The sequence below is a fragment of the Mustelus asterias genome, chromosome 15 (assembly GCF_964213995.1).
Source record: "Mustelus asterias chromosome 15, sMusAst1.hap1.1, whole genome shotgun sequence".
Lineage (NCBI taxonomy): Eukaryota > Metazoa > Chordata > Chondrichthyes > Carcharhiniformes > Triakidae > Mustelus > Mustelus asterias.
The window spans coordinates 76,867,550-77,011,728 of NC_135815.1; the positions used below are offsets into that span (position 1 = coordinate 76,867,550).

General features: G+C 44.8%; 2 protein-coding genes across 5 annotated transcripts; one reads left to right on the forward strand and one right to left on the reverse strand.

The window, feature by feature from the left end:
- Positions 1–245: 245 nt before the first annotated feature.
- mgme1 (mitochondrial genome maintenance exonuclease 1) lies at positions 246–32,906 on the reverse strand. 3 transcript variants are annotated; one of them, XM_078230155.1, is made up of 5 exons: positions 32,837–32,906; positions 15,724–16,316; positions 14,729–14,942; positions 5,702–5,834; positions 246–2,878 (listed from the first exon to the last, which is right to left on the reverse strand). In XM_078230155.1, exons 2-5 carry the CDS (start codon positions 16,268–16,270, stop codon positions 2,732–2,734), a joined length of 1,041 nt encoding a protein of 346 aa, XP_078086281.1. In that variant the 5' UTR covers positions 16,271–16,316; positions 32,837–32,906; the 3' UTR covers positions 246–2,731. The 3 variants fall into 3 exon arrangements, with proteins under 3 accessions (XP_078086281.1, XP_078086284.1, XP_078086282.1); XM_078230158.1 differs by lacking the exon at positions 32,837–32,906 and adding an exon at positions 21,998–22,045; XM_078230156.1 differs by lacking the exon at positions 32,837–32,906 and adding an exon at positions 16,505–16,642.
- Positions 32,907–33,187: 281 nt separating this feature from the next.
- Positions 33,188–80,905, forward strand: snx5 (sorting nexin 5). Of its 2 annotated transcripts, XR_013499673.1 has the most exons (15): positions 33,188–33,268; positions 33,371–33,406; positions 51,754–51,852; positions 59,973–60,083; positions 61,347–61,468; positions 61,977–62,100; positions 66,840–66,935; positions 68,342–68,447; positions 68,572–68,647; positions 69,429–69,468; positions 72,517–72,603; positions 75,523–75,682; positions 75,768–75,853; positions 78,663–78,970; positions 79,617–80,905. XR_013499673.1 is itself a non-coding variant. In XM_078230161.1 (14 exons), exons 2-14 carry the CDS (start codon positions 33,380–33,382, stop codon positions 78,711–78,713), a joined length of 1,185 nt encoding a protein of 394 aa, XP_078086287.1. In that variant the 5' UTR covers positions 33,188–33,268; positions 33,371–33,379; the 3' UTR covers positions 78,714–80,905. The 2 variants fall into 2 exon arrangements, 1 of the variants encoding a protein (XP_078086287.1); XM_078230161.1 differs by having other exon boundaries at positions 78,663–80,905.
- The last annotated feature ends 63,274 nt before the right edge of the window (positions 80,906–144,179 follow it).

Below are 144,179 nucleotides of genomic sequence, written 5' to 3' on the forward strand. Positions count from 1 at the left end.
TTCTTGCTGACGTGCAGCCATGTGGCTGCGACTCTGAATTTTCTAAACAGCTCTCTGACAGCCAGATATTCTCCCCCTCCACTAGCACAAACTCAGGGGAGCACCAGTTTGATTGTGCATGACACGCAGTCAAACAGCTACTGTGATTAGGGCCTTAGTATGACAGCCCATCTTGTAAAACATAAGTTTATTGCTTCATTATCTCTTTTCTGTAAATCAATCACCTCAAGTTACTGGATACATTCAGGTCAATATTATTTTATTCAGACAAATGCATCTGTACCTAAACTAGATTACACTGCACCTATGTATTTCTGGCAGGGGGTGGGGGTGGTGCAAGAATTGGGGAAAACGTGCAACATCGTTCTCTTTGTTCACCTTGACAGCTCCTGATATTAGGCCTCTCCAACTTTCCTAAGCAAGAGACATGATATCCATCCCTGGAAGCACCTTTATGATCCCTCTATTAATTAGTCCATGAAGATATGTTGTTGACCCTCCCCATTTCTCCATTAATCTGCCTGGTCTTGGCAGCGAAATGGCTTTTCCTGTTTCCCACATTCACCCCAGTGGATGAGCAACAAGGATGCACACTCCATATTTACGTGGTGAATGAATGATTCAATAACATTTACTGCCAATCTCTTTCTTCTTGGCTCGTGTGTTAAATCTGACCTTGCAGGAATTGCATGGAATAAAGCTTGCATTTATATCGGTGATTAAAAAGGAAGAAAAAGTGACTGTCAGTGCACTTAGAGAAATTAATTTCAACCCAACAGGGTGAACATTTCAGGGCTGTTTTTAATTTCTAGTAGGGAACATAATGACCAATGAATGAGAAAAGGCGGAGGTGGAGGATATACGACTGAAAGGTACTTAGTAACCTGTAAGCGAAGGATAGCATGGTGCACCACATTGCCATAACTCACAGGGAAGGACCATGAAGCCCATGTAGTGAGTTCTACTTGCCTGGATTCTCAAGGAGAATCAACCAGTGAGGCACCTCTCTAGTGATAAAAAGTGAATTTGGTGAACTAGAACTGCTCTTAATGTTCTTCCATCCCAGAGCACTGCCAGAAGAAACATAGAAACATAGAAACCCTACAGTGCAGAAGGAGGCCATTCGGCCCATCGAGTCTGCACCGACCACAATCCCACCCAGGCCCTCCCCCCACATATTTTACCTGCTAATCCCTCTAACCTACGCATCCCAGGACTCTAAGGGACAATTTTTAACCTGGCCAATCAACCTATCCCGCACATCTTTGGACTGTGGGAGGAAACCGGAGCACCCGGAGGAAACCCACGCAGACACGAGGAGAATGTGCAAACTCCACACAGACAGTGACCCGAGCCGGGAATCGAACCCGGGACCCTGGAGCTGTGAAGCAGCAGTGCTAACCACTGTGCTACCGTGCCGCCCGGATGTGTTCCCTTTTCATATCGGGAACAATGCAAGGCGCAGAGGCTAAGGGGAAAAGTGGATTTCACCTAGCCTTTTCCACACTTGATTGCACAACCTCGCAAACATGCCGCTCTGTAACGTTCTGGGAGGACACCAGGACAGAGGATCCAGGATCTGTCACTGAGCAACAACTAGTGAAATAAAGGAGATCCATTTTAAGGGGACCTGATTCAAAAGTGGTACAATTTGATCTGAGTGCACTGAAAAAACTGACAGTCATTAAAAAAATTGACAACCATCTAAAATTAGGATCTATTTTAGAAAAATGTCAACTTGTTGCTTTTAGCATGAGAAACAGGTTTCTGTACTTGGATGTAGCATTGCTACATGATCACCTGGGGGCGCTGTGTCATAGGTAACTGGAAACATTCCAAGTCTCTGCAAGCGAGAGCATCAGTTGTTCTCAAAACCGTTCACATATTTATTAAATATTTGTCACTTGCTTCCAGTGAAGGATCGACTGTACAGTGTGGGTAAAGGGATGCTTCAAATGTTTGGTAAATAAAGAGATGGAATGATCCAGTAGTTCCGTTTAAAACACTGTACTCTCTAGACTGTGAAAACATGCCCGAGTTGAAAGTGCCACTTTACGACACAGTTACAAACGCTAATTCTGTACATTTTTCCATTTACACGGGGCAGATTTCTCACTGGACAGGAGGGGAGACGTTAAGTTACAGCTTTTCCTGCTCCAGTCCACCGTGTGTATCTCAATGCTTTGTTGTTTTTGACAACGGGTAATTTGGTGGAGCTCCACCGGGAACAATAACCGTGACGTAGTGGAGACTTTGCATCTCCACCAACACCGCCAGGAAGTCTTACCCTTCACAGTTGCTGGTATCCAAGGATAGGGTGCTACACACTATCAGATTTCCACTGTTTCCTATTTATAACATTATAAACAGATGTAAAACGACCTGTATTATATTGCACCTTTCATGCTCAGGACGCCTCAAGAGTGTTTAACAGCTAATCAAATACTTTGAAGTGTAATCACTGTTGTATTCTAGTAAACATGGCAGCCAATCTGAACATGGCAGGATTCCATAAACAACATGATAAGCGACCAGGAGATACTAAAGCTTGTTTAGAACTTTACCATATCAGAAATCTTCCTCTCATCCCCTTTTCCTCGCGGGATCGAGGCAATGAAAATAAAATCTGCACTCAGTAACACCAGATTATACTCGTGCCACACAATGTTCTTGGGATCTATCCAGTGCATTTTGCTGCCGTGTTGTTAGCCACCAGTGTCTCTCAAGCTGTTCACGTGGAAGCACCTATCCTGTCCTTGTACTTCTCCAGTCGAAGCAGCCATTTCTTCCAGCAGGTCAGGAACAGTTCGCAGTCCATGAAATGAGCATGTGCCGGCGACCCATCTTTATAAGCCACCACAATCAGCCCCCGCTCAACCTGCCAGATTCAAAAACGCTCCGTCACTTCTGCTCCGAAATGAGGCACAGCTCAAGCAGTAACACCACAAATAAATGCATTCAAAAATGAATTATTTTATAAAAGTCCCCCAACAGTTGCAACTCATTTCCCAGGGTTACCGAATTACAGAACATCACAGCGCAGAGTATTATTGAGGGAATGTTGCACTGTCAAAGCTATCTGTTGACTGCAGCATCAAAACTAAAGCCCTGTTCTCTCAAATGAGCATAAAAGGTTCCACAGCACAATTCAGAAGAGATGAGGAGTTACCCCCAGTGTCCTGATCAATACTTATTCCTCAACCAACATCACTAAAACAGGTCCAAAGGACATGCGGGTTAGGTGGATTGGCCATGCTAAATTGCTCCTTAGTGTCAGGGGGACTAGCTAGGGTAAATGCATGGGGCTGGGGGAATAGGGCCTGGATGGGATTGTGGTCAGTGCAGACTTGATGGGCCGAATGGCTTCCTTCTGCACTGTAGGGATCCTATGAAGGTTACAGTGTCAGTGCTGAGACCGGCTCGTTTTTTTCTACTCACACAAATAAGCCATTTGCTCCATCAAGTGTGCGCTACCCGGTGAGATCCTTGAAGTGTCAACCAATCTAATCCAACATACATCTTTTTTGAAAGCAACTATCTATTTCCCTTTAGGATAGTTTGTTCAGAGTCCATAACAGATCAAAGCAGAGAATTCCATATGCTAGTCACCTTCTCTGGTCTGACATTTTATGTTTGGCTGTTGTCAATTCTTTAATGTTAAAATATTTGGCTCTTGTTGTCACGATGCTGACTCTGGAGACTATCCATAACTCTTTAAAGGAAAGAGGGACCGCACTGGAAGGGAGAGAACCATTAACAATGGTGGCTAACATGGGAACCAGGGGCAGAAGTTGGGTGGTCAGCAGTTTAGTGGGAATAGGGTCAAGGGATCAGGAGGTGGGCGACAGGCGAGAAAGATTCATGTTCAAGGCTAGCTCAAGGAGGAGCATCAAAGGAATTTTAACCAGATAGGTTAGTGCAAAGGAGGGAAACAGCAGGGGCATCCGATTAGACAGTCTTGATCTTTGTGACGAAGAGGTGTACGAGCTCTTTGCACTTGTTGGATGTGAGAGTGAAGGAGATAGGGGAGAGGTACGCTTGCAGTAGAGAAAAGAAGCCAGAAGCTTTCTATCCATTCCGTCGGAATTAAGGGGGTGAAGTTGAGGGCTCAAGTAGGGGGAATAGCCAGGGTGAGAGAGAGTAATGGTTTTACATCATAGAAATCATAGAAAGAAATCATAGAAACCCTACAGTGCAGAAGGAGGCCATTCGGCCCATCGAGTCTGCACCGACCACAATCCCACCCAGGCCCTACCCCCACATATTTACCTGCTAATCCCTCTAACTACGCATCTCAGGGACAATTTTTAACCTGGCCAATCAACCTAACCGGCACATCTTTGGACTGTGGGAGGAAACCGGAGCACCCGGAGGAAACCCACATACGTAGAAACTAGAAGCAGTTTCTAGCCTTCTCCACCATTCGTTATGATCATGGCTGATCATCAAATTCAATATCCTGATCCCCCTTAGCCCCAAGAACGATATCTAATTTCTTCTTGAAATCACACAACATTTTGGCCTCAACTACATTCTGTGGTAGTGAATTCCACATATTCACCTTTGGGTGAAGACATTTCTCCTCACCTCAGTTCTAATCCTCAAACTATGACCCTAGTTCTGGATTCCCCCACCATTGGAAACATTCTTTCTGAATCTACGCTGTCTAACCCTGTTAGAATTTTGTAAGTTTCTATGAGATTCCCTCTACACTTCTAAGCTCCAGTGAATATAATCCTAACTGGCTCAATCTCTGGTTTGTTACTTGTGCCACGTGATAGTGAGGAGAGGAATAGGGAGAGAGAGCAATTGAACACTTGGCTACAGGGATGGTGCAGGAGGGAAAGATTCAGATACCTGGACAATTGGGGCTCATTCTGGGGTAGGTGGGACCTCTACAAACAGGATGGTCTACACCTGAACCAGAGAGGTACCAATATCCTGGGGGGGGGGGAATTTGCTAATGCTCTTCGGGAGGGTTTAAACTAATTCAGCAGGGGGATGGGAACCGGAATTGTAGATCCAGTGTACAGGAGGTTGAGAGTAGTGAGGTCATGGATAAGGTTTCAGCGTCGCAGGAGTGTACTGGCAGGCAGGAAGGGCTTGGGTGTGGAAGGGGATGTGGGTCTAGAGCAATACAAGGAAATGGTGAGAGATGATCTTATCTGTGATTGATATGACAAGAACAGCAATACCACATAATATGGCAAGGTCAAGGGATTGGTTGCGATTATGGGTTGTGGAGTTAACATGGAGGGAGAGTTTATGGGAGGATAAGAGGGCAGTGAATGCAAAGGAGAAAGCGTGATGATTTGAGCTGGAGGTTGTAATCACCAAGAACAAGAAATTGATCAAGGCAGAGGCTGAAGGGTGAAAACAGCAAATGAACCTCAGTGACAAAATACGCTTAGGTAACTATTTTAATGGTGTTGGTAGAATCAATATCGACCAGAACACTGGGGGACGCTCCTGCTCTTGATCTAGGAGTGCTATAGGATCTTTTACTTTCTCCTGAAAGAGCAGAAAGGGTCCTGACTTAAACTCTAATTTGAAAAACTGTATCCTCCCAGTGCAGCGGTCCTTCAGTACTGCAGTGCCAGCCTACATTTCCAAAGTGGGACTTGAACCAACAACTGTCTGATTTAGGAGCAAGAGTTCTACTACCGAGCCATGGCTGACATCCAATGAAAGATTTACTGACCTGAAAGTTATAGTTGTCATCATGGTTCAGGGCACCAGCATATGCTGCCACCTGGAGTGGGTTATCAAAGGTATTTCGAAAATAAGGCTTGGGTTTCTCAGAGGTTTTCCAGTCAATCACACATAACTTGCCCCTGCACCAAGAAGTAAACGAAAGCATCAGTCAAACTTTCCACTGATCACCACAGTGCTCATACAGAGGAATTTGACAGCATCCACCAATAATAATCCTCAAAAGTTCCAGTCAGCAAACCATTTTAAAAGAATAGAGGTTCTTTCAGTTGGTGAAGCCAGTGTAAATCAGCAGTCTCAGGTTCAATTCTCTGCCTGCATTGAGTTAGTGAACAGTAGTTAGGGCACCAGCTGGCTTGCTACAATTCCCTTCAACACACCAAAACCAGAAAGGGGAAAATCAGCCACGTTTCTGTTGCCCATTACTACCTAATAATCTGAGCTATAAAGCTTACATTTCGAAGCCTACATACAGGGCTTGGTGCCTCGTGGTATTGTCATTGAACTAGTAATTCAGAGACTCGGGGGACCAGGGTTCAAATCCCACCATGGCAGATAGTGGAATTTGAATTCAATAAGAATGAAAAGTCTAATGATAACCATAAAACCATTGTCAATTTTCGTAAAATCCCATCTGGCTCACTAATGCCTCATTGTTCCACAGGAGCAGGCTGAGGGTAAGAGAGATTGTGTCTGCATTTTATTTATTTTTCAGTTAAATTTGGCTTAAAAATCTGAGTTTTTTTTTCAAAACAGGAAGTAGGCCCAGGAGTAGCCTGGGGAAGGTTTAAAAAGGGCTAATTTAAAAAGGAGTTTTTTTTTCAAAACAGGAAGTAGGCCCAGGAGCAGCCTGGGGAGGTTTTTTGGAGGGTTTAAAAGCAGGCCGCACTTTTGAGCGGGCAGCGGAGTGAGCAGGGAGCAGAGTGTGAGCTGTAAGAGCTTTGGCTCACAGGGCTTTGACGAAGGCGAGGAAGGTTGTTTCTTTTTCTTCTGTTACACCCCCTTTTTTGTTTTATCTCCCAAAAACTAAAAAGGACATGGCTGGTATGAGTGGGAGGCCAGTAGACTGCATTCAGTGTGGGATGTGGGAGTTCCTGGAGACAACTTGCCTCCCGGAAGTCCATATCTGTGCCAGATGCGTGGAACTGCAACTCCTGAAGGATCGTGTAAGGGAGCTGGAGCTGAGGCTCGATGAACTCAGTTTAGTTAGGGAAAATGAGAGATTAATAGATAAAAGTTATAGCCAGGTAGTGGCACCAGGGTCTCGGAAGGAAGACACGTGGGTCACAGTTAGGAGGGGTAATAGTCAGAAGGGTGATGTGCCAGAAAGCACCCCAGTGGCAGTCTCCCATAAAAGAAAGGGATGGGCAACAGATGGTAGAAGGGAAGGGAGTGAGCAGTCTGTGGAGGGATCCCCTGTGGTTGTCCCCCTCCAAAATAGGTATATTGTTTTGGATTCTGTGGAGGGGGATGACCCTCCAGGGGTAAGCCACGAGGACCAGATCGCCTCCACGGAGACAGGCTCAGGGGTCCGGAAGGGAAAGAAGGGGTTTAGGAGAGCGATAGTTGTGGGGGACGCAATGGTTAGAGGCACGGACAGGCGGTTCTGTGGGAGTGAACAAGAATCCAGGGTGGTAGTCTGCCTCCCTGGTGCCGGGGTACTGGATGTCTCCGAGAGGGTAGGAAGCATATTTAAAAAGGAAGGTAGTCAAACGGATGTGATTATACACATTGGTGAAAATGATGTAGGTAGGAAGAGCAGGGGGGTCATACGAGAGAAATTCAGGGAGTTGGGTGCTAGGCTAAAAAGTAAGGCTTCCAGGGTAGCAATCTCTGGACTGCTCCCGGTGTCTAGTGCAAGTGAGGCTCGGAACAGGGAGATTCTACAGTTGAACGCGTGGCTAAAGGACTGGTGCAAGAGGGAGGGTTTTAAATTCATAGATAACTGGGAAATCTTCAAGTCAGGATGGCAACTGTACAGAAAGGATGGGTTACACCTTAACTGGAAGGGAGCAAATATCCTGGCTGGGAGTTTTGCTAGAGTGTTTCGGCAGGATTTAAACTAGTGTGGCAGGGGGGTGGGGAAACAAAACAGTAGGTCAGTAAATACTGAGGCTGGGGTTGAGCTGGGGGCCAGGGCAAGGCTAGCTAAGAAGAGGAGCACTCTGGAGGAGGATGACCTGAGTGGGCCTGGAGGTCTGCAGTGCATCTGCTTCAATGCGAGGAGCGTAACGGGTAAAACAGATGAACTTAGGGCCTTAATGCTTATGCGGAATTTGGATGTGGTTGCGGTGACGGAAACTTGGTTAAAAGGACAGGACTGGCAGCTGAATATTCCGGGGTATAAGTGTTTTAGGCGAGTCAGAGGAGGGGCTAAGGTGGGGGAGTAGCGATATTAGTTAAGGAGCATATTACCGCGGTGCAGAGGGTAGACAACTTAGAGGGGTCATGTACTGAGTCGCTGTGGGTGGAACTCAGAAACAGGAAGGGTGCAGTCACTATGCTGGGGATGTACTACAGACCACCCAACAGTCCACAGGAAGTGGAGGAAAGGATATGTCAGGAGGTTCTGGATAGGTGCAGAAAAAATAGGGTTGTTGTAGTGGAGGACTTTAATTTCCCTGGCACAGACTGGAAAGTGCTTAGAGCTGGGGGTCCGGACGGGGAGAAATTTGTAAAATGCGTACTGGAAGGTTCTTTGGAACAGTATGTAGATAGCCCGACTAGAGAGGGGGCTATACTGGACCTAGTTCTGGGAAATGAGCCCGGTCAGGTCGTCAAAGTTTCGGTAGGGGAACATGTGGCAAATAGTGACCACAACTCTGTTAACTTTAGGATAGTAATGGACAAGGATGAGTGCTGTCCTACGGGCAGGGTGCTAAATTGGGGGAAGGCTAACTATAGCCGGATTAGGCAGGAATTGGTGGATGTTGATTGGGAGAGGATGTTCGACGGTAAGTCCGCGTCTGGCATGTGGGTGTCTTTTAAGGAACTATTGATAAGGCTGCAGGATAGGCATGTGCCTGTAAAAAGGAAAGATAGGAAAGGTAGGATTCGAGAGCCGTGGATAACCAGGGAAATTGAGGATCTGATTAAAATGAAAAGGGAGGCGTACGTTAAGTCCAGGCAACAGAAAACAGATGGAGCTCTGGAGGAATACTGAGAGAGTAGGAAAGAGCTCAAACGGGGAGTTAGAAGGACAAAAAGAGGTCACGAGATGTTCTTGGCAGGCAGGATTAAGGAGAATCCTAAGGCATTCTATTCATACGTTAGGAACAAAAGAGTTGTCAGGGAGAAAATCGGACCTCTCAGGGACAAAGGAGGGGAATTATGCTTAGAACCCAAGGGAATAGGGGAGATCCTAAATGAATACTTTGCATCGGTATTCACGAAGGAGAGGGGCGTGTTAACCGGGAGTGTCTCGGAGGGAGGTGTTGACCCGTTAGAGAAAATCTCCATTACAAGAGAGGAAGTGTTAGGTTTTTTAGGGAACATTAAAACTGACAAAGCCCCAGGGCCTGATGGCATCTATCCTCGACTGCTCAGGGAGACGAGAGATGAAATTGCTGGGCCTCTGATGGAAATCTTTGTCGCTTCTTTGGACACGGGTGAGGTCCCTGAGGATTGGAGGATAGCGAATGTGGTCCCGTTGTTTAAGAAAGGTAGCAGGGATAACCCAGGAAATTATAGGCCGGTGAGCTTGACGTCCGTGGTAGGGAAGTTGTTGGAGAGGATTCTTAGAGACAGGATGTATGTGCATTTAGAACGGAACAATCTCATTAGTGACAGACAGCATGGTTTTGTAAGAGGGAGGTCGTGCCGTACAAATTTGGTGGAGTTTTTTGAGGAAGTGACAAAAACGGTTGATGAAGGAAGGGCCGTGGATGTCGTCTATATGGATTTCAGTAAGGCATTTGACAAAGTCCCACATGGCAGGTTGGTTAAGAAGGTTAAGGCTCATGGGATACAAGGAGAAGTGGCTAGATGGGTGGAGAACTGGCTTGGCCATAGGAGACAGAGGGTAGTGGTCGAAGGGTCTTTTTCCGGCTGGAGGTCTGTGACCAGTGGTGTTCCGCAGGGTTCTGTACTGGGACCTCTGCTATTTGTGATATATATAAATGATTTGGAAGAGGGTGTAACTGGTGTAATCAGCAAGTTTGCGGATGACACGAAGATGGCTGGACTTGCAGATAGTGAAGAGCATTGTCGGGCAATACAGCAGGATATAGATAGGCTGGAAAATTGGGCGGACAGGTGGCAGATGGAGTTTAAACCAGATAAATGCGAAGTGATGCATTTTGGAAGAAATAATGAAGGGAGGAGTTATACAATAAATGGCAGAGTCATCAGGAGTATAGAAACACAGAGGGATCTAGGTGTGCAAGTCCACAAATCCTTGAAGGTGGCAACACAGGTGGAGAAGGTGGTGAAGAAGGCATATGGTATGCTTGCCTTTATAGGACGGGGTATACAGTATAAAAGCTGGAGTCTGATGATGCAGCTGTATAGAACGCTGGTTAGGCCACATTTGGAGTACTGCGTCCAGTTCTGGTCGCCGCACTACCAGAAGGACGTGGAGGCGTTAGAGAGAGTGCAGAGAAAGTTTACCAGGATGTTGCCTGGTATGGAGGGTCTTAGCTATGAGGAGAGATTGGGTAAACTGGGGTTGTTCTCCCTGGAAAGACGGAGAATGAGGGGAGATCTAATAGAGGTGTACAAGATTATGAAGGGGATAGATAGGGTGAACGGTGGGAAGCTTTTTCCCAGATCAGAAGTGACGTTCACGAGGGGTCACGGGCTCAAGGTGAGAGGGGTGAAGTATAACTCAGATATCAGAGGGATGTTTTTTACACAGAGGGTGGTGGGGGCCTGGAATGCGCTGCCAAGTAGGGTGGTGGAGGCAGGCACGCTGACATCGTTTAAGACTTACCTGGATAGTCACATGAGCAGCCTGGGAATGGAGGGATACAAACGATTGGTCTAGTTGGACCAAGGAGCGGCACAGGCTTGGAGGGCCGAAGGGCCTGTTTCCTGTGCTGTACTGTTCTTTGTTCTTTTGTTCTTTGTAGGGAAGGATTGCTGCTGTCCTTAGGTCTGGCCTACATGTGACTCCCAATCCACAGTAGCGTGGTTGACTCTTGAATGGCCTAGCATGCCACTCAGTCCATGGACAATTAGGGAAGGGCAATAATTGCTGGCCTAGCTTGCGACGTCCACACCCCAAAAATGAATTTAAAAAACAGGACTGGGTTGTAAAGAGACAAAACAGCTGTTGCTGAAGCTTTGCACCTCCAACTAGTGTCAGCACTGGTTGTTGGAGTAGACACAATCAGATACACCATAGTATGAGGTTCATCCTGTCTGTGCTAACTTCTTGTAGGTCCCACTCCTTTGCTTATTCCTGACAGTAAGGAAAGATTTGCAAAGCTAAGTATATATCAAATTTTCTTTTAAAGTTAATATTGAAGAGAAGAATCCTCGCTTCGTCACATAACTGATCCGAATAAGTCTCCTCTTTCAATGGTTGCTGTTTAACATAAGAACATATAGAGGGAGAGTAGATCATACAGCCCCTTGAGCCTGCTCTGCGTTCAATACGATCCTGGTTGATCTTCTGCATTACCTCCACTTTCCCACCTGCTCTCCAATTTCCCTGAAAGATTAAAATTCAATCTCAGTACTTGACTGGCCCCAAGCCCAACATCCAGATGAGACAGCGATTAGTGTGCACTTCTTTCAATTTCGTATACTGCAACGATTCCCAAATTGTGGGTTGCGATCCCAAACGGGTCAGCAGAGACAGGAGATGGGCTTATGTGTTCCCCTTCCTCCAAGACTGCGCCACACACCGAGGCCAGACAACATCTGGTCCTGCTGCTGCTCTTCTTGTCTCTCCTTCTCCAAGCTGGTGAGGAAAGTCACACTGTTGCCAATGCTTTAAATTCAACATGCGAGTCATCAATCTTCTCCTTCCCCAGTTCATTCTTCTCCTATTGAACTTTTCTACTGGATCAAACCTTGGCACTGGTGGCCTGGACCCTGGGATTTTTTTTCTTCTTTTCAAGACCATTTAAAAATGTTGTGTGCAGTGGATTCACTAACTCAGAAGTTCCTGTTCCTTTGTGTAAATTAAGGTATGAAGGTGAATTAACAGGTCGATTGATCTGAAAATATTAACTGGAGCCTGAGGAGGAGTCAGTTTTACAATGGTGTGCATGTCGGTGGCGAAGGAGTAACCTTCCCATTTATTATATGACCCAGTCTGAAAGGGGACTGCATCAATTGCACGCTTTCCCTCCCACCATCAGTTTGCTCCTGTGGAGTCTGGGGGGAAGGGAATTTCACAAGAATGCCAAATTGGAATTAAAAATGTCAGGAAAATATAATTTTTTAAATCAATAATGGCTGGAAGACAGAACAGGGCCTTGGATTTGGTGAATCAGCTGCATACCAGCTCAGACTCGGGTTCGAGTTGCCAAGAGCTACCATGCCTCCCCCGCTGGCTGCCCGATGTGTTGTGTGGGAAGGGAGGAGCTAATTAGAACACGTGCCTCAAGTGGGGTCACATTGGAAAATAGGTCTGAAAGTGCGGATATACTGCATTTGCTGTGCACAATGCTCTACACCGGGGAAACCAAATGCAGATTGGGTGACTACTCTGTGAAACACATCTGTTCATCTCAAGTTTAAAGCTCATTTGTGTCGTAAGTAGGCTTACATTCACACTGCAATGAAGTTACTGTGAAAATCCCCTAGTCGCCACCCTCCAGCACCTGTTCGGGTACACTGAGGGAGAACTTAGCATGGCCAATTCATCTAACTAGCACATCTTTCAGATTGTGGGGGGAAACCAAAGCACCCGGAGGAAACCCACACAGATATGGGGAGAACATGCAGGCTCCGCACAGAGAGTGACCTAACCCGGGAATTGATCCCGGGTCCCTGGCACTGTCAAGCAGCAGTGCTAACCACTGTGCCGCCATCTGGAAACATGAAACCATGCTTCCAGTCGTCTGTCATTTAAATTCTCCGCTTTGCTGTCACGCTGACCTCTCTGCCCTCGGTCTCATATTGCCATATTCCAATTAAGCTCAATGTAAGCTCGAGGAACTGCGTCTTATCTTTAGATTAGGCACATTTCAGCCTTCTGGAATCAACCCAAGTTCAACAACTGAGAAGCATTGGGATCTTTTTCCTGTATTTTATGCTCCCATTTTGTTTTCCTTTTCTTTACAAATTTTGGCTTCACTCTTTTTTTCTTGCAAGATGGCTACTGTTCAATGTTCTGCCATTCACAGCTCTTCTAGACACAGATTCTGCTTCTCTACTGGGCCAATGGCCATTCCCTTTGGCCTTGCATCATCATTTCTTTGTTATTTAATCTCCCCTCTCTGCCAAAGGCCTTTCTTTTTGTTCTTTTTCTTACACTACTTCCCGCTTCATTTACTTAAAACCCATTCTCTCTCCATAGTTGCTGCCTGACCAGCTGAATATTTCCAGCATTTCTGGTTTAAGTGAAGTCCATTCAACAAACCAGGGCCTTCTTCCTCCAGTACTAGTGCAGTGTCCCATGAACTGTAACCCCCTCTGTCCATACCATACTTTCAGCCATGAGTCAAATTCTCCGATCTGCTTCACCCTATGCCAATTGGCATGTGACTCAGGTAACAACCCAAAGATTGCCACTTTTTGGATCCTAACTCCTCAAACTCTCTCTAATTCCTGATACTACCTATGCCACTGCTTTTTAAGTGGATCATGACAACTTGATCCTCCTGTCTTAGTCCAAGTTCTTCTCCAGCTGAGAGGAGGTGTCTTTAACTCTGACACCAGACGGACAACACATCCTTTGGGACTCCTGATCGTGGTTGCAGTATTTACCCCCCTGAATAGAGTGTCTCTATATTCCTTTTCACCAGCAACCTGTTCCACCTGAACAACCTCCTGCAGCATGGTGTTATGGTCAGTTTGCCCATCCACTCTGCAGTCCTTGTTCTCAACCATACAGGTAGGGGCTGAAGCTCCTCCATCATTACCTCTTGGATCCCTATAGCTGTCTGACTTAGTTACACCCACCTGTCCATGACCATTAAACAACTCTACTTAAGTTCTACTTGACTGCCTCTGGGAACAAGGTGCACAGACAGTTCCCCTCCTTGCTCTGCAATGTTTACAGCTTGCACTCCAGTTCAAAAAATCTGAGTCAAAGTTCCTCACCCTGCAGACACTCAGTGGAGGTATAGTTGTCAGGGATTACAATGCACTCCACAAACTTCCACATAGAGTCATAGAGGTTTACAGCATGGAAACAGGCCCTTCGGCCCAACTTGTCCATGCTGCCCTTTCTTTTTTAAAATACCTAAACTAATCCCAATTGCCCACATTTGGCCCATATCCCTCTATACCCATCTTACCCATGTAACTATCTAAATGCTTTTTAAAAGACAAAATTGTACCCGCCTCTACTACTACCTCTGGCAGCTTGTTCCAGACACTCACCACCCGCTGCATGAAAAAATTGCCCCTCTGGACACTTTTGTATCTCTCCCCTCTCACCTTAAACCTATGCCCTCTAGTTTTAGACTCCCCTACCTTTGGGAAAAGATATTGACTATCTAGCTGATCTGTGCCCCTCATTATTTTATAGACCTCTATAAGATCACCCCTCAGCCTCCTACGCTCCAGAGAAAAAAGTCCCAGTCTATCCAGCCTCTCCTTATAACTCAATCCATCAAGTCCTGGTAGCATCCTAGTAAATCTTTTCTGCACTCTTTCTCGTTTAATAATATATTTTCTATAATAGGGTGACCAAAATTGCACACAGTATTCCAAGTGTGGCCGTACCAATGTCTTGTACAACTTCAACAAGACATTCCAACTCCTGTATTCAATGTTCTGACATGCGCTGTTATGACACAACACTGGCACTGCCATCTGTATCTAGCCCTATTTATTTGATTTTATAACCATAGTGCCTGCAATATAAACATTAGATGAAGGGAATGCCAAATCTTACCGATATTCTGCAACGCAGTCTACCAGTCCCATATACTGTAATGGTAGATGACTCACAACACTCTCCAAGGCTCGAGTTCCTGTAACGTCTGCTAAGATATCTTTCACACTGTGCAAGTACCCCGCAATTTCCTCATCGTTGGTTTTTGGAATTTTGGTTGAGAGAAGAGTTTCCTCCAAAGCAGAATGGAAAAGCTTCCCTCGATTGAGAATATCTGGGAAAATATAGTGTCTAAAGTCACCCAGTAGAATGGTCACAGAAATAATGCATTTAAATTTTACTCAGGTCACTAGGATTACACAGTTTCCTGTACTACCTGCCCAACGTATGACTTTGTAGGAACTTCCCATGTGGAGTGAGGGGAAATTCAAATAGTTACTGAGAGCTGTGGTCAGCACTGAAACGGCTGGCATGAAGTATCACAAAACAGGATCATAGAATCTCTACAGTGTAGAAAGGGGCTATTCAGCCCATCGTGCATGCACTGACAACAATCCCACCTAGGTCCTATCCCCTTAACCCCAAGTATTTACCCTAATCTCCCTGACAGTAAGGGGCAATTGCGCATAGCCAATCAACCTAACCGCACATCTTTGGACTTGAGGGGAAACTGGAGCACCCAGAGGAACCCGCGCAGACGTGGGGAGAACATGCAAACTCCATACATAGACAGTTACCCGAGGTTGGAATTGAACCTGGGTCCCTGGTGCTGTGAGACAGCAGTGCTAACCACTGTGCTGCCCAAAGCATAAAGAACAACCTGGAGCAGACTATGAGGACTATCTAGTTAGTTGGTCTCCAGTTAATACAATGTTAACACTAAACAAACTGGGGGCAGTACTAAGATGGCAATGGCCTGCATGGAGGAACACACGTGAGATTGATTTTTCCATGTTCTGCAGTTTTCATTTCAACCATTTTATATTTTGGTGCTTGTCAAGAGTGGTACCTTAACCCCAGGTTTCCTTATATTCAGCATCAAAGAGTGCACTTACTTTTAGTGTACTCCTTGAAGCCATCTTGGCCAAGCTCAGTTATCATTCTCCGTTTCCATCGCTCCAAGTAAAATGCTTGCTCCAAACTCATGGTCAACTGCAGGATGCGTGTTACGCTGGGCAAGCTAGTCTTTGAGCAATCCCTCTGCAATGGCAGCTGGAGCACGTAGCCTGGCTCATGTTCAGCAATCTGGCATTGGGAGTTCAGGAATGGAGCTAGATTTTGGGGGCTTTCGCGTTCTGGTTCTTCACTGACCGGCTTCGATCTGATGATTGGTCCATACAAGAAGCCGTCCTCTCCGAGCAGGGTTTCAGAGGTCTGGGGACTGACCTTCGTTGAGACAACAGAGCGGACCAAGGAGGCATATTTCTTACCATCTACTTGTGCGTATTTGCTCAGATCCTTTTTGCCACAATGAAGAAATGGGAAGGTAGAGAAAGTGCGACTCTGGAAGACCAATTCTTTCCGCACTGTGCCCCAGTGTTGTTGAAAAGAGTTCTCCAGTACTCTGCACTTTGCGGCATTCAGTACAATGAAGTAATTCATTCCGCAACTTGATACATGGACAGGCACGGATCAGATCATCTTTATTCTGTAAAAGAATACAGGATTAGCTTTTACCCTACCATACAGGAGTTTTTGCCATATTTCTCTAATCTGACTCTTTAGGATGCAGCAAACAGTTTCATAAAAGAGAAAGGAGAGATCCAATCAATAAGTTACCCCTGCATTATCCCCCAGTGTGGAATATCACAGGGGTACAATACAATAATGACTTACATTTGTACAGTGTCTTTCATGACCTCCAGGCAGCCCAAACCATGTCACATGACAGACATGTCTCCAGCCGACATATTAGCTATTGAGGATTCAGGTGAGATATAAATCACTTATCACTGATCTTGCAGTAAATAATATCTGCAGCACACATAAGGTTCCAGTTAAAACTTGTGGCATTATCTGAACCCTCAATTAAATTTTGTCCATAAAAGTAAATTTCTATTGAATGCAATGACAATTCTGCAAAGGAACGATAATCAGTGAATTGAAAATGGATTTTACCGTGCAGTATTAATATTTGTTTCATCTTTAATTCTAGTATCTAAAACAGCACAACATCATCTGGTTGTAGGAATCCCGTTCAGCAGGTAATGTGCAACTAGTTGATATGCGCTCTGCTTTTTTATCTAGAGAAATTATAAAGGAAGTGACCTTTACTCACACGCATTGAAACTTCAAGGCAGTGAGGAATCCCAGAAATTTCAGATGGTTATGCCCAGGACAATGATGTTTTATGAAAGCGAGGTTAATGTTGCACTGGGAGTTGAGTCACTTGCAGAGGTGAGCAGGTGGATTTATAATGCAGGTCATCAATCATATTATCAACTGCACCTTTTCAGGACGTAAGGCACCTTATCGTTCTCCAGAGGGCAACTAATTTTGGATGATTCTTACTATTCAACTCATTAGAAGTAGTCAGCTCTGAAAATGCATTTTACACATTAGAAGCTGAAACCGACACAGTGGCAAGCACTGCTGCCGTAAAGCGCCAGGGACCCTGGTTCAATTCGCCTTGGGTGACTGTGCAGAGTTTGCTCATTTTCCCTGTGCCTGTGTGGGTTTTCTCTGGGTGCTCCGGTTTCCTCCCACACTCCAAAGATGTGCAGGTTAGGGAGACTGGCAATGCTAAATTGCCCCTTAGGTTAAATGGATTAGCAGGAAAAATATATCTGGTTACAGGAAGAGGGCCCGGGCAAGATACAAAGTTGGTGCAGACTTGATGGGCCGAATGGCCTCTTCTGCATTGCAGCAATTCTATGATTTGAACAGTTCATTTAAAAAAAACAGCCACTATTAGCCATTTATTGAGCCAGCAGCTGTACTTCTCTAAAGTGCGTTACAAATACTGTATACACATTAGACATGATCATAGAAATCATAGAAACCCTACAGTGCAGAAGGAGGCCATTCGGCCCATCGAGTCTGCACCGACCACAATCCCACCCAGGCCCTACCCCCACATATTTTACCCGCTAATCCCTCTAACCTACGCATCCCAGGACTCTAAGGGGCAATTTATTTTAACCTGGCCAATCCACCTAACCCGCACATCTTTGGACTTTCACAACATTGAGTATTTGTAGTAAACTATGATTTGGAGAAAGTACATTAGAATCCTAAACACAAGTAGCTGAGGGGTAACGTTCAAAACCTGTACACAATGCATGACATCCACATGATTACTGGCCATTGTACTTTCAAACCCCATCAAGCATTACATTGATTTGAGGAATAAAGCAGTTTAAGAGCAAAGTTAAGAAGTGACACGATTGCAGTGTTTTTGCAGACTGTGATTAACTTGATTTTACACATCAAAGACCAAATAAACAAAAGTAAACAATACTATTTCAAAGAAAGAAGACAATTAAGATAATGAAAAAAGACAATTTAGTTTAAGGATAATACCTCCTGGGACACACTGCCCTCAGCACTCTTGATACTTAAGGTACTTCCATAGGTATGAAGATTAAGGAGTGATATTACTGAGATGGCAATAGGATAAATAGAAACTATTTTCTCTGGCAGTGGGTTCAAAACCAAGGGGGATAAGATTAAAATTAGAGCAAGGCCATTCAGCTGTGGTGTCTCACAAAAGGGAGTGGGAATCTGAATTTTTGCTCCAAACTGGGGTTAGGTCAATGGAAAATTTCAGACGTGGATTGACAGAATTATGAAATGCAAAGATATGAAAAGGCTGAGAAACAGGCCTGAGGGGTTAAATAATCCAATTGTGCTCCTTCCTTCTAATGATATTGAACCTTGGGGAATGGGAAGAAATCAGTCAAGGCTGCTGTTACGCACAATGCTTTCACAAACCACTGGGTATGCAGACAGCAGCTCGGGATTGGAACCCGTTTCTCACCTTCAACCCCAGTCACTGGTAGAAATTAGCGCACTTGTATTGCAACCCCAGGTTCCATTAATTATCTCAGCACAGGCTGCAGCAGAGAAGTGAACCTGGGATTGAATCACCTTATAGATTTACATATCATAGCATGGTCAGTAAGGGCACCAGGTATAAATGATTGTTGGAACAATTCCCAAAGCGGACAGGTATGTGAGAGAATATTGCAGATGCACACCATCCTGAATTGGTACTATAATCGCTGCTCCTTCGCTGTCCTAGGTCCAAAACCTGGGAGGTTTGCTCCCTTCCTAACAGCACAATGGGTGTACCTACACCATGTGGACTGTAACGGTTCAAGGTGGGGACTCCTCACTTTCTTCATGGCAATTAGGGATGGGCATGAAATGCTGGCCTTGCCGGTGACAATCACATTGTGTGAACAAATTTGATTTGATTTATTGTCACATGTATCAACATACAATGAAAAGTATTGTTTCTTGCGTGCTATACAGACAAAGCATACCGTTCATAGAGAAGGAAATGAGAGAGTGCAGAATGTAATGTTACAGTCATAGCTAGGGTGTAGAGAAAGATCAACTTAATGCAAGGTAAATCCATTCAAAAGTCTGACAGCAGCAGGGACGAAGCTGTTCTTGAGTCGGTTGGTACGTGACCTCAGACTTTTGTATCTTTTTGCCGATGGAAGGAGGTGGAAGAGAGAATGACTGGAGTGCGTGGGGTCCTTAATTGTGCTGGCTGCTTTGCCAAGGCAGCGGGACGTGTAGACAGAGTCAATGGATGGGAGGCTGGTTTGCGCTATATTCAAGACCTTTTGTAGTTTCTTGCGGTCTTGGGCAGAGCAGGAGCCATACCAAGCTGTGATACAACGAGAAAGAATGCTTTCTATGGTGCATCTGTAAAAGTTGGTGAGAGTCGTAGCTGACATGCCAAATTTCCTTAGTCTTCTGAGAAAGTAGAGGTGTTGGTGGGCTTTCTTAACTATAGTGTCGGCATGGGGGACCAGGACAGGTTGTTGGTGATCTGTACATCTAAAAACTTAAAGCTCTCGACCCTTTCTACTTCATCCCCGTTGATGTAGACAGGGGCATGTTCTCATTTATGCTTCCTGAAGTCGATGGCAATCTCCTTTGTTTTGTTGACATTGAGGGAGAGATTATTGTTGCCACACCCGTTCACCAGATTCTCTATCTCATTCCTGTACTTTGTCTTGTCATTGTTTGAGATCCGACCCACTACGGTGGTATCGTCAGCAAACTTGAAAATCGAATTGGAGGAGAATTTGGCCACACAGTCATAAGTGTATAAGGAATATAGTAGGGGGCTGAGAACACAGCCTTGTGGGACACCGGTGTTGAGGGTGATCGTGGAGGAGGTGTTGTTGCCTATCCTTATTGATTGTGGTCTGTGAGTTAGGAAGTTCAGGATCCAGTCGCAGAGGGAGGTGCCGAGGCCCAGGCCGCGGAGTTTGGAGATGAGTAACATGAGAATAATAGTGTTGAAGGCTGAGCTATAGTCAAGAAATAGAAGTCTGACATAGGTGTCCTTGTGATCTAGGTGTTCCAGGGTTGAGTACAGGGCCAGGGAGATGGTGTCTGCTGTGGACCTGTTGCGGCGATAGGCAAACTGTAGTGGATCCAGGTAGTCTGGGAGGCTGGAATTGATTCGTGCCATGACTAACCTTTCGAAGCACCTCATAAATGATGGATATCAGAGCCACTGGCCGATAGTCATTAAGGCACGCTGCTTGGTTTTTCTTAGGTACCAGGATGATGGTCGTCTTCTTGAAGCAGATAGGGACCTTAGATTGTCGTAAAGAGAGGTTGAAGATGTCTGCGAATACCCCCGCCAGCTGATCCACACAGGATCTGAGTGCTCATCCGGGTACCCCATCCGCTTTCTGTGGGTTGACCTTCAAGAAAGCTGCTCTGACATCTGCAATGGTGACCCCAGATACAGGTTCATCCAGGGTGGAGGGCATGGTCTTGCTGACCTCTTGCTCAAAACGGGCGTAGAATGCATTGAGCTCATCAGGGAGGGGCACGTTGGAGCCGGCAATTTTACATGCCTTCATTATGTAGCCTGTTGTGTCTTGCAGAAATTGCCATAGTCGGCGGGGGTCGGTGTGACTAGCCTGGGACTCTAGCTTGGTCTGATTCTGTCTTTTGGCATCTTTGATGGATCTCCTTAGATCGTATCTGGCTTTCTTGTATAGATCAGTGTCGCCTGACTTGAACGCCTCAGACCTGGACTTCAGCAAGCAGCGGATATCCCTGTTCATCCATGGTTTCCGGTTAGGGAACACACGGATTTGCTTCTTTGGCACACAGTCTTCTACACACTTACTAATGAAGTCAGTTACTGTAGTGGCGTACTCATTCAGGCTGGTCGCAGAATTTTAAATACTGACCACTGACTCTAAGCAGCCCCGTAGGTGATCATCTGATTCCTCAGACTAACACTGCACGACTTCCTTTGATGGATTCTTCCGCTTCACTTTTTGCTTGTAAGTTGGGAGCAGGAGCACAGCCTTGTGGTCTGATTTGCCAAAGTGTGGACGGGCGATAGAGCGGTGGACATGTTTGATGTTTGGGCCTCTGGTGGAACAGGAGAAGTGTTGGTGGTGCCTGGGTAGGGCGCTCTTGAGCTTGGCCTGATTGAAGTCCCTGGCCACAATGAACAAGGCCTTGGGATGTTTCGTCTCAAGGCTATTTGTAGTGGTGTGTATTTCGTCCAGCGTGGGGGTGGGATGTAAACTGTCATCAGGATAATGGAGGTGAACTCCTGCATAAGGTAGTAGGGGTGGCATTTAAACCAAGGAATTATAAACCAGTTAACCTAACCCTTGTTGTTGGTATAAGGGGACTGAACATCTTGAAAATGTTCAGCTGGTCAGAAAGCCAGAGTGCATTAGTAAGGGATAGGTCATGACTTACTCTGACTGAATCTTTTGAATAGGTTATTAAGTAGAGATCAGGGTAATTGTAATGTCCTAACTATGTTAGGTGTTGTGGGTTTTAAACAAAAGGAAACTAAGTGGTTTGCACAAAGATTGAAACTAACAACGGCAGATTTAATCTAGGAGCTTTTGCCCGTACAGAGTACAAACTGAAACTAAAACCACAGCCTGTGCAACACTCTAATGACATCACCATTAAATCATGTGACTGTCTTTTAAAGCAATCATGCAACCAATTAAATATATAATATCTCTCCCCCCGCCCCCACTTTACTTGTGGTCATGGCAACATACTCCCAAGATCTAGCCCACCCATCCACACCCCACCTCCTCCCAAGGTCCGATCCCACCCACCCACAAATCCTATCTACTTACCTTAGGTATTTACCTTCTCCCTGGTCTGTCAACTCCAATGGATATTTAAACTTAGCTAGTTTATAGCAAGCTAGTTGCAAAAGGGAATGTGTCTCCTCCTTCAATCGACTCTGCTGGGCTGCAATGCTGGGCCTCGACAACTGCTGCACTGCCTGGATCTCACCCAACTTGACTTGCAAGACAGACATGGGAGTAATTGGGCACTGAGTGGCAATTCTATGCTGATTGCCACTCCGAGGAAGTTATCCCTCTATATAACATTAAGGAACCGTCCTAACAGTATAGTTATTTACAATATAGTTTGGTCATTTTCATAATAAGCACTCTCTTTTCTCGGGAAAGTATATATTAGTCAAGCCAAAAATAGAATTTAAAATAGGAGTCTGCCCCTCCCCTTACCTGATTTATCCTGAAAGATGTTGTAGGACAGAAGGCAAGCTCTCTTCCTCAACTACAAAGTTCATTTCAACTTCACAATATGAAAAGCACACAAAGAGTCAGTTTATCAGAATATGGACTGCTTCAACAGATTTTTGTCATGAAATATCCATTACTGACAGGATTTATTGAAATTCGCAGATAGAATCAAACAGCACAGAAGCAGGCCATTTGGACTATGATGGGCCAATGAAATAACTATCTCATTAGTTCCACACAACTGCTTTATCACTCCTGCAGCTGTGCAAATCTTTCCTTTTTAAAGTACGCATCAGCTTCCTTTTTGAAACTCACAGTTGAATCCACTTCCACCACCTTTTTGAGACTGCATTCCAGATCATATGCTGTGTGAAAATATTTCTCCTCTACCCAACATCCACCACACCCAATTATTTTTGTCAATTATCTTAAACTCGTGTCCTCCGGGTGAATAAAATATGGTAAGAAGTCTCACAACACCAGGTTAAAGTCCAACAGGTTTATTTGGTAGCACAAGCCACTAGCTTTCGGAGCGCTGCCCCTTCATCAGATAAGTGGAAGTTCTGTTCACAAACAGGGCACATGAAGACACAAACTCAATTCACAAAATAATGGTTGGAATGCGAGTCTTTACAGGTAATCAAGTCTTAAAGGTACAGACAATGTGAGTGGAGAGAGCATTAAGCACAGGTTAAAGAGATGTGTATTGTCTCTAGCCAGGACAGTTAGTGAGATTTTGCAAGCCCAGGCAAGTCGTGGGAGTTACAGATAGTGTGACATGAACCCAAGATCCCGGCCGAGGCCGTCCTCGTGTGCGGAACTTGGCCATCAGTCTCCGCCCAGCGATTCTACGTTGTCGTGAAGGCCGCCTTGGAGAACGCTTACCCGAAGATCAGAGGCCGAATGCGTGTGACCGCTGAAGTGTTCCCCAACAGGAAGAGAACACTCTTCTTGCCTGGTGATTGTCGAGTGGTGTTCATTCATCCGCTGTCATAGCGTCTGCATGGTTTCCCCAATGTACCATGCCTCGGGACATCCTTTCCTGCAGTGTATCAGGTAGACAACGTTGGCCGAGTTGCAAGAGTATGTACCGTGCACCTGGTGGATGGTGTTCTCAGGTGAGATGATGGCATCCGTGTCGATGATCCAGCACATCCTGCAGAGGTTGCTGTGGCAGGGTTGTGTGGTGTCGTGGTCACTGTTCTTCTGAAGGCTGGGTAGTTTGGTGCGGACTATGGTCTGTTTGAGGTTGTGCGGTTGTTTGAAGGCAAGAAGTGGGGGTGTGGGGATGGCCTTGGCGAGATGTTCGTCTTCATTAATGATACATTGAAGGCTCCGGAGAAGATGTCGTAGCTTCTCCACTCCGGGGAAGTACTGGACGACGAAGGAAGAGATCCACAGTGCAGCAACCGAAGAGGAAAGAGTCGAATTGGACTCCTCCGGAAGGCCGCTGCCCTCGACTTGACATGTATGCCCAAGCCGTCAGGAGGTGCGTCAACACCAGATTCATCTTGCACTCACAAGACAGCCCCGAACATCACCCAAGCACAACGCAACGCCATCCGCGCTCTCAAGACCAACCGCAACACTGTCATCAAACCAGCAGACAAAGGAGGGGGCATCGTCATACTGAACAGAACGGATTACTGCAAAGAAGTGTACAGACAACTGAACAACGAGGAGCACTACAGACAGTTACCTGCAGACCTGACCAAAGAACATACCTGTCAACTCAACAGACTGATCAAGACCTTTGATCCGGACCTTCAGAGCATCCTCCATGCTCTCATCCCACGTACTCCCCGTGTTGGAGATCTCTACTGCCTCCCGAAGATACACAAGGCAAACACACCCGGCCGTCCCATCGTATCGGGCAATGGGACCCTGTGAGAACACCTCTCCGGCTACGTCGAGGGCATCCTGAAACCCATTGTACAAAGAACCCCCAGCTTTTGTCATGACACTACGGACTTCCTGCAGAAACTTAGCACACATGGAACAGTTGAACCAGGAGCACTCCTCGTCACAATGGATGTCTCGGCACTCTACACCAGCATCCCCCACGACAATGGCATTGCTGCAACTGCCTCAGTACTCAACGCCGACAACTGCCAATCTCCAAATGCAATTTTACAACTCATATGCTTCATCCTGGACCATAATGTCTTCACCTTCAACAACCAGTTCTTCATCCAGACACACAGAACAGCCATGGGGACCAAATTCGCACCTCAATATGACAACATCTTCGTGCACAGGTTCGAAGAAGACCTCTTCACTGCACAGGACCTTCAACCGATGCTATACACTAGATACAACACTGTCATCAAACCAACTAGCTCGGCACAACATCGTGGGCCGAAGGGCCTGTTCTGTGCTGTACTGTTCTATGTTCTATACATCGATGACATTTTCTTCGTTTGGACTCATGGTGAACAATCACTGAAACAACTATATGTCGACATCAATAAGTTCCATCCCACCATCAGACTCACCATGGGCTACTCTCCAGAAATCGGTTGCATTCTTGGACACACGCATCTCCATCAAGGACAGTCACCTCAGCACCTCACTGTACCGCAAGCCCACAGATAACCTCGCGATGCTCCAATTCTCCAGCTTCCACCCTAAACACGTTAAAGAAGCCATCCCCTATGGACAAACCCTCCGTGTACACAGGATCTGCTCAGATTAGGAGGATCACAACAGACACCTCCAGACGCTGAAAGATGCCCTCATAAGAACAGGATATGGCGCTCGACAGTTCCGACGCGCCACAGCGAAAAACTGCATCGACCACCTCAGAAGACAAACACGGGACACGGCGGACAGAGTACCTTCATCGTCCAGTACTTCCCCGGAGCGGAGAAGCTACGACATCTTCTCCGGAGCCTTCAACATGTCATTGATTGAGACGAACATCTTGCCAAGGCCATCCCCACACCCCCACCTCTTGCCTTCAGACAACCGCACAACCTCAAAATACCATTGTCTGCACCAAACTACCCAGCCTTCAGGAGAACAGTGACCACGACACCACACAACCATGCCACAGCAACCTCTGCAAGACGTGCCGGATCATCAACACGGATGCCATCATTTCACATGAGAACACCATCCACCAGGTACACGGTACATACACTTGCAACTCGGCCAACATTGTCTACCTGATACGCTGCAGGAAAGGATGGTACCATGCAGCAATGCATGGTACATTGCGGAGACCATGCAGAAGCTACGACAACGGATGAATAAACACCACTCGACAATAACCAAGCAAGAGTGTTCTCTTCCTGATGGGGAACACTTCAGCGGTCACACGCATTCGGCCTCTGATCTTCGGGTAAGCGTTCTCCAAGGCAGCCTTCATGACACATGACTACGCAGAGTCGCTGGGCGAAGACTGATGGCCAAGTTCCACACACGAGGACGGCCTCGGCCGGGATCTTGAGTTCATGTCACACTATCTGTGACCCCTGCGACTTGCCTGGGCTTGCAAAATCTCACTAACTGTCCAGGCTGGAGACAATACACATCTCTTTAACCTGTGCTTAACGCTCTCTCCACTCACATTTTCTGTACCTTTAAGACTTGATTACCTGTAAAGACTCGCATTCCAACCATTATTTTGTAAATTGAGTTTGTGTCTTCATGTGCCCTGTTTGTGAACAGAACTCCCACTTACCTGATGAAGGAGCAGAGCTCCGAAAGCTAGTGGCTGTTGGACTTTAACCTGGTGTTGTGAGACTTCTTACTGTGTTTACCCCAGTCCAATGCCGGCATCTCTACATCATGAATAAAATATACCAGCGCTCTCAACATGAAATCATTAATGCTATACTATTTTTTCATACGGTTTACAGAGCCAGAGACCAACTAAAAATTAAGTGGGCATTTCAATGTGTTATGCATGAGCTGAATTAAATGCAAGAATGTACTGTACTGGCCCACACAAGTTGAACAGTCCATTATTAAGTGTTGGTTGTAATCGACATAGCTCTAATCAATATCCTTTGCATTGCCCCCTGTAAAAGTCTTGGCTCAGCGGACAATGCAATTAAACAGTCCAAGTTTAGTGTACCATATGCAAATGAACAATACTATAGCTAAAGTGGAGAAGCTTTAACTCAACAATAGGCTAGGACAGTTGTCAAGTTGAGTTTCATTCAGAAAAGCCAAAAGGAATTAAGAGCAAAGCAATCATAATCGTTTGAGTTAATATAATGCAGTCTTAATACATTAACATAATACGCCCAGAACACATCTGATTGGTATCTGATGAAACCATACATTATGGGTGGGGTAGGAGTGGTGAAGGAAGGCAGGGAGGGGAAAGAGTTCCCTCCTACTTTCAGTCAGAATGAGTCAAAGACTGTGTCAGTTTGCTGTGCAAAGCCATGTAATGCCACTTGCATATAATACAACTTTGTGCAAACTGGATAAACAGTTCAGATGGTTTCATTTAGAAGAGTCTGCACTAAAACTAACACCAACCCACACAGACTTCAATGGTGTAACCAGACAACAACTCTGGTTATGGAGAAATTCTGTGGATAAGCACCTTCCCTAATTCTATGTTAGCTTTTCTTGTAAAAAAGGTCAATATTAATGGGATCATTAATTTAAAGCTCCAATTTCAACAACATTCATATTTTCAATTTTATTAAGGCACCTTGCTGTCATTCACTGCATGTTTAATTTACTAAACACCAAGATTTTTGTCATTTCTGAAATGCACACACACATTAATCTGACTTCAGCAAGGATTCATGTGGAATCTCTCAGCTCACTATAGCAAGTTTGCGTGCTGCCACTCCAATACAATTTGGCAATTAGTTGCTCAAGCACTGCGCATCAAACCTGGAAGGGCTTAGGCATTCTAACAACCCTTCAGTTTGCAACAGCATCACAGACGGGGTAATATGCAAAACTCTGGTAACTGGGTTCATGCACGGACATGCTTATAGTTTACCACAGCACTATGTGTTGCTATTTTGTCTGAGGAACATGTATAATGAAGACAATGTAGTGTGCTGCATGAACATAGAGGATGTGTAAATTTCAACTCTGCAGATGAACCCCCTTGACAAAGGTCATAAACTCAGTTTTACCATCACTGAAGAGTTGATTGACCCTCTAGAGGCCTCTGCTCAAAATACAGCAGTCTAACTCACGGCAATAGAGCATTACGAATGGCAGAGGGTTTCAGGAATCTCTCAGCTGCCCAATGATCAATTTGCAGATTCAGGACATACTGAGGGGAGTGTCCATTAGCACAGGAATCGCAGAAACCAACATGAATAATGAAGATTTCTCTCAATGCATGAACAACACTTACCTTCTGTTTAAATGAGGATAGTATGAAAGTGCAAGCATCCATCCTAGAAACAACCATGGTGTCTGTAGTTGCAAAGCAATCTACTGGTGCAGCAAAGGAGGTATTGGACGATTTCCATTCCCAGAGGCAGACACTTCCATGTATCAAAAAGCAACAATATATTTATATGGCACCTTTGATGTAATTAAATGTCCCAGGGGTAGATTCAGATGAGCATTAAAAAAAGAAAGTCTGATACTAAGCCATAGGGAGCTATTAGGTCAGATGACTAAAAACCTAGTCAAATAGGCAGGTTTCAAAGAGTGTCTTAAAAGAGGAAAACAAGATAGAGGAGTCGAGAAGTGTAAGGAAGGAATTTCAGAGGAAAGCATTGGTCGCCAATGGTGGAATTAAAATTGGAATGTTCAGGTAGCCAGAATTAGATGAGCATAGATATGCAGAAGGTTGTGGGGCTAGAGATTACAGAGACAGGGAGGGGTAAGGCCATGGAGCAAATTGAAAAGGATGAGAATTTTAAGATTAAGAATTTTGCTCGAGGAGAAGTTGATTAGGTCAGCAAGCACAAGGGCAATAGGAAACAGGAATTGTTGCGAGTTGGGACGTGAACAGCAGAGTAACTCACGGCAATAGAGGATTACGAATGGAGGCTAGCCAGTAGTGCATTGGAATAGTGATGTCTCAAATATGTGGTTGGAAACTCATCTCGGGGTTAAATCAACACCAAGGCTGTGAACAATCTAGTTTAGCCTCAGAACGTTTCCAGGGAGAGGGATGGTGTTGGTAGTGGGGGACAGAGTTTGGAGTGGGTAACCAAAAATAATTACTTCAGTCTTCCTAATATTTAATTAGAAGAAATTCCTGCTCATCAAGTACAAGATATCAGATAAGCAGTCTGAATTTAGCAACTATTAATAGATCATACTATAAATCTATTGCATCGCAGGTGCCAAAACCCATTTGTGGAGGAGTTGGGAGAGGTCCAGGTGAGATAAATGGAGGATGTCATCAGCAAACATGAGAAAGATGACACTGTGTTTTTGCATCATGTTGCCGCAGGGAAGCTTGCATATGAGAAATAGGAGCGGACAAAGGATCCATCCTCGGGGGACATCAACAATGCAGGGGCAGAAAGAGAAGCCATTGTTAGTGATACTCTGGCTGCAAGTTGATGGATAAGAATGGAACCAGATGAATGTAGTCCCATCCAGCTGGACAACAGTGGAGAGATGTTGCAGAACGGTGTGGTCAACCACTGCAGACAGATCGAGAAGGATAAAAGGAGCAATTTACAATTATCACAGTCACATGCCATTTATAACTTTGATATAAGCTGTTTCAGTGTCAACAATTGGAGGGATTCAAACATGGCGCTCCAGGAGTGATGGGTACAGATTTGGAAGTGAAACACATTCAAGGACTTGAGAGGAAAGGAAGATTGGGGAAGGGATATAGTTTGCAAGGACGGTGGGATAAAAGACCGTTTTTTGATATGAAGGCTGATGACAGATTTAAAAGGAAAGAGAGGGACAACGCCTAAAAGAGAGAGAACTGTTAACAATATCAGATAACATGAGGGCCAGGAGGGGAAGTTGGTTGGCCAGCAGTTTAATTGGGAGTAGTGTCGAGGGAGCAGGAAGTGGGTCTCCTGGACAAGATGAGCAGAGGATGAGAAGAAAAAAATCTAGAGAAATGCAAATTCAGGGCTAGGACAGGGAGGAGCTTTTGAGGAGATACAGCATGGTGGGAAGGACAAGACAGAGACAGCTGATTAAAGTCTCAATCTTTGTGACAAAGAAGCCGATGAGCTCCTAGCACTTATTGATGGAGGTGAGGGTGCAAGGGTAAGGGGTTTAAGTAGATGGTTTTCCATTGAAAAAAGCTGTGGGTTATCTCTGCATTTCAGGATGCTTCTGCAACAATGTGCAGTATTACAGGGCAAGAGTGAGCTCTGATAATGTGAGCTCTGATTATGTGATCCAGCCAGATCTGGCAGTGGATGACTAAACCATATCCTGTCAAATTTGTGTTCCTTGGAGTTAAGTGAACAGAACTGAGAGTCATACCAGGGGAAAGACAGGGCAAACGAAAGATATTGTTTTATTGGGGCGAGGTTGCAGTTTCACAAATCAGTGGATGTAGATTACGGCAGAGGGCCAAAGATAGACATTTGGAGTTCCTCATTTCACTTGAGAAGCATTTGTAAAGTGTATTTGGTTAGTAGGTAGAAGATAGCTTCTCATGAAATTGACACTGACAAGCTTGTCTGAAATCATCCAAAAGGTCAGTAACAATTAAACTTAAAACTTTCAATCAAACCTGCATGTTGTGCTGCAGCTGCCAAAATCCATTCATAAGTAACACAGTGAGCTATGGTTCATTTTGCAATAACCACTGTTCATATAAACAGATTTCAAAAGTAGTACAATGTGCAATATAATCTAAACTAACATTTGTGAACGATGACATTGTACACAAATTTTGATAACTGCAACATCATACTGAAGCTCGAGTTACTCGTGATCCTTGTCGGGTCTTGGAATTATACAAATGCTGCAGATCCAATTTTTGCATGCCCAAAACTTCATGTACAACTGGACTGCCCAGTGTTACTGCGACAAGTGTCGTAAAGTTAACTTGTTTGTTTGAAGAGATTGTTCTGCCCTGCAATTTAAAATTCCAACCAGGAATTACATTGCACTGGGGAATTAAACTTTTCAGAAAGTATCCAATGGAGATAAGAAGTTACAACAAGCAGTTCATTGCATTGAACTAGTTCTGCGCCCTGTGCTCATTCTAGAAGCAGGAGGGGATTCAGCCCTTCCAGCCAGTTTCAGTGAGATTCTCACTGATGTGCATTCAGCACCATGGTCTTTGTATGGTCTTTGCTCCATACACTTCCCCAGACAGTTACCCAAGTAAAGATTGGCAGACTTTTAAAATGCCAATATTTGATTTGATTTATTGTCACATATTGGCATACAGTGAAAAGTGTTGTTTCTTGTGAGCTATACAGACAAAACATACCGTTCATAGAGTACATAGGAGAGTAGGGAAGGTTAGGGTGCAGAATACAGTGTTGCAGTTACCGATAAGGTGAAGAAAGAAAGAAATATTTGGGGAAGGATTTGATTTGTCACATGTATTAGTATACAATGAAAAGTATTGTTTCTTGCACATTATACAGACAAAGCATTCCGCACATAGAAAAGGAAAGGAGAGGGTGCAGAATGTAGTGTTACAGTCATAGCTAGGGTGTAGAGAAAGATCAACTTAATACGAGGATTGAAGTGGATGATTGGCCATGATAATAGCAACTGGAGGGAGCAGGCTCAATGGGCTGAATGGCCTACTCCTATTTGCTACCCAACAAAAATCTGTTGATCTCAGTACAAGTTCCAAAGCATAGTTGTCAGCATAATCAAGGACCCCCACACACCCCGGGCATACTCTTCCACCTTCTTCCATTGGGAAAAAGATACAAAAGTCTGAGGACACGTACCAACTGACTGAAGAACAACTTCTTCCCTACTGCCATCAGACTTTCGAATGGACCTCCCTTATATTAAGCTGATCTTTCTCTACACCCTAGCTATCAGCTTTGACAAAGGGTCATCTGGACTCGAAACATCAGCTCTTTTCTCTCCTTACAAATGCTGTCAGGCCTGCTGAGATTTTCTAGCATTTTCCCTTTTGATTTCAGATTCCAGTATCCACATTAATTTGCTTTTATCCCTAGCTATCTATGACTGTAACAATACATTCTACACCCTCTCCTTTCTTTCTTCCTTATGAAAAATATGCTTTGTCTGTTAAGCACACAAGAAACAATACTTTTCACTGTACTCCAATATATGTGACAATAAATCAAATGACCCGCACATCCATTGGCTGTTTGTTTGGTGGGGGAGCAGTGCCGGATTTAGGCATAAGGTAAACAAGCTACAGCTTAGGGCCTCACAATCCGCAGGGGCCTCACAAAATTTCAGAAGGTTTATAATGAAGAGAACATTTAAGAGTGGATACCAGAAAAGAAAAAGAAAGCACCAGCTCTTGAGGAGCAACTCAAAAAATTACCAAAATCTATGAGAGATCTCAAGCCAGCCAAATGATAAATATGTCTTGCTGGTGCCAGTACAGAGCGAGACTGCGGATAGTTGGGAACCTGTCTCGGGGGCAGGGAATTCAGATGGTGGAAATGAATAGGGTTGGGAAGCATTTTCTGATCAGGGCCAGTGTGATCTCCTGGACTCATTTCGATCGCCACAGGGGGTCGGAGAGGAATTTCCCAGATTTTTTTCCCCCATATTGGCCCTGGGGTTTTCACTCTGGGTTTTCGCCTCTCCCTGGAGATCACATGGTCTGGAATGGGGGGGTGGGGGTGAGTTAATAGGTTGTGATGAACAAAGCATCGTAGCTGTGAGGGACAGCTCGGTGGATAGGATATTAGGATGTAGATAGGCTGGAAAATTGGGCGGGGATCCTGGATTCAATCCTGGACCGGGGAGCGGCGTGGGCTTGGAGGGCCGAAGGGCCTGTTCCTGTGCTGTATTGTTTTTTTGTTCTTTGTAATCGGTAAATGCATTCATTTGAAAATAATTTGTATTTTTCACTTTAAATAGCTTTAATAATTAAAAGGCATAATTATGTTTTCAATTTTTTTGTGGCGACCCAAGGTCCTGTTTTGGTAAGCACCTTTGTGAGACCTTCTGGTGTAACTTTTTAACAAGGGGCCTCCAAACTTTTATATAACTTAGGGCCTCACCAAGTCTAAATCCGGCACTGCAGGGGAGAAGAGTTTTTAAAGTTTAAGTTTATTTATTAGTGTCACAAATAGGGTGACATTAACACTACAATAAAGTTACTGAGAGACGTTCAGATTTCCATTCGCCTTTTAACAGTGGGGAGCTGCTCCCAATCTTACTGCTGAATGTCTTGGCTCCATGTTCAGGTTTATCTCCTCCCCAGAGTAAACAGTGTGAATCCCATCCCGGCTGCAGCCCCCCAAGCAAAGCCAAGCTCCTCCACTGACCGAGCCGGGCTGGAGCCATCTCATCCCCTCACTAACTTACAAAGCCTGAATGAACCAAACGCACTTACTTCCCCCGGGCCGCCTGCCACTCAGCCCCTCTAACGGTTAGCCGGGCCGCCAGCGCGCGCTGAACGCGCGAGAGAGAGAGAGACGGCGGGGGGAAAGCGGTGCCTGCTGGGAATTGTAGTCCGCACCTTCGCCTCGTATCACTAGCCCACCGGCCCAAAGCAACGACAAATCCCAAAATGCACAGAGCCAGGGGAGGGTGAAGGGTCAGTTGCCGCGCCGGCGCGTTGCCACCCTCAGCACGTGAAGCTTGCGTCAGATTGACGGACAGAACTCTAGACCAATGGAAGTACGGTAATGAGCGAAGGCGGGCAGCCGCTGTACCAATGGGAAGGCGGTAAAGGCGGGGCCCTCGCTTTAGTGATGAGCTGACAGACAAGCGCTGTGCCGGGGAGGTTGAGCGAGTTCGCTGAGGGGGGAAGCCGCTGAAGTTGGTAAGGGTGGCGTTAACTTCTCTAGCAGGAGACCGGCCGGGGGAGGGTGGAAAGTGGAAGTGCGTCGCCCTGTTTTAATCGTTAATGTTTTTTCCTTCGCAGGAGGGAAAGATGACTGACCTGAGTGAGGGGAGTAAGGTATGTGAGGTGTGGTTTGAAGAGTAGTCACTTGGGCTGTTTCCTGTTTCTTCATAAACAATATCCTTAAAGCTTCTGCTGCAAGTTTGGGGATTTGGTGCAATTTGTTCTTAGTCTTAAGCAGCTGCAACCTAAAAGTGGTGCATCTGCATGTTTCTGGGTGTAGGTCTGGGTAGTTTTAATGGCGAGTTAGTTGTGTCATTATACTTCTGCTTTTGTTTGTAGAGATGTTTAATAAAAGCAGCGAGTAAGTGGTAATCTTTGCAGCAACTATGACGAGTATTCTTGTTGGATCTGATATGCCACCTACGTTTAAGAACTCCTTCTTTGTTTTTGGTATTGGAAATCTAGCTGATCTTTTAACTATTTTTGTTGTTTTGCAGTCTTGAGTTTGCATTTGCCCTCTATCTTCCCACATCCTCTTTTCTGTATTCCAGTTCAAAAGGTATAACAAATATTTCTTAAGAAAGAGGTGATTTTCTTCCCCAATGTTACAACAGTGACTTGATTTCAAGAAGCATTTCACTTGACTATAAAGTGCTTTAGGATGTTCTGAGGCTGTGAAAGGTGCTTTATAACTGCAAGTTTTTTTTTTCTTGTAATCCTTTCATGGCCTTGGGACATTGCAAAGAGAGTGTAGTCACTTGTAAGATAGGTAACTTTAAATATGCTGAGATGAGATCAAATAATGAGTATTAAGAGTCATGCTTTGAAAGTGACTGAGCTGTACTAATTTGAATTGAGGGCAGCTGTACTCTATTTTCTTCACTTTCCCTTTGTGTTACAAGCCATAGCAATTAAAAGCTTTGTCCAGTCCTCATTTTTAAACTTTGAGATTATGGACATTTGGTATAATACTGAATGTTTTGGTGTGATTTTTGTTGTTTGAAAAAATACATAGCACATCTGGCTTTGGTATAATTAGGCCCACTCTTTTCAGGTAACCCTGGAAATAGTTTTGCTTCAAATATTTATCCAATTCCTTTTTGAAAGTTGTTATTGAATCTGCTTCCACTGCCCTTTCAGGCTGTGCACTTTTTTTGTTCCCACGTGTGCAGCATGGTGGTGCAGTGATTAGCAGTGCTGCCTCACAACACCATGGAGCTGGATTCTGGTCTTGGGTGACTGTCTGTAGAGTTTGCACATCTCCCTGTGGGTTTCCTTCTGGTTCTCCAGTTTCTTCCCACAGTCAAAGATGGATTGGTCATGCTAAATTTCCCTTTAGTGTCCAAAGATGTGTAGGTTAGGTGGATTAGCCATGGTAAAGGAATGGCGTTATGGGGATAGGGGGTGGGCCTGGGAAAGATGTTCTTTTGGAGAGTTAGTGCAGACTCCATAGGCTGAATAGCCTCCTTCTGCACTGTCGGGATTCTATAGTTCTACGTTGTCTCTGGTTCTGTTTTTTTTACCAATTATCTTAAATCTGTGTCCTCTAGTTACTGATCATCTGCTGGAATCAATTTCTCTTTTTTCTCATCAAAATATTCATGATTTTGAACATCTATCAATTCTCCTCTTAACCTCCTCTCCTCTAAAGAGAGCAACCCAAGTTTCACCATACAGCTGAAATTCTTCACTGCTGGTTCCAGTTAACATTCCAGTTAAATCCTTTTCAAAAGCCTTGCCGTCCTCCCTAAAGTGAAGTCAGAATCAAAGTGTTCTAGCTAAAACCTAACCAGTGTTTTATAAAGGATCAGCATAAATTTCAACCTTTATTAAATTATCCCAGGGTGTCATATTTTAACATTCTTCTCAACTTGAATTTAAATAGCATCTTTTAACATCAGGCACTTCACAGCATTATAAAACAAAATATGGTACTGAATCATGAGATATTAGGTCAGGTGACTCGAGGCTCAGTCAACAAGTGATCAAGGAAAATGAATTTGAGGGGTTTAGAACTGGAATTCGAGTTGTGACCTAGGGAAACAAAGGCACAATCAGCATCGGTGGAACAAATAAAATCAGAGACACTCGGGAGACTCTAGAGGCCAGAAATAGTTGGAGGAGATTTTACACATGGGGAGGAATTTGAAAGTGTGAATGGGAATTTTAAAATCAAGATGTTGTGTGACTGGGAGCCACACAGGCTGCAGAGAGTTGGAGCCCAAGTTTTTGTTGGGTAGAATGAGACCAGGCAGAAGTGTTTTGCAACAGTGAAGTCTAGAGGTAACAAAGGCGCAAGTGAAGGTTTCAGCAGCAGATCTGCCACAAACTCTCTTTGAGATGTCCTTATAAAATACCATTCCACCTTCAACCTCCCTTTCCTATCCAAAACTGTGGGACATGTTGCCGTCTCCCAAATCCAATTCCACCTTTCCTGGAATATAATCTTGAATCCCTCCAATCAGGATTCCGGCCCCTGAACTGAAACCCCTCTTGCCAAGGTCACAAACATCCACGTGACTGACGAAAATACACCAAAGATCTGCTGGACCTTGCTGTATGCAAATTGGCAGCTGCATTTCCTAAATTAAAACAGTGAATACACAGATGTCTGACCAGCATCAAAAGCACCATATAGTATAAATGCATGTCTGTCTTGTCTTTCAAAATTGCAAGTGGACTGTTATCAGGGAGAGGGATGAAGTCAGATTAGGAAGAGAGTTTGGAGCGAGCAATGGCTTCGTTCTTCCCGATATTCTGTTGGAAGAAATTTCTGCTAATCAAACAATCTGATAACTTGGCAACAGTGATGGAAGCAAGAGGTGGTAGTTGGGTAGAACTAGTTGTCATTAGTATAGTTATGAAAACTAACATTGTGCTTTTGGATGAGGGGCAGTATGTTAAGAGATAAAAGACCAAGGATAGATCAGTGGGGGACATAAAATCATAGAATCCTACAGTGAAGACTGAGGCCATTCAGCCCACCAAGTCTGCACCGACCACAATCCCACCCAAGCCCTATCCCCATTATTCCATGCATTTACCCTAGCTAGCCCCCCTGACACCAAGGGGCAATTTAGACATAGCCAATCCACCTAACCTGCACATCTTTAGACCTGGGAGAAATCTGGAGCACCAAAGGAAACCCACGCAGATGTGGGGAGCTGGGTGACAGTGGACATGCGTCAGAGGAGGATGGTGTGTCAAAAGCTGCAGACAGGTTAAGTAGGACAAGAAATGATGGTGTATTTTCGTCAGTCACGTGGATGTTATGTGACCTTGGCAAGAGGGGTTACAGTTCAGGGGCCGGAATCCTGATTGGAGGGATTCAAGATTATATTCCAGGAAAGGTGGAATTGGATTTGGGAGACGGCAACATGTCCCACAGTTTTGGATAGGAAAGGGAGGTTGAAGATGGAATGGTATTTTATAAGGACAATGGGGTCAAAGGTTGTTTGGGTTTTTAAAGAAGAAGGATGATGCAGATTTTAAGGAGAGAGGGACAACATCTGAAGAGTGAAAACCATTCATAATGTTGGCTAACATGGGGACCAGCAGGGGCAGGTGGATGGTGATCGATTTGGGAGAATAGGGTCGTGGGTTTCGAGATAAACTAGAGGGAACGAGGGGAGATAGGTGAGACCAGAGAAAGATCTAAGTTCAGGGCTTTGGATGGGTGGGGGCTGAGGAATGCGAGAGGAAGTTTGAGCCAATGGAAGGAAGGCAGCTGGTGAGATTATCTCGATCGTTGTGACAGAAGTTTACGAGTCCTTATTATCGTCCTCCGAGATTTGTGAAGGTCTCCGAAAGTGTGCACCTGAGACTTGCGGTTCCTGAACCCTGTTTAAAGTTGTGCTGTTTAGTTTGTGTTGCCACAGTTTATCAAACCATTCTGTGTGTTAAACTTGATTCACAATTGTCTACCTATTTGTCTGCTTTGTGCTTTACTACATTCCTGAGTTTTTTTGGCATGTGAAACTTGAAATGATGTTCTATACCCGAGTTCAGGCCAGTAACATGCATCAAAAAGAGCAGCAGTCTAAGTACCCTGGCGTTCTGCAAGGATGGCTATCTTTCCCTTCATTCTGAAAAACAACTGTTCTTCACTAGTCGGTTTCCTTTCGCCAATGTTCTATCCACACTTTTGTTTTAATTTTGCTAATTTTTTTGAGATACGTTTTTTCAGCCCATATGCAGCATTTCCACTGTCCTGTCCTCAATAACAGTAGCTGTTGCTTCATTCGAGAACGCAAAACAAATTAGTCGGGCATGATTTGCCATTACAAAGTCTGTGCTGGATTGCAATAATTAGCCCATACTTTTCCAAATGCCATTTAATTTTGTCCTAGATTTTTGTCTCTGTTTCCATAGACAGCACTGACATTAGGCTAACTGGGCTGTAGTTGCCCCTCTTTCAGGTGATATTTAAATTGTCAGGTCTTCTGACAATAAAAGAATGACCAGGGTGAGGTTAGGGCCGGTCAAGGACAGTAGTGGGAACTTGTGTATGGAGTCAGTAGAGATAGGCGAGGTGATGAATGAATACTTTTCTTCAGTGTTCACCAAGGAGAGGGGCCATGTTTTTGAGGAAGAGAAGGTGTTACAGGCTAATAGGCTGGAGGAAATAGATGTTCGGAGAGAGGATGTACTGGCAGTTTTGAATAAACTGAAGGTCGGTAAGTCCCCTGGGCCTGATGAAATAGATCCTAGGATTCTTTGGGAGGCAAGGGATGAGATTGCAGAGCCTTTGGCTTTGATCTTTGGGTCCTCGCTGTCCACGGGGATGGTGCCAGAGGACAGGAGAGTGACGCATGTTGTTCCTCTATTTAAGAAAGGGAATAGAAATGACCCTGGTAATTATAGACCGGTTAGTCTTACTTCGGTGGTTGGTAAATTGATGGAAAAGGTCCTTGGGGATGGGATTTACGACCATTTAGAAAGATGCGGATTAATCCAGGATAGTCAGTATGGATTTGTGGAGGGCAAGTCGTGCCTCACAAATTTGATTGAATTTTTTGAGGAGGTAACTAAGTGTGTTGATGAAGGTAGGGCAGTTGATGTCATATACGTGGATTTTAGTAAGGCGTTTGATAAGGTCCCCCATGGTCGGCTTATGATGAAAGTAAGGAGGTGTGGGATAGAGGGAAAGTTGGCTGATTGGATGGTAACTGGCTATCTGATCGATAGCCAGCCGGCCGTCCCATCGTTTCAGGAAACGGAACCCTGTGCGAGAACCTCTCCGGCTATGTCGAGGGCATCTTGAAACCCATTGTACAAAGAACCCCCAGCTTTTGTCGCGACACTACGGACTTCCTACAGAAACTCAACACACATGGAGCAGTTGAACCAGGAGCACTCCTCGTCACAATGGATGTCTCGGCACTCTACACCAGCATCCCCCACGATGATGGCATTGCTGCAACGGCCTCAGTACTCAATGCCGTCAACTGCCAGTTTCCAGATGCAATTTTACAACTCATCCGCTTCATCCTGGATCACAATATCTTCACCTTCAACAACCAGTTCTTCGTCCAGACACACGGAACAGCCATGGGGACAGAATTCGCACCTCGATATGCCAACATCTTCATGCACAGGTTCGAACAAGACTTCTTCACCGCACAGGACCTTCAACCGATGCTATACACTAGATACATCGATGACATTTTCTTCCTTTGGAGTCATGGTGAGCAATCACTGAAACAACTATATGATGACATCAACAAGTTCCATCCCACCATCAGACTCACCATGGACTACTCTCTGGAATCGGTTGCATTCTTGGACACACGCATCTCCATTAAGGACGGTCACCTCAGCACCTCACTGTACCGCAAGTCCACGGATAACCTCATGATGCTCCACTTCTCCAGCTTCCACCCTAAACACGTAAAAGAAGCCATCCCCTACGGACAAGCCCTCCGAATACACAGGATCTGCTCGGATGAGGAGGATCGCAACAGACACCTCCAGACGCTGAAAGATGCCCTCATAAGAACAGGATATGGCGCTCGACTCATCGATCAACAGTTCCGACGTGCCACAGCGAAAAACCGCACCGACCTCCTCAGAAGACAAACACGGGACACGGTGGACAGAGTACCCTTCGTCGTCCAGTACTTCCTCGGAGCGGAGAAGCTACGGCATCTCCTCCGGAGCCTTCAACATGTCATTGATGAAGACGAACATCTCGCCAAGGCCATCCCCACACCCCCACTTCTTGCCTTCAAACAACCACGCAACCTCAAACAGACCATTGTCCGCAGCAAACTACCCAGCCTTCAGGAGAACAGTGACCACGACACCACACAACCCTGCCACAGCAACCTCTGCAAGACGTGCCGGATCATCAACACGGATGCCATCATCTCACGTGAGAACACCATCTACCAGGTACATGGTACCTACTCTTGCAACTCGGCCAACGTTGTCTACCTGATACGCTGCAAGAAAGGATGTCCCGAGGCATGGTACATTGGGGAAACCATGCAGACGCTACGACAACGGATGAATGAACACCGCTCGACAATCACCAGGCAAGACGAATTAAGGGCTATGGGGAGAGAGCGGGTAAATGGAGTTGAAATCAACCATGATTGAATGGTGGAGTGGACTCGATGGGCCGAATGGCCTTACTTCCGCTCCTATGTCTTATGGTCTTATGGTCTAAGACTGTTCTCTTCCTGTGGGGGAGCACTTCAGCAGTCACGGGCATTCAGCCTTGGATCTTCAGGTAAGCGTTCTCCAAGGCGGCCTTCACGACACACGACAGTGCAGAGTCACTGAGCAGAAACTGATAGCCAAGTTTCGCACACATGAGGACGGTCTAAACCGGGATGTTGGATTTATGTCACATTATCAGTAACCCCCACAGCTTGACTCCTGGACTTGCACAATTTCACAAGCTGTACTGTCTGGAGACAATACACATCTCTTTAACCTGTGTTGAATGCTCCCTCCACCCACATTGTCTGTGCATTTAAGACCTGGCTGGCTGTAGAGATTTGCATTCTATTCAGTATTCTGTAATTTGATTTCTGTGTCTGTGCCCTGTTTGAGAACAGAGACCACTCCATCTGACGAAGGAGCATTGCTCCGAAAGCTTATGGTATTTGCTACCAAATAAACCTGTTGGACTTTAACCTGGTGTTGTGAGACTTCTTACTATCTGATCGAAGACAGAGGGTGGTGGTGGATGGAAAATTTTCGGACTGGAGGCAGGTTGCTAGCGGAGTGCCACAGGGATCAGTGCTTGGTCCTCTGCTCTTTGTGATTTTTATTAATGACTTAGAGGAGGGGGTTGAAGGGTGGATCAGTAAATTTGCTGATGACGCCAAGATTGGTGGAGTAGTGGATGAGGTGGAGGGCTGTTGTAGGCTGCAAAGAGACATAGATAGGATGCAAAGCTGGGCTGAAAAATGGCAAATGGAGTTTAACCCTGATAAATGTGAGGTGATTCATTTTGGTAGGACTAATTTAAATGTGGATTACAGGGTCAAAGGTAGGGTTCTGAAGACTGGAGGAACAGAGAGATCTTTGGGTCCATATCCACAGATCTCTAAAGGTTGCCACTCAAGTGGATAGAGCTGTGAAGAAGGCCTATAGTGTGTTAGCTTTTATTAACGGGGTTGGAGTTTAAGAGCTGTGGGGTTATGCTGCAACTGTACAGGACCTTGGTGAGACCACATTTGGAATATTGTGTGCAGTTCTGGTCACCTCACTACAAGAAGGATGTGGAAGCGCTGTAAAGAGTGCAGAGGAGATTTACCAGGATGCTGCCTGGTTTGGAGGGTAGGTCTTATGAAGAAAGGTTGAGGGAGCTAGGGCTGTTCTCTCTGGAGCGGAGGAGGCTGAGGGGAGACTTAATAGAGGTTTATAAAATGATGAAGGGGATAGATAGAGTGAACGTTCAAAGACTATTTCCTCGGGTGGATGGAGCTATTACAAGGGGGCATAACTATAGGGTTCATGGTGGGAGATATAGGAAGGATATCAGAGGTAGGTTCTTTACGCAGAGAGTGGTTGGGGTGTGGAATGGACTGCCTGCAGTGATAGTGGAGTCAGACACTTTAGGAACATTTAAGCGGTTATTGGATAGGCACATGGAGCACACCAGGATGGTAGGGAGTGGGATAGCTTGATCTTGGTTTCAGATAAAGCTCGGCACAACATCGTGGGCCGAAGGGCCTGTTCTGTGCTGTACTGTTCTATGTTCTGAAACCACCCTCGTGTCTAGGGACAATTGGAAGATTGTTGTCAGCTCTGCAATGTTCCTGTAAAGTGATTATGTACTGTTCAGTGTGACGTGTTTTTTCTCTCCAGCAATGGTGTAGAAGTGCAGTCTAAATCCAGTCAGGCTTCAAACTCTTGCAGTGACTTCAGAAACTTAATGCGAGGGAAGGAGGGTGGGGTGGGGTTGCTGCTTGAATCTAACATGGGGAGGGGGGGATGCATGAGAAACTTAATGTTGGGGAGGGGGTGGTGCTACAGTAGTGATGTCTCTGAGCTTGTAATCCAGAGGCCCAGGCTAATGCCCTGGGGATCTGGGTTTTTATCCCACTATGGCAGCCAGTGGAACATCTGTGGAATATAAAGTCAGTCTCAGTAATGGTGACCATGAAACTACCATCGATTGTTGTAAAAGCCCATCTGGCTCACTAATGTCCTTGAGGGAAGGTAATCTGCCATCCTTACCTGGTTAGGCCTACATGTGACTCCCAACCCACAGCATTGTGGGTGACTCTTAACTGTTCTCTGAAATAGCCACTCAGTTCAAAGGCAGTGAAGGATGAGCAACTGCTGCTGCTGTTGTGATGGGCAACTAATGTTGGCCTTGCCAGTGATGCCCATGTCCCATGAAAGAAAAAAAACAAACACGGCACCACTTTACTGCCAGTGTAAAGATGAGACTGCTTTGGAGTGTAAATGAATAGTTGGCCACAATTTTGTAAATAGTTAACTGGGCAAATCAAGATGTTCAAGTAGAATCCCTACAGTGCAGAAGGAGACCATTCAGCCCATTGAGTCTGTACCGACCACAATCCCACCCGGGCCAAATTAACGTAACCTCACATATTTACCCTGCTAATCCCCTGACACTAGGGTCAATTTACCATGGCCAATCCCGCTAACCTGCCCATCTTTGGCCTGTGGGAGGAAACCAGAGCACCTGGAGGAAACCCACGCAGATACGGGGAGAATATGCAGACTCCACACAGGCAAGTGACCCAAGGCTGGGGGAATTTAACCTGGGTCCCTGGTGCTGAGGCCACTGTGCTGCCCTGTGTAACTGTGACGATTTCTCTACTTTTAATATAATTAGCTAAAGAATCATTTTAAAGGAATTATAGAAATCTGTGGCCCCCTCTGCCTCGGACCGCATCCACTTAGTGAAGAGCTGAATTGTAAGAAAGAGAGGAACCCAGGTTCAACCCTGAGCCTGTGCTAACTTCACCCTTGACTGGTAGCTGAAACTGAGTGGCCAGAAGGGGTAAATTTGCTCGTGTGTCTGCTCCAGATCATTATTGAGCAATCTCCTCCTGGAGAAATAGACATCGAAGAAGGGCAAGACTGAGTTTGTTTGTGGTACTATCATGTCAGAACACATTGATCTGCGCAAGAATTCGAGAAGCATCCTTATGAGTGGTTAGAATGTGGAACTTGCTATCAGATGGAGTAGTTGAGACAGTTGGCATAAGTTCCTTTGCGAAGAAGCCCCTGAAAACAGCCTTGAGTGGCAATGTTTTATTTAACAAAAAAGCTTTTAAACCTGTTTTTTTCATGGTTACATTTTTAGTTTCCTGCATTAAAGGAGCTCTGCTTGGTGATGAATGAAGAGTTGTGCTATCAGTTGAGTGCACAAGTGTATTTGACCACATGATGAATCATGCTCATGTTATTGCTGTGGATGAATGACACGAGTGCGTTTATGTTGAAACTAATTTGTCTTTTTACACAACTTCCACCATTTAAAACTTCCATGTTTAAACTGGATGGTCACTTGTATCTGCATGCCAAAGCACAATAGCTTTCGGGCATTTATATTAACATTACCAGCAGCTGTGTTCATAGAAGAATCTTAGAATCCTTACAGTACGGGAGGAGGCCATTCAGCCCATCAAGCCTGCACCGACCACAATCCCACCTAGGCCCTATCCCCTTGACCCCATGTATTTACTCTGCTAATCTTCCAACATTAAGGGGCAATTTAGCATGGCCAGTCCACCTAACCAGCGCATCTTTGCAGTATGGGAGGAAACCAGAGCACCCGGAGGAAACCCGTGCAGACTCCACACAGACAGTGACCCGAGGCTGGAATTGAACCCAGGCCCCTAGCGCTGAGGCAGCAGTGCTAACCACTGTGCCGCCCTTTTTTGCTGCAGAAGACATTATAAAACCAAAACCAGTGTTAACTTGCTGTAGTATTAAACTACATTCAAGTGAAAAATTGCATGTTTATTTTAAAAAAATTTCTTTATTGATTGATAATCTCTACTGTCAGTAAAAAAACCGTCCCAAATTAGGTGTTTGGGTTAAGTGATTGTGAAGTGAAGGAGTTATTGCGTGCTTAGACTGAGCCGTGTCAACAGATAAAATCAATAAAGTCTGTTGGGGTTCCTATTGGCTTGGATCAAGCCCTAGATGGAGTGCAATGCCTTGTCTTGTCAGCTTGGATCTTGTATGTCTCTCTTCTGGGGACCATGAATTGGATTCTGTTTCAATTGGCTTTTGGAGCAGGTAAAGAGATGGATTATGGGCTTGCCCTATCCATTCTCTGTGCGTTGATTTTGTAACTTTAAGAATGGAGTAAAATTTTAAAAATTTTCCCACCTTGATATGGCAGAGAGTTCCAGCATTGTGAGGAGTCCAATTTGAGGCTGTTTATGAACTACAGCAATTTGAGGCCATTTCACTTTATACCAACGCTCATCAAAATAGTAAAACAAATCCAGTCAGGGTTCAACTTTACCTTGGGAGCAAATTGGAGAGAAATTCCTTGGAAATTTTAATAATCATGAGTCATTTTAGAGCTGGCGTGTTTTGTGATTTCTTGGCTTCTGTGGGAGTCATAACCGACCTGTGGTGCACAAAGTGAATCATTAGAAGGAGCATGTGACTTGCAACAAGCGACATGCTGCCACAAGACCAGCTTCTCTTGTTGTTACAAACCATTAACATTGACAAAATCTCACAGCAGGCTCTTGGTGATTTGTATGACCACAAGATGTCCCAAAGTGCTGTACAGCCATTGAAGTACTTACAAGTGACTCCACTTGAAATGCAGTAAACATAACAAGCCAATTTGTGTGCAGCAACTTCCCACATACAGCAATGTGATGACAAGTAGATAATCTGTTTGGTAGTGTTGATTGAGGAATAAATATTGACGAGGACACCAGGGACAAGCTGCCTGTTAAATAGTGCCAGGGAATACTTTGCATCTAACTGAGGGGGCTGTGTTTAATGTCTCATCTGAAAGACATATCTGCATTGCACTGGAGTGTCAGCCTAGATTTTTGCGCTTTATAAGCCAACTTTACAAGTACGCTCATCCATCTGAGCAGAAAAGAACCTTGCAATCCATTTCTATTTATTAACACTAAATCACCTAAATTCTTTTCCATTTATCTAGAGCACAATTTTAGTATAAGGTTTTCGTTGACTCCAGTATTCTTGGACCATTGTTCTGTTATACTGACCATCATGTATTCCAGGAAGGTTTCATTTGCAAGCCTATGTCTGCATTGTGTTTGGGGGAAGTGTAAAGCATTGTAAGATTATTCCGTATGATCCTTGGGTGAACTGTAAAATCATTAAAAATTGCATTGCAAAACCTTTTCTGACACGTTGAATTCTGACTACTTATTCATTTTTTTTTCTACAGCTGAACTGGGAGAGTGAGGGTTAACATTTCCAGTCACTGACCTTTTATCAGAACTAAGGGAGGCTAAGAGATGAACAGCTTTTAAGCAAATACAAAACTGGGGGAAAGGAATCAGGAAAATAACAAAAGGGATGTCTGATAGAATGGAGGGAAGAATTTATGTATAGTCTGACAAGTCCTAATTATGAAACCTGGTTATGGGGCAGAGCCTTTCTCAATGAAGATGAAAGGAACTGAGGGCATTGAGGTGGGGTTTACTGTTAGCCAAAAACAGTGTGAAGCTCTTTGCTCCAACAGTGCATCTAAGTGCATCTAACTTTGGGGGAGAGGGAAAGAGGATCCTGCTGAACTGTCGAGCTTCTATTTTATAAAGCATTTATCCCAGTCATCTGTTGAATTGAAACGTGAGGCACAGTGGTTAGCACTGCTGCATCACAGCGCCAGGGACCCAGGTTCAATTCCAGCCTTGGGTCATTGTCTGTGTGGAGTCTATATGTTCTGCGTGGGTTTTCTCCGTGTGCTCTGGTTTTCTCCCACAGTCCAAAGATGTGCGGGTTAAGTTGATTGGCCATAGTAAATTGACCCTAGTGTCAGGGGATTAACAGGATAAATATGTGGGGTTACAGGAATAAGGCCTGGGTGGGATTGTGGTTGGTGCAGACTCGATGGGCTGAATGATTATCTTCTGCACGGAATAAAAAAAGAAGAAATTATATTTTGGACTTGATGTGGATTTAATTGAATGCAACTGAAAGTTCCTTCAATTTAGTGCAAAAAAAACTAAGCAGACTCCAGTGCTGTTCTGAAGGAATGCTGCACTACCAAAAGTGCAACTTTTTGGGTGAAGGGTTAAACTGTCATTGCTTGCCCCCTCGGGTGGATGACATTATTTGAAGAGTAAGGACCCCCCTTCTCCCCAGTGTTCTAGCCAATAATATCCCTCAATCAACATTTCTATAATATATATGATCTAGTCATTATCAGTTGTCCACTATTTGTGGGATCTTGTGTGCAAATTGGCTTACTGTTGCAACCATAACTAGACTTCCAAAGTTCTTGTAGGTCTGACAAAGAGCTTCTAGGCTTGAAACATTAGCTCTGTTCTCTTTCCACAGATGCTGTCAGACCTGCTGAGATTTACCAGCATTTTCTGTTTTTTATCTTAAAGTACTTGGCTAGCTCTAAAGTGCTTTTGGAAGGCGTTATATAAAGTGAGATTTTGTCTTGTTTTCATCTGTCACCGTCTATTTTCTTTTAAATATGGAGAATCTTGAGTTCCTGTCTTGGATGTTTTGAAGATACAAGGACTCTGCATCATTTATTGATGTGTTGAATGTCACATTGTGTAGTGGTCTAGCAGCGGTGTGAAATAGTTGTAGCATGTGTTCACCCTGGCCACAAGCAGAATAAGAAGTCTCACAACACCAGGTTAAAGTCCAACAGGTTTATTTGGTAGCAAATACCATAAGCTTTCGGAGCGTGCTGCTCCTTCGTCAGATGGAGTGGTCTCTGTTCTCCAACAGTGCACAGACACCACACTCCATCTGACGAAGGAGCAGCACGCTCCGAAAGCTTATGGTATTTGCTACCAAATAAACCTGTTGGACTTTAACCTGGTGTTGTGAGACTTCTTACTGTGCTTACCCCAGTCCAATGCCGGCATCTCCACATCATCACAAGCAGAATGACAGCCTTAATAGAATGACTTTATCCAAGAATTATATGTAATTACAGTCATGAAATTGGATACTCTGCCACGTGCATTACCAAGGAGAAGGCAAAGAGTGGTGCTTCGTGTTCTTTATTCATGTATTACTAAACAAAAGATTTTTCTGTAATGGTGGCGCCCTTTTAGTATGGGCGGTGTATTGCCTTCCAAATCAACCTTTAGCCTTTTACTTTGCACATAAGTCCGCCTTTGTCAATGAAACAAAGGCTGCATGGTGTTCTGAAGGCAAGGGAGCTGATCTGTTTAATGTAGGTGGTATTTGTTTGGTGATGGGAAAAGTTTGATGATTGGTGATCTGCTAGTTCAAGAAACTTCAGCAAATTTTGGTACATGTTGAATCCATGGCTTTGCCGTGTTTGGGTAGGTTTTGCTGTTTGTCTGCCAGGCTGTTGAGGTCGACCCTACTCGGGTGAAAAGAAGAACAAGTCCTGTCTAGCCTTCTCAGAACTACGAAAACTAGTCAAGATACACAATAGTGGGAGAGAAATCAAACAAGGTTGCTATTCACAATCCCTTTGATAAAGGATTTCCTTTTGCAGAAGGGAAACGTGTTTAATTTTTATTCAGCTTTTCACATATTGTTTTGAATTATGGCACTAAATAAAAATAGTCTATGGTTAGCTACAGAGATAGTGGGTGCATTGATTGTAATTTTCCAAAAATCCTTGGTTCTGGTGAAGTACCAGAGGATTGGAGAACTGCCAGTGTGACACCCCTATTCAAAAAGGGATAGAGGCATAAAGCAGGTAACTATAGGCCGGTTAGCTTAACATCTATTGTTCAAAAGGAAGTAATAGCATTTGGAAAATCAAGCAGAGTCAGCATGGCTTCATGAAAGGGAAATTGTGCCTGACCAACTTATTGGAGCTTTTCGGTCTGTGGGGGAAAATGATACAAAAGTCTGAGGACACACACTACTGAGTCAAGAACAACTTCTTCCCTGTTGCCATCAGACTTTTGAATGGACCTACTATATATTAAGCTAATCTTTCTCTACACCGTAGCTATGACTGTAACACTATATTCTGCACTCTCTCCTTTCCTTCTCCCCTCTACTCTATGAATGGTATGCTTTGTCTGTTTAGCGCACGAGAAACAATACTTTTCACTGTATCCCAATACATGTGAAAATAATAAATCAACCACAGTGAATCGAGGGGAACCAGTAGATGTTATATTTGGACTTCTGATGTTGGGGTCTGATGTTGCAGATGTATAGAACGTTGGTTCGGCCGCATTTGGAATACTGCGTCCAGTTCTGGTCGCCACACTACCAGAAGGACGTGGAGGCTTTGGAGAGAGTACAGAGGAGGTTTACCAGGATGTTGCCTGGTCTGGAGGGGCTTGGTTATGAGGAGAGATTGGGGAAACTGGGGTTGTTCTCCTTGGAAAGACGGAGGATGAGGGGAGACTTAATAGAGGTGTATAAAATTATGAAAGGCATAGATAGGGTGAACGGTGGGAAGCTTTTCCCCGGGTCGGTGGTGACGTTCACGAGGGGTCATAGGTTCAAGGTGAAGGGGGGGAGGTTTAACACAGATATCAGAAGGACATATTTTACACAGAGGGTCGTGGGGGCCTGGAATGTGTTGCCGGGCAAGGTGGTGGAGGCGGACACACTGGGAACGTTTAAGACTTATCTAGACAGCTATATGAACGGAGTGGGAATGGAGGGATACAAAAGAGTGGTCTAGTTTGGACCAGGGAGCGGCGCGGGCTAATTGTTCTTTGTTTCTCATTTCAAGGCTTCATTCTATGATCATCTTGCTGGTGCCAGTACAGAGCGAGACTGCGGATAGTTGGGAACCTGTCTCGGGGGCAGGGAATTCAGATGGTGTTCGTAAAGCAGAAGTGGAAATGAATAGGGTTGGGAAGCATTTTCTGATCAGGGCCAGTGTGATCTCCTGGACTCGTTTCGATCGCCACAGAGGGTCGGAGAGGAATTTCCCAGATTTTTTTTTCCCCATATTGGCCCTGGGGTTTTCACTCTGGGTTTTCGCCTCTCCTTGGAGATCACATGGTCTGGAATGGGGGGGTGGGGGTGAGTTAATAGGTTGTGATGAACAAAGCATCGTAGCTGTGAGGGACAGCTCGGTGGATAGGATATTAGGATGTAGATAGGCTGGAAAATTGGGCGGGGATTCAGGATTCAATCCTGGACCGGGGAGCGGCGCGGGCTTGGAGGGCCGAAGGGCCTGTTCCTGTGCTGTGTTGTTCTTTGTTCTTTGTTCCAGAAAGTGTTTGACAAGGTACCTTCATGACCAGCAAGGATAATCTTAAACACTTGTGTTAAACATTGTCTGATGTGTCTCAGTAGCTCCACTCTGGCATGGCAGTCTCTGCTGCAAGGCTGCAGGATTCGCTGGCCTCAATTCTCTCTCCATGTGTGTTATTTAGTACTTTGCTGGCTTTGTGCATTTTCTCCGTGAGTAAGTTATTTTTCTGTGAATTGCTAACTGTTCTTGCATTTGAAGGTTTTCCATCTGGGGACCAGTGCTTTTTTTAAGCATTTATTCATATGATGAGTATTGCTGTCAAGGCCAGTATGTGCATATTCCTAATTGCTGCTATGAACCTGGTGGTGAGCCGTTGCCTTAAACCACTGCAGTCCATATGGTGTAAGCATACTCACAGTACTGTCAGAGGGATTTCCAAGATTTTGACCTGGGAATGGTGATGTAGTTCCAAGTTAGGATGATGTGTGCCTTGGAGGGAAACTTGCATCTGTTGTCCTTGTAGGTAGATTTGTTGCAGATTTGGAAGGAATTGTTGAAGATGGCTTGGCAAATTGTAGCAGTGAATCTTGCAGACAATGCAGACTCTCAATTTGCCTCTGGAATTCTTTACATCTTGACAAAGACATTACAGGTCTTTTATTCATGTTTGGACCAAGGCTGCAATGAGGTATGAATGGCCTTGGTGGAACTCGAATTGTGCATTGGTAAGGGTGGCACAGTGGTTAGCACTGCTGCCTCACAGTGCCAATTCCAGCCTCGGGTGAGTGTCCGTGTGGAGTTTGCACGTTCTCCTCGTGTCTGCATGGGTTTCCTCCGGGTGCCCTGGTTTCCTCCCACAGTCCAAAGATGTGTGGGTTAGGTTGATTGGCCATGGTAATTTGCCCCATGGTATCAGGGGGCATAACAGGGTAAATATATGGGGTTAAGGGAATAGAGCCTGGGTGGGACTGTAGTCGGTGCAGACTTGATGGGGCCGAATGATGATCTCCTGCACTGCAGGGATTCTATGGTTCTATTCTATGATTTTAAGCAGGTTATTGCTGAGTAATTGCCACTTGATAGCTCTGTCAGTGATACCTTCCATCACTTTACTGACTGGGGTGGCAATTGGCTGGATTGGATTTGTCCAGCTTTTTGTGGACAGGAATGCCTGGATAATTTTCCACAATGTCGGGTAGTTGCCAGTGATGTAGCTGCACTGGGACAGATTAGGCATTGGTGCAGCAAGTTCTTGAGCCCAGTCTTCAGTCCTGCAGTTGGAATGTTGTCAGGGCCCATAGTCTTTGCTGGATCCAGTGTCTTCAGTATTTTCTTGATAACATGTCCAGTGAATCAAATTTGCTGAAAAGTAGATCTGTCATGGTGCAAAGCTCAGGGGTGGTTGAGATGAATAATTCACTCGGCAGCTTTGGCTGGAGATGGTTGAAAATGGTTCAGCCTTGTCTTTTGTACAGACCTGCTGGGCTCCTCCACGATTGAGATATTTGTAAAAAACGCCCCCCCCCTCCCAACCCATTAGTCAATTAATTGTCCACCACCATTCACGACTGGATGTGTCAGGTCTGCAGAGCTTAGTTCTGACCTGACCCATTGTGCGGTTGCTTTGCTCTGTCTATTGCATATTGCTTTTGCTGTTTAGCATGCATTCAGTCCTAGATTGCAGTTTCACCAGGTTGGTATCTCATTTTTAGGTATGCCTGGTGCTACTCCTAGCATGCTCTCCTGTGATTTGAACCAAAGCTGATCCCCTGGTTTGATGGCCATGCTAGAATGAATGACATGCTTGGTCACAGACTGGGGTTGAATACAATTATTTTGCTGCTGATGGCACATGGTGCCTCATTCATGTCCAGTTTTGATTTGAGATGGTTGATGCCAATTGGCAGGTGGTTTCCTTTCCCATGTTTGACCTGTTACCAAACTTGGGGTTTGGAGTCGATGTTGCCATTCCCTTCTAACTGTATGCAACCATGCCATCATATCTGGTGTGCCTGTCCTGTCCAATGGCACAGGACATAAACCAGGAATGGTGATGGCAATGTTGGGAGCATTGGCTGGTAAAGTATGATTCAGTGAGTATGACGATGCCAGGCTCTTGGCTGACTGGTCTGAGGTACATCTCTCCCAATTTTGGCACAAGTCCACATACATATGTAATGCAAGAGCCAATGAATACAGTGAGCTCCCATGATGTGATAATGACCTTTTTTTAAGCTGATATTGGTTGAGGGATAAATATTGGTCCCAGGACACTGGGATATCTCACCATGCTCCACATCCAGTAATAGATGTGGGATCTTTTATATCCATCTGAGAGAGAGCAGACAATGCCTCAGTTTAACATCTCCGGAAGCCAGCTGCTCTGGGTTAAGTATGATATTTTTTTCCAAGTCTTTACCTGGTATTAACAGAATCCAACAGTATTTTTAATTATTGGAGGATAACATTGCAGTGACAGCGAAATAAGTATCTGAATAGCATTTTTTATATGAAAGGTTTTTAACTACCATTTTGTAATCCTGGTGATCTCAATTGTACTTGAGTAAGATCCTACTCTACCATATATTGACCTTGCATGCTGCTGAAGTAAGTGTTCCCTTTTTGATTCCAGCTAGCTTCTGTCTCCATGGAAGCAGAACCCTCCATGCTGGTTGATATTCCTGATGCTCTCAGTGAGAGAGAGAAAGTAAAGTTCACGGTTCACACCAAGGTAAGTCTGCTTCTCTCCAGGTATAAAGCAAAGTCTCACTTCCACCAAATAATAAAAAGAGCCATTGTAGACACCCATTGTAGGACTATTGAGGACTAAAAAGATTGACTGCACATATGTGCCTAGAACATAATTTCATTAAAGAATTTATAAAATTATTTTCTGTCCTATACTTAGAGTCTCTTTAAAAAACTTTACTCATTAATGACTTGATTCGCACAGCTGTCTTGCATCTATGACAAAATATGTTCAAAGGTATTTTCTGTCTGTTTCTATTTTCACTTGCAATCGAAACTGCGCTACACTTGTTTCAAAGTGAAGACAACTTAAGACAGCCAAGCCAGAAAGTGTATGTCTTAGTAACATTTCTATCAATTTTTTTGATGGAAGCAAGAGGATTGCTCATGTAATTCCCATATTTAAGAAGGGGGATAGAAAGTGTCCAGGGAACCATAGACCAGTTAGCTTAGTATTGTTGATTTGGAAAATAATTGAATCCTTACTAAGCAGACAATACAAAAACATCTGGAAAGAGAAATATAATGGTGGATAGTCAGCATGGATTTCAAAAGGGAAAATCTTGCTTGACCATCTTTATTGAATTTGAGATAGTATCGGAGGGAATGGTAATGTGGTACATGTTACTGATCAAAGACTTTTTAAAATCCAGATAAGGTGTCCCATTATAGACTAACGCAAACAGTTAATGAACATGCAATTGGGGGATCCTGTGGCAGAATGTATTGCTTGCTGGCTTCAACAGAGTGGGAGTCGAGTGTCGTTATTCAGAGTGGCAGAAGGTGGGAAGTGATGTTCCATAGGGATCATTGCTGGGCCCACTGTTGTGCACATGCCTGAGGTATATAAATGAGTTGGAGTTTGGAATCAAAAATACACCACCTACATTTGCAGATGACAGCAAATTGGGGGGCTAACCGGAAGAATGGGGGGGGGGGTCACTTTTTGGAAGGTTTCTCCACCCCAGGTTAGCAAGGCTTTTTTAAAAAGGAAACCAAGCACTAGGCTATACAGTAGATCAGTGTACAATCAACCTCGTTTAAACAAACAACCCCATTTTTCAGGCACCAAAATTCATGTTTTGCATACAAGTTGACCTTCCTTTTCAGCTGTGACATGCTATACTCGCATTAATAATGGACCTCGCATGCATGTTTTACTCAATTGGTATCTTTTAAATGGGCGCAAGGGAAATGTAGGTGCAGATTTACAGGAATTTAATCACATTTCTCCTTCCAGATGTTCTTTTATCGTCTACTTTTGAGTTCCATTTTCTTTCCAAACCAGCAGTGCTAAGCTAACTGATCTATAATTCACTGGACATTTTCACACTCTGCGTCAGATGCTGATGACAATGAATTTGACAAGTTTTAAAATGCTTTGAGATTAAAGGTATCATTATACAGCTGCTTAATTCAGTAAACTGTCAGATCAATTGCATATTTATTATTGCTGTTTGTTTCACATGTCAAAATGATGACTGTCCACATTCAATTCAATGGTTCACTTTTATGCTGTGTAATAAGTTGGACCTTGTTTTTGGAGGAAAAGGCTTAGAGGTCCAGCTGCTGTCTATGGTATTTCTAAAGGATAGAATTGAAAAGTTAGTGAAGTTGTGCTAAACCTGTGTAATACCTTGATTAGACCACATGTAGAGTACTATTTGCAGTTCTGGTCACTATTATGAAAAGGGTGCAGAGAAGATTTACAAAGCTGAAACCAGAAATAAAGTGAATGCAGAGATAATATTTGCTCTGGTGGGGGGAGCATAACTGGAGGCCATCAGTATAAGATAGGCCATGGAATTCCGAAGAAACTTCTGGTCCAAAGTGTCTGCCACTTGCTAGCATGGGGAGTGGTTGAAGTGAATAGTCTAGATGCATTTATGGAATGGGTGCAGAGGGGGATAAAGGATTGGCAGAAGGGAATAAAGGATTATGATGGATTTAGATGAGAAAAGATGGGAGGAGGCTAGAGTGGAACATAATACCGGCATGGATTGGTTGGGTCAAATAGCCTGTTTTGGTGTGTATATCCTATGAGGAAGCTAGCTTTGTGATCTAGATTTGCATGCTGGGAAACTGAGCTTGCCTGATATGTAGCGTTACAGCAGTATAGGGACGCCATTTAGCCTTAGCGGGAGAATAATGAATTGCACGTTAGGCAGCAATATGTTATGCCTTGATAAAATAATGCACCAACTAACTTGTGAGCAAGGCCATCAGATAACTGTAGTTGGAGGAAATCAAAAGGTTTTTATTTTGATATTTGATTGGGGAAGAATGGAGGACTTGCATGGTTACCTTGGGATCATTGCATCATGTTTAGTGATTTCTTGCCCACCATCAGTTGTGCAAATAATTCTTCATAGAACAGTAAGTTAGTGCTAGTTTTCATTGCAGCCTTGCCCCTGCTTTCTCTTTCCCATCAAAATTGCTTTTTTTATGTTAAGGGGAAAAAGTAATGTGAATAGACACTAAGTCTGTCTTTTTATATTTGTTTATACATTAATCCTTGCAACATCCTGACTTTAAATCTATCTGGTGTCAAATACATTTGACCTAATCTAGTTCTGTTCTTCTGTGCTATGTGGTGTTTTTGCTGTTTCTCTCCAGCTCAATTTACTATATTATTTCTCTCAATACCTGATCACTTCTGCTGTTCATTTTATTATGGTATCCCTTTTTTTCGTTTGACCACAAGGTTAACACCAACCCTCCTAAAGTTGCATTTTTATCACGTTACAATAATCATCTAAATATCTCCATTCACTATGTGAAGTGATCTTGAGGTAACTGAGCCTGGTGTCACAATCTGATTTGTTTTGAGCAGGGGCGGGTGGACTGCCAAGTTGCTCATTTTGCACACTTCCTTCCATTTGCTAGCTCTTGTCTCAAATCTCAAAAGTGCAGATGTCAACCAAGCCCTTCCTCGAAGACAAGTGCTTTCAGCTGTTTGGATAAATGAAGCAGATCAAGGCGTGCAGTTCATTAGTGGCAACATACAAAATGATGAGTCAGGCAAAGTAAAATGCATTTTGTGAATGGCTTAAAAAAGACTATGCTTTTGAAAAGTTCTGTGTGGTTTCTTGACATTTGGAGAAGGTATTGAAAGCTAACTTTGGGGGGTAAAATTTCTGATAACTGGTAAATATAACTCCAATATTTCTTGCCCCCTCTTAATTTGCAGCATGCTATTTAAGTTGGGGGGGAAAAAAAGTGTGACGGTGACATCAATTAAGAAACAGACTGAAGTTACACCCAGATTGTAAGAGGAAAGGAAGTCTGTTTTGCCATTCTCAGAACTTTACTTGAGAATTGAGTTGTGCTTTCAATGATGGAGAATGTAGGGAGAGGCACAATAGTGTATTTGAAGCAATATGAGGGAAAAAGTCAGGAGCAATGACCACAGACTAGTCTCTTAAAAAGACGAAAGAGTGTGGCTATGTAAGGGCTTGGGTGGCAGTGGTGACAAGGGTTGCTTATCAGGTGACAGACTGTGCGTGTGTGGGTGCGTTTGTCCATATTGGTAATCATGGTGCAGTCATGGACACACACGCGTGCATATGTCACCTTGAAAATCTGTTATGTCCGTACCTCCTGGTTAAATAAACCATTGCCAAAGCGGATTGCCTACCTAGGAAGCACCCAGTCAAAATAATCACTTCCAAATTCTGCACCTTGATGTTCCAAGCAATCCAGCTGCTTGTAATTCAGCACATTCTGTTAAGCCACTGACTGAATTGTACAGATTCACAATTGGACACTGAAAATTCTAATTAAAACATTTGCAGTTGGCCTCTTCCAGTGCTGATCATATCTACATTACAACACTGACAAGGTAGCTGATCACTGCCACTGCAGCTGCTGTACTTTCCCTAACGCCAGGAAGGCCCTGTGAGAAGCCTTGGTAACATTCCAGCAGACCTGCACATTCTGGCTCATGGCCAAAGGTTGTCAAAGCAACAAACAGCTCCTGATCTCCATTTTAATTGTGAGGTAGAACCTCATGTGAGAAGCCTCAAGAAAGGAAGCTCATAGATATAGTTTCATCGTATTGTGCTGAGCAGAAGGCGGCCATTTGGTCCACCAAACCTTTGCCAGCCCTTTAAAAGAGTATCCAATTAGTTCTACTCTTACTCCTTTACTTTCAGGTATTTACCCAGTTTCTTTTAATTACAATTGAATCCTTTTGAATCACCCTCCCTTTTGTATATTTACCAGCTAGTGTAGAACTGGTGATTTACACTGTCTTGCTCTCTCCAGAGATGTTTTTGTGTTTCGTCTTTTTCTACACAGTTGGAAAGCAAGGGTTTCGAGCGCGCTCATCTTCTGCAGGATGTATATTGGGTTTTTGAGAGAGAACCTTTTCTATAGGTTTCAGGATGTTGGCCAAGATTGCTTGCTTTTTGCCATCCTTGGGGTGGACATTATACAAGTGTTCACACTGGTATATGCTCCACTGCGCATGTTTTGTGATGGGAAATCAGAATTTATCCATCTTTAAGGAGGGGAATGATATGATAGATCTGTTAGCCTGTACTTCTTGGTAGATAATCTTGTCGCCAAAGAGTGGGTCTAAGCAGACATCATTGCCGGTCATGATCTTTTATGGCACCCCAGGTTTGTTGAGGGGCAAGGCTAGAAGGTTCATGTTTGGCTTGCATTCACCTCAGGGCCAGAATTTGAAGTTTGTCCAAGTGCAAGTTCGCAACCCATGTTCAACTGAAGCAGGGATTAATTTCCAAAATCCCTCTGTCCTTTTGAAGACATGATGTGGAGATGCTGGCGTTGGACTGGGGTAAACACAGTAAGAAGTCTCACAACACCAGGTTAAAGTCCAACAGGTTTATTTGGTAGTACAAGCCACTAGCTTTCAGAGCGCTGCTCCTTTGTCAGGGAAGTGGGAGTTCTGTTCACAAACAGGACCTATAAAGACACCAACTCAATTTACAAAATAATGGTTGGAATGCGAATCTTTACAGGTAATCAAGTCTTAAAGGTACAGACAATGTGAGTGGAGAGAGGGTTAAGCACAGGTTAGAGGTGTGTATTGTCTCCAGCCAGGGTAGTTAGTGAGATTTTGCAAGCCCAGGCAAGTCATGGGGGTTACAGATAGTGTGCCATGAACCCAAGATCCCGGTTGAGGCCGTCCTCGTGTGTGGAACTTGGCTATCAGTCTCTGCTCAGCAACTCTGCGTTGTTGTGTGTCATGAAGGCCGCCTTGGAGAACGCTTACCCGAAGATCAGAGGACGAATGCCCGTGACCGCTGAAGTGTTCCCCAACAGGAAGAGAACACTCCTGCCTGGTGATTGTCGAGGGCTCAATTTCTGCCCCACCACCAAAATAGATCCCATCAGTCTCGCAGCAGACAGAGGACTTCATCAGGCGAATGAGGCTGCGGGAGTTCTTCCACAAACCCCAAGAGGCCAACAGCGAACACAATGAGACAGCCAATGAACCGGAACAGCCGACAGAGATCCGCAGTGCAGTAACTGAAGGGGAAAGAGTCTAATTGGACTCCTCCGGATGGCCGCTGCCCTCGACTTGACATGTATGCCCAAGCCGTCAGAAGGTGCATCAACACCAGATTCATCAGCCGCACTCAGACAGCCCCGAACATCACCCAAGCACAACGCAACGCCATCCGTGCTCTCAACTGCAACATTGTCATCAAACCAGCAGACAAAGGAGGGGCCATCGATATACTGAACAGAACGGATTACTGCAAAGAAATGCACCAACAACTGAACAACGAGGAACACTACAGACAGTTACCTGCAGATCCGACCAAAGAACACACCCGTCAACTCAAAAGACTAATCAAGATCTTTGATCCGGACCTTCAGAGCACCCTCTGTGCTCTCATCCCACGTACTCCCCGCATTAGAGATCTCTACTGCCTCCCAAAGACACACAAGGCAAACACACCCGGCCATCCCTTCGTATCGGGTAATGGGACCCTGTGTGAGAAGCTCTCCGACTACGTCGAGGGCATCCTGAAACCCATTGTACAAAGAACCCCCAGCTTTTGCTGCGACACTACAGACTTCTTACAGAAACTCAGCACACATGGAGCAGTTGAACCAGTAGCACTCCTCATCACAATGGATGTCTCGGCACTCTACACCAGCATCCCCCACGACAATGGCATTGCTGCAACTGCCTCAGTACTCAACGCCGACAACTGCCAATCTCCAGATGCAATTTTACAACTCATCCGCTTCATCCTGGACCACAATGTCTTCACCTTCAACAACCAGTTCTTCTTCCAGACGCACGGAACAGCCATGGGGACCAAATTCACACCTCAATATGCCAACATCTTCATGCACAGGTTCGAACAAGACTTCACCGCACAGGACCTTCAACCGATGCTATACATTAGATACATCGATGACATTTTCTTCCTTTGGACTCGTGGTGAACAATCACTGAAACAACTATGATATCAACAAGTTCCATCCCACCATCAGACTCATCATGGGCTACTCTCCGGAATCAGTTGCATTCTTGGACACATATCTCCATCAAGGATGGTCACCTCAGCACTTCACTGTACCACAAGCCCACGGATAACCTCACGATGCTCCACTTCTCCAGCTTCTACCCTAAACATGTTAAAGAAGCCATCCCCTACGGACAAGCACTCCGTATACACAGGATCTGCTCAGATGAGGAGGATTGCAACAGACACCTCCAGATGCTGAAAGATGCCCTCATAAGAACAGAATATGGCACTTGATCAATAGTTCCGACGTGCCATAGCGAAAAACCGCACCGACCACCTCTGAAGACAAACACAGGACACGGCGGACAGAGTGCCCTTCGTCGTCCAGTACTTCCCCGGAGCGGAGAAGCTATGACATCTTCTCCAGAGCCTTCAACATGTCATTGATGAAGATGACCATCTCGCCAAGGCCACCCCCACTTCTTGACTTCAAACAACCGCACAACTTCAAGCAGATCATTGTCCACAGCAAACTACCCAGCCTTCAGGAGAACAGTGACCATGACCCCACACAACCCTGCCACAGCAACCTCTGCAAGGCATGCCGGATCATCGACATGGATATAATCTCGTGTGAGAACACCATCCATCAGGTACGCGGTACATGCACTTGCAACTCGGCCAACGTTGTCTACCTGATACGCTGCAGGAAAGGATGTCCCGAGGCATGGTACATTGGGGAGACCATGCAGACGCTACGACAAATGAATGAACACCGCTCGACAATCACCAGGCAAGAGTGTTCTCTTCCTGTTAGGGAACACTTCAGTGGTCACGGGCATTCGGCCTCTGATCTTTGGGTAAGCGTTCTCCAAGGCGGCCTTCACGACACACGACAGCGCAGAGTCGCAGAGCAGAAACTGATAGCCAAGTTCCGCACACATGAGGACGGCCTCAACCGGGATCTTGGGTTCATGTCACACTATCTGTAACCCGCATGACTTGCCTGGGCTTGCAAAATCTCACCAACTGTCCCGGCTGGAGACAATATACATCTCTTTAACCTGTGCTTAACCCTCTCTCCACTCATTGTCTGTACCTTTAAGACTTGATTACCTGTAAAGACTCGCATTCCAACCATTATTTTGTAAATTGAGTTTGTATCTATATATGCCCTGTTTGTGAACAGAACTCCCACTCACCTGATGAAGGAGCAGCGCTCCGAAAGCTAGTGGCTTGTGCTACCAAATAAACCTGTTGGACTTTAACCTGGTGTTGTGAGACTTCTTACTTTTGAAGACTGAGTCCTGTCAATTGGCTTCATAATTATAAATAAGGGTTTGATAAATGGTACTTTGCCCCAGGGTTATGGGAACTATGATGCTAATCTCCAGGCTGCTTTCTTTCAGCAAACATCTGTTTTCTTTTGGTTATGCTTGCGGGAATGGTGCTTGCTACATCTCAGTTAAGTTTGGCAAAGGGAGTTTCACTGGATTGTCATAGGTGAGGTGCAGGGTGACCTGTGGAACCACCAATTGCTGCTCCATGCTGATGGATTTTTAATGGAAGCTCCATGAGCACATGTCGAAGTTAGAGGTGAAAATGTGTCAATGATTAAGATGTATTAATGCTTGATGATCTCCTTGTTCAGACCACCCTGCCTTCTTTCAAGAAATCAGACTTCTCAGTGATCCGGCAGCATGAGGACTTTGTCTGGTTGCATGACGCCTTGGTTGAGAACGAGGACTATGCTGGAATTATTGTGAGTAGCTGAAGTGCATTCAATTGTTGCCATCCCTATGGCTACATTATTGCAGCTGAGCATCCATGTTCCACAAGCTCGAAATAGATTCCACTATTTTCTCAATGTTGTGAAAGACCTGGAGGGGATTAATGTCCAAGTGCACATGACTGAAACAATCAACACATACAAAATGTAATCAAAAACACTAGAGAAATATTAACCTTTGTTTCAGGTGGTTGCAATAAAATAGGGGAGATGGTGATGCTTTAGTTGTATACAGTCTTATCTAGACTCCAGGTTTTGGGCCTGGTGAAGGTTTTGGAGGAGGTTCGTTACTGATTCATCTTAAGTGATGCCAGACTGCAAGGGTTAAAGCAATGAGTTGTATAAATTTGTACTGTATGTTCTTGCGTTTAGAAAATTGAGGTGGTGATCTAGTCGAGGCCTTGGTAGGGTTGAACAGAAACTATTTTCTCCTGGGGGAATCCAGAAACCAGAGCAGCAATCTTGAAAGTAAAGCTTAGGTGCTCCCCCTCCTGGATGCTAGCTGCCAACATCTTGGCAGTTAACATTAACCAGAAACTGAACAGAGCCAGCCATATAAATTCTGTGGCTACAAGAGCAGTCAGAGACTGGGAGTTCTGCAGGAAATAACTCTGACTCCTCAAAACCTGTCCATCATCTACACGGTACAAGTCAGGTGTGGAATACTCTTCACTTGCCTGGATAAGTGCAACTCCAACAACACCTGAAGTTCAATGTTTTCCTGGACAAAGCAAGCCACTTTAGTGACACGCCATCCACTCCCTCTACTACTGAAGCACAGTGATAGCAATGTGTACTATCTACAAGATGCACTGCAGCAACTTGCAACGGTTCCTTCAGCAGCACCTTCTAAACCCATAGATCTTTGTTGGATCAGAGTATCTATGAAGCAAAAGACATGTAGATAGATAAGGTACAGATCAGCTATGATCTGATCAGATGTTGGAAGAGGTTTGTGGGGTTGCATGACCACCTGCAACTAAATTCACACGTGCATACCTTTTTAGTCCGTATTTTAAAAGAAATGATTGTGTTGAAACAATGAACATGGGATCAGACAAACTCAAGTATTGTGTGATGTGAGCTATAAGGTTTCATGTGGCTATTTATTGAGTGCCAAGAGATAGAGATACTTGGCCTTGGGCAGATTTGGTGAAGGAATGTAAAGGATACCTTCGCTGCACCTATCTGGTTTTCTTGAAGTCATTGTTTAATTCTTCCCCTGCCTCCATTTAGATACCCCCAGCACCTGCCAAACCAGACTTTGATATTGCGAGAGAAAAGATGCAAAAGCTGGGCGAAGGTGAAGGTTCCATGACAAAAGAGGAATTTAATAAAATGAAGCAAGAACTTGAAGCGTAAGATAAGAATTTCATCCTCTTGTTTCTGACCAGTGTTAAACTTCAGCTAGTTTTTTGGATGGTGGGGTGTGCGCTAAAGTACAAGGATGAATAAGGATTGGTTTTAAAATTTACCACAAAAGTGCTTGGAAAGCACAGATTAAATTAATGTGATTTTATTCTTTCTTGTTGAAGTCTGACTGCTGTTTGAGTTAACTTGATCTGCAGAAATTTTTAAGATGGTAGACAGTCAAATATTGCCCCAAAATTGTGCTGATTTTGTTTGTGAATTTAAAGTTTTTGTGCGTTTTTATAATTTTGTTTAGTATATAATAACTTTCACTAATCAATTCATCGAGCTATTTTGGGAATCCCAACAATGGGGAGTAACTAATTTTGCAAATATGTCCTAGTCATGGTTTCCATTCGGTTTAAAATCACTGATTCTACTCTCTGCAAAACAAATGACATTCATAATTTAGTATTGTCGACGATACTCATATCTTTTCTCTCTACCTTTTTTAAGGGAGTACTTGGCTGTCTTTAAGAAGACTGTGTCCATCCATGAAGTCTTCCTTCAGCGACTTGCGGTTCACAGTGTATTGGGCAAAGACCATAACTTCCATGTTTTCCTGGAATATGACCAGGATGTAAGGCATTTTTCTCTTTTTTTCCTTCCTGAGACGTGACATTCCTGTTCTTTGCTTCAGGGTGGGTAGAGGCAGTGGTTGGAGGAGAGAGAATGTAAATGTTAATTTTGTAATTTCCTAATCATTTATCTCCCATCGATTAGGTACAAAAGTCAATAGTCGGAAAGTATATTTTCAGGTTGATAGGTTTTGTTGAATATTCCTGACTGAAGGCGACAGAGGCTTTAAATTGTATTCCTCAGTGGTTTGATCTGTATATGGGGTGGCTCATTTTAAGCAGACTTGCTCAATGTAGGCCTAGCCACTTATTTCCCAATGCATTAACCACCTATTCGCAATTTTGCTCCCTCACCTTTAAGAATCAGAATGGTGCAGCACTGAAAGGGCTAATCATGCCTTTGGCAGCTCCTTGAAAGTGCTATCCAATTTCTCATCCCCTGCTCTTTCTCTCAAATATTTCCTTTTCAATCACGTATCCGATCCCTTTTGTAAAATTACTATTCAATCTCACCAGCCTTTCAGGCAATGCATTCCAGATATTTACTGCATTAAAAAATAAAATATCCTTATTCTCCCTCTGGTTCTTTTTCCAATCATCGTATTGCCTTTGAAGTTTGTGCCACTATGAAATCATTCATACGGGGCGGCACGGTAGCACAGTGGTTAGCACTGCTGCTTCACAGCTCCAAGGACCTGGGTTCGATTCCTGGCTTGGGTCACTGTCTGTGTGGAGTTTGCACATTCTCCTCGTGTCTGCGTGGGTTTCCTCCGGGTGCTCCGGTTTCCTCCCACAGTCCAAAGATGTGCGGGTTAGGTTGATTGGCCATGCTAAAATTGCCCTTGGTGTCTTGAGATGCGTAGGTTAGAGGGATTAGTGGGTAAATATGTAGGGATATGGGGGTAGGGCCTAGGTGGGATTGTGGTCGGTGCAGACTCGATGGGCCAAATGGCCTCTTTCTGTGCTGTAGGGTTTCTATGATGATGATGATTCTGTTGCCGATGCAGATGTAACTTTTGTTGGGAGGCAGAATAAATAATATTTTGTAAAGCACATTGAATTTCTGCATCTGTAAGGGACCGTTTATTAATGATTAGCTAATGCTAGTTGATGTTCTAGCCAGAAGCAGTTGTTACAACCTCCTACATAGAGACCGATAACTTTTAAAGAGTGAACTTTAGTTATTAGCTAAAAGGATGACTCGTTAAGATTTCATGTTTTTGAAAAGCTTTTACTGCATCAGTTGCCCTCGCCTCACGGCTGGCACTCCACTCTTTTATCCATGTTTGAACCAAGGCTGAGATCAGAATCTGGGTGATCCTGCAGAATCCAAACAGTGTCAGTGAGCAACTTATTACTAAGCAAGTACAGCTTGATAGCACTAATGACCCCTTCCATCACTTTACTGATGATTGAGAGATGAGGTAGTAATTGGCTGGGTTAGATTTATCCGGCTTTTTGTGGACGGGACATGCCTAGACAATTTCCCACATTGCCAGGTAGATGCCAATGTTGTAGCTGTCCTGGATTAGCTTGGCTGGAGGCAAAGCAAGTTCTGGTGCACTAGTCTTCAATGCTATTGCTGCAAAATTTGTAAGGGTGCATAGTCTTTGCAGTAACCAATGCCATCAGCCAATTCTTGATATCACATGGAATAAATCATATTGGCTGAAGACTGACATCTGTGAGGCTGGGGACCTCTGAACGAAACTGAGATGGATCATCCACTCAGCACTTCTGGCTGAAGATTTTTGCAAATGTTTCAGCCTTGGCTTTGCTTGCAGCTTCTAGGGAGTCCTCATTCAAAGTCACTGTCTTATTGAGGAGGAGGCCCTGCTGAGGGCTATCACTCGCCTGGAGCTTAGAATCCAGTGATAACTCGGATGGGTGTTGTACCAGCTGTCGCCATCCCCTCCCTAGTGCTGCTGTTCAGTAGATTTGCCAGCAGCTCTCTGAAGGCGGGGCCTCCACCTCCTGTGTCATTCATCTTGGGACCTATCAAATGTCTGAATGGCACGTGATGCGCTTGGCCTTCTTGGGAAGAGGTGGTGAGACACTCTTGCTGGCTCTCAGCCGGCAGCCGAGACCCCTGTCACCTCCATAAGATTCCAGCCCTTGTCTGAGGGACTGCAGTCAAACTGATGAGCTAATCCTTAGATTAGTTAATCACATACAAAGCCTGCAAACAGTAATGTGTTGCATAAAAGCAGCACGGTGGCACTGCTGCCTCACAGCAGGGACCTGGGTTCGATTCCCGGCTAGGGTCACTGTTTGTGTGGAGTTTGCACGTTCTCCGTGTCTGCATGGGTTTCCTCCAGGTGCTCCAATTTTCTCCCACAGTCCAAAGATGTGTGGGTTGAATGGATTGGTCATACTAAATTCTGTGTCGGGGGTTAGTAAGGAAAATAAGTAGAGTTATGGGGATAGGGCCTGGGTGGGATTGTGGTTGGTACATACTCGATGGGCCAAATGGTGGCCTCCTGCACTGTAGGGATTCTGTGAAAAGCCAATGAAAGAATAGAGATGGAGAGTCAAACATTCCAAGGTGAATTGAAAATGATTAGCTAATTAAACCTAGTCACCATGATTTTACAAATGGTAAATCGTGTTTGACAAATTTGCCTGCAATTGTTCACTATTTACACTTCATGACCTGGGGGAAGAAACAGAATGTAAGGTTTCCAGATTTGCCGACGATACAAAGATGGGTGGAAGAGCAGCTTGTGATTGATTCTGCATTGGGGTGTAGATAGAATGGATGACTGGGCAAAAACCTGACAAATGGAGTTTAATGTGGGTAAGTGGAAGGAATCTAGAGGCAGATTGTTATCTAAACGGGGATAGACTGCACCTGAGTGAAGTACAGAGGGATCTAGGTGTTGCAGAGCATGAATCACAAAGTTAGCAGGCACGTCCAAAAAGTAGTTAAGAAGGCAAATAGCATTTGGCCTTATTGCAAAGCGGTAGGAGTCTAAAAATAGGGAGGTTTTTTTGCAATTATACAACATGTTGGCGAGGCCTCACCTGGAATACTGTGTATGGTTTTGGTCCCTTTACCTAAAAAAGATATAGTAACACTGGAGGCAGTCCAAAGGCGATTCACCAGGCTAACTCCTGGGATGAGGATTGTCCTAAATATGGGTTTGCATTCCTTGGAGTTTAGAGTAAGGGTGACCTTATTCAAACATACAAGATCCTGATGGGGAGGTTGACAGTGTAGATTCCCTGTAGGTTCATTAGTGGGAGAGTCTCAAACAAGGGGATGTATTTACAGGATAACAAATGTTGCAAAGGTATGTTTTGACTGTATAGCAGCAAGAAACAATATTTTTCACTCTGTTAATACATGTGACAATAATAAATCAAATCAAAAGGCGAGTGCATTTGGTTCCATTTCAAAGAATGCTTTTCTGGGGGAAGGTTCAATGTTACTTATGTAAAAAAAAAAATGAGTGGTGTAAAAATGCCTGGCCAAAACAAAGCCATTTTAGGACACGACCAATACATATGAATTAGAGGCTGGGGCAGTATGGGCATTTATCACAGATTAGTTCAAAATTTGAACAGATCTTAGATAATTTAACTTTGGATAGATGGATAAGATTTTAAATTGTGGCAAGCCATATCTTGCACATAGAGATGAGGAATATACATGAGAGAGAATAACCTTCAGTTATCTTTTGATAAATCTGAATCTTGCTCCCAAAGATTTTGAGGTGGAAAGCGAGGAACAGTCTAGTGACAAGATTAGAGAATATAATTTGGAAATGAACCCCCAACAAAAGGATTTAGTTCTAATATAATATTGATTGGTGATTTCTGGGGCAATAAAGGAAACAGCGATTTTTCGGCAATATCTCTGATTTGCAAGTTGTGTGGAGCAGATCACATTTCCAAGAGAGTCCAAAAGAAGCAAAAATATAATCAATACATAAATTAGCAAGGCTTTAATACCTCCTGCTTGCCAGATATAAAAGGCAGAATCTCCTAATGAAGTTGGAAATAAATGATTTGCATTAATAAGGCTGCATAAAGAAAGAGATTGTAGCCCAAAGTGTGTCCTGAACTGACGATAGGATTTGAAGAAGTGTGACTGGAATGGAGGAGCATGATAGAGCAGGCAGGGATGTGGATTGAGAGGAGGCTGTCTGTGACTGCCCCCTCACTAAACTAACTGGGTCCAAATGAAGCCAAAAAAAAACATAGACATTAGCAGACCAATAATAAAACTGGAAACTTTATGAATTATGGGTGTTTCCTTATTCCAAACAAAGGAAGAAATGGTCTGTTGCAACAAAAATACACTTGGGGATAAACAATGGAATTCACTGAACTGAGCATAGAAATATTGACAAAATATTATCTTTGCAGAATTTACATGACCAGCTAAAGAAAGGGCTAGATCCTGCCTCGTGCATTGGAACAAAGGGTTAAAATTGAGCTTAAAAGGTTTCCAAGGAGGTCAAGTAATTAAAATTCCTAAATATTTAGAACTGTTTATACCTTGAAGCGGAGGGGAGAAAGAAGATAACTCTTGGCCAATGAGTTGCAAGAAAATTTTTGCTCTTTTTGCAAATTAATTTCAAAACCAGATATATGACAAATCACTGAAGAATAGAGAAAATACTTGAGCGAGATGAAGCCAGATTAGAGATGTAAAGAAGCATTAGCATATAGAAAGAGTTCATGCATGCTGCTGACCTTAGTTACCCTCACTAACCACCTTCTGTTTATATTCTAGCTAAGTGTACGAAGGAAGAACACAAAGGAGATGTTTGGTGGCTTTTTAAAGAGTATGATGAAGAGTGCTGATGAAGTTCTCATCTCTGGAACCAAGGTAACTTGGTCATTTATTTTTAAATTGCATAGGATTGGGATCTAAAAATAACTTGGATTATAAGTGCAGTGGTGTAATATTGGAAGAGTGTTTCAGAGAGCCCTCGGGTCTTTGTACCTGACGCAACAGAAAATGGATACTGCTGCTGATCTCAAGTCCATGGGTAGCACTGAACCTTAACCTTTGGGACAGAACATGGGGAACTGTAGCTTAATGGCTAGTAAGGTGGCTACAGAAAAACTACAAGTTACTGAAACTGTCAAAAGGTGGAACTGATACCCAAATCACTGAAGATAATGATGCAGGTTCATAGGGTCACAAATGAAGCATTGAAATTCATGATGGAACTTAAAGCAGAGAAGCTAATGTTGAACTTGGAACAAACTTGGAGTACTGTGCACAGTTCTAGTCTCTATTCTCTATTGTGAATAGAGACATTGCAAAATAACCATGGCACCAGAACTAAGATGTTATGCTTCGTAGGAAAGGCTGGGGCTCTTCTCCAGAAGGAGAGAGCTGAGGAGTTATCTAATAGAGATCTCAAATTATGAAGGTGTTTGATAGGGAAGATGTTTATATTGGGAAAAGATCATAAATAGTGGACGTTAAGATAGTCACCAATAAATCCAGTTGGGAGTTTGAGAAATATCTTTATCCAGAGTGGTGATTTTAAAATAGGAACTAGCTACCACATAGTATGCTTGAGGTAAATAGCATAAGTGTATTGAAGGGAAGGCTAGGTGAACATGAGGGGAGAAAGGAATGAAAGGATATGTTGATTGTTTAAGAGGCTGAGTGAGTGCTTGCCTGCAATATAAAACCAACATAGACCTCTTGGGTGAAATGGCCTGTTTCAGTGCTGTTAAATGCCATATAATGTAATCTTGCTTTAGTCTGGCAAGTTGATTGTGCCTAAAGCTGCCTAAAGCTGTGCAACTTTGGAATGTCAGTGCCTAAATTTGTTTCTAATGGAAGCCTGATTTTCCAGGTCAGCTTGGAGCCTAGTTGAGGGTGCTTTAAAAGGGGAGTTCCAGTAGGCCATAGGAACAGGAGATGCTCCTCAAGCCTGTTCCATCAATCAGTTGGATGTGGCTGGTCTGTGACTTGGCTTCAGTTTGCCACCCGTGGCTCCATATCTCTTGATAGCTGTGCCCTATTTTTTTAAAAAAACTATCCAACTTCATTTTGAAATTTGCCATTGACTGAGCCTCTGCAGTTTTTGAGGTGGTGGGGGGGAGCAGTTGAAGTGAATAACATGAATATGTTTAAGGGGGAGCTCAAATTGAGAATAGGGTTAGATTAACATGAAAGGAGGTTAGTGTCGAACATAGACCTGTTGGGTGAATAGCTTGTTTCTGTAATGTACCATTGGTGTTTTTAAAAAATATATATATTTTCTTGTGCAGGATGGCGATGAATTCTTTGAACATGAGAAGACATTTCTTGTAGAATATGGCATCAAAATTAAAGATTCAGCAATGAAAGCAGAAAAAATGACAAGAACTCACAGAAGTATGTATAGATTGCTGGCTGGTTACACTCGTTTGCTTTTATGAAGAATTAACATGTGCAAGCATAAGTTGAATAGACTCCCAACCTATTTTATTTTTGATGGGAGCTGTCTTTATTTCTCCAGGTGTTTCTGATGATTACCTTCATTTATCCTCTTCCTTGAATGAACTCGCTGTTGACAATAAAGCCCCATTGAACAAGTGAGCCCTTTTTATCATCTGTGAGATCACATCCTGATTGAACCTGTTGCGTAATGTGTCTTGTGAAATTCTCGCAGCGTGTCTACTTTTTAATTCTCGCTGTCCTGGACAAGGCCAACGTTAATTGTCCTTCCTTAGCTGCTGTGTTGAAAAGGTGGTGATGAGTCACTTTTTTGACTTGTTGCAGTCTGTGCAGGGAAGAAATTCCTACAGTGCCACTTGATAAGACATCTTCTGATTTTGATCCGGCATAGTATGTACCATTTACTGACTACCATTGTCCTTCTTGGTGGTAGTTCTTTTGTTGGAGTGGGTTTTGGAAGGGGAAGAGAGGAGTGTTGCCTCTGCTGCAGTGTTTCCTGTAGATGTACACATTGCAGTTGCCGAGGGAGGGTGTGGATGTTCAAGGCGGTAGGTGGATGGGCTGCCAATCAAAGCAACAGCTTTGTCCTGAAACTTGCACTTTTAAAAAGTACTTTGGGACATTTCCAGGAGCTCTATATGGTCCAGGTGAGCCAACTGAGATAGTGAGTGGGGTGGGGGCTCAGCATAACCATCCCAAAGAGCAGGCTTTTGGGGCTTGACGGTTTTCCCCAGTGGTGGGATTGTGACGAGGGTGGCGGGGTTATGGGGGAAGACAGCACAACAACTTGGAAAGATTGAATCTTGCTCCATGTAGTTTTTGTGTTTGTTCATGGTCATTCTGTCGATGAAGAGAAGAATAATGTAGGAAATTTCTGAAATCATTCTTTACGAAAGAAAATGTGATTTCTTTTTCTAGCCACTATGTGAAACTTTCCGAGCTGTTTGAAAAACTTAGGGTAAGTCTGGATTGTTTTGGAACTAAATGAAAAATAATTGAATGTAAGGGATTCTTTTTTTGGAAAAAAAATTTCAAGTACAGCATGTTATCCATGGGGATTCATTAAATACGATCGTTCATGAAGGTTTTTTAAAGAAGTATACTATTCAGCTCTGCAACCCAGCATTGTGTGATCTGTAGCTCAAACCAGGACTCCTGCCTTGGCTCCATTTTCCTTTGATCCTTTGTCTAACAAAAATCTGTCAACAGCTTTACATTGGATTCTTAAATTGATGTCCCTGCCAGCATCTTGGGGTTTTTTTTCATTTAACAGTAATGGGTTTATGGTAATTTGGGCTCATAATACCAATGAGCAGATTTGATTTATTGTCATATGTATTGGTATACAGTAAAATGGTAACTTTTTGGATCGAGTAACTCCTTTCAGCTCATTTTTGAAAGACAGTATTACTAAAATTCACCAATTTGATTTGTATTAACCTGTATTTGCACAAGTGATGACACCCTTGGGGGGGAAACCCCACTTAAAGACGTCACTTGGTTCACTGACTTTTGATTCTCTTAACTGGATGATTCACTTAAGTGGGACAGTTTCCCGATGGGTGGTTTTGAGTATTAATTCTCTGGCTAGTTGTTCACATCCTCATTGCAAGTCGGTGGACAGTTGCCATAATGACAGAGGGTGCAAACCTGAAGTTAAGTGGAGTCCTGGATGATATGACATGATGAGAGTTAATTTGCTGCCAATTTCTTGAGCGGCTACTGAAAGGAATATCTGGGGGAAGTTTGTGTCGAATAAAACTCAAATTACTCGCAGCATGTCACAAGATGAAATGAATTATTGGAAGGGTGCTTTTGATGTTTTTGAGCTGAATAGTTCTTTAATCCCTGTTTTATCTGTATCTGGGCAGAACTGTTGTGGGAATAATGAAGAGTCCATGTAGCCTCCAGGGTTGTTTCCATCTCCCATGGAGGTTTCAGAAGCATTTTCCACACTTTTTTTCCCCTGCATATTTGTGCTGGGATTTTTATCTGTTCTGCTTCTCATGGGAGGGTTTCTCCCACTGCCTAGGGGCTGTCTACGCTGCCACAACTGTGTAAGGCAGGCCTAGATAATCTTTTCCGTATGTATTGTTTGAAAGGCAAAACTTTGGTGGAAGAAAAAACCAAGGAAAATGAAAGCAATTGACAGGGAATCATAGAAAATGGCAGAGTTAGTGAGGAGCTTCAACTGGCTTGAAGACACGTATTTATCAGCATTGAGGTGTGTTTTAATCACTGGTCACCTTAGGAATTTGGGAGGGAAGAGGAAAAAGCGGAAGCTTTATTTTGTTCTAACCTGGATGTAATTAAATGCAGGTTTCCAGCACAAGAGGGCACAATCTTCCAAGTTAGAACTTGGCTGTGAAGGGTAAAAAAACTGATAAATCCCCAATTCTATTCACTGCCCAAAGGCTGTGAAATGCTGTGACCTGGAATCATAGAATCATAGAAATCCTACAGTGCAGAAAGAGGCCATTCGGCCCATTGAGTCTGCCCCAACCACAATCCCACCCAGGCCCTATCCACATATCCCTACATATTTACCCACTAACCCCTCTAACCTATGCATCCCGGGATACTAAGGGGCAATTTAGAATGGCCAATCAACCTAGCCCGCACATCTTTGGACTGTGGGAGGAAACCGGAGCACCCGGAGGAAACCCATGCAAACACGGGGAGAATGTGCAAACTCCACACAGACAGCGACCCAAGCCAGGATTCGAACCCAGGTCCCTGGAGCTGTGAAGCAGCAGTGCTAACCACTGTGCTACCGTGCCGCCAATGAGATTTGATTTTTTTTTTGTCATGAAAGCATTTTGTGGCATATGAAAGGAAAGCGATAAATGGAGTTGTGATACCCAGCCTTGATAAATTCTGGAACAGGCATAAGGATGAGTAGCCTCCTCCTGTTCTAAGCCAGTTAAATACAACTAAGCAGTTGTATTCTGTGTACTTAAGTATTTCCTTCAGTGTAATCTCACCTGTGTACCACCTTTCTTGTTCCTGAACCAAAAAAGGCACCACCTCACTCTTGCTTTCCAGCTTATGCCTATCAGTTTGTTTTTCCTTAACACGGGCATTATATTTCAAAGTCTCAGTTTAGGCAATGGACATTGGAGTTTCCTATGTGTGAAAACCCATTTCTTCCCGGGTGCACAACTTTTGAATTTGCCTACTGGACAGAGCACACTGGACCAGTACGCTTGGGAGGGAGCTAGAGTTTGGAAATGTATCAGTAGGTATGTGAAGGAGTTCCAGTGCATGCCATGATGCATAATAGTTTCCAGCTCACTTTCTCAGCACCATTCTGATGCTAAAGTACTCATTTGGGCCAAGATTTGTAGCCAGAAACACCCAGACTGGATGCCAGTTTTTAATAGTTGGAGGATTTTTTCAGACAGTTCATTCATGTTTCTGCCTTGACGAGGTCAGCATATATTGTCCATCCCTAGTTGCTCTTGAGAGCACTGTGATGGATCACCGTGAGCTGCTGCTGTCTTGTGCTGTAGGTACTCCCACAATCTTAAGTGGAGAGTTCCAAGACTTGTATCCAGCGATGAAGAAGGAACAGTATTATGTCCAACTGGGGATATTTTGCGGCTTCAGGATCTTACCATGCACATGTTGCCCCTGTTCTAGATGCTATATCTAGGATTTGGGTGGCACTGACAAAGCTCTGAGTTAGTGCACACTGCAGGCAATCTGTAGTATGTTCCCTCACAATGCAACAGAGAAGCTGCGCACAACAAAGCAAAATTCATGGAAGCATTTATTTCAGTCATGGTATGCCAATGGTGGATGGAATGATCTTTCAGCTAGGGGTGATGATGGAGTTCATGAGTGCAACCTGTAATAGTCAAATCTTGATGGATAGTGGTACTCTTTAAACATTTGATATAATATGAAATATTCTAAACTGGTTAAAATTAGTTTGACAGTTGATGCTGGCTTAGTCCCAAAACAGTTCCCTTTTTACTGGACATTTCTTCCCCCTCATCTACAGAAAGTAGAAGGAAGAGTGTCAAGTGATGAAGACTTGAAGCTGACAGAACTGTTGAAATACTATATGAGAGATATACAGGCAGCAAAGGTAAGGTAACTGAAGCATGTTATTGCCCCTCGATTTGTAAACCTGGAGGTCCTCCAGAGATTTTGGGATTTCTTCATAAGAATTTTACCAATTGAGAACTCCCAGCCCATTCAGCTATCTGGCTGTCAATGATGTTATTTTGTTACAATGAATAGGGATTAGGATTAATATTTATCCTCCTGCCAAAGACTTTTTTCTTTATAATTGGCACTTTGGTCATCTTTCCCCAAATCTTGACCAATGATCTAGTTTTGATTTTTCAGGGTACGTCATTTGATCTTTATAGTTATGCATAAGAAATTCACCACATACCTGCTGTGCATTACTGGGCTATTTATCTGTCCCTAACATTTCAACATTGCTTCATTTATACAAGAAGAAAACTGTTCTTGTCACACACTGTGCAACACATGGAATTGGTTTTCAACAACCTAGCGACTGCAGTAATTTCCTTTAGCCCGCTCTTGTGTAGAATTCTCCAAGGCTTTCTGGATGGACTAAAGGTGGGGCTTTTGTCGGGTCTGACATTTAGCACGTGTTTGCAGATTAGTATCCAATACAATTTAGACAGTTTAAGACCCTGACAACAAATCCTAAGGATATCCATTAAGTGGTCAGAAATTCTCCACTCACCTGCTTTTTGGTCCATGTGATTTTCTTTTCCTGTGAATGAATTTAATCCGAGTGGTTGTTTTGGGATGTGGGCATTGTTGGCTAGGCCAGCCTTTATTGACCATCCCAAATTGACCTGGAGAAGGTGGTGGTGAGCTGCCTCTTTGACCCGCTGCAGTCCATGATGTAGATACACCCACAGTGCTGTTAGGGAGGAAGCTCCAGGATTTTGACCCAGCGACAGTGAAGGAACATTATTCAGACACTAAGATTAACTTTCTATTTCGAGGTTTCAGGCTTTTGTAGCAGAGAAGTTTTTATGGAATCATAGAATCCTTACAGTACAAAAGGAGGCCATTCAGCCCATCGTGACTCTCCAACAGAGCATCTTACCCGGGCCCTATCCCTGTAACCCCACATTTACCCTGCCAATCTCCCTAACCTACACGTCTTGGGACACTTGGGTAATTTAGTATTGCCAATCCACCTAACCTGCACACTTGTGTTTGCAAAATCAGCCAGCACACAAATATCCACCTAGTAGGAGTAGGCATGCCCCAGGTGCTGATTGCAGGACAGAACAGACCTTTCTGAACGCAAACTGGGCTTTATACCCTATACTGCAGTGCACGAATGCAAGTCTCCCTGTTAGTCATGTATTTACCTAACCATCGAGAACCCTGGCATCTGGTAACCTTCTGACAGCAAATTAATTCCTACTCGTTCCCTGTGCTACATTCATTTTCCTTCCTGTCCATTGACTCTTGCAGCATTACGAGAATTTATGCATTGAGTCTGTGCTGGTTCTTTGAAGGAACAATCCAATTCAACCTCCAATCCCCTGATCTTTGCCTATAATCCCTGCAAGAAACTAATCTTTGGACTGTGGGAGGAAACTGGAGCACCTGGAGGAAACCCACACAGACACTGGGAGACCATGCAAACTCTGCACAGACTGGAATTGAACCCGGATCCCTGGCCCTGTGAAGCAGCAGTGCTAACCACTTTGCCACCATGCTGAGGAAGGTGCTTTTGCAAGTTTTTAGTTCTGTTCAACGCTGCATTTCATCGTTCCACACATTCTGCTGTCAACCATTTCCAGCTGGTGACTGGTCCTCTGTGAGCAATATGATCCCCTCAGGAGCTGCCAGATGGAGAAAACTTTCCAGTCTTTCATTTTTGGATCAAAAACAAGCTGCTGTGTCAACTTTAGTTCAATCAGTTGCACTCTATTCTTGAGAAGGTCATGGGTTCAAACCCCAGTCCAGAGATTTGAGCCCATAATCTAAACCGGCACTTTGTGCTGCGCTGCCTTTTGGCTGAGACGTTATACAGAGACTCCGTCTGCCTTCTCAAACGGACAGAAAAGATCCCATTTTGACGATCAGGTGAGTTTTCCCTGCGATCTGGCCAATGTTAACCCAACATCAGCAAAGTAGATTATCTGGTGTGCAACTTAGCAGTCTTAAAATTACAGGTGAATTTAGAATATTTTCCCGGTTAGTGATTAGAGAAACGGGATCAGATTATCTCGGTCTGTAAAATACAAACTGCCGAATCCAACGGTGCAAGAAGTATAAAGAGCAGTTTTCAGACTAGTCAGAGGGACTTTACAGGCAACAGGAAGTTGATCAGACACCCTGACCTTGTTGCAAAGACTTGGTGCTCATGGCACATTGAGCTTCTTAGCACTGGAAGCAACACTGGTGCCAGTAGTTCTGGTGTCAGATTTGTCACTTAACAAAGCACGGAGTTTAACCAAGCGTTGTCGAGTTCGCCCCTCCCCGTGTTGAAATTTGACTACATGTATATTCCTCCAAACAAAGGCAGGATATACCACTTGTCTTTGATTCTAACTTCCCCCTGGAAAGGAATCCAGAATCAGAAGTCACAATCTGAAGTTTAGAGCTTGGTCCATTCAGAAGGAAAATCAGAGGACTCGTACACTGATCCTATCACACATTAAGCTGATCTTTCTCCTGCCCCTATCGATAACAGCAATACTATCTTCTCCTATGCACTCTATGAACAGTGTGTTTTGTCTGTGTAGCTCTAACTTAAGACTGTGATCAAAATATATGTTTGAATAGGGGAATAAAGAATATGGAGCTGAGAACAGATCAGCTTTGATCTGATTAATTGGCAGAATAGGTGTGAGGGGCTGAATGGTCTCCTGTTTCCAGTCCTCCATTTTAGTGTTTGAAGTTTAATTTGAACACCTGTAAATATACTGTACACACAGCACTGGATTAGAACTGATACCTTTTTCATAAACCGATATTAATGCAGGATTTTTCTATTGATCAGGATCTTCTGTACAGGAGAGCAAGGGCTCTAGTCGATTATGAAAACGCCAACAAAGCTCTAGATAAAGCTCGAATGAAGGGTAAAGATGTGAAACAGGCGGAGCTGCAGCATCAGCTGTCTGGTCAAAAATTTGACAAGCTTTCGGAGTCTGCAAAGCAAGGTACAAGATCCTAAAGTCCACACAAACCCTTAGTGTCCTTCTGTGTATTGTAGTGCTGAACCTTTGTCTATTCTCCTGTTTTCAGAGCTGATTGCTTTCAGAGGCAGACGAGTGGATGCATTCCGTAAAAACCTGATTGAAATGACCGAGCTAGAACTAAAGCATGCCAGAGTGAGTAGTGCACACCATCAGGCCTGATTTTATTTATGTAGCAGAACGTAACCAACACTGTCACGAGAGCTCGTAACCCACAACCTGTTATTCATGTCCACATCTGTGGTTTACCCCTTCCCATCCAAATCATAGAATCCTACAGTGCAGAAGGAGGCCATTCAGCCCATTGAGTCTGCACCGACCACAATCCCATCCAGGCCCTATCCCAATAACACCGTGCATTTACTCTAGCTAGTCCCCCTGACACTAAGGGGCAATTTAGCATGGCCAATCCACCTAACCCGCACATCTTTGGACTGTGGGAGGAAATCCATGTAGATACAGGGAGAACGTGCAAACTCCACACACACAGTGACCCGGTCCCTGGTGCTGAGGCAGCAGTGCGAACCACTGCTGCCATGCTGCCCCATGCATGATGCACATGTCAGTACATCCATAAGGAACTGAGTGCAGAATTCTCAGCTGTAACCAATAACTGCTGAGATGATGGATTCCATCTTGTGTAGCTAGTGTGAAGCAGCACACCAGGAGGGGGTGATGTTGCTGTAGTGAGTGAAAAGGCCCACCAGGGGACGATGTTGCTGTAGTGAGTGAAAGGGCCCACCAGGGGACGATGTTGCTGTAGTGAGTGAAAGGGCCCACCAGGCCACCATCCCTCAGCCAACATCCTATCCATGCTGCTGCTGTCCCTTTTCTATTCCATGAATTCTGACGTTTCTAGCAAACATGTTATGCGGCACTTTTTCAAAAACTTTCTGGCAGTTCATATTCACAGCTCATTGCTGTGATTTTGTCCATATGTGAACTCTGCATGTCAGATACAGTAAGTAGTCTCACAACACCAAGTTAAAGTCCAAAAGGTTTATTTGGTAGCACGAGCTTTCGGAGCATTGCCCCTTCAGGTGAGTGAAGAGTTCAGTTCACAAACAGGGCATATATAGACAAACTCGATTACAATTGTTGAGCCAAGGTCATCCTCACACCTCCACTACTTGCCTCCAAACAACCACGCAACCTCAAACAGACCATTGTACCCAGCCTTCAGGAGAACAGTGACCACAACACCACACAACCCTGCCACAGCAACCTCTATAAGACGTGCCGGATCATCAACACGGATGCCATCATCTCACATGAGAACACCATCCACCAGGTACACACTCTTGCGACTCGGCCAACACTGTCTACCTGATGCGCTGCAGGAAAGGATGTCCCGAGGCATGGTACATTGGGGAAACCATGCAGACGCTACGACAACGGATGAATGGACACTGCTTAACAATCACCAGGCAAGCGTGTTCCCTTTCTGTCGGGGAGCAGTCAAGGGCATTCGGCCTCTGATCTTTGGGTAGGCGGCCTTCACGACACATGACAACACAGAATCACTGAGCAGAAACTGAGCAGATAGCCAAGTTCTGTGCACACGAGGACGACCTCAACCGGGATCTATCTGTAACCCCCACGACTTGCCTGGGCTTGCAAAATCTCACTAACTGTCCTGGCTGGAGACAATATATATCTCTTTAACCTGTGCTTAAACCCTCTCTCCACTCACATTGTCTGCATCTGAAAAGACCTGTTAAGACTCTCATTCCAACCATTATCTAGTCATTGAGTTTGTCTATGTATGCCCTGTTTGTGAACTGAACTCCATTTTCCCCATGTCTGCATGGATTTCCTTCCACAGTCTGAAAGACGTGTTGGTTGGGTACATTGGCCATGCTAAACTCTCCCTCAGTGTACCTGAACAGACGCCGGAGTGTGGCAACTAGGGGATTTTCACTAACTTCATTGCAGTGTAAGTCTACTTGTAACACTAAACTTTAGAATAGTATAGCAACAGAGGAAGCCATAAAATAAGCAAAATACTGCTTGCTGGAATCTGACACAAGAACAGAGTTTGCTGGGAAAACTCAGCAGGTCTGGCAGCTTCTGAAAGGAGAGAAAGCAGATCTAACGTCTCGAGTCCTTTGACTCTTTGTCAGAACAGAAGGAAGCCATTTGAATCTCTGCCAGTTCTATCAGAGGTTTGTTTGGGGAACAAGCTTCCCAATTGTACATTTAGGGCATTTATCAACTCAGCTCATGTGCTCCTGTTTGTTTGATATATAACTTGGAAAAGCAACCAATCTAATGCCACCTCCATAGAATCATACAGCACAGAAGAATATTGTTGTCTCTGTGCCAACTCTTTAAAATTTCCCCCTTTATTGGTCCTACACCCACGCTCTTTCTCTGTAGCCCTGCTGCTTCCTCTTTATCGGATTCCCTTTTTGTAAGTTACTGCTTCCACCAGACCTTTGGGGAATGCATTTCACATCATAACCCATTCATATGTTAACCTTATTATGGACCCGATGGGCTGAATGGTCTCCTTCTGTAACATCATGATTCTGCCTTTGATAGGTTTATTAATCGTCTTTTATTTGTATCCTCTGTTTCCACCAGCAGGAGGGCCAATCTACCCAAAACCCCCTCCTAATTTTGAGCATTGCTATTAATCCTTCTCTGCTCGAAGGAGAACCGTTCCAGCTTCTCCAGTTTATCTGCATAAATGAAGCCCCTCTTGCCCTATATCATTCGATAAATCTTCTGTACACTCTCTGCAATGCCTTAACGCCCTTCCTGGAGTGTGGTGCCCAGCAGAGGGTGCGATACTCCAACTGGAACCAATGCTATGATTTCTGAAAGTTTAGCATGACTTGTTTTGTGTTCTTGGCCTCTTATTTCTAAAACAGAAGTTCTTTAACAGCTTCATCAACTTGCTCTGCTACCATCACCAACATGTGTATTCTGTTTCTTTCAGAACAATGTACAGATGCTACAAAACTGCCTGGTTGCGTTGACGAGTAATTAGTGCCATATGACTGGATGAGGCCAGGAATTCTCAGACTGACCTGATTTGACCCGCTGAAGATGAATCTATAATTTGCAGTCTGAAATTGTTGTACATCCAGTTTCCGCTGCAGTAACTCTGGTCACGGGATAGGCTGTGCATGCTCCTGTTCTATATCCTTTACAGTTTGTATCTCTGCTGCTGTTTAACTCCTAGAAGCTTGGATAATGCACAAATATCTCTCTCTCTTTTAAGAAGCTAAGCTTTGCTCCACACAAGTGCCTGCTGATTGTAGAACGTCATAAACAATGACTTCCAAAACTAAAGCTGGACCAAATTTTGTATTTGCACATTCCTATGCAAAAATGTTGAAATAGGGACCTGTTACAATAATTGTAATTCAACTTGTCTTTGTACCAGAGTGGTTAACCAATGCTCTAAATCATGTTTGGGGTTTTGACAAAACTTCCATTTAATTATGTGCCAGATGACCAAATTGATACTGCTGGTTTCAACTGATGAGAAGAACCTAGCTGTTTCTAATATTGCACTACTCAACTCCTTTCCATCTGCATTAAAATCTCAAAACTTTTTTTTTTGCTCATCCTAATTTTAGTTAACACTGAAGTCATGTTTTTGGATCCTGGGTGTAATTTGTAAAAGGAGTTGAGATTGAAATTGAAGTGGTGAAAGTTCAATGGGAAGAGTGATCCCCAGTGCTTGTGGCATTTCCCTAGGGTTGTACGAGTTACTGCCTGGCACTTGTAGGGTTCATTGTGCCCCATCCCACCCATCACTTTATCCTTGCCTGAAACACAAGCTCTTGTAATCTGTACTTAAACATTTTACATGAGACGCCCACTGCAGAGCGCTGGAAGCATGTGCACAAATATCTCTAAGAAGCTAAGTTTTGCTCCCCACAAGTGCCTGCTGATTGGAGAACATCATAAACATTGACTTCCAAAACTAAAGCTGGACCAAATTTTGTATTTGCACATTCCTATGAAAAATAGGGACCTGTTAGAATTTCTACCTAATGAATGTTCCAATATATCCCCCCCCCCCCCCACTTCCCTCAAAACAAATTTTAAATCACATTTGACTTCCTCAAATCACCTGCTCAAAATAAATTGCAACTCCGGTTTGACTTTCTCAATAGTTCAAATTTTAGATAAGTCCTATGCAAAGGAACTTTGAAGTGCCTGGCAGGATTAAACTGATAGCATCTCTTGTCAAACTCTGCTCGAAACCCCGATCTGCGCACCGACCCGTTTGGCCAGGGGAAGGACAAATTACAGGACATCGAGCTGGTCATCCGATTGTATTTGCTTCTGGGGAAACCTACTTCCAATGCAATAAAGCGAGGGAAATGGCAGGCAAAGTGAGTGCCATTTTTTTATATTTGACTTTATGGCGAAGAAGCTGGGTGTGGTTTGGGTAACTCTTGAAAGTTTTGTGTGGGAGGAAGAAAACTGGAGTTTTGTTAAAACTCTGAACTCTTAATTGTTTTGCATTGAACCATGTCCTGTGTATATTGTCTGCAGTTCTAAAAATGGAATGCTGAAGAAAGCCCTATGTATATCTTCAAAACAAAATTGTGACGTTTAAGGGTATTTGAGTTGTTGATGCCTGTGTGTACATATAAATAAATGTTCATAGTGCATTAACATTGTGACTTGACCTGACTTAAAGTACAACAGTGTGGGAGCTGCCCAGAGTGAAATTTTGTCGGAGTTGGTCTCTATCTTTCCGCTGAAACCCCTAACCTTTGAGATTGGTCTCCATTTCCCCTCTTTTTTTCTTTCTTCTTCAATCACACCCCAACCCCCAAACTCCACTCTCTGCTGGTCTTGTCTCTGTTGTCAATTGCCCTCAAATCCATATAACTTTTCTTTAAGGCACCAAACCTGTCTGAGGGCTGTGATTTAGCTCACTCGGTCAGTGTTGGAATGTCAGTTCTGGACCAAGTGCTTAGTATCCGAAAGGATAAAATGGAACCAGTGAGTAAGTAGTAAACGGGCTACAGAGTGGTACTGGTAGAATTTCTCTCACCAGATGTTGCGGTTTCTAACAATTCTGTTAACAAATGTTGGAATTGTGTTTGGATTCATGGAGATGATATACTTGGCTTTATTAGTCAGTGTTTCCTCGCTGTAAGACATACTACTGTGCCTTTTGGAAGGAATTTGAACAGTAAATATGGTTTGAAACTGTGTGGTGATTTCTGTTAATTGAGGTGAAGCAGATACTTGCACGAAGCACATCCAGATTTCATACAGAAAATGTTAATTCCTCTATTGTGTCTTCCTCAGTGTGAGGGTACAGCAGACAGATGCATGTAGTGGATAAATCGGCAGAATCAACTCCTGTGTGGATCCATATGTGCAGAGCTGGGGACTGGGAGACCTGATCTCTGTTTGGGAGCCTGAAGCAGTTTTGGGTATAATACAAATTTTACATGTCATTGAATGAACAACCTGAACCTTTCAGGATCGCAAGACAGCCTAAAGTGCTCTACAATCAATGAAGTACTTTTAGAAGTTTAGCAACTGTGGCTGCCATATATCCTACATTCAGTGTTCACCAAGTAAGGTCCCACAGATGGTAATGTGATAATGATCAGGCCCTTTTTAGTGATATTGGTTGACGGATATATATTGGCAAATCTATTTCATAAAGTGACATGGGATCTTCTGTGTCCACTTGAGGGGAAGCAGGTGTCGCGATTTAATTCGGCCATAGGGCAGCACCTCCAAAAGTAATACACTGAGAATGGTATTCTCAAGAATTTGAGCTGATCTTGTAAAACATGAATCCCTAACCTTCTGAGGTGCTATCCATGAAGCCATGGCTATTGAAGCCAGCAAGACAGTAACACTGGGTGAGTTATAAAACAGACGTTACATCAATCCCCTGGTTTACAGCCCAGTGGGTTAAGTTAAAGTTGCTCTGTCAGCTCTACTTTCCCATCCTATCCCCCATATCTCTGGGGCAGGGTTCAAAGCTGGATCCATCTAACTGAGCCCACACCCACTGATTGCGAGCAGATACTGAGGAATGACTTCAATACGAGTGCAGGATTCGATGCATTGGCCAGGGGAAGGTCCTGTGTAGAGGCCTGCTGCTTCTGAACAGTGAAAAATCTAAGGGGAGGTGAAAAATTTTGGGTTGGCCTTAGGGAAAGGTCAGGGGAACCCCATTCACTTAGAACATAGAACATTACAGCGCAGTACAGGCCCTTCGGCCCTCGATTTTGCGCCGACCAGTGAAACCAATCTAAAGCCCCTCTAATCTACACTATTCCAGTATCATCCATATGTTTATCCAACAGCCATTTGAATGCCCTTAATGTTGACGAGTCCACTACTGCTGCAGGCAGGGCATTCCACACCCTTACTACTCTGAGTAATGAACCTACCTCTAACATCTGTCCTATATCTCTAACCCCTCAATTTAAAGCTGTCCCCTCGTGTTAGCCATCACCATCTGAGGAAAAAGGCTCTCGCTTTCCATCCTATCTAATCCTCATCATCTTGTATGCCTCTATTAAGCCACCTTCTCTCTAACGAAAACAACCTCAAGTCCCTCAGCCTTTCCTCATACGATTTGCCCACCATACCAGGCAACATCCTGGTAAATCTCCTCTGCACCCTTTCCAACACTTCCTCATCTTTCCTATAATGCGGCGACCAGAACTGTACGCAATACTCCAAGTGCGGCCGCACCAGAGTTTTGTACAGTTGCAGCATAACCTCCTGGCTCTGAAACTCAATCCCTCTACCAATAAAAGCTAACACACTGTACGCCTTCTTAACAACCCTATCAACCTAGGTGCCAACTTTCAGGGATCTATACACATGGACACCCAGATCCCTCTGTTCATCCACACTACCGAGTATCTTGCCATTAGCCCAGTACTCTGTACTCCTGTTACTCCTTCCAAAGTGAATCACCTCACACTTTTCTGCATTAAACTCCATTTGCCACCTCTCAGCCCAGCTCTGCAGCTTATCTATGTCTCTCTGTAACCTGCCACTTCCCTCCACACTGTCTACAACTCCACCGACTTTAGTGTCATCCGCAAATTTACTAAACCATCCTTCTACGCCCTCATCCAGGTCATTAATAAAAATGACAATCAGCAGTGGTCCCAAAACAGATCCTTGCGGTACACCACTAGTAACTGAACTCCAGGATGAACATTTCCCATCAACCACCACCCTGTGTTTTCTTACTAGCCAATTCCGTATTTTCGGCAAAAGCTTACCCTGGGGAACCTTCTCAAACGCTTTGCTGAAATCCATATACACCACATCAACCGCTTTACCCTCATCCACCTCTTTGGTCACCTTCTCAAATAACTCAATAAGGTTTGTGAGGCATGACCTACCCTTCACAAAACCGTGCTGACTATCCCTAATCAAATTATTCCTTTCTAGGTGATTATAAATCCTATCTCTTATAATCCTCTCCAAAACTTTGCCCACAACAGAAGTAAGGCTCACTGGTCTATAATTACCAGGGTTGTCCCTACTCCCCTTGAACAAGGGACAACATTTGCTATCCTCGAGTCTTCTGGCACTGTTCCTGTAGACAATGACGACACACATGGGAGCATGTCAGGGGTAAAAGAAAAGAATCCACAGCCAAAATTAAACTCTTATTTGGAGGAGATACCTGTGCACTAGTTCTGTACAGCTCCGTCTGATTTAACATTACAAATTGATACTGAATGCTGCACTGCTGAAAGTGACCTATGAGGCCTTAAACCTGTCTACCCCCTCGGTGGTGTAAAATCCCATGGCAATATTTAAAGAGCTCGGGCATTCTCCCAAGAATTATCCCTCCAACAGTGCCTTAAAAAGAAAACTATAGCAGTTACCTCATTTCTGTTGTCATAGCATTTGCTGTGTTATCACAATGTCTCCATCACAAGCATGTCATTGGCTGTAAAACATTTGTGAAAAGTGCCTCTTAAATTACAATTCTTTCTCTTTCTTGCTTTTATTTCAATGTTACCATGAGGTCTGCAGACACACGTAAACACTTGGGAGCTGATGGACTGAATCCCTTCCTCATTTGTACTTTTCTGTGTAGACTGACTGTCTTTGCGAGCTGAATTCAGGGACTGGGTAAGTTGTAGCTGGCAAGTGCCCAACTGGATGGTTTCTCTGCCTAGGACAATACATCCAGGCACATCTACCCACCTTTGTTATATCCTGGGTACAGCTGCCATCTTAACCACTGGTTAGTAAAGGGTTCATACTTCAGGAATTTGACTCGAGAGCATGGACTGGTATCTCAGAATTGAGGGAGACAAAATGGAGCTGTGAGAGTAACGAAGAGATTGCTGGAAAAGATGAAGGCAGTAGTAATATGAATCGTTTTCAGCTACATCAGGAGTTAGAAATTCATTAAGGATAGTAGACCATTCATGGCACGGTAGCACAGTGGTTAGCACTGCTGCTTCGCAGCTCCAGGGTCCCGGGTTCGATTCCCGGCTCGGGTCACTGTCTGTGTGGAGTTTGCACATTCTCCTCGTGTCTGCGTGGGTTTCCTCCGGGTGCTCCGGTTTCCTCCCACAGTCCAAAGATGTGCAGGTTAGGTTGATTGGCCAGGTTAAAAATTGTCCCTGAGATGCGTAGTTAGAGGGATTAGCGGGTAAATATGTGGGGGTAGGGCCTGGGTGGGATTGTGGTCGGTGCAGACTCGATGGGCCGAATGGCCTCCTTCTGCACTGTAGGGTTTCTATGATTTCTATGAACATTGTAGAGCAGATTTAAACGAGTTCAGTTCATGACAGAGCAGCTACTAAATGGCGATTTTGCAACAGTTTATACTCTTCTAGATAATGGGGATGATTTGCATTTGAATAGTGTTAGGGATCAGATCAGAAGCCCAACTCAGCGGGCAGCACAGTGGTTAGCACTGCTGCTAACAGCGTCACGGACCTGGGTTGGATGCCAGCCTCAGGTGACTGGAGTTTGCACGTTCTCCCTGTGTCTGCAAAGGTTTCCTCCAGGGTGATTCAGTTTCATCCCACACTCCAAAGATGTGCAGGGTAGGTGGATTGGCTGTGCCAGTGTCCCAAGATGTGTAGGTTAGTGGGGTAAATGCATGGGTTTAAGGGGATAAGATCTGGATAAGATGCTCTGTCAGAGTTGATACAGACTCAATGGGCCGAATGGCCTCCTTCACTGTATGAATTCTATGATTCTAGACCCAAAATTTTATTTTTGGCACTAGTGTGAAGATGAGGTGTTTCACTTCACATGATTCTATTGACACACTAGGAAACTTTTATTAAACTCGATTGTTAAATAAAGTTTGTTTTAACTGTAGCAAATGAATTAGCTTATTTTTTGCCAATTGAAAAACATGACAAGATATTCTTAACTGCCAACCTATATATTAGTTCCAATTTAAGCAGTATTCCTTATAGATTTAAATTCCTCTTCAAAAATCAATTAGCAAACAGGAGGCTTATGTGCTTGTATGTGGGCTGCTAGTTCTCAAGTCTCCAGAACACCAGAGAGAGACCTCGTTTCAAACAGCACACTCCAGAGAGAGACCTGCTCCTTACAGACCCAAGCAGAAACTAACTTTTTCCCTATAAGCATGACTTCTCCCATTACACATTAATCTGTCTCTTGTTAATCAACCTAATTAAACTCTACTCCGAAACCCCAGGGGAAAATCCAAAATTAAACAAAAAATGCATTAGCTCAGACTAAAACAAACACTCCAGTATCTAGGATCAATTATTTTTCTGCATTCTCGGCATGCAGGCTACCTGGAGCAAGCAAATTGGCAAATAGAGTTAAATTTTAAACAAACCCTTCACAAGAAACATGATAAAAATACATTGTCACAAAAGCATTACTATCAATTTTTATATTACTATCTTATTATTCAGAGCTCAAAGTGGGCAAGCTTGCTGGTCTGGAGAATGTGCCCACTGACCCAAGCAAGACCAGCTTACTTCCCTTGGGCTGGAAGCTAGCTCACGTTGTCTGTATTTCCCAAGAAAGGGGTCAAATGAGATCCAGGTAACTACAAACCCATCAACCTGGCACCCATTATTGGGGAAAATATTGGAAGGGATCATCAGAAACGGCCTTTATGAACACAGGAAAGGGAAAGACAACCTGTCTTCTGGAAAACTAGGTTGATGGTGTATTCTGGAGAAGTCATTAAATGCGTAGATGTTGGAAATCCAATAGATATTGTTTACCGAGAGTTACAGGAACCTCTTGATAAATTCATTCTTGGGACTTGAGCAGCACTGACTAGGCCAGCATTTATCACCCATCCCTAATTGCCCTCAAAAAGAACACACAGGTTTAAGGTAGAAGGAAGAAAGTTTAAAGGAGATATGAGAGGCCGTTTTTTTTTAAAAGAGGGTGTTAAGTGCCTGGAATGCGTTGCCAGAGGAGATGGTGGAAGCAGATACAATGGCAACGTTTAAGAGGCACCTTGACGGATACATGAACAGGCAGGGAATAGAGTGATGTGGACCGCGAAGAGGTGATGTGTCATGTGTTGGCACAGGCTTGGTGGGCTGAAGGGCCTGTTCCTTTGTACTGTTTCAGTGACCCCACATGGATGGGTGATGTATTGGCCTTGGGAAAGTTCTCAGGAGAGAGCTCAGAGAGTGGTGCCTAGCTAAAGGACCTCTGATAGTCTTAAGAAGTTGGATCCATGTACCTTTACAGCTGCATAATAAGGGAATGGCCAGATGAGATCACTATTGACCGATTGAGGAGTGCCGGGGACATGTGTTTAAACTAGATAAGAGCAGATAGAAGCTGGATATTAGGCAGCTCTTTTCCAGGAGAATATATTGCCCGCTGGTGCAGTACACACTAACTCTTCAAGAGGAAATCTGACCTGTTCCTTGGGCCATCTGGAAGGTAGGTAGTATCTTTATGGGTCCATAATGATCTCCTCGACTGACTTTGATCACTTGAGAAGGGGGTCAGACAGGAAGTTTACTTGAGTATTTCCCTTATGCTCCTGGGTTTTTCCTCTATATTTTGCCTCTCCCAGGAGTTGGCAAGGCTGTGTGGGTGGGGCATCCAGCTGGTCCTGTCATTCCTACCATTTTTGCTATGCTTGTTTCATTAAATACAGTGAATCACAGTTGACACACTTGCCGAGCATTTGTGCAATGGGTTTGTACTGGTTTTAAGGTTTTCTTTTGTGTACACTGTCAATGGGAGAATCGAGGAACATCTGCCTTGTGGTCTGCAACATTTGTGGCACATTTCATAAGTTGATCTTCATGTGGATTTCCACTAGCACCTCGCACCAATAATCACTGACTCAGGTTTCTTCTCCCTGGCAGACAAAACTAATCAAAAAAAATCAGCTTTGGCATGTTCAATTTTATCCTTCAGTTAGTCAATATAAGAACATAATAAATAGGAATAGGCCATTCAACCCTTCGAGTCTGCTCCACCATTCATGGCTGAAATTCTACCTCGGCACCGTTTTCCTGCACTATCCCCGTGTCCCTTATATCGAGCTCAGTCTTGAACATACTCAACCGCTGAGCCTCCGCAGCATTCTGGGTAGAGAATTCCAAAGCTTCACTATCATCTGACAGAAGAAATTGTTCCTCATCACAGTCCTGAATGGCCTACCCTTTATCCTGAGACTGTGTCCCCTGTGATACTGGAGTCAGCTGATGGTAGTGGAAATTCAGCCTGTATGTAACCCTTACCGAGGATGACTATGTTATTAGTAGTTTTTATTGGGTTCAGTATCTGAGCATCTTGCTCACAGGTGCTCGGAGCTTTGCCCTGCTGTAACCGGTTGACATTGCGTTAATGTTGGCATGTGAAAACCATCCATTTCCAGGAATCAATATGCCACTTTGCCCATTTCAATGTTTGCTGCAGGAAGCTGGGATCTGTAGCAGGGCATCGAATTGTGGAAGTACAGGGTGCCACCCCCAGTCTGGGAGCTGGTCTTAGTCAGGTGGCAAAGATGAGCATGCTATGTCCCATGCATTTGCTGAAGGTTCATGGACCTATCATGTATGGTTCTCGATCAGAGTCCATAAACTCCCTACCCGACAGCAGTGTGGAGAATGCTATCACCACACAAATTGCAATTGCTTCATGGGGGAAAAAAACACCCACCACTTTCTCAACATTTAAAAAAAATTATTTTGTGGGCATCATTGGCAAAGCCGGCATTTGTCCATCGACAACTGCTCTTAAGCTGCCATGGCTGTGGGCCGTTAATAATCAACCACATTCTGTGGATCTGGAGTCAAGTAGGCCAGACCAGGCAAGGGTGGCAGATTTCCTTCCCTGAAGGGGCACTAGTGAACCATTTATGATAATCGGTGATAGTTTTATGGTCACCATTTCAATTCCAAATCTTATTAATTGAATTTAAATTCCACCAGCTGCCATGGTTGGATTTGAACCATGTCCTCTGAGCATTAGCCTGGGCCTCTGAACTACTTGACAAGTGACATTGCCACTACGTTACCGTCTCCTCCTCTGACTGGGGATGGGCCGTAAATCCCAATGGATGGAAAAGGAAGAAAGAAGATTGAGGTCCACCCCATTAATACCCTTCTTCCGGCAATGCGAGACTGACTCTGGTGCGGGTTGGTTTAGGCTATTCCGTATTCCTTCTGTGCCCACCCCCCCCACCCCCCCAGAACCCCATTGCGCAAACTCCCCTTATCCCCAAGCCTTGAACCTCTGCCCAAGTGTTTGTGAGGAAATTGTCTTTAAGTGAAGGTGCAATGCTGCAGGATTTTGCTAAGATTGAACAAAGATTTCCTCCTCTCAGTAGGCAGAGGTGCTCGAGTTGGATCAAGTTAATGATGAATTCGGAACCATTTTTTTAATGCTTTATCTGATTTGATTTATTATTGTCACATGTATTGGTATACAGTGAAAAGTATTGTTTCTTGCACTCTATACAGACAAAACATACTGTTCGTAGAGTACATAGTGGAGAAGGAAAGGATGCAGAATATAGTGTTGCAGTTACAGGTAGGGTGTAGAGAAAGATCAGCTTAATATATGGTAGGACCATTTCAAAGTCTGGCAGCACAGAAGAGGCTGTTCTTGAGTCAATTGGTACATGATCTCAGATTTTTGTGTCTTTTTCCTGATGGAAGAAGATGGAAAAGGGTATATCCGGGCTGCGTGGGGTCTTTGATTATGCTGGCTCATTTTCAGAGGCAGTGCGAAGTGTAGGTGGAGTTAATGGATTGGATGCTGATTTGAGTGATGGACTGAGCTATGTTCACAACCCTTTGTAGTTTCTTGCTGTCTTGGTCAGAGCAAGAGCCATATGAAGCTATGATACATGGTGCATCTGTAAAAATTGATGAGAGTCATAGCGGACATGCCGAATTTCCTTAGCCTCCTAAGAGACGTTGGTGGGCTTTCTTAACTATTGCGCCAGCATGGATGGCAAGGCCAACATTTTATTCTCCATCCTGCCCTTGGTAATTGCATTCTTCAATCGCCACAGTTTCTGTGGTGGAGGTGTTCCCACAGTGTTATAAGGTGGGAGAGTTTGTACTAAGCAACAATGAAGGAATGGTGATACAAGTCCGGATTGGAGGTGAGCATGGTGATAATGGTTTTCCCATGTGTCTGCCACCCTAGATGTTGGAGGTCACAAGCTTGGGAAGGAAAGCAAAGCTGTATGTTATAGGGGAAAAAATTGGGCGGGATTTTCTGGCTTCGCTTGCCCCAAGGCTGGAAAATCCCACCCGATGTCCTTTGCATGGTCCCACCCTGCGCGCGCACACACACACCCAGCCCCCCACCCCCACCCCCGTGGCGGGCGGGATAGGAAAGTTCACGTCAATGTCTTACCAGTTGGTGCACCATTCTGGAAATTGAGGGCATTGTCCTGAAATTCTTGCATCTCATGCTAGATGGTGCTAGCTAGTTTTAAAACAGAGTGTCAGTATTTAGCTGTCCTTGCCAGGTTTTCAAAAGGCAGGGTCTCTTTACAGATAGTGAAGGGGTGCTTCACACATTGTACTCCCTCCACAATGAAGGCTTCCGTGCTCCAAAATGGTTGGGCAAGCGTTGTGACCAGTTACATTCTAGCAAACATATAGCCTTAAGTTTTATTTGAATTTTTTAAAAATGCAAAATATTAGGAAATTGGTCGAAAGAAAGTTTTGTACCTGAGAATTTATCTTAAGTTGTTGTTCGACACGGTTTCGTGTTATCCCCTCCACCCCCCCCCCCCAACAAAGAAACTCTCACCTTTCCCCCTTTGTGTTCACAGTGGTTTAAGTATTTGAACAAAATAAATGACTGACATGCTGCTGAACAGATTTAACTTTGTCCTATCTCTATAGAAAGCTGCATCTCCATATCCTGAAAGAGATGTGTTTACATCCTGGTTCAACAGGACATGGTTGTTCCACTCAATCTGCTGCCAAGATCGGATCGTTTGACTCTGTCCTTTGTGAGGGAGTGTTATGTACTTTCACTGTGGAAAAGAGAATTGAGATCCGGCTTCTAAGTACCAAAGTTACCACTCAGAGCGATAAGTATAGAAGCACTGTTCCTGATGTATGGTATTTGTTCTTAGATTTACGCAAACAACTCTCTTTATTTTAGATTTTAAAATTGCTTTTTAAACTCAAATGATTTAGAATGTGGAACTCTCTACCTCATAGAGTCCCTACAGTGCAGAAGGAGGCCATTCGGCCCATCAAGTCTGCACTGACCACAATCCCACCCAGGCCCCATTCCCGCAACCCCTCATATTTACCCTGCAAATCCCCGACTTTAGGGTCAATTTAGCATGGCCAATCAACCCAATCCGCACAACTTTGGACTGTGAGAGGAAACCGGAGCACCCAGAGGAAACCCATGCAGACACGGGGAGAACGTGCAAACTCCACGCAGTGAAGGCTGGAATTGAACTCGGGTCCCTGGTGCTGTGAAACAGCAGTACTAACCATTGTGCCACCGTGCCGTCCACATGAGTGGTGTGAATAGCAGACCCATTTAATGGTAAACCAGACGAGGGAGAAGGGAATAGAAGGATAACACAACTAGGTGGCACGTTGGCACATGCCTCACAGCGCCAGGGACCCGGGTTCGATTCCCGGCTTAGGTCACTGTCTGTGCGGAGTCTGCAGGTTGAGTTAGAGGGATAGGGCCTGGCTGGGATTGCTGTCGGTACAGGCACGATGGACTAAATGGCCTCCTTCTGCACTGTAGAGATTCTATGATCCTATGAAGAAAAATGAGCAGAGGCTCATGTGGAGTATAAATCCAGGCCTAGATTTGCTGGGCCAAAAGGCTTGTTTCTGTGTTATAATTCTATGAAATTCTACATAGAAGCAATGTTAGCTGACCATGGAGGTTCTCCAGGCTTGGGCAGTGGGTGGGCAGAATATAAGGGAACGTCAGAAGAGTTTCTGGGTGCCATCATGGACGGTTCTACCTGTGGGAGTGGGTGGGGGCTAATTCAACCCCAGACAAAAGGGCACTACCTTTCTTGTCTGTCTGGTTCTAAAGGTATCTGCTGAAATCTAACCTCTAATTGTTGTCAATGTGTTAATTATTCTCTTTTGGTTTTTGAGTCTGAGAGAAAGAATGTGAGGACATGAACCTTTGTGTTCAACAAAGACAGGATGCTTTCTTTTATATAGCTCCTTTTTGATGTATTAAGATGGCCCAAGGCCACTCACAGGACAGATTATCAAACAAAATTTTGAGAATGAACCTCGTATAAGATGATATTAAGACAAATGCCCAAACATTTGGTCAAAAAGATAGGTTTTAATGAGTGCCAAAGGAGCGACAGGTAGAGAGGTTTAGGGAGGGAATCCCACAGCTCAGGGCCTAGGCAACTGAAAGCCTAAGTGACTGGATTGAAACCTTTACGATACTGAGGGGTATTGACAGGATGGATGTGTAGCGGATGTTTCTTCTTGTCGGAGAATCTAGAACTTGAGGTCGCTGTTTAAAAATAAGGAGTCACCCAATTAAGATAGGGATGAGGAGAATTTTTTTCTCTGTGGTCCGTGTGTCTCTGGAATTCTGCTCCCACTGCCTTTTGAGGAAGAGAGTCTGAATATTTTTAACAGTAAGAAGTCTCACAACACCAGCTTAAAGTCCAACAGGTTTATTTGAAATCACAAGCTTTCGGCGCGCTGCTCCTTCAGGTGAGTGGATCATTATGAATATTTTTAAGGTTGAGCTAGGTAGATTCTTGATTAAGCAGAGAGTGAAAGATTATTGGGGGCAGACAGGAATCTGGGGTTGAAGTTACAATCAGATCAGCCATGACCTGATTGAATGGTGGAGCAGGTTCAAGGAGCTGAGTGGCCTACTCGTGTTTGGTAAGGTGTTCACACCAATGGTGGAGTGATTAAAATCAAGGTTCGAGGGTTGGGATTAGATGAGTGCAGATATCTCAAAAGGATTGTGGGGCTGGACGAGATTACAGAGAGAGGGTGGAGAGATTTGAAAACAGGAATGAGAATTTTAATATCGAGGTGTTCCGCAGCTTGGTGAGCTCAGGAGCACCACGTGAAGAGGTTTTTGGATCAACTTAAGTTGAGGCCTAAATTTCCCCACTGTCATTTTTTATCCAAAAGACCATTCCCAAACATGAGGGCACCAGCAGTAGAACTTAAGGAGGTTAATGTCTTTGAAAGGGAAATATTCAGAAGAATCACATTTGAATTTTTAATGTTCCGAATAAGTATACTGCATTCAGCGACTGTTGCTTGAAGTCCTTATTTTTGATGCTTTGCCAAGCTCTTTTTTTAAGCTCAATTGCATTCCTTCAGTGTAAGATACAGAACAGTGGGCGGGTAACTGGCTTCCTCAAGTTCTTCCATCCTCACCCCTAGAGACACAATAATGAGATGGGAAGCTCAAAAGATAGAATAAGTGGCTACTGAAGAAGGAGAGCATTCCATCTGGATCCTAGGCTCCCAAAGAAATGCTTGAGGAGGAGAGAAGTTCAAAGATGGGTCACAGACTATTTAAGCTGTGTACCAGGAAAAGGCGAAGGCCATTCGGCCCCTTGAGCCTTTTCCACCTTTCAATCCGATCATGACCACTTTATACCTCAACCCATTGCTTGAACACTCATTAGCTGATCAGAGTCAGCATAACTGTGGTAAATATGGGTTACATCCGAATAATCTTGAATATTTTGAGGAGATTATTAATAAGACTGTCTATGGATGCTGCCTTTATGGATTACCAGAAGGCATTAAATATCATTCTTGACAAAAGTGAGTGCATGGAATAGCCGAGCCATAACTTGCCTTTAACATTTCATTGCATCTATTGATGACTTGGATGAAGGAATAGAAAGTTGTATATCCAAGTAGTTGGGAAGCACAATAAGTTGTGCAGAAGGGAGTTCCAAAGAGACCTAGTTTAAAGTTTATTTATTAGTGTCACGAGTGGGCTTACATTAACACTGCAATGAAGTTACTGTGAAAACCCCCTAGTCGTCACACTCCAGCGCCTGTTTGGGTACACTGAGGGAGAATTTATTATAGCCAATGCACCAAACCAGCACGTCTTTCAGACTGTGGGAGGAAACCAGAGCACCTAGAGGAAATCCACGTAGAGACGGGGAGAACATGCAGACTTGCACAGAGAGTGATCTAAGTCGGGAATCGAACCGGGTCCCTGGTGCTGTGAGGCAACAGTGCTAACCACTGTGCCACCCCTATAGACCAATTACGTGAGTGAACTAAACTATAGCAAATGGAAGGCAATGTGGGAGAGTGTGAGATCATTCATTAAATGCAAATAGAGAAGCAAAGGAATTTGGGAGTCAGTGCACACAAAGAGAACAAAGAACAAAGAACAGTACAGCACAGGAAACAGGCCCTTCGGCCCTCCAAGCCTGTGCCGCTCCTTGGTCCAACTAGACCAATCGTTTGTATCCCTCCATTCCCAGGCTGCTCATGTGACTATCCAGGTAAGTCTTAAACGATGTCAGCGTGCCTGCCTCCACCACCCTACTTGGCAGCGCATTCCAGGCCCCCACCACCCTCTGTGTAAAAAACATCCCTCTAATATCTGAGTTGCATCTATTGCATAGATGAGTTGCATCTATTGCACAAACTACTAAAAACAAATTGACAGGTTCAAAAATAATTTTGAAAAAGAAACAAATGGAATCCAGACATTTATTTCCAGGGAACTGGAAAACTAAAGGAAGGAAGTGACCTTCAGTTTGAGCCTTGGAACGACCACATCTGGAGGACTGCCTTCATTGTGAGCATCTGCAAAAAGGATACATCAACTTTTAAGGGAGAACAGAATTGCTTCATCTGAGTGATAGAGACTAACAGGGTTAAGTTAGATTGCTTAAACTTCGTTTGAACGCCCCCGAGTTTAGAAGATTGAGGCGTGCTCTAACGGAGGTGAATTTTAAATTGATTTGGCCAGGTAGCTACAGGAAAGCTATTCCCTGTATTGGAGAATCAAGGCGGGGATCTACTCTTAAAATTAAGACTTGGCCACTCAGAAGTGAAATCTGGAAGCACTTTTTCCACACACAAAATGGTGTTGAAAAAAGATTCTGCCAGTGGAAGCTTTACATTTTACACTCATTAGGACAGAAGGGGGCAATGGTGACATAGTGGTAATCTAGCAATCCGGGGACCCTGGCTATTGCTCTGGGGTCACAGATTCAAATCCCACCACCAATTCAATGAATAAAAATAATGTGGAATCTAAAAAAGTGAGCCTCAGTAATGGTGACCATGACATCTATGAAACCCATCTGTACTTTAGGGAAGGAAATCTTCCATCCTTACCTCGTGAAGTTTAGAGGCAATTAGAGATTGGTAACAAATGCTGGCCTTCCATGAAATACAGATTCGAAAAGGACAGATTCCCAAGAATACCAGATTTCGAAGGGAACAACAATTTACCGCATGAGAAGAGGGTGCTGATTAGTTGGCAAGTGGACTGAGTGGCCGTGTCATTGCCATGCAGAATCCATCAGGGGACAGTTGACTGTCAAAGTTTGGTTTAAATTCAAACCAGGGAGGTTGATCCTGATCACAGCACTGGCAAAAGGAATGAACCAGAGAATGACTGTCCCCCTAAGCTTTTATTTAGTTGAAAAAGGTGCGATGCATGGCCATGTTTTGTTTGCATAGAACATATGTCGCTTCTAGCATATGTAAATGATCTATCTACACCGCAAGCTCGACTGATAATCTTGCATTGATCGTAAGTGTAATTCTCAGCACTTTCTGCATTGTTTCGTAAGTGTTTCCCAATTGCATACTCATATCATAGAAATCATAGAAACCCTACAGTACAGAAAGAGGCCATTCGGCCCATCGAGTCTGCACCGACCACAATCCCACCCAGGCCCTATCCCCATATCCCGACATATTTTACCCGCTAATCCCTCTAATCTACGCATCTCAGGACACTAAGGGGCAATTTTTTAGCATGGCCAATCAACCTTTGGACATCTTTGGACTGTGGGAGGAAACCAGAGCACCCGGAGGAAACCCACGCAGACATGAGGAGAATGTGCAAACTCCACACAGACAGTGACCCGAGCTGGGAATCGAACCCAGGTCCCTGGAGCTGTGAAGCAGCAGCGCTAACCACTGTGCTACCGTGCCGCCCCTTTATGGGCGGAATTTTCCCATCACACCTGCCACGGGAATCATAGTGGGCAGGACACAGACGATGCAAAGATCCATTGACCACGAGTGGGATTTTCCGGTCTGGGGGTGCGCGTGGCCAGAATATCCCACCGTATACTTTGTATTTTGCAAGCATGGGCTGGTTGAGTACTGTCAATACTCTGCCTGTTGTAGACAGTTGAAGGGATAGGCTGTTTGACATGAACGTGCTGTTCTATATGACCCACCAGTCTTTGGAACATACAGCCTAAATACCGGCACTGAAATTTGTAGTTTTGCATGCCCCACTCCCTCTGCCAGTGGGGAACACATTGCAGAGCGTGGGGGGGGGCAATGGTTGGATCAGAAGGGCTTGAAAATTTCGGCATAAGTTTATGTGGAGTGCAGGGTGGGAAGCCGGCTAGGGGAATAGACAAGCCCAATGGGAACGAAAGCAGCAGGGGAGCTGAGGTAAGGGTAATATTACAAATAGAAGATCTTGGGTGACGTTTAGATTAGTTTACTATTGATGTTTATTTTCCGAGCTATTGCGAGGGAATATTATACTCCCTGTTACTGACATATATTTACTTCTGAGTGAGAAATTAAACCAGATGTTGTTGCTTAGCAGCAATTATAGTTTCATTTTCGAGCACTGCATTTTGGGTAGCTTATTTTAATGGGATTCTCTTGACCTTCTCGACCGCAAGTTAGATACCTTCATTTAAATATTAATGAATACTCTATCATGATTTTGCCGCAGTTTCTATTCAAACAAATGGCTGACATTGCTAACCTAGAATTACTTGAGACTGTTTGGCATTCTTTATTCTTCTGTGTCAAGTCAATGTTGGCAGGGTCGAGCAGTACAAATCATTTCATTTCCTCACCAGAACTCGCTCCTCGCAAAGTCACGAGGGTGATTTGTTGCTGTTTGTGTTTTGATTGAAGGATCTGCACGTTGTGACGTGTTGAAGCTGTTCACACGCTGTCTGCTCTTTCGGTGCCCCAGCTCTTTATAAGACGCCAATCAAAATGAAAATTGGATTCCTGCAATCCTATGGCCTCGGTGCGGTTTCCATAGAGACTGTGGCTAATTGTGTCAACTGCCACCTGTTTAAAGTTTTAAAGTTTATTTGTTGGTGTCACAAGTAGGCTTACATTAACTCTGCAATGACGTTACTGTGAAAATCCCCTAGTCGCCACACTCCGGCGCCTGTTCGGGTACACTGAGGGAGAATTTAGCATGGACAATGTGCTGAACCAGCAGGGATACCAGAAGAAATTGTTGGACCTCTATCAGAAATCTTTGTTTCCTCGTTGACCACGGGATTGGAGGATAGCCAATGTTGTCCCATTATTTAAGAAGGGTAGCAAGGATAATATGGGTAATTATAGGCCAGTGAGCTTGACATCAGTGAAAGTGAAATTGTTGGAGAAGTTCTTAGGGATGGGATCTGTACACTTCTGGAACTGAATGGTCTTATTAGCGACAGGCAGCATGGTTTTGTACGACGGAGGTCATGTCTCACTAATTTAATTGAGTTTTTTGAGGAGGTGACAAAAATGATTGACGAGGGAAGGGCCGTGGATGTTCTCTACGTGGGCTTTAGTAAAACATTTGACAAGGTCCCTCATGGTAGGCTGGTGCAAAAGGTTAAATCGCACGGGATCAGGGGTGAACTAACTAGATGGATTCAGAACTGGCTTGGCCAGAGAAGACAGAGGGTAGCAGTGGAAGGGCGTTTTCCTGGATGGAGGTCTGTAACTAGTGGTGTTCTGCAGGGATCAGTGCTGGGACCTCTGCTGTTTGTAATATATATAAATGACTTGGAAGAAAATATAGCTGATCTGATTAGTAAGTTTGTGCATGATTGCTGGAGTTGCGGATAGTGATGAAGGTTGTCAGACAATATAGCGGGATAGATAGGCTGGAAAATTGGGCGGAGAAATGGCAGATGGAATTTAATCCCGACAAATGCGAGGTGGTACATTTGGTAGATCAAATTTAGGTGGGAGCTATAAAATAAATGGCAGAACCATCAGGAGCAAAGGCACACAGAGATTTGGGAGTACAGGTCCACAGATCCTTAAAAGAGGCAGCATAGGTGGAAAAGGTGGTGAAGAAAGCATATGACATGCTTGCCTTCATCGGCCAGGGCATCGAGTATAAAAGTTGGCAAATTATGATACAGTTATATAAAACAATGGTTAGGTCACATTTGGAATAATTTGTCCAGTTCTGATCACCACACTAGCAGAAGGACGTGGAGGCTTTGGAGAGAGTACAGAAAAGGATTACCAGGATGACGCCTGGTATGGAGGGCATTAGCCATGAGGAGAGATTTAATAAACTAGGATTGTTCTCCCTGGAAAGACAGAGGCTTAGGGGCGACCTGATAGAAGTAAGATAAAATTATGAGGGGCATAGATAAGGTGAACAGTTGGAAGCTTTTTCCCAGGGCAGAAATGACAATTACAAGAGGGCACAAGTTCAAGGTAAGGGTGGGAAAGGTTCAGTAGAGATGTGCGGGGAAAGATTTTTACACAGAGGGTGGTGGGGCCTGGAATGCACTGCCAAGTGAACTGGTTGAGGCAGACATGCTAGCGACATTTAAGACTTGTCTGGATAGACACATGAACAGGCAGAGAATAGAGGGCTACAGGCGGTTGGTCTAGATCGGACAACGTGAACGGCGCAGGCTTGGCGGGCCAAAGGGCCTGTTCCTGTGCTGCACTGTTCTTTGTTCTTTGTCTTTCGGAATGTGGGAGGAAACCGGAGAACCCGGAGGAAACCCACGCAGACATGAGGAGAACGTACAGACTCCACATAGACAGTGACCCAAGGCGGGAATCGAACCTGGGCCCCTGGTGCTGTGAGGCAGCAGTGCTAACCACTGTGCCACCATGCCACCCTAGTTAACGTTAATCAAATGAATAACTGAGCTGTGAAGATCCTATAGTCTCCTGAGTTCAATCTGTGCTCCATTTACTGATAACTTGTTTCTTGTTGGCAAACTCTTGTGCTGAGGGCAGCAATGGCTTCAGTGCGTTGCCCTCCCAGCCAAATAGTACGATGCGTCTTACAGTATGGGCTTGCATATGAAGAGTGATGATTATGATGGGAGTATTGGTGCAAGTCTGTGCGTCTGGGGAAGGGGAGGGAGGAAGGAGTGGGTCATGGGAAAGAACGGAAAAATAAAGTTTCAAATAAAAGATCATTTCAGATCTGTATGGATTAAATCAAAGCAGTAAAAGCCCTCTTAACCCAATCTGTTTAGAACACCTTTCAAGTTAACAGGCTATTGCTGTTAATATGTAATTTGAAGTGTGCCATTTAACATGGCATTGACACAGCCTTAAAAATAATTACTGAGAATTAAAGACCATTTCCAGCCATTCTGAATCCTTCTCCACTCACGCCCCTTCCTCTGGATAGAAAGGCCAGCATTTCCTTAGTCTTATAAACTGCCTTCTGTCCTCCACTCCCCACCGCACCCCCCCACTCCCAGAATCCTCAGCGGTGTAGTGTGCGAGCCACATAAAACACCGACGGGTCTGGAAAATCCTACTGGCCAATGGTGGGCTGCCTCTGCTGCTCAGAACCACACTGGGGGGATGGGGTGTAGGTGGACAGACGGAAAATCCTGCACTATGTCTCTTGTCCACTTTTAAGGGTTATATAAATTTCTGTGGAACATAGATTGGAATTTTTAAAAACTTTTAACAACTGTAAACTTTGCTCATTTTAAAAAGCTCTTAAATAGTCAAGAGTACAGATTGCTGTCTCCTACAGAAGCCAATGGATATATTCTGTAGCAACCATCCATGAGCTGTCAATCTATTAGTGGTAGCATAGTTCCCACAGTGAATGTTCATGTCATTTTTATATAGGGTGTGCGAGTGTCAGGAATATCCATACAGTTAATTTGCTTGCATAAGTGTTTTCATTGTGGATACACAAGAAGTGAATTACAGGAAACCTTTCTCCCAGACAGACTGGGAGTGCCGCACAAAGTTTCTGACCTTCAATAACACTGAAGTGAAGTTTCGTTTCTCTTCTCTGATGCCTAAGTACACGTCAGATTAACTCTGGCCTCGTTCTATAGTTCTGTCTGATCGGCTTCTATTTAAATATGATTGAGTTCACAGAGAGGTGAAGTTGACTGCTGCTGGGGTTTGTGCTGATACTTTACATCCAGTGTCAGCGTTGAGCATGGCACGGTCTAGACATGAAAGATTTTTTTAAAAATTCCATCGGATGGACTAAGTTATAAAGTCATTTTCTTTCTGTGCTTTTTCAAAATGGTCAATGTCTGAGGGACCATTTATAAAGTGGGAAATCAGAATTTTCTTTAAAAACCCTTTCTGTTTACGGACAGGTAGAGGTGAGGAAATTAGGGCAGTTTAAATTGACCCCCCCCCCCCCCCCCCCTCCTGTCTGTAACAGCAATTGGGAGCTCGAGTCCGGGACTGATCCAATCTGAATTTGACCAGAGTCCAAAGTAAGTGACGAGCCTAATTAAAGAGGAACGAACCAATTGGAAAGCAAAAGAGGAAAAGTCAGTGGCTGGAACTGATTTTAAGAAAAGTAACAATCTGCAGCAATCTCCCTTAGAGCAATTTATTACAGGGTGATCAGAATTGTACACCGTGCTCCAAACCTGGCCTTACCAAGGTCTTGTACAGTTGTAACGTAACGTCCCAACTCCTGTACTCGATGCTCTGACTGATGAAGGCTAGTGTGCCAAACACCACCTTCACCACCCTGTGTACTTGTGACACCACTTTCAAGGAATTATGTACCTGCACCCCTAGGTCTCTCTCTTCAACTGCACTCTCCAGGGCCCTACTGATATAATCCAGGTCAGAAACTTCAAGGTGTTTTATGAAATCAGCCTAGATCATAATTTTGCATTTTGAATTTGGCACAGGTAAGCATAAGGTGTTTCGCTCCAGGTATGATTCAAGTGACCCACGAGGGAGCTTTTGTCAAACAAAAGTTTATTTAAGAACACAGTTGAACTATAAGAAAAATCAGCAATAACTTTTGTCAATTACAAAAAATACAACTATAACATTGTATGAACCTTAACAGCTAAGAATACTGTTCCAAACTAAACAAATCCGACTAATTTACACCCTGTTTTAGGCTTAGCACAGAAAGCAAGTATGCTCACATGATGCTGGAGTTTCCAGCTTTACAACACCTGCTGTGAATTAGTCCTTTGGAGATGGAATTGAAGATGAATTGAATTGAATGAAACCATTTGAACATTATTCTCAGTGAATTCCTGAAACATGTAAACGTTTAACCAGTTTAGAATTTTGCATGACTACAGAATGTTTTGGATTTGTTTTATTATTTGTTCATTTAGAAAAAGTCCAACAACTAATCTTACAATTGCATTCATCATTATTCGAACAAAATTATTTGTGCACATCAAAATCGTAAGGTATAAAAAGGAACATGATTGGTTAATACTAATATAAAATATAGGGCAGGATTTTACTCTCCCTTTGCAGCAGCGGGAGGTGATATGCAGCTTCATGGTGGTGGCTTGTGATGGTCCTGCCGTTGTCAATGACGTTTCCTGTTGATCGCACCCCTCGCTGCCGGGAAATCTTCGGCGGGGGTGTGCTGTTGGCGTGACCATAAGATCCGGCGACATAAATGGAAGTGGCGAGAGTGCTCAAATTATTCTGTGGACATCATAAATAGAAAAAAGATCTCATTATAAAAAAATTGAACGGACAGTTAAATAATCAGAAATGAGTTTGCTTGGTTTTTATCTAAAATTTACTTTTTGAAAAATCTATTGTGAAATGTTCTATTGTTAAAAATAGAAGTGAGCACCTTCTAAATTCAGCATAAACTCTGAAATAAATTACAATTGAGTTTGACCATGAAGAACTATTGTTGCACTCTTGGGCAAGACTCCTGCCTGTCTTCAGTGTAGTTTTAGATTTTTCACTTTTATATAATCATTTCCTTCCACCAGACCATAATGTTGGTATGGGTAGGTATCAAAATAACATATATTGCCACTTGATGAAATAAAAGAGGGCCATTGCTATGGACTGTTTTTTAGTACTAAGAATGATCATCATTGTTAATGTTCAGAGAATGGCTCTTGATTCTGACAAAGTATAATGGCCATTGATTTGTAATATTAATTTTTAAAAATTGATTATTTTCAGTGATACTTTTCCCCCTTGATAATTTGGTGACGGGTTACTGGGTGCACCAGTTTTCAATACAACTTAATGATCACATGCTAGTTTGTGCTTGGAAGATTTTAAAGGGTAAATTACAAATCTTGACCCAGCTTCAAAGGCGAAAGGTGGGGTATTTAGCACAAAAGGGGAGGGGGAAGAAAAACTGGTTAGCAAGAATTTTGAGCTTTATTTTACTTTCTAGTAGAAAATTACAGAAAGAAAGTTGAGAGGATTTGGCACAAGTTAACTTTTTCTACCTCGGTTAAATAAATCCTTATTCAAGTGAAGAGAGAAAAAAAAAACTCCTTTAGCAATAGCATCAGATTTCAAATGTGAATATGTTTCAGCCCAAACATTTGCAAGGTAAGGTTGAAGCAGAGCACACTGGAAAATGTCTTACATTCTCATTCTGTGGGCTTTAATCCAGAGATGAAAAACTTGATTGATGTATCTTGAGGGAATATAAAAATAAACTTCAGGATGCAGTTACTAATCTTTTTTCATTTGTTATTAAATTGCTTTATGCATTATCTCAAATGATTTTTTAAAAAACAAGTGATTCGTATGTTCACTTCACCGTTCAATTAATCTACTCGTTAAGAGGCGCGATAATTAAAATTTAATGGCGAATACACCAGGACGTTTTTTCATAGAAATCATAGAAACCCTACAGTACAGAAAGAGGCCATTGGGCCCATCGAATCTGCACCGACCACAATCCCACCCAGGCCCGACCCCCATTTACCTACTAATCCCTCTAACCTACACATCTCAGGACACTAAGGGCAATTTTTAGCATGGTCAATCAACCTAACCCGCACATCTTTGGACTGTGGGAGGAAACCGGAGCACCCGGAGGAAACCCACGCAGACACGAGGAGAATGTGCAAACTCCACACAGACAGTGACCCAAGCCGGGAATCGAACCCAGGTCCCTGGAGCTGTGAAGCAGCAGTGCTAACCACTGTGCTACCGTGCCGCCCCTCATTTTCTTCATTATTTCACAAAAAAGAAACCTTGTGGAATTAAAAGGTATCAATTACTCTTATAGTATTGTATAGTATTCTCAAAAATGTAAATGCCATCATTATAGGGATAACTTTCTACTTTTGCACTCTTGACAGAGGATCTCATCAGTCAGGAATGCATATTGGAACTTGGGGCACACTTTATGGACAGACTTCCAGCCATTCATTTAAGTGTACCAGAATTCATGATGTGCTCTCCTGGAAGTTCCCCATCAGGAGTGAAATGTTGGATGATATCCATCGCATCTTAAATCCAAACTCATTTTTATTTTTCACCTTTTTTAAATCAGAAATTCTTAAACAAAACAAGATCTTGCTTTAATTTCCTGATAGTAGGGCGGCCACTGCTGAAGTCAGGTTAAAGTTAAGTACTAATGTGTTTATATCTCTAGAATTGCCACTCTGCAAACACCTCAGTTCTAAAAGGTTTACCCCTTATTCTTAAACTATGACCTCTAATTCTGGACTCCCCCACCATTGGGAGCACACTTTCTGAATCTACCCTGTCTAACCCTGTTAGAATTTTATAAGTTTCTATGAGATCCCCTCACTCTGCTAAACTCCAATGCGTACAATTGTAACCGAATTAGTGTCTCCTCAAGAAATAAGGAGTATGTTGGAAGTTGAAGATGGACATGGATGAAACACTGAAACTAGTCGATAAGTTTGTATATTTAGGACAAATGGTAACAGAAGATGGTAGGTGCGATGCTTGGATTAGAAGAAGGATAGAGTTAGCCAAAAGTAATTTTGTGAAGATGAAGGATGTGGTAACAAGAATATTCAAGTTTGTAACCAGGAAAAATGTAATAAGATGCTGAATTCTAACCACTTTCCTATGTGCCTTGACATGAAATAAAGATCTCTATAAATGGGCCGAATGCTGGCAAATGGGATTAGATTAGGGGTTTTAAAAAAAAAGGGCGGCATGGACAAGTTGGGCTGAAGGGCCTGTTTCCATGCTGTAAATCTCTGACTCTGCTGATGCTTTCCTCCTCTAGAACTATCAGCACACTTCAAAAGACAGAGACAGTACTTGCTTCTAGCAAGCCAGCCCCTGACAGATTTTCCAACACCAGGGAGAGAGACAAGAACACTGCTTTCAGTCTGCAGTCCAAACAGTTTCTGACAAAATTAATTTGGATTTCTCCTGTGAGGAAAAAAACTGACCCAAAGTACCACCTGACCTGTCAATCAGTCACAAATCAATAATTCCCGAAAGGATCATAAAACTCCAGGACACTGCATTAGGCCATATTAAAAATAAACATTGCTTCAATGTGGAGTTTGCGCATTCTCCCTGTGTCTGCGTGGGTTTTATCCAGGTGCTCCAGTTTCCTCCCACAGTCCAAAGCTGGGTGGGCTAGGTTGATTGGCCATGCTAAATTACCCTGGATGTTCCAAGATGTGTAGGTTAGAGGGATTAGCAGGGTGGGTATGTGGGGTTGCGGGGATAGGGCCTGTGTGGGATTGTTGTCGGTGCAGACTCGATGGGCCGAATGGCCTCCTGCACCATAGGGTTTCTATGATTTCAATTATCCTGCTTCAGCAACAATAAAAGATACAGGTACAGACATCACGATGCCAATACCAAAAATACCAGGCCTGCTTTAAAAAGAAACTGCAAAAAACATCATTAAAATACATTTCTTAAAGGCATAGTATTGTCACACTACCATTAACTGTGTAAGTCTTGCCCTGGTTTGTCTTACCAAAATGCAACACCTCGCATTTGTCTAAATTAAACTCCATCTGCCATTTGTCGGCCACTGGCCCAGTTGATCAAGATCACATTGTAGTCTTCTTCACTGTCCACTGCACCACCAATTTTGGTGTCACCCACAAACTTACTAACCATGCCTTGTATATTCTCATCTAAATCATTTACATAAATGACTAACAACAGCGGACCCAGCACCGATCACTGGTAGTTTTGAATTTGGTCAGGGATAGTTCTGAATTTGGTCTGGGGTAGTTCATGGAGTGTCTTAAAGATGAGGAAAGGTACTGAGCTGGTCCCCGCAGTCTGGGCTAGATTCAAACATGATGTTTGAGATCAAATACCATTCTGCCCCGTTTGTTCTTTTCAATTGTCTTCCTTTTAAAGCACTGTCTTTCGTCTGGTGCCAGCCTTAACTCAGTCTAACAACACTTGTCTCTGAGTCAGAGTACTGCGCATCCCAGCTCCACTCCGGGTTTGGGGCACATTAACCAGGCTGGTACTCCCAATGCATTACCAAGGGGATATTAGTCCTCTCATCATTCAGATAGTACAATTCCCTCTCGGATTCCAGAAGAAAAGCAGCGGCCGTTTCCCCAGTGTCCTCACCCAAGGCCACTAAAATCCCATCATTTATCTCACTGCCCTTTGTGGGCATCTGCTGAGTTCAAATTGGCTGTGATGTTTTCTACATTCACAATGGGGAAGTTACTTCATCAGTTGTAAAGTGTTTCGGGACATTTTGAGGTGCAGATATCCCTCTGTACTCGACTGAAATGCCAGCCTGGTGATGTGTTCATGTTACTGAAGTTGGGGCTTGAAGCCATATGGCCTCTTGACTCAGAGATGACTGACTGACTGACTGTGTCAGGGCTGACACCTGAACAGTGCAGACAGCACGTTGTATAAAGTCCCTGTCTCAAAGGTTGGTGAAGTGAAACTGCTTTCTCTGGGTGAAGTCCAAGCCTGGTATATGGAATGTTCCCTATATCCAAAGGATGAGAAAAGTTGACCAGGGTTGTCTAACCCAGCAGAGGTGAGGAATGAAAGCATAGCACACATGCAGTCAGGAGCAAGGTGGAGCTACCTTGGCCTCTCAATAATGGAATCAGAGCAGTAAGAGCGAGGAGTTAAAAGCATTCAAATTCATTTGATTTATTATTGTCACACGTGGGATACAGTGTTTCTTACATGCTATACAGACAAAATGTACTGTTCATAGAGTACATAAGGGAGAAGGAAAGGAGAGGGTGGTGATTGTAGTGTTACATTTACCGTTAGGGTGAAAGAAAGATCAGCTTAATGTGTGATAGGACCATTCAAAAGTCTGGTGGCAGCAGGGGAGAAACTGTTCTTGAGTCGGATGGTGTGTGATCTCAGACTTTTATATCTTTTTCCCGATGGTGGAAGAGAGCATGTCCTGGGTGCGTGAGGTTCTTGATTATGCTGGCTACTTTTCTGAGGCAGCGGGAAGTGTAGACAGAGTCAATGGATGGGAGGCTGTTTTGCGTGATGGACTGGGCTACATAGACAATCCTTCATAGTTTCTTGTGGTCTTGGTCAGAGCAGGAGCCATACCAAGCTCTGATACATCAGGAAAGAATGCTTTCTATGGTGCATCTCTTTTTCCAGTGTCAGCACTGGAAAGTTTTGCCCTATCTACTCCACCAAATATCTCTAGAAATTGGTGAGAATTGTAGCGGACATTCCAAATTTCCTTAGCCTCTTGAGAAAGTAGCGACGTTGGTGGGCTTTCTTAACTATAGCATCGGCGTAGAGAGACCAGAACAGATCGTTGGTGATCAGAACACCTAGAAACTTGAAGCTCTTGACCATCTCCACTTCATCACCTTTGATGTGGACAGGGGCATGCCCTCTATTACAAATAGCATAGTCTCACAACCTAATGTTTCAAAGGAAGAGTTTCAGGAAACTTTGCGTCCTCATTCATTGTGGACGTACCGGGAGGCAGCGTGTTTTTAACGAGGCGGAATGTGACAGTTAAATTCATGCCACAGGACGTGGCAAGGAGACATTTCCATCAAGCTCAATTGACAGAGATGAGTGAGTGGCCAGCACCCACTCTTCCCACTGGCTGTTGGTTGACTGGACTGAGCTCAATCTGACCTGGTACCAAAGTCAGTTTTATTGAACTCCCGGCAGATGTGTAGCCACGGCACCAAAATGTTTCTTATCTCCAGCTTAAGATGCTGCTTGGTGAAATATTCCGGTCCCAACCTCATCTCAATGGCTATGACTGTGTCAGGTCCCAATGTAAGCTTTATTTTTTCATCCTGACAATTGTCACAAAGCTGCCAATGTTTTGGACTTTGAATGTTCCACGCACTCAGTGTCAGCACGGTTTAATGATGTAAGGTTGGTACAATATCCTCTCTGTCTTTGAGCGTTATTTTTAAAATATCTTAAAATCATGTCCACTTAAATGCAAGGGAAGAATGATTTCCTTCAGTTTATATAAAGCCAACTGTGACTCATATGCAGTACAATGCTAATAGCCTGTCTGAGAAAATCACAAACAACCCTCCTTGATTACAATGCTGTAACAGCATCCATATTTGGTATTAACGAAATGATTGCCATTCCAGTAGCTGATTAGCTGCAGTAAAGTTCATGTTTTGATCCGGGGTTGACAAAGTTCACCTCGCTGTGTTATCCCAGGCTCCAAAGGCAATTTCACTTCATGTCAAAGGAAGTTATTATGATCACATTTTTTTGAGGTTTACGTCTGAGCCAGTGCAGTTGATCCACCAAAGGGATATGAGAAGGTCGGAATGAGAAAAATGCACTGAGTCAGATCCCTTTGCCATATTTCTGTCACTTCCAAACCGGACTGCAGTATTCTAACGCTTTTCTGACTGGTCTCCAGTCCATGAACACACGCCCTTCTAAGATCCTCATGTTCATATCCTAGCCCATACCAAGACATATGAACATCTGCCTGTACGAATGAGGAGCAGGAGTCGGCCCCTCGAGTCTGCCCTGCCATTCAATAAAATCATGGCTGATCTGATTATAACATCAACCCTACATTCCTGTCTAGCCCCGATAACCTTTCACCCCCTTGTTAATGTAGAATCTATCTGGCTCTGCCTCAAAACTTTTCAAAGACTCTGCTTCCACTGTCTTTTGAGGAAGAGAGTTCCAGAGACTCACGACCTTCTGAGAGAAATAAATTCTCCTCCTCTATCTGAAACAGCCATCCATTTTTAGACAGCGAGCCCTAGTTCTAGATTGTCCCACAAGAGGAAACATCCTCTCTGCATCCAGCCTGTCAATACCCCTCAGGATCTTAAAGATTTTGATCAAATGTCTCTTAATCTTCTAAACTCTAGTGGTTACAAACCCAACGTCTTCAGCCTCTCCTCATAAGACATACCATTCTTGGTATTAGTCTTGTAAACCACCTCTGAACTGCTTCTAACGTATTTACATCTCTCTTTAAGTAAGGAGCCCTATCCAAAACGGTATCCTGGCTCCTCGAACCCTGTACTTCACAGCTGAAATTCTCACCCTTGGACAGGCTAGGTACTAAATGTTCTTGGAGTCACATAGGATGCCATTTGTGATATAGGTAAGCGCCAATTGGAGGGATAGTTGTAGGGATGGTGGTCCATCCGGTTTCATTCCTTATTGACTTTTCAGTAGAGCAGTATCAGAGATGAGAGATGTCAGAAACATGGACAGACTGCTTCCCTGCTTTTTTCCCAAAGCCCTATAATTTATTTTAAGGTAGGAATCCAAATCCTTTTTGAAAGCTGCGTTTGAACTTGTTTCTCTTGCCCTTCCCTGCAGTGCCTTTCAGATCATATACTCACTGCATGAAACATTATTCAAATCCCCTGCTTCTTGCCCTTAAATCTGTGCCCTCTCATTACCAGCCATCCTACCACTGGAAAAAGTTTCGCCCTATCTACTCCATCAAATATCCTTGTTGTTTATCTCTTAAATCTCTCCTTCACCTTCTCCGTTCCAAGGAGCTTGAATTTCATTTTGCCAGAGCAGCACTCTGCTTTTGTTATTCTCTTTGGTGGCCTGAAGCCAGTTGGTGTTGTCATTTAGCCGTACAGCTGGGAAGCATTGTAGTTGAGCCTATCGATGCAGCCGACCTCCTAGAGGAATGGGCTTCTACTGACTGAGGGAAAAACACACCAGTGGATTCATTCAAAATTTGCTCCGCTCCATCTCAGTCATACTTAGTCTGGAAAATGTAAAATTAAGACTGAGGGATTACTTCTCATTGTCAGTCTTTCCATTCCTGAGGTGGCTGAATTGAAAAACAGCACTACCCTTTGGACAGGTGACTCCGTGAAATATACAGGGGTCTTTGCCTATGGGGGTCTTGGTTTGTATCCAGTCCAGACTGATAGGGTGTCAGCATCCTCTGATTGTTGGCTGGATGGACTGCTTGTCCAATGAGTCGAGCAGTCTCAATCCACAGCATCATGAGTGTGGACCCACAGAATAAACTACTCCTAAACTGGAAGTCATTTGCAAATGCACAGGGACGTCACAGAGTGACTGATGTAAGGAACAGAAACGTTTCATTGGTGAGCTTAGAGAGGTAGAACTATGTCATAGAATGAAGCACTAGGGGAGGTGATGTGGTATTTACATTGTGGTATTATCACTAGACTATTAATCCAGAAACTCAACTAATGTTCTGGGGACCGGGTTTGAATCCTGCCATGGCAGATGGTGGCATTTAAATTTAATAAAACAAAATCTGGAATTAAGAATCTACTGCTGACCATGAAACCGATCTGGTTCACCAATGTCCTTTTGGGAAGGAAATCAGCCGTCGATACCAGGACTGGCCTACATGTGACTCCAGAGCCACAACAATGTGGCTGACTCTCTGAAATGGCCGAGCAAGCCACTCAGTTATATCAGCATTTCAAGAAGGCAGCTCACCACCACCTTCTCAAGGGCAACAAAGGATGGGCAATAAATGCTGGCCAGCCAGCAACACCCATGTCCCACAAATGAATTAAAAAAGCAGAGTAAGAGGCCATTATGCCTTTTTGGCAATGCTATCCAATTATTCTCACTCTCCTTTCGCTGTCAATACATTTCTTTCAAGAATTGATCTAGTCCTTTTCTGAATGCTATGATTGAATCTGCTTCAATCAGGTATTGAGTCACAATAACTCACTGTGGCGTGTTTACTAAAACATTTTTCCTTATTTACTCTGATAAGACCATTCACGATTATGAACGCATCTATAAAATCTCCTCTTAACCATCTTTACTCTCAGAAGTATCACTAGTCTCCTCAGTCTCTCCATGTATCTGACATCTCTCATCTCTGGTACCGTTCTACTGAAAAGTCATTAAGGAATGAAACTGGATGGACCACCCGACGTCCACTAAGGCGACGGAAATGACAATGGCCCACTCAGTCTTGTCAACCGTGCAAAGTCCTCCTTGCAAACATAGGGGGTGCCTGTGCCAAAATTGGGAGAGTTAGTTATAATCATAATCATACCTTATAGAAAACGTCCCAGACACCACCATTACCAGCCCTGGGTCTGCCCGGCCCCACTGGCAAGACAGACCCAACAGAGACGATGCCATAGTAGTATAGAGTCAGGAGAGAATCACCTAGGGAGTCATAGAAACAGAAAAATTACAGCACAATACAGGTCCTTCAGCCCACAAAGTTGTGGCAAACATGTCCCTACCTTAGCGATTACTAGGCTTACCTATAACCCTCTATCTTACTAAGTTCCATGTACTTATCTAAAAGTCTCTTAAAAGACCCCATCGAATCCGCCTCCACCGTTGCTGGCAGCCCATTCCATGCACCCACCACCCTCTGAGTGAAAAACTTACCCCTGACATCTCCTCTGTACCTACTCCCCAGTACCTTAAACCTGTGTCCTCTTGTGGCAACCATTTCAGCCCTAGGAAAAAGCCTCTGACTGTCCACTCGATCAATACCTCTCAACGTCTTATACACCTCTATCAGGTCACCCCTCATCCTTCATCTCTCCAAGGAGAAAAGGCCGAGCTCACTCAACCTATCCTCATAAGGCATGCCCCCCCAACCCAGGCAACATCCTTGTAAATCTCCTCTGCACCCTTTCTATGGCTTCCACATCCTGTAATGAAGCGACCAGAACTGGGCACAGTACTCCAAGTGGGGTCTGACCAGGGTCCTGTCATGATGAAGTCTCATGGCATCAGGTCGAACATCAGCAAGGAAATCTCCTGCTGACATACCACTCCCTCCTCAGCTGATGATTTGATTAAATTGATTTATTATTGTCACATGTATTGGGATACAGTGAGAAGTATTGTTTCTTGCATGCTGTACAGACAAAGCATACTATTCATAGAGAAGGAAAGGAGAGAGTGCAGAGTGTAGAGTTACAGTCATAGCTAGGCTGTAGAGAAAGATCAACTTAATGTGAGGTAGGTCCATTCAAAAGTCTGACGGCAGCAGGGAAGAAGCTGTTCTTGAGTCGGTTGGTATGTGACCTTAGACTTTTGTATATTTTTCCCGATGGAAGAAGGTGGAAGAGAGAATGTCCGGGGTGCGTAGGGTCCCTAATTCTGCTGGCTGCTTTATCGAAGCAGTGGGAAGTGTATTCAGAGTCAATGGATGGGAGGCAGGTTTATGTGATGGATTAGGCTACAGTCACGATCTTTTGTAGTTTCTTGCGGTCTTGGGCAGAGCAGGACAGTACAGAACATCTCCATATTGTGAATCTCCATGAATCGGTACACCTCCATATTGAACGCAGAATGGAGGCAGCACTGAGGGTGGATAGGGCGCAGAATATACCCTGGGTGGGGGACTTCAATGTCCGTCACCAAGACTGGCTTGGCAGCACCACTACTGACCAAGCTGGCTGAATCCTAAAGGACATAACTGCTAGACTGGGTCTACGGCAGACGATGAGAGAATCAAGGAGAGGAAAACATCTATTTGATCTTGTCCTCACCACTCTACCTGTCACAGATGTATCTGACCATGACAGTAATGATAGAAGTGATCACCGCACAGCCCCTGTGGAGACGAAGACCCATCTTCACATTGAGAATACCCTCCGTCATGTTGTGTGGCACTATCACCATGCTAAGCAGGATGGGATTTTGAGCAGATCTAGCAACTCAAGATTGGACATCCATGAGGTGGTGTGGGCCATCAGCAGCAGCAGAATTGTATACAACCACAATCCAGTCAGGGGATCAACCCTGGTTCAATGGAGAGTGCAGGAGGACATGTCAGGTGTAGCACCAGGCATACCTGAAAATAAGGTGTCAACCTGACGAACTCACAACACAGGACTATTCACGTGCCAAACAGCAAAAGCAGTATGCAATAGATAGAGCTAAGCGATCCCACAACCAACAGAGCAGATCTGAGCTCTGCAATCGTGCCACATCCAGTTGTGAATGGTGGTGGACAATTAAACAACTCACTGGACAGGAAGTTCCTCAAATAGTCCATCCTCAATGATGGAGGAGCCTGGCACATCAGTGCAAAAGACAAGACTGAAGTATTTGCAACCGTCTTCAGCCAGAAGTGCTGAGTGGATGATTCATCTTTCCCTCCTTTTGAGATTGCTAGCATCACAAATGCCAGGCTTCAACCAATTTGAATCACTGCACATGATATCAAGAAACAGCTGAAGGTACTGGGTACTACAAAGGCTAAAGGCATTAAAATTATCCAGCAATAGTACTGAAGACTTGTGCTCCAGAACTAGTCACACCCCTAACCAAGCTGTTCCAGTACAGCTACAATACTGGCATCTACCCGGCATTGTGGAAAACAGCCCAACCATCTTCAGCTGCTTCATCCATAACTTACCCTCCATAATAAGGTGAGAGGTGGCGATGTTCGCTGATGATTGCACAATGTTCAGTACCATTCATGGACCGTTTCCTCCGATACTGAAACGGTCCATGCCTATTTGCAGCAAGACCTGGACAACATTCTGGCTTGGGCTGATAAGGAAAAGCATTTTTACAATGTGCGGTTAGGATTTGGAATGCACTGAAGCCAATGTCAATCATGGCTTTCAAAAGGGGAATTGGAGGATTAACTGATGAGAAAACCTTTCAAAGCTAGAGTGTAAAGGTGACTAGCAGAATTAATAGAAAGATAGAAAATGGGCAGGAGGAGGCCATTTGACCCTTCAGGCCTGCTCTGCCAGATAAAAGCAAATTACTGCAGATGCTGGAATCTGAAACAAGAACAGAAAACACTGGAAAATCTGACAGCGTCTGTGAAGAGGGAATAGAGCCAACGTTTCGAGTCTGGTTGATCCTTTGTCAGAGCTGCTGAGATTTTCCAGCATTTTCTGTTTTTGTTTTGGTTCATTGCGATCATGGCTGATCATCCAACTCAGTAACCTATTCCCACTTTGATTCCTTTAGCCCCAAGAAATATATCTAACTCCTTCTTGAAAACAAACAATGTTTTGACCTCAACTGTTTTTTGTGGTAGCGAATTCAACAGGCTCACTACTCTCTGGGTGAAGAAATTTCTCCTCATCTCAGTCCTAAAAGGTTTACCCCGTATCCTCAGACTGTGACCCCTAGTTCTCACACACCCCCACCATCGGGAACATCTACCTGCACCTACTCTGTCTAGTCCTGTTAGAATTTGATAGGTTTCTATGAGATGCCACCTCTTCCTTCTAAACTCCAGCTAATATAATCCTAATCAACTCAATCTCTCCTCATATGTCAGTCCCGCCATCCCAGGAATCAGTCTGGTAAACCTTCCCTGCACTCCCTCTGGAGCAAGAACATCCTTCCTCAGATAAAAGCAATATTCCAGGTGTGGCCCTGCATAACTGCAGCAAGACATTCTTTCACCTGTACTCAAATCCTCTCGCAATGAAGGCCAACAAACCACTTGTCTTCTTCAGTGAAGAGCAACAGATGCTGCCCTTCCCAGCACCACCCACACTGAATGAAATAATTTTTTAAAAATCAAGTGGCTTCCCTTCTGTGCTGTAATGTTTCTAGGATTATGTAAGTGATATTATTTTTGACACATTATTATTTCTGAAAGATTTCCTATTGCCAACTGACTGGCCTGTAGTTGCTCCTTTTACCCTGCCACTCTTTAGTGAACAAGCATGTAACATTTTCAATTCTCCAATCCTCTCTCACCATCCCTGTGTCTAAGGAGCATTGGAAGATCACGGTCTGTACTTGTGCAATTTCCACTCTTAGTTTCAGCTGTATCCTTGGATGCATCCCATCTGGCCCTGGTGATTCCTCAGATTTAAGCATAGCCAGCCTTTCTAATGATCCGGGAATATTTAGTTCCCAGCTCTGTCCTTCTTTGAGTCAGATCTCCATTAACACCACTTCATATTCCAAGTCCTGAATTTTACATTACACCCCCCAGGGCGGGTTTTGAGGTGGGTGAGGACAGCAGTGGGATAGGCCTCAGAAGGGGAACGCACCCTTACACCTAGTAAGCGACCCAGCCTCAATATTCAGGCCCAATTACCGAGGGTGAGAGATAGACCGAATTCTCATCCTTGATCTCGGCCAGGAAGAGTGGTGGTGAGGGGTGATGGTTGGGGCGGGGTGGGGTGGGATGGGGGGGTGGGGCAGTTTCAGTGGAGAGTGCTTCCACCCTTTTTGACTGATGGCACTGTCCCCTCATGGACCAGAGACTTTCAGTTCTCTGATTTCATAGAATCCATAGAATCCCTACAGTGCAGAAGGAGGCCATTCAGCCCATCGAGTCTGCATCAACAACAATCCCACCCAGGCCCTATCCCATAATCCCACATATTTACCTCACTAATCCCTCTAACCTACGCATCCTGGGACACCAAGAGGCAATTTAGAATGACCAATCAATCTAACCCACACATCTTTGGACTGTGGGAGGAAACCGGAGCACCCGGAGGAAACCCACGCAGATGCGGGGAGAATGTGCAAACTCCACACAGATAGTGACCCAAGCCAGGAATTGAACCCAGGCCCCTGGCGCTGTGAGGCAGAAGTGCTAACCACTGTGCCACTGTGCCACCCAAGACAGCAGGGAATTCAAGTGCTGGACTATCCGAAATTCTCTCAAACCTTTGTACTCTCATTTCTAATGCTACATCCTTGTTCCCACCCCCCCGCCAAATTAGTTCAAACCATTCCTTTAGCATTAACAAACTGCTCAGGCGCCACATTCCCAGAACTGGTCCCAATATCCCAGGAATGTGAAACCTTCCCTCCTGCACCGCCATTCAATTCCCTGCTCTATCCTCCTAGTTCTCAGCGCACTAGCATGTGGATGTAACTCAGAGATGACTAACTTTGCAGTCATGCTTGCTAGTCTCCTTTGTACTGCCTTAGACTCCGCCTGCAGGAACCATGATCCCTATTTCTACCTATGTCATTGGTACCGATATGGAGCATAACCTCCAGCTGTCAACCGCCACCACCACCAACCCCCCCATCCCCCCACTTCCCCCGCCTCTCAGAACACTCTGTACCGCACACTGACATCCTGGATTTCAGCATCAAGGACCACAAGACTATACTGGGATCATATCTGTGGTCACAGGAACAGAAAGACCCATTTGTCCTCCAAACTGTTGAATCCCCTATCACTATTGTAGAAGAAACAAATCACAGCACTTACATTCTCTGTTGACTTGGTGACGGGCCTAAGGTCAGGTACAGCCTCAATCCAGAATGGAATTATCATAGAATCCCTACAGTGCAGAAGGAGGCCATTCGGCCCATCGAGCCTGCACCGACCACAATCCCACCCAGGCTCTATCCCCATAACCCCACACATTTACCCTGCTAATCCCCTGACACTAGGGTCAAATTAGCATAGCCAATCAACCTAGCCCACACATCTTTGGACTCACATCTTTACTGAAGGGAAGGTTTCCTCCGCAAGTTTAAAAAGACGTTGATTATAAGTCCCCTACAAACAACAAAAAGGGACACACTCCCCTCTTGATGCCAGTCTCCGATGCACCTAAATATTGCCCCCTTAAGAAAGCATGGGTGAGGTTCGGCACTTGGCACGCGATTGAGTGAAGCGATAAAGTTTACTCTGGCACATGTACTGCAATGCAAACAGGGTTATTGTTTCCAAGCAACCGGGATTGTGGGATGGTGACTATGTACACAGAGGTTGGGGAGATATGTTGGTGTGTGTGTGACAACCTCCAAGGGGAGGTTGCTGTTGTAAATTGATGCAAAATGCAGATCAACACTAATGTGAAATAAGGTCAGCTCATCTCCCTTTCGCTTGTGTAACCACGGTAACACATTTTGTTATAATATAAAGTATATATTCTGGTTGCTGGCACATTTTTCTTTCTGGATCAGCGCGGTTATATCGTAAAGTACATCCAGCGGTGATTAACTGCCTCAGTAAGGAGCTTAAATTCAGCAAGACTAAACAAGTGAAGACAAAGAAAAGCTCTCTTGGTACCAGGAGGCACCATTCACTTGAGACTGTGGGAATTACAATACCAACATTAGCTTTGAATAAAATGTACTCTCTTACAGAGTGTTCATCCTGTCTAAAACTGATGCCTGTCTGGTACTCTCTCGTTCTTTTTGAAAGGAAGACTTGCATTTATATAGCACCTTTCTCAACTTCAAGATGCTGCTTTACAACTGAGGAAGTAATTTTGTGGTGCTGTTACAATGTAGGAAACAGGGCAGCCAATATCCAAAGGATAGCACCTCCTCTGGTGCAGCACTGCTCTTTTCTCTGATATTTCTTTTCACTTCTCTTTAAGGTTTGCCATTTAAAAATACAACTGAGGACTGATTTATTTCCATTTTCTGTTCGCTAATAGTTGGATATGGGTTGTACTTGATGGTGTGTCACACGACAGTGGAACGTTGGCTTATACTCAGGATGTGGCACAGAATGGTGGCCACATCGGTTTGTAATCAATAGAGTCTCAGCCCCTGTTTCCATTCTCCAATGCATGGTTACTATTATGTATGCCCCTGTGGACTAAGGGTGCATAAAGAATCGCCAGGTTGGCCTGATGCTCGGACACTGGGAACTGTTTATTGAAGGTGTGTGTGTTGATTCACACTCAGGTCTAAGACTGCCCAACGGGGAGGAGCTAATTGCCTAGGGGTCACCTGACCCATACTCTTAAAGGGGCAGTCTGCACCCCAAACCCCAACATTATATATATATATACATGCATCAAAATTAGAGCGAGATGTCTCCAGTATGAGGGCTTAGGATCACGAGGTTTGAGTGGAACATGATAGGGACACATTCCGGAACGCCAGATGTTGCCAGCTCTGGATTGACGCATTCCTGGAGACCTCATCACAATCAAATAGTCCATTTTCCTATCTCTGAAAATTTTATATTTAATGAAATGAAATGTTGAGAAACACTGGCCGAAATGCTACCACCGTTCACGGCAGTGGGATTTTCCCATCCTGCTGAAGCGAACAGAGATTTGGCTGGGTGCCAAATTCTCTGACCTTGCTGCAGTAAGAGCGTGGCGTGAACAGCTGGTAAGATCATGCCCAATGAGAAGGACACTTTTCATCATTTTTAATGGCCTTTTAAAAATTATTTCTCACAAGTTGCTCGCTGCAGTGCCCAACGGATTCATCGGTAATAGCGGCAGACTCTAGGACAGTGGTTCCCAAAGGGTGCGGCGTGCCACACTGGTGCGGCGAGAGAGGATGGCAAGTGTGGCGGGAAGATTCAGGGACAATCAAAGAAACATTTAAACATGGATAGATATTTTTCCAAAATGAGAGCAAGAGCATCAAGTGATGCATTGCTTTATACTTTCTGGATGTCCCATGATCATATTATAAAGTAGTTGTGTTCTATGTTATGAACCAAGCACTGCTCAGAGTTGGGTTTTTTTGTTTTTGAATGTATTTCTTATCAATAAAAAATTTGGTGTGGCGCGAGCAAATTTTTATTCCGAAAGTGCGGCCCAGTGAAAAAAGTTTGGGAACCACTGTCCTAGGACAACGGCATTGTTAAGAATGCAGAAGACCTGATGGGTTATAAAGTTTAGTCCAAACTAAAGGAGTCACTTGTGTGAGTTAACATTAACAAACCGAGCTTCTATTGACAAATCTCTTGTACATGTCCAAATTTACTTCAGCCTTTTAATTGCATGTAGTAAAAATTAAAACGGTTCCTAAATAGACATAAAAGGATTTCTTTTAGGAACTGTGTCATGGGATTGGTGACTTACTGCAAAGTCAGCTTATGGGGATAAGTTGCAGACTGCCAAGCCTTCTCTTATGGCTTAGATAGCGGAAGGATCTCAATCCATTGAGGGTCACTGATGGGGGGAGGTTCACAGGTCCAATGTTGCTCCTCAATGCGACCAAAGAATTCAGAATTCCCAGGCATGCGAGGGCATTGAGAACCTCCACCATGCTGAGTGAGTGCTGCACTGTCAGAGGTGGCACCAGTTAGCGGGGACATTTTGCATTCCTTGTGTTCCAACATTGACTGCACTTGAAAAGTATCTCATTGCCTTCATCGGCCGGGGCATTGAGTTTAAAGATTGGCAAGTCATGTTATTGCTTTATAGAACCTTAGTTAGGCCGCACTTGGAATATAGTGTTCAACTCTGGCCGCCACACTACCAGAAGGATGTGGAGGCTTTGGAGAGGGTGCAGAAAAGATTTACCAGGATGTTGCCTGGTATGGAGGGCATTAGCTTTGAGGAGAGGTTGGACAAACTTGGTTTGTTCTCACTGGAACGATGGAGGTTGAGGAGTGACCTGATAGAAGTCCACAAGATTATGAGAGGCATGGACAGAGTGGATAGTCAGAAGCTTTTTCCCAGGGTGGAAGAGTCAATTACTGGGGGACATAGGTTTAGGGTGCGAGGGGCAAGATTTAAAGGAGATGTACGAAGCAGATTTTTTACACAGAGGATGGTGGGTGCCTGGAACTCATTGCCGGGGGAGGTAGTGGAAGAGGAAAAGGTAGTGACTTTTAAGGGGGGTCTGGACAAATACATGAATAGGATGGGAATAGAGGGATATGGTACCCGGAAGGGTAAGGGGTTTTAGTTAAGTCAGGCAGCATGGTTGGTGCAGGCTTGGAGGGCCGAAGGGCCTATTCCTGTGCTGTAATTTTCTTTGTTCTTTATTCTTTGTTCTATTGGTTGTAAAGCATTTTGGGATAGACTGCAGCTGTGAAAGTCGCCACATAAATGCAAGCCTTTCTTTCTCCGCCAAGCATAAAGACTAAGCAGTGTTGAGGCTGGTTATGGGATTCATTTCTTTCAAGTCTTTCTAAGAGTGATGTGCCCAATGCCTCCCCTGCAGTGCTGAGCAGACTGCCAAAGAAATCTCCATCATGGTCCCACGCAGGAGAGCTAGGACTGAGTCAGTGATTGGGTAATAGATCCATGGAGCTAGACACTTACAGATTTATAGTTACTGGTTACCAGTTGAACAGTTGGAAACTAAGGCCGGGATTTTGTGGTGAGCCATTCAAATGTCCGGCGACTTCGGCAAGCCTGGAAAATCCCGCTGATGGGAGGGGCTGGAAAATCCTGGCCCAAGTTGCCGTTTATTGCACTGGGGGGACTCAATGCTGATGTTGCAAGGCATGGAATTTCAGATATAAAAACAGAAAAAATGCAGGAAATACTCAGCCAGCCCGCCAGCATCTGTAGGGAGAGAAACTGAGTTAATGATTCGAGTTGAATGCAACTCTTTTTCAGCCCTGAAGCAATCATATTGGACTCGCTGGAGAGGCTGTCAGACTGGCTGAGTTTTTCCAGCACTTCCTGTTTTTATTACAGATTTCCAGCATCCGCAGTATTTTGCTTTCATTTTGTGGAATTTCAGAATCCCTTCGAGAAACCTAACTCATCGTCCAATCATGTCCTTCTATCACTTTGCGTGTGTGAAGGGATAAATATCCTATTCAGGCTGGTACTGAACTATTCAGCTTGTGTCGGTTGAATCCCTGTTCTGGGATGAGTTGGCTAATGGAATGAACTTCCATGTAGGATAATGGAGATAATTAAATCATTTGAGCTCTGTAATTGTCTCCTTAAACCTCCCTTCTTTTAAGATGCTTGTCAATTCCTTGACCCAGCACAGCCCAATATCTCTTTATATGCCTCAGTGTTAAATGATAATCATTGCCATGAAGCGCCTTGGGGTGTTTTACCACAATAAAGGTGTGATTTAAATGGAAGTTGTTGTGGAGCACAGCCACTGTAAATCTCCATGTCCAAGGTTAGGAATGAGAAAAATAAGTCAAGACTCCCTCTCCTCAGCTCTCTAGAGCAACGGCTGCAGGCCTGCTATACATCACACCACACCACACACTATAAAAACATTTTGAGGCACACCTTCCATTTTCTCTGAACTGCCCTCTAACCAAAGACTTTTTTGGGGCGATTTTCAGCCCCGATTCTCTAAGCCGATGGCACTGTTGCCTCACAGCGCCAGGGACCCAGGTTCAATTCCGGCCTCGGGTGACTGTCCGTGTGGAGTCTGCACGTTCTCCCCGTATCTGCATGAGTTTCCTCTGGGTCCTCCGGTTTCCTCCCACAGTCCAAAAGACGTGCTGGCTGCATCTGTGGGGAGAGAAACCGAGTTAATATTTCGAGTTGAATGCAACTCTTCTTCAGCTCTGAAGCAGTCATATTGGACTCTGCGTCCCTCTCGGGAGAGGCTGCCAGACTGGCCAAGTGTTTCCAGCACTTCCTGTTTTTATTACAGATTTCCAACATCTGTAACATTTTGCTTTTATTTTACGGAACTTCAGAAGCATTGGCTGTGCTAAATAGCCTCTTAGTGTCAGGGGGATTAGCAAGGTACGTGGACTTATGGGGATCGGGCCTGGATGGGATTGTTGTCAGTGCAGACTCGATGGGCCGAATGGCCTCCTTCTGCACTGTAGGGATTCTGATGATTCCAAGCCCATGTCATTTCAAGTCTGCTCCTTGCAGCACATTCTTTAATTGGAGGCTGTTTCTTCTTTTCTTAATTTGATTGGCTCCTGTTTCGCACCTCTGTCTTCTTTCCTTACTGGGGACTTTTGTTTTTAACTCCTGCCTGTCCTCCCTCCTGTGTTTGTTTAACCTCTCTCTGTCTCTCTCCCTTCTCCCAGGGTTTCGGCGCCCTTTTTTTGAGCTTTCGCTTTTTGTGAGGGTGCATGGGACCTTTGTCTTCAGCTCCAAGTCCCGTTGGTCATGGGCCTGACCAAAGTAAAACATTTAAACCAGGCACACGTGGCTCTTTCCCAGCCAGTGCATGAGTGGGAGGCCTGAGGTTCGTCGGGTCTTGGAGATGCTGAGCACGGAGCTGAAGATGAAGGTTAGTTTTAGTTTCATTACATGAATTTTTAATCATTTTGAATTTTTTTTACAGCACTGTTGTGGGGGGGTGGGGGGTGCCTTGGTTGGGAACACTGTTCGGGAGCAGGGGTGGGCAACCTGCGGCCCAGGGGCCACATGCGGCCCATCTGGGTTCTGAGTGCGGCCTATGAGCCATTTTGTAGACCATTATCCACAGGTAGGGTTGAGGTATTCCATTGATTTTCGTCCACGTAGATTTTTTCCTCCTGGTATGACTGAAGTGATAAATATATAAAGCAAGGGCAAGATTACGCACAACATTGACCGTGGAAATTCTGCGTTCTAAGTGAAAATATTGTTTTTACCATTTGAAGTTGATGATAGTTTTATTAATACATGAATTTTAAGCACTTTCTATAATCTGTTAGGAAACATTCGGTGTATATTAAATGTATTTAATCTTATTCATGGGGCCATGGTTTAAGGTGAGTGGGGAAAGATTTAAAAGGGACCCCAGGGGAAACTTTTTCACACAGAGGCTGTGTATATTGAATGAGCTGCCTGAGGAGGTGGTTGTGGTGAACCATCGTTGGTTCCCACTGGATAGTACTGAGCCAGGGTCTGGCCAGTACTACAAGGATGTACATATGTTACTGTTGGGTTGTGCTACTTGTTGCTGTTGGGGTTAGGGTGGGGTTGTTACACCTTTGTACTGTAGTGTTGTGGCACATCCCAGTCGGGCTCCGCCTCCTGGGAGAGGTATAAGAGTCCCTGCTCTGGCCGGGACCCCTTCAGTCTGGGATAGTGTATATAATTACTGGCTGCTTCATTACAGTAAATAAAAGCCTTTCATTTACCGAGCTTCAGGCCTCGTGTTTGAGTAGCGCATCAATTTTATTTACTGTCGTTAAACTCTCGTCGAAGAAAAAAAAAGAGAGTATGGAGCAAATTCTGAAGCCGGAACGCCTTACACTAGATCCACGTGCGGTGGGCGCTTCTAACACCTTCGACCACTGGCTGAAGTGTTTCGAAGATTACCTAGCAGCCTCTGCAGCGGTCACCACAGATGATGACAGACTCCGGGTCCTCCATGCGAGGGTAAGCGACACTGTCTACCTCGCGATCCGTGCGGCCACCGATTATACTAAGGCCCTCAAGCTTCTGAAGAAGCGCTATATCAAACCACCCAATGAAATACACGCTCGTTACCTCCTAGCCACTCGACGACGGCAGTCTGGCGAAACGATGGAGGAATATGTGAACGAGCTCCTACAGCTAGCCAGGGGCTGTAACTGCAAAGCTGTGTCGGCTGAGCAGAGCATGAACGACCTCGCCCGAGATGCGTTTGTGGCGGGGGTCGGATCGTCGTACATTCGACTTAAACTGTTGGAGAAGGGTAACCTTGATCTTACCCAGGCCATCGAGCTAGCAGAGATGCTCGAGACGGCCTCCAAAAGCTTAGTATTATATCCGGAGGACCATGTGGAGACAACATGGCAGGAGCAGTCGCCAATCCCTCCTCGTCCCTCGGGTTCGAAATGCTGCGTAATGGCGTGCTCACACTCGGGCCAGACGACGGCAGCAGCCCCGGGCGGCCCGCGGTGCTATTTCTGTGAGGGAGCGAAGCATACTCGGCAACAGTGTCCTGCTAAAGCTGTGTTGTGCATTGCATGCGGTAAAAAAGGGCACTATTCGAAAGTGTGCCGATCTAAACCCAGGAACGGCAGTGCGGCCTGCAATTCTTCAGAGCTCGGGTCTTCGTCGTCGAGGCCAGGACGACGCCATTACGGTCTACGGAGTCGGAGGAGTGTGACCACCAGGGGTCGCTGAGTTTGGCGCCCTCACCCACGTGCGACTCATGGGAGCGGCCATGTTGGTCGACACTGACCACGAACGACCAGCAGGGGTCCTCCTCATCGATTTCAGCTGCCTGCAGTGGCGCTCATGAACCAACGGTGGCGTCGATCATCCTGGACCAGGCCAAGCCTCATAGACTTGACAAATCTATGATGAATATCCAGGTAAATGACCATGTGATTTATTGTCTGTTTGACAGTGGGAGCACTGAGAGCTTTATCCACCCAGACACTGTGAAGCGGTGTGGACTCCAGATTCAACCTGCCAAACAGACAATCTCTATGGCATCAAGGTCCCGGTCTGTTGCCGTGCTAGGGAGTTGTGTGGTAACTTTGAAGGTGCAAGGCACAGTCTACGAGCGTTTCAAGCTCCTCGTGTTGCCGTATCTTTGCGCGCCAATACTTCTCGGACTAAACTTCATGGTCCACTTGAGGAGTGTAATCCTACAGTACGGTGGGCCACTCCCTTCACTGGCAGTGGGAAAACAGCAGCAGCCTCCAAATTGCCCAACGCGCCCCGCCTGCAGCCTCTCCTTGTTCCAGAATCTTGTGCCAGGCTGCAAGCCCATCGCGACTAAAAGTAGGCGTTACAGCGCTGAGGATCGGATCTTCATTAGATCTGAGGTTCAGCGGCTCCTCAAAGAAAGGATCATACAACCCAGTGCTAGTCCGTGGAGAGCACAGGTCGTGGTGGTCAAGAGCGGGAACAAACCCCGGATGGTCATTGACTACAGTCAGACCATTAACCGATATACGTAGCTGGATGCGTATCCTCTCCCGCGCATATCTGATATGGTCAATCAGATTGCGCAGTACCGGGTGTTCTCCACCATAGACCTCAAGTCTGCCTACCACCAACTCCCCATTCGCCCAGAGGACCGACAATACACGGCTTTTGAGGTGGATGGTCGCTTGTATCACTTTCTCAGGGTTCCCTTTGGTGTCACCAATGGGGTCTCGGTCTTCCAGCGTGCTATGGACCGAATGGTGGACTAGAACGGGCTGCGGGCTACCTTCCCATACCTGGATAATGTCACCATCTGCGGCCATGACCAGCAGGACCACGACACGAATCTCCTGAACTTCCTACGCACTGCATCTCGCCTGAACTTGACCTACAACAGGGAGAAGTGTGTGTTTCGTACGCGCCGTTTAGCCATCCTAGGATATGTGGTGGAAAACGGGGTCATTGGCCCTGATCCAGACCGTATGCGCCCCCTTTCTGAACTTCCCTTGCCTGCTAGTGCAAAAGCATTGAGAAGATGCTTAGGCTTCTTCTCTTATTATGCGCAGTGGGTTCCCAACTACGCGGACAAAGCCCGTCTGCTCATTAAGTCCACGACTTTTCCCCTAACGCCAGAGGCCCGATTGGCCTTCGATAAATTGAAAGCCGACATCGTGAAAGCTACGATGCACGCTGTAGACGAGTCCATCCCCTTTCAGGTGGAGAGCGATGCATCTGATTTCGCCCTGGCCGCCACACTTAACCAGGCGGGCAGGCCCATCGCATTTTTTTCCCACACCCTCCAAGGCCCCGAAATTCGGCATTCAGCGGTGGAAAAGGAGGCCCAGGCCATTGTGGAGGCCGTCAGGCACTGGCGCCATTACTTGGCAGGAAAACGGTTCACCCTGATCACGGACCAGCGGTCCGTGGCGTTCATGTTTAACAACACGCTGAGGGGCAAGATCAAGAATGACAAGATCTTGCGGTGGAGAATTGAACTCTCCACCTATAACTACGACATCATGTACCGTCCAGGGAAACTCAATGAGCCCTCGGATGCCCTCTCGCGTGGAACATGCGCTAGTATACAGGAGGACCGTTTGCAGGCCCTCCATAATGACCTATGCCATCCTGGGGTCACTCGGCTCTACCACTTTATAAAAGCCCACAACCTGCCTTACTCGGTGGAGGACGTCAGGTCAGTAACAAGAAGCTGTTGGGTTTGCGCGGAATGCAAACCGCACTTTTACCGACCTGACCGGGCACATTTAGTCAAGGCCACTCGTCCCTTCGAGAGACTGAGTGTCGATTTTAAGGGCCCCCTTCCCTCAACAGATCGGAATGTGTACTTCCTCAATATCATTGACGAGTACTCTAGGTTCCCTTTTGTTGTTCCCTGCTCTGATACATCCGCTACCACGGTTATCAAGGCATTCCGTGATCTCTTTACCCTGTTCGGGTACCCCGGCTACATCCATAGCGACAGGGGCTCGTCGTTCATGAGCGATGACTTGAGGCAATTCCTGCTCTCATACGGGATTGCCTCTAGTAGGACCACGAGCTACAACCCTAGGGGTAACGGACAGGTGGAACGTGAGAATGCTACAGTCTGGAAGGCTGTCTTACTGGCGTTGAAGTCAAAAGGTCTTCCAGTCTCCCGTTGGCAAGAGGTGCTCCCTGATGCGCTCCATTCTATTCGCTCCCTCCTGTGTACGGCAGCCAATGCTACTCCCCACGAGAGGATGTTCTCATTCCCTCGGAAGTCTTCCTCGGGGACCTCATTACCGTCTTGGTTGACGTACTCAGGACCCGTCCTCCTGCGGCGACATGTTAGGGCCTGCAAGTCCGACCCGTTGGTCGAACAGGTCCATCTCCTCCACGCCAACCCTCAGTATGCCTATGTGGCATACCCTGACGGGCAAGTGGATACGGTCTCGATCCGAGACCTGGCGCCAGCAGGGGACGTAGCAACCCCTGTCGCTCCCATACCCCCTGTTACAAACCCTTTATCTCTTCTTTCTTCCCCGGACACGGCGCGGCCAGCATCGGGACCATTGCTTAACCATTTTACTCCCATGTACAGCTTGCCTGAGCCCAGAAGATGGTCGCCACTGCAGGGCGTGTCAGGATCCCATGGACTACCGTCACCTCAGGGTCAACCGGCCTGTGAGTCCGTGGAAGAACAGCTGGACGCCGCCTTGGGGAGAACGCCACCGCAAGTGCCTACTCCGGTGTCACCGCCGGTATTGAGGAGGTCACAACGACGGTGCAGTCCCCCTGACCGTCTGAACTTATAGACTGCTGACACTTTATTCTGTTTTTTGTACCCCGCCGGCCTTTGTTCTCAAAGGAGGGGTGAATGTGGTGAACCATCGTTGGTTCCCACTGGATAGTACTGAGCCAGGGGCTGGCCAGTACTACAAGGATGTACATATGTTACGGTTGGGTTGTGCTATTGTTGCTGTTGGGGTTAGGGTGGGGTTGTTACACCTTTGTACTGTAGTGTTGTGGCACATCCCAGTCGGGCTCCGCCTCCTGGGAGAGGTATAAGAGTCCCTGCTCTGGCCGGGACCCCTTCAGTCTGGGATAGTGTATATAATTACTGGCTGCTTCATTACAGTAAATAAAAGCCTTTCATTTACCGAGCTTCAGGCCTCGTGTTTGAGTAGCGCATCAGTGGTAGAGGCGGATACAGTTACAACATTTAAAAGACATTTGGTCAGGTACATGGATAGGAAAGGTTTCGAGGGATATGGGCCAAACACAGGCAAATGAGACTAGTTCAGAAAAAGACAACACGCGTACACACCCGCACACATACACACGCGCGCACATACCCGCAAACATACACACACACGCACGCACATACCCGCAAACATACACACACGCGCGCACACCCGCAAACATACACACACGCGCGCACATACCCGCAAACATACACACACACGCACATACCCGCAAACATACACACACGCGCGCACACCCGCAAACATACACACGCGCACACACACGTGCACACACACGTGCGCGCACACACACACACGTGCACACACACGCGCATACACACACACACACACACACAATGGTCATTGTAAGGTAAGGGGCTATTTACTGTACCCCCATATAAGCTAAGACCTCCAACAGACAAGGGGATATGGAGGAAAATACTTGAGGGGTAGGGGAGGCAAACCTTTAGCCTGCTGAAAAATTGACACAAACTATTCTATCCTTTAAGTGAAAATACATATAGTGTAGCGATCATGTAACTAAACCACAGAGGTCTGAATGACCAATCCAATAAGACATGAGATCAAATTCCATATCCTTTGGCAGTTTGACAATTTGAATTGAGTTTATTAAAACAGAAGTTAGTTAAAATGACTGTGAAGCTGTGGGATTGTTTGAAAATCCCATTGGTTCAGTAAAGTCTTTCAGGGAAGAATATCTGCTATCTTTACCTGTTGTGGCCTCTGAGTGATTCCAGTCCCACACAAGAGTCGCTGGCCTAGTGCGTGAGCGTGTCACTCAGTTACGTCCAACCGCTTCATGAAGACGCTCCACCACAACTTTCTCAAGGCATCCAGGGATGTCGAGATTTTCATATTATGGAGTCACAGGGATATACAGCACAGAAACAGGCCCTTCGGCCCAACTTGTCCATGTCGACCAGGTTTCCCAAACTGAACTAGTCCCATTTGCCTGCGTATGGCCCATATCCCTCTAAACCTTTACCATCCATGTCCAAATGTCTTTTAAATGTTGTACCCGCCTCTACCACCTCCTCAAGCAGCTCAATCCATATACTCACCACCTCTCGCTGTGAAAAAGTTGCCCCTCAGGTCCCTTTTAAATCTTTCCCCTCTCACCTTAAGCCTATGCCCTCTAGTTTTGGATTCTCCTATCCTGGGGAAAAGACTTTGGCTATTCAACTTATCTATGCCCCTCATGATTTTAAAGTTTTTAAAGTTTATTTATTAGTCACAAGCAAGGCTTACATTAACACTGCAATGAAGTTACTGTGAAATTCCCCTAGTCGCCACTGTCCAGCGCCTGTTCAAGTGAATGCACCTAACCAGCACGTCTTTCAGAATGTGGGAGGAAACCGGAGTACCCGGAGGAAACCCACGCAGACACGGGGAGAATGTGCAAACTCCACACAGACAGTGACTCAAGCTGGCAATCGAACACGGGTCATGGCGCTGTGAAGCAGCAGTACTAACTGCTGTGCTACCTATAAGCTCATCCTCCTACACTCCAGGGAAAAATGTCCCAGCCATCCAGCCTCTCCTTATATTTCAAACTTCCAGTCCTGGTAACATCCTTGTAAATCTTTGTAGCCTTTGTAGCAAATTTTGTAGCCTTTCCAGTTTAATAACATCATTCCTATAGCAGATTGACCAGAACTGTACACAGTAGTCCAAATGTGGCCTTAGCAATGTCTTATATAGTTATGACATAACGTCCCAATTCCTGTACTCAATATTCTGAGAATGAACGAGAGGGAGAAAGAATCAACAAAACATCCAGTAAGTGGATTTTATCTTGATCAATTGGGCCAGTGGGCCAATGAATGGCAGATGGAGTTTAATTTAGATAAATGCAAGGTGATACATTTTGGTAGATTGAATCAGGACAGAACTTACTCAGTTAATGGTAGGGCGTTCGGGAGAGTTATAGAACAAAGAGACCTAGGGGTACAGTTCCTTGAAAGTGGAGTCGCAGGTGGACAAGGTGGAGAAAAAGGCATTCAGCATGCTTGGTTTCATTGGTCAGAACATTGAATTCAGGAGTTGGGACATCTTGTTGAAGTTGTAAAAACATTAGTAAGGCCACACTTGAAATACTGCGTACAGTTCTGGTCACCCTATTATAGAAAGGATATTATTAAACCAGAAAGAGTGCAGAAAAAATTTACTAGGATGTTACCAGGACTTGATGGTTTGAGTTATAAGGAAAGGCTGGATAGACTGGGACTTTTTTCCCTGGAGCGTAGGAAGCTTAGGAGTGATCTTAGAGAGGTCTAAAAAATAATGAGGGGCATAGATAAAGTAGATAGTCAACACCTTTTCCCAAAGGTAAAGGGGTCTAAAACCAGAAGGCAAAGGTTGAAGGTGAGAGGGGAAAGATCATGGTGGCACAGTGGTTAGCACTGCTGCCTCACAGCGCCAGGGACCCGGGTTCAATTCATGGCTTGGGTCACTGTCTGTGTGGAATTTGCACATTCTCGCCGTGTCTGCGTAGGTTTCCTCCGAGTGATCCAGTTTCCTCCCACAGTCCAAAAATCTGTGGGTTAGGTGGATTGGCCATGCTAAATTGCCCTTTAGTGTCAGGAGCACTAGTTAGGGTAAATGCATGGGGTTATTGGGATAGGGCCTGGGTGGAATTGTGGTCAGTGCAGACTCGATGGGCTAAATGGCCTCCTTCTGCACTGTAGGATTCTACAAAAGGGTCCAGAGGGACAATTCTTTTACTCAGAGGGTGGTGACTGTCTGCAATGAGCTGCCAGAGGTAGTAGTAGAGGCGGGTACAATTTTGTCTTTTAAAAAGCATTTAGACAGTTACATGGGTAAGATTGGTATAGTGGGATATGGGCCAAATGCTGGCAATTGGGACTAGCTTAGTGGTTAAAAACTGGGTGGCATGGACAAGTTGGGCCGAAGGATCTGTTTCCATGATGTAAACCTCTATGAAAGTGCAAGAACATGGATGTTCGGTTAAAGTCGTGTCCATTAAACTCTTGAGTTAATCTTATCCAACATTCAGCTTCTCCTATCAAGTTGACATGAACTATCCAAATAGTGGGAGCATTTGTCTGCTACAAGTGGCGGACAGGTGCCAAGGGCTGCAGTGGCCAGCGTTCTGTTCACATGTGGAACTCAACACTTTTAGGGCACCAGGGACCTCCTCAAGAGACCAATTTCCAGGAATCTCTCTTCCAGTTCCTCCTCGTGGCGGAACACTTGGAAAGGCCTGAGCTCTGTGGAAACAATCTGAGATCAGTCAGCCAGCAGAGGGCTGGCCTGTCACACACAGGCAGCCTTTGTACTGCCAAAAATGCAGTTCTCAGAGTCAAAACAGAGACAGGCACTGACTGGGTACTCTGTGTACACTAAGTACACAAACAAAGTACGGCTGGATGGATTTCCAGAGCACAGAAACCTGTAACTATATATCGCCACAGCATCCATTTTTGATTCGAATGTTGCATTGAAAGCAGTTGATTGGAGTATATCTGGGCTTCTCCATGCACCTCTCCTCCCCAAAGCCTTGCCCTTGTGAGCAGGTGTTCTCATTCACAGCAAATGATCGACAGGCACTAACCTCAGTACCTCAACGATGTAGTTATTCTCATACATACCCAGAGGTGGCACGGCGGCACAGTGGTTAGCACTGCTGCCTCACAGTGCGGCATGATGGCCCAGGGGTTAGCATTGCTGCCTCACAGCGCCAGGGACATGGATTTGATTCCTGGTTTGGGTCACTGTCTGTGCGGAGTTTGCATGTTCGCCCCGGGTCTGCGTGGGTTTCCTCCAGGCGCTCCGGTTTCCTCCCACGGTCTGAAAGATGTGCTGGTTAGGTGAATTGACCATGCTAAATTCTTCCTCAGTGTACCCAAACAAGCGCCGGAGTGTGGTGACTAGGGGATTTTCACAGTAACTTCACTGCAGTGTTAATGTAAGCCTACTTGTGACACTAATAAATAGATTTTAAACTTTAGCAGAGAGCGAGTATTGGCAGTCCATTCAAGCATCACAATCAGCCTGATTTTATGCTGATGTGTTTGGGATGTAGGTGGAAAAGCCCCCATGACATTGTGTTGAAGAGAAGCCGGGGCTATCCCCAGTGTCTTGTTCAATCTTTATCCTTCGAGTAACATCAATGAAAGCCGTTATTTGCTCCTTATCGCAGTGCTGTGTGTGGGAGCTGACCACAAGATAATAAGCTGTCACTCATCCAACATTGCAGCAGTTACTCCAATTCAAAAAAAATAGTACTTCATTGGTTGTTTGTATGTCCTGCGGTCATGTAAAGTGCTAGATCAATGCAATTTTTCATTTTCTATGAAACCACTAACCAGACATGCCCAACAAGAAGCAAATAAGAGCAGGAATATTGGCTTAAAAACAGAAAATACAGGAAATATTGGGCAAAACATCCTGTGGAGAGAGAAGCAGAGTTAACGTTTCAGGCTGATAACCATTCTTCCTTTTTGAAAAGGTAAAGAGACAAACAGAGAAAAGGGCAAAACTTCTTCATGGTGGATGTCCCAAATGGCAGCAGATCGTGAATGCAAAATTATGCAGATGCTGGAAATCTGAATTAAGGAGAGAAAGTTCTGGAAGCACTTAGCAGGTCAGGCAGACCTGTGGACAGAGACACCCAGAGTTAATGGGCTAGACCAATGAGCTGTCATCAATCCAGGAGCCTGGGCTGATTTCTTCCCCTCTAATACCAACCTTCAGTAACGCAAAGGTTCTGAGGCAACAAGTTTCACCTCATCCAATAAAATCTATTTCAACACAGACCTTGTAACAAAGCCGAGACACTTCTCCAGACTGTTCAGTAAGAACAGATTCATTTATTCTTTTAAGCAGACCTCTCCTTTCACCTAGGTTTCAAATCTCAGTGGCCCCAGTGTTCAAACGATATCTTGTCCAGATGCTTATAAGTTGGCCTGGGAGAGATATTCACCCACATTGACCTGGGAGAGATATTCACCCACATTGACCTGGGAGAAATATTCACCCCGTTTGCCCTGGGAGAGATATTCACCCACATTGACATGGGAGAGATATTCACCCACATTGACCTGGGAGAAATATTCACCCACATTGACATGGGAGAGATATTCACCCACATTGACCTGGGAGAAATATTCACCCACATTGACATGGGAGAGATATTCACCCCGTTTGCCCTGGGAGAGATATTCACCCACATTGACATGGGAGAGATATTCACCCCGTTTGCCCTGGGAGAGATATTCACCCACATTGACATGGGAGAGATATTCACCCCGTTTGGCCTGGGAGAGATATTCACCCACATTAACCTGGGAATGATATTCACCCACATTGCCCTGGGAGAGATATTCACCCACATTGGCAGGGGAGAGATATTCACCACATTGGCCTGGGAAAGATATTCACCCACTTTGGAATGGGACAGATATTCATCACATTGACCTGGGAGAGATATTCACCCACATTGCCCTGGGAGTGATATTCACCCACATTGGAATGGGAAAGATATTCACCCCCATTGGCACGGGAGAGATATTCACCCACATTGCCCTGGGAGAGATATTCACCCACATTGCCCTGGGAGAGATACTCACCCACATTGCCCTGGGAGAGATATTCACCACATTGGAATGGGAGAGATATTCACCACATTGGCCTTGGGAAGTTATTCACCCACATTGGCATGCTGCAGTGTGGTTTGTCAAGCTGTAGTAACTCCTATTAGTGTCCTCCCGTGTTGACCCTATCATAGGTTAGTTGGTGGACACAGGGGTTAGTTGGTGGACACCTCATTTACATGGATGAACAGCGGATCAGCTGCCCAAGCTGGGTGCCACCCTACCATCACGGTGGGGTACACTCATGCCCTCCCTCAGCATAGCAACATCAAACAGATCTCGCAGGAGTCGGGGCAGGTCCTGAAATGGAGTTAGGATCGTACAACCTGTCCAATTGTAAGGACAGTTTGGGAGTTTCATTGAAGTTTCACCTCAAGACCTCCCATCTCCTTAAATCCTACTGATCATTTCTCCCCGTATCTCCAATATTTTTGTCATGAATAAACAAAGTGGTTCAGACAAAATGGAAAAGCAACAGACCTTTTAGAAAAATGCACACATGTCCCAGAGTATCTTCTAGATAATTCCCAGGAGATAAATCTTTAATTTGTGGCAGACATCTTAGAATCATAGAATCCCTACAGTGCAGAAGAAGCCATTCGGCCCATTGAGTCTGCACCAACACTCTGACAGAGTATCTTGCCCAGGTCCTCTCCCCTGCCCGATTCATATAATCCCACACATTTTCCATGGCTATTCCATCCAACCTACATATTTTGGGACACTCAGGGACAATTTAGCATGGTCAATCCACCTAACCTGCACATCTTTGGAGTGTGGAAGAAAATTGGAACACCCGGAGGAAACCCACTTAGACACGTGCAAACTCCACACAGACAGGTGCAAATTCCACACAGACAGTCACCCAAGGCTGGCATTGAACCTGGGCCCCTATGAGGCAGCAGTGCTAACCACTGTGTCACCATGCCGCAACAACATATAGCAATAAGATAGGATAATCAGATAAAGACCAGATAATCTAACTTGTGATATTGGTTGAGGTATGAATGTTGGCCAGGACACCAGAGAGAACTCCCTTACTCTTCTGTGAATAGTTGGGGATCGTATATAGTCACCTGAGAGGCAGTCGGGGCCTCAATTTAAGGCCTCACCCCAAAATGGCAGCTCCAATCATGCAGCGCTCCCTCAAGTACAAAGGAGAAACTGCGAAAATACTTGCACGGGTGGAAAGAGTAGAAGTTCCTACAACTTCCTCTTTCTGGAGCCGCAACGTATTCTGGAATCCCAATTAATAGATGTTTGGAGCCGTCATGATGATAAACCGAGCCAAGTGGTGAATTGGATGCCAGGAAGGAAATGACATCACAGAGCTGGCCCTAAAGCCTGTTGGCTGAGGAACAGGCTGAGCATTCTCCAATAGACTGTGGCAGCGAAGAGCAGGAAGTTAAGAGATTCCAGTCACGGATAAAATGAATGCCAGGTCGAACAGCTGTCAGACAGCAGGGAAATGATTCCAACCGAGCAGAAGGCTTTGATGGTGCCGGAAAACGTTTCAAACATCTTGTACTTATTTTCCAAAGTAAAGTAAACAATCTTTGAAGTCCTAATGTGATTTTGTTCGGCCGACACGGGGGCTGCCTGATAAAGAAAGGCAAAGGGCGAGTGGTAGACATCGTGCCGTTTTAACTCAGACACTTTTTGTACTTTGACCTCTTGCTTCATTCCAAGTTCCACACACTGTCATCAGGCCTTGAGGAAATAAATAACATTGCCCTCAGAAAGGTGTTACTATAAAGCCACAGACTAGGAATTTTTACCTTGCAAGCTAGTAATTCTTATTCGCCAAATCGAGGTGTCCAACTCACTCAAGTCTCATTGCCTCCATGTTTACTTTATTCCTTAGATCCATAGAATCCCTACAGTGCAGAAGGAGGCCATTCGACCCATCGAGCCTGCACCGACAACAATCTCACCCAGGCCACACCCCTATAACCCTGCTAGTTCAGTGACACTAAGGTGCAATTTAGCATGGCCAATCCACACCTAACCCGCACATCTTTGGAGTGTGGGAGTGATGCGCGTTATCAAACACGAGGCTAGATGCTCGGGAAATAAAGGCTTTTATTTACTGTAATGAAGCAGCCAATAATTATATACACGATCCCAGACTGAGGGGTCCCAGCCAGAGCAGGGACTTTTATACCTCTCCCAGGAGGCGGAGCCCGACTGGGATGTACCACAACACTACAGTACAAAGGTGTAACAACCCCACCCTAACCCCAACAGCAACAAGTAGCACAACCCAACAGTAACATATGTACATCCTTGCAGTACTGGCCAGACCCTGGCTCAGTACTATCCAGTGGGAACCAACGATGGTTCACCACAGGGAGGAAATTGGAACACCCGGAGGAAACCCACACAGACACGGGGAGAACGTGCAAACTCCACACAGACAGTGACCCGAGGTCGGAATTGAACCTGGGTCCCTGGCGCTGTGAGGCAGCAGTGCTAACCACTGTGCCACACCAGGCTACCCTTCTGGAATTATTTTCCCCACATGAATGACAGGCACTGAATTGGTTGGTTGGGGGGGGGGGGGGGGGGGGGGCGGTGGATATTAACTGAGGGTGGAAGCAAGATGAATAGCAATCAATCCCTCTCCCAGCCCTCCTCCTCCCATACCAAATTGAGGCCCAGGCTACCTTACCAACTGGGTCTCATTGACATTCCAGAGTCCACCATCCATTCCAATGGGAGTAAGGTGGCATCTGGCCAGCTGCTGTCCGGTGAAGATTAGGAAACTGGGAAGCTGAGTATCAGCATGTGGGTGAATCATGGTGGAGAAGCTGGGCTGGGGAACCTGGGCAGAGAGGTTCAGCTAGGCATTGCTGGTGGCAGCAGGGCAACAGAGGCCTAGATTTTCCATCAGCGGCCTTCCTCCTCCTCCTGGCCTCAAAAAGATTGATTTAAGACTGATCTTCCATTTCCACCACACCCCATAACACCCCGCAGGCACCTAGCATCCCAGGTTTTACTGAGCCCATAAGCAGGTCCCTGCTCAGTTGGTGCTTAAAGTGTCACTAGGGCCTATTTAGATTAATGTGGCTCTCATCTGAGTTGAGCCAGCCCAGATGCTAATCTTTGCATTTCTACATATGTGGCACTCATTTAGGGAATAAACGTCACTAATTTAATCAAATGTGCACAATTTGTTTTGTATAGTAATCACATCAACAGAGGGCATCTCTAAATGCCACCTGACATAAAACGCAAAAACCACATGGGGTGGAATCTTCCGGGCTCACCAGCATTGCGAAGCCTGGGGAACTTCACTTGGTGCGCAGCCAAAAATCAGTTTCCCGGGATAAGCTTTTGCAATGATGTTCTCAGGATTTTAAAAATGGATCGAATTTCCCAATGAACGTTGTCGGGAAGTCCTTTTGCTTGCATTAGCTTGTCAGGCAGGCTCTAAAACACCACCTCTCACCAATGTTAAGTTCATCCTCCAAATTTAGTTGCCCGCCAGAAATCCAAGTGTTCACATTTACGACTGTCTATAAGTGGCACGCATCTGGCGAGATTGACCTCTTCCCCGGCTTTCAAGTGTAGCTGCTGCTTTGACCTTCTTGGGGAACCCCTCACAAAGGTTAACCTCTTGATGGAAATCGGGTGCTGGTAGGCCAAATTGTGCGATGGCTGGACACGGGAGGCAGGCTCAGGAGGATGGCTGAACCAGCAAGGAAGGGGGGGGTGAGGCTACCTGGAGAAGGACGCCAGACTGTACTGGACTGTTATAAGGGTAAGCATGTCACACATGTCTTGGCCCCATTGTAGGGCCATGGAAAGCCCTTCTGGGCAGTAAGTGTCATAGGAAGCTGTTTCTAAAAGGTGAGTTCAAGAATTTGAACCTAGGAGTTTGAAGGAGGGTACTGGGACGCAGAGGGTACAGTCACAGACAGAGGAGGGAGTTGGATCAGGTCGTGTAGGAAGGAACTGAGACTCAGAGGGTACAGTCACAGACAGAGGAGGGAGTTGGATCAGGTCGTGTAGGAAGGTACTGGGACTCAGATGGTTCAGTCACAGTCGGAGGAGGGAGCTGAATCAGGTAGTGTAGAAATGCGAGACTCATGGAGTAGTGGATGGTCTTGTGGAAAGTCAGGGTACAACTGGCCTCAAGAACGGGAAGAGTCAAAGTCAGGAGAGGCGTGGGCATGTCAAATTTGAAGGGAAAAAGAACCAACATAAATAATGATTGGGTCCAGGGCAACCTGGAGAGACTGCACGGTTACAGGACAGAGAGATGTGATGAGGCAGCGATTGCGTAGGATGATGGTGGCATCTTGCTGGGTAACAGGGGAGGGTAGAAGGTGCTTCTCACATGCCACGCTGAAGCTCTCAAGGTTGTTGCAGCCGTCTGTAAAACCTCTCAAACATTTGAGATGCGAGGGATTGGTGGAAGGAGTTGGTGTCTAAATTCCTGAGCTGAGTGAAGGCAGCTCGCTGCTAATTGTTAGTCTACTCCCTGGAGAAGCAGGCTCAGCTGATTCTGCTCCCAGTTCCAAAGCCCCATAAGCCAGCATTGCTCCATGGCAGCTGGGTCACATTCCAGTGAGATCCCATCAGGATCTGAACCTGCTGTCCATTCTGTGCAATTTGCCAGCTGCTCCTGTCAGAGGCAGGGGTGAAGGGAGGAAGATGGATGCCTCCAAAGGTCACTGCAGGGGTATGGCAGCAAACTCCCGACTCCATCCTCCTGGGTGAATGGTCATGGTCAACAAGAGCTCATGCGGCAAGTCTGTGTTGCCAAGACAATGGTCTCTTGAGAGTAATGGAGACAAGCTGAGTAGTGAGGGTTCTCACACATGGTTCTGATCACTCCAGTCAATGTGCAATGTCTCCATACAAACTCATGTATGAACAGGAGGCACATTCATCTCTGGTCTTCCAGGATATCCTTTCCCGGGATAGGTTGGTGAGGCAGTGCCATGTCTCGACAGAAGCCAAGCACAGGGCTTAACACTGGCTTGGTGGCTCTGAGATGGAGGCAAACCTGTTAAGAAGATGCTCCCCACATTTATTACTTCAATTCAGCCATAGATACACTGAGATGTGGACAGTGCAGTCTGCAGACATCCAGATGTGGAGGAGGAGGGTCCATCACAGGTTGGCACAGAGCCAGGAGGAGCAATGACCAATGACGCAGCGATGCCTCAAGACGGTCAGGATGCTGGCGAACCAGTGGCCAGTGTGACAGTTAGCATTAGCTGACCACAGGTATACCGCAGGCAGTGCAGGTATCTACCAATGAGTGAAAGGCAATTCCGGAGACGCCTCAGAATGTCCCGGAATGTGACTGCTCACCTCTATCCACAAGGCCCTCCGGCTGCAAGTACTAGGAGGCAATTCCATGCATTAAAGCTCACCTCTGTCTTTAACTTCTTTGCCAAAAGAAGTGGCTCCTTCCACTTCCAGGGCTCCACCGGGGATTTGTGCTGCATCTCCCAGTCAGCGATGCACAAGTGTACCTGGGAGGTGACAGATACCTTGTTCAAGAGAGTGTACAATTTGTCCAACTGGATCCTGAAAGGCAAGCGACAAGAACTTTGGGTTTTGAGACAATCTCAGGTTTCCCACAAGTTCAAAAGGCTTTATTAACTGCACAAATGCAGCCTTCAGAGCTTCCCGGCATCAATAGAAAGGGTTTCTACTATTTAAAGATGGAGATAATGTGTGACCAGTGCTGGCAAATCCTGTGTTTGTGCTTGATTCCCAGGCAGTTCTCTCAATGCCTACACTCTGACCCACTCCCAGGTGCCATACCACTGAAGGACATTGGATTTTGTAGGGTTGTCCTGAGAAGACTTGCCATCTGCAGAGTGCTGCTGGCAAGAGTTACACATGCCTCCACCAGGTCCATGCAGAGCAGATGTTATGCCTGAGGCTGAGCTTCAGATGTTTGGACCGCTCAGGCAGGGCTCTCCAATACTCACCACAGAGAGTGTCCCAGATCACCATTGTCTGCTGTACCCGGCACAACCTTGTGCTACAAAGGAAGGATGTGTAGGCTCAGAGAGACATGGAGGACAGAGATGTTTCCTCCGATGATGAGGACGGTGAAAGGGATGATGATGCCAAGGGCCAGGTTGTCACGGGGGCAGATGCCATTTCAAGAGTTCGATGCAGCAGACAGGCCCATGACATTCTAATAGCTACCATTCCAGGCAGAGTAAACTGCTGAGACATTCTATTTGCTATTTGGTTTTCTCTCATCTTCTGGAAGGAAGGTCTCAGCTCCTTTTTGGTTAGACATTATATGTAGTTCTAATGTACCCCTTGATTTATAATAGCTGAATTAAATTACACTTCTTAACTTCTGCCCTGCTGGTGGTTTGGGTTTGATGCTTTGCATGTGCTAATAGAGAGAGCCCTGGAACTAAATACACGCATTGGAACCTGCACAGAACTCCATTCCCTGCAGCCTCGGGCACTTGTGAGTAGAATTGAGATTTTTTCCTGCCCTCAAAGCCCATGTGCATGGCAACTCAGAAGCAATATCAAATGTAACTTTGCAGGGATGCATTCATGTCACCCTGCTCCCAGAGGTGAGGCAGACTTTGTTAAGAGCTCTTTCAGGCAGAACCAGATATATGGTCCACAGCAAGGAGCAGCATGACAACACCATTTGGCCCCTTGAGATTTGATTTGATTTATTATTGTCACATGTATTGGGATACAGTGAAAAGTATTGTTTTGTGCGCACTATACAGACAAAGCAACTGTTCATAGAGTACATAGGAGAGAAGGAAAGGAGAGGGTGCAGAATATAGTGTTGCAGTTACTGATACAGTGTAGAGAAAGATCAGCTTAATATATGGTAGGCCCATTCAAAAGTCTGATGGCAGCAGGGAAGAAGCTGTTCTTGAGTCGATTGGTACTTGACCTCAGGCTTTGTATCCTTTTCCCGACGGAAGAATATGGAAGAGAGAATGTCTGGAGTGCATGGGATCTTTGATTATGCTGGCTGCTTTGCCAAGGCAGCGGGGAGTGTAGACAGAGTCAATGGGTGGGAGGCTGGTTTGTGTGATGGATTGGGCTACGTTCACGACCCTTTGTAGTTTCTTGCGGTCTTGGGTAGAGCAGGAGCCATATCAAGCTGTGATACAACCAGAAAGAATGTTTTCTATGGTGTATCTGTAAAAGTGAGAGTCATAGCAGACATGCCAAATTTCCTTAGCCTCCTGAGAAAGTAGAGGTGTCAATGGGCTTTCTTAACTATAGCATCGATGTGGAGGCACCAGGACAGGATGTTGGTGATCTGGACAGCTGGAAACTTGAAGCTCTCCAACTGCTTCTCCATGCAGATTGATTAGGAAAGACTGTGTTCCTGCATCTGATTGATACTCGCCTATTGTAGAATCATAGAATCCCTACAGTGCAGAAGGAGGCCATTCAGCCCATTGAGTCTACACCAACCACAATCCCACCCAGGCCCTATTCCCGCAACCCCCCGTATTTACCCTGCTAATCCCCTGACACAAGGGCCAATTTAGCATGGCCAATCAACCTAACCCGCACATCTTTGGACTGTGGGAGAAAACTGGAGCATCTGGAGGAAACCCACACAGGCACAGGGAGAATGTGCAAACTCCACACAGTGACCCAAGCCAGGAATCGAACCCAGGTCTCTGGCGGCGCTGTATGCCACCATGTCGCTCCATATTGTAAACCCATATCCCTTGACATCTTTATCATGCCAAAAGGTTTTGAGGTTACTTTGGAGTCCACTCATGAGAGTATCTCACCTGTAATACAGGTTGTGAGTAGCAACCACTCCAACCGTCCAACTGAAAGATACGCTGTGCTCCTCATAGATGCATATGTAATGAGCCAAACAGTGCAAGATCGCACATGGCTAGCTGTCCCACATTCCCAGCGGAAATCACCCTCACTTTCCCTCCAGAACAGAAGAGGCCAGCCATGGGTTAAACAGAGAATATTCAAGAGGTTCCCTTCAGGTGTGGTTGTGGCCAGCTGGATAAATGCTTAGTTACCTCTGGGGTATTTGTGAGCCAGCCTTGTAGATTCCAATCTGCTTCAGCATGTGTAGGGAAACAAAATTAATGAGCTTGGATCACTCAATAGCAAGTAGTTCATCACTGTCATGCAGCGGTGGCACAGTGGTTAGCACTGCTGCCTCACAGCACTAGCAGCCCAGGTTCGATTCCCGGATTGGGAATCTGTGCAGAGTTTGCACATTCTCCCCGTGTCTGCGTGGGTTTCCTCTGGGTGCTCCGGTTTCCTCCCACAGTCTGAAAGACTTGCTAGTTAGGTGCATTGCCCTAGGGCGACTAGGGGATTTTCACAGTAACTTCATTGTAGTGTTAATGACAGCCTACTTGTGACAATAATAAACAAAAAAAAAATGAATGAAGGTAAGCCCTCTCAGCCATTTCATAGAATGATACTGAGGGTTAGGGAACTAAATTATGAGGATAAGTTGCTTAAACTTTTCAAGATAGAAAGGTTCACAATATAAGTGGCTTAAATTTCCTTGAATTTAGACAATTGAGGAATACTCTGAATGAGACATTTAAAATAATAGGGAATATATTTAAAATGAGAGTTTAGCCATTGAGGAGTGAAATCAGTTAAAGTTTAAAGTTTAATTTATTAGTCACAAGTAAGCCCACATTAACACTGCAATTAAGTTACTGTGAAAATCCCCCAGTCACCACACTCCGGCGCCTGTTCGGGTACACTGAAGGAGAATTTAGCATGGCCAATCCACCTAACCTGCACATTTTTCAGAGGAAACCCCGCCGACACAGGGAGAACGTGCAGACAAGTGACCCAAGCTGGGAATTGAATCCAGGTCCCTGGCGCTGTGAGGCAGCAGTGCTAACCACTGTGCCACTGGATCAGGAAGCACTTTTTCACAGTATAGGTAATAGATACTGATGTAGGGGCGGGAGGGCTAATTAGGCTAATAAAACATATAACCATGGGTTTAAGAACACTAGCACAATACTGACTTAAGAGTGAATGATCTTAGGCTATGTAGAGTGCTGACAAGGGCTGTTGCTATAGAAGACAGCTCCATATGAATGAGTATTTCTCATTTAAAACATGCAGTTTGCTTTTAGTGACATTTTGTGACATTTGGTTAAATAAAGTCATGTCTTTAAATCAGTACAAGGCGTTTCATGAGTCTCTGTATTAGCTTAGGTTTAGCAATACACAGGCTCGAGAGGAAAACCCCCATGAACAGATACAAACATACGAATTAGAAACAGGAATAGGCCACTTGGCCCCTTGAGCCTGCTCCGCCATTCAATAAGATCATGCTGACCTGACTGTAACTTTAACCCCACATTCCTGCCTATTCCCAATAACCTCTCTCCCCCTTGTTAATCAAGAATCTGTCTAGTTCAGCCTTAAAAATATCAATGATTCCGCTTCCATCACCTAATGAGGAAGAGAGTTCCAGAGACTCACAGCCTCAAAGGAAAAAAAATTCTCTTCATCTCTGTCTTAAATGAGCAACCCCTTCATCTTAAACAGTGACTCCCTAGTTCTAGATTCTCCGACAAGAAGAAACGTCCTCTCTACATCCACCTTGTCAAGACCCCTCAGGATCTTAAAGGTTTCGAGAATATATCTAGAATTGTCTCTCACAGAAGCTTGTGGACACTGGGACAATTGTAAATCTCTAGAATTAGAATGGATGAATTATTGCCGAGGTAAGTTTATCTCGTGGTGGGGATCAAAGCTAGGAGAGTGGAGTTGAGGTACACATCAGCCCTGAACGCATTAACTGACGGAGCAAGTTCGAGGGGCTGAGGGACAGAGTGGGCCTCCTCCTGACCTGAAGTTCAATTAATCACCTCACCAGTCAGAACCTTTTCAGAAACCCCACCAACACTTCTTTCTGCGCCCTATGGCAAACCAACATCCTGTGTATTCCTTACGGGATCTTAACCCCAATATGACGTTGGAAGCTTAAAAAACAAGCCACGTAACATGCAATCCGACATTGTAATTCTGCTGAAATAGCAGAAGTATATCCAAGGAGCTAAAGGAAGGTCAAAAACCATGTGAGAGAACTCCGAGTCAATGAAACTCTGAGCACGAGAGTGGGAGAAAGTCTCTTACTGTATTATTGCAAACTAACTGAAGTGACGAGAGTCCATGTTTATTGTATTTTAATCCAGCTGTTTGATATGCAATGAATTGCACTTTTTTCTATTCAATCGTGGGACAGGGGCATCGCTGGCTAGGCCAGCATTTATTGCCCATCCCGAGTTGCCCTTGAGAAGGTGGTGGTGAGCCGCCTTCTTGAATCGCTGCAGTCCGTGTTCTGTGGGTTGACCCACAATGCCGTTAGGGAGGGAATTCCAGGATTTTGACCCAGCGACTGCGAAGGAATAGTGATATATTTCCAAGTCAGGACTGTGAGTGGCTTGAAGGGGAATTTGGTTGGGGTGTTCCCATGTATCTGCTGCCATTGTCTTTCTAGATGAAAATGGTCATGGGTTTGGAAAGTGCTGTCTGAGGATCTTTGGTGAATTTCTTACCGTCATTCATTAGAAATGACCCTTTTTACAGTTCTGCATCAACCCAAAGAGGAAGAACTGCAAGATTCAGATGTCAGCTGTGGATCAGTTGTTTTCTCTCTCACCCTTGAGTCTCAACGTTGTGGGTTCAAGTCAGACGCTGGAGACTTGAGCAGGTCAGGAATCTTCCTTCCCAGGTGGATGTGAAAAAATACCACGGCATTGTTTCAATGAAGAGCAGGTGAATTCTCCGAAGCGTCCCGGCTGATGTTTATCAATCAATCGCCACCTAAAATCAAACCGATGACCTGTTCAATACCACATGGCTGCTTGCTGGGATCTTGCTGTCTGCAAATCGGCTGCTGTATTTCCTAAGGCTGGGATTTTCTGAAATTCCCACCTGAAGTCAACGGACAATTCCTGCGTGGGCAGGACCGGGAAATCCCCATCCTAAAATCCAACGGCAAATACACTTCAAAAGCATCTCATTGGCTGAGGCTGTGGGAGGTGAGCGGTTTGTTGTATGAAGAGAGATTGAACAGTTTAGGCCGATATTCTCTGGGGTTTAGAGGAATGGGGGGAGATCAAATTGAGGTGTACAAGATGATAGAAAGTATGGATAAAGTAGACGTGGAGCGGATGCTTCCACTGGTGGGCCATTCAGTGGTTAGCACTGCTGCCTCACAGCGCCAGGGATCCGGGTTCAATTCCCGGCTTGAGTCGCTGTCTATGCGGAGTCTGCACGTTCTCCCCATGTCTAAGTGAGTTTCCTCCGGGTGCTCCGGTTTCCTCCCACAGTCCAAAGGCGTGCTGGTTAGGTGCATTGACCATACTAAATTCCCCTTCAGTGTACCCGAACAGGCGCCGGAGTGTGGTGACCCGGGGATTTTCACAGTAACCTCATTGCAGTGTTAATGTGAGCCTACTTGTGACTAATAAATAAACTTTAAACTATAAAACTAGGACGAGACGTCATAGTCTTAGGATAAGGGGTAGCAAATTTAAAACAAAGTTGAGAAGAAACTACTTCTCCCAAAGGGTTGTGAATCTGTGGAATTCACTACCCCAAAGTGTGGTGGATGCTGGGACAGTGAGTAAATTTAAAGAGGAGTTAGACAGATTTTAATTGGTAATGGGTTGAAGGTTTGTGAGGAGAAGGCAGGAAAATGGGGATGAGGAGCATATCAGCCATGGTCGAATGGCGGAGCAGACTCGATGGGCCGATTGGCCTAATTCTGCTCCTATATCTTATGAACTTATCTTATGGACCGAGGTGCAATACACTGTAACCTCTGCAGACAGAAATCTAATGCTCAGAAACACCAATTGTCCAGAATTTCTTTGAACAGAACATTTAGTACAGTTTGAGAGTGGAAATAGAATCTTCCCCAAGATGCACAGTGTAGGTTAGGTAAAAAAACCAGTGTGAATGTCGCAGGCTGCATAACCAACTTTTATCGCCGCATTGGACAACCCAGTTTCAAAGGGGAAGCAGGAATCACACAGTCAACTGGAGTATGGGGCCTAAGAAAGCCAAAAAGGCCAGGAATCCCGAGAACAGGGCGGTATTTTTAAAGGGCACCCCAATCGTTGAATTAAATAAAGGGCACTAAAGCAACAGAGTGACCTTCCCACCCCCACAAGCATCAGGGCACTCCCTCCCCCAAAGGCACCAAGGTGACCTCTCCCCTCCGCCCCACCCCACCCCACCCCCTCACCCCACAAGCATTGGGGCACATTCCCCACCTCCCCCAAAGTCATTGGCACATTCCCAACCCCTACCACACGTAAGGGGAAATCCCCAGAGGACCCGCCCCTTGCACTGTCACCCTGGCACCAGCGGATTGGCACCCCAGGGTGCCAGAGGCACTGCCTAGGATGTCCCCCTCTCCCCGGGGGCTGTACTTACCTGTGCGTCCCCAATGTGGTCATCACAACTGGTTTTTGTTTTTGAAATTCAGCGGCGATTTGCGCCAGCGTGATATCATGCCGGCTGAGTGGGGGTTGGGGGGGGGGGGGGGGGGGGGGGGGGGGCGGCGGATATGGAGAGGATGGAAACTGCAGCATCAAGTCCTATAATCATATTATAACGTAAGCTAATCGATGCAAATCAGGCCCATGCCCTTCCTGGGT

What these genes read in the sequence shown, in the direction of transcription:
- mgme1 (XM_078230155.1), bottom strand. Translation starts at nt 16,270, where the DNA reads ATGAATTACTTCATTGTACTGAATGCCGCAAAGTGCAGAGTACTGGAG. An exon ending in GACTGCGTTGCAGAATATCG is followed by an intron (nt 5,835 to 14,728) that starts GTAAGATTTGGC and finishes TTCTTGGTGCAG; the next exon opens with GGGCAAGTTATGTGTGATTG. An exon ending in ATGACAACTATAACTTTCAG is followed by an intron (nt 2,879 to 5,701) that starts GTCAGTAAATCT and finishes TGAATCTGGCAG; the next exon opens with GTTGAGCGGGGGCTGATTGT.
- snx5 (XM_078230161.1), top strand. Translation starts at nt 33,380, where the DNA reads ATGACTGACCTGAGTGAGGGGAGTAAG. An exon ending in TTCTCATCTCTGGAACCAAG is followed by an intron (nt 66,936 to 68,341) that starts GTAACTTGGTCA and finishes TTTCTTGTGCAG; the next exon opens with GATGGCGATGAATTCTTTGA. An exon ending in TAGAACTAAAGCATGCCAGA is followed by an intron (nt 75,854 to 78,662) that starts GTGAGTAGTGCA and finishes TGTTTCTTTCAG; the next exon opens with AACAATGTACAGATGCTACA.